Source organism: Equus asinus, chromosome 7 (genome assembly GCF_041296235.1).
Source record: "Equus asinus isolate D_3611 breed Donkey chromosome 7, EquAss-T2T_v2, whole genome shotgun sequence".
Classification (NCBI taxonomy): Eukaryota; Metazoa; Chordata; class Mammalia; order Perissodactyla; family Equidae; genus Equus; species Equus asinus.
The window spans coordinates 99,407,622-99,512,354 of NC_091796.1; the positions used below are offsets into that span (position 1 = coordinate 99,407,622).

Below are 104,733 nucleotides of genomic sequence, written 5' to 3' on the forward strand. Positions count from 1 at the left end.
TGGGTAGTGGTGAGCTCCGTGTCACTGGAGCATGCACGCCGGGGCTGGGTGGCCACCTCTCAGTGATGCTCTGGGAGGAAGAGGGAGCTAAGATGAACTGGTGCTCCTACTCTCTCCCAGGTGACCTCATCCAGGCCTGGGCATTAGCCACCTTTCACGTGTTCAAAACTCTCCAATTTTAAATTCCAGCCCAAACCCCTCTCCTTGGCTCCCTCACCACATCAGTCTTCTCCACTGAATGTCGAGTACCTAGAACACATCTGGCACATAGCAGGTGTTCAGTACGTACTTTTGAATGATTGGATAAACCCCAGCCACCTGCCCCACACCCCTTCTCTTCTCCTTGGTTTTGTACAATCTCTACTTTGGGCAAGTAACCTTCCTCCTGGGAACCATGACCCATGAATATTACACCAGCTGTGCCAGCTCCACCCTTCTCCACTCCTTACTTCCACCCAACCCCTGGGACCCCTAGAGCATAGGTCAGGCACTCGATGTTGCTGGCCCTTGTTCAGTGCCCTGTCGCTGTGCATGCTCCCTTGTCGAGCCCACCTCCCCTGGTGACCGTGAGTTTCTGGAGGCAGGGATTGTATCTGATTCCCCGTTGCATACCCAACGCCCAGCTCCAGCACTGACATAGAGCAGATGCTCAGAACGCGAGTGTTGCACCGAATTGTGGCATTCCCACCTCTGATCTTAGCCCAGGTGGGCTGGGGCTGGCTGTCCGTCCCCAAGCCCTTCGCCAGTGAAACATGTGTTAAATTAATGAACTACCTCTTCCAGTGCTGGGAAATCTATTTCACTTTAATGAAATCCAATTAGCGCCTTCACTATGGAGCCCTGAGCCCTTTCAGACTAAAGATGCTGAATGAGGGGATGCCTCTTCCTGTAACCCAGATGTGTCTTCCCCGCCTCATCTCCCTTCCAGGAACAGCACTGCCAACAGCTATTTTTCAGCTTCTTTTATCTCCAAATGCACATCTGTTTCCAACATTTCCCCATCTCAGGATTCTTCGAGTGTAACTCTGCAGAAAAACGCAAGGAGGGTATTTTTTTTCTTATGTATCTACTCACTCACCTTCCTATTCTTTCACTTACTCATTCTCCTACCTACCCACATGCCTATCTGCTCATCCACCCTTCCATCTGAACACTCATTCATTTACCCACTGTTTTCCCAAAGAGACATCCACCCACTTGTCCATCCACCCAGCTATCCACTCATCCATCCATTCACACAACCCATCCACCCATCTACCCTTGCACCCACTCACCCATCCATCCCTGCACCCACCCATCCTTGCACTCACTCATCCACCCATTCATCCATCCATCCATCCATCCATCCATCCATCCACCCATCCATTCATCCACCCCATCCACCCATCCATGCACCCACTCATCATCCATCCATCCATCCATCTGTGCACCCATCCACTCATCCATCCATGCATCCATCCACTCATCCATCCATCCACCCATCTATGCCCCCATCCATCCCTCCATCCAAGTACCCATCCATCCATCCTTCCATCCATGCATCCATCCATCCATGCAAACATACCCAGTAAAAAATTTTTAGAGGGCCTATTTTATGTGAACTCCTTTGCCTGAGACTAGGGGAACAAAGATGAACAAAATTCAGTCACTCCCCTGGAGAAGCTTCCAGTCTAGCAAGAAAAAAACCAACACACAGCATTGTGATTAAGAGGAGCATGAGCTCTTGCATTAGAAAAATTTGGGGTAGGGGCCGGCCCCGGAGCCAAGTGGTTAAGTTCATGCGTTCCGCTTCAGCGACCCAGGGTTTCTCCGGTTTGGATCCTGGGCACGGACATGGTAATGCTCATCAGGCCATGCTGAGGAGGCATCCCTCATGCTGCAACTAGAAGGACCCACAACTAAAAAAAATATATACAACTATGTACTGGGGGGATTTGGGGAGAAAAAGCAGAAAAACAAAGAGAAAAATTTGGAGTAAAATACCAGCCTCATTACTTAGTAGCTCAAGAACATAGACAAATTGCTTAATTTCTTTGTGCCTCAGTTTTCTCATTGTAAATAGTGCCCATCTCATGAGTAATTGTGACATTACTCACATAAAGTGCTTAGTCCAAATCCTGGTGATCAACAGGTAATCAATAATATTATCTATTGTTACCAACAACAGATAACTAACAATTACAGTATTGTTGCCATGACCGTTATTATCTATTCCTTCATACATTAATTATAAGATTTGATTACTCATGCCTTCAACGATTAACTTGCACACTCAATGAGTATTTATTGAGCACTTACTGCATATCCTAGCCTGGGCTAAGTTCCAAGCCCTTCAGGAGTTCAGAATCTTATTGTGTAGACAAGACATATATGCTTGAAATAGCTCAGTAGTAATAATAACCCCAGAATGATTGTAATAACAATGACAGCTAATATTTATTAAGAGCTTATTATGTGCCAGGTGTCGTTCCAAGCATTTTCCGTATATAAGCTCACTTCATGCTCGTTACAACTCTGAGACGGGTCCCTGTGTCTTCCCCATTTTACAGATGAGAAATCAGGACAAGGAGAGGTGAAATGTTTTATCCAGTCTCAGAGAGCTGGTAGGTGGAAGAGTTGGGATTTGAACCACTTTCAACAAAAGGGGCTCAGCCAGAATGCACAACGAGAGTGGGCAGAGGGGAGGTCCGCACGGGCAGGCTGCTTGGAGAAGGTGGATGGGTGGGAAAGACCTTCCTCGTGCAGTGGAGCATTTAATACACCCCTTCCCAGATGTGGACCACGGCCCGGCTGAAACAGACTCATCTATTCCTGAGACTCAGCCGGACCTGCCGCATCACACCCATGAGGTGGGGCCCGGGAATCTGCATTTGAAACACGTGCTCCCACTCATTAAAGCTTGAAAACCATGATCTAATGTTGAAAGTTGATGCTCGTCCCCAACTTCACCAACTACTCCCTGTGTGATGTCAGGCACCTTGCTTACCCCTCTGGGACTCGGTTTCCCCTCTAGAGAATGGAGATGATAATATTTGCCTGTTGGCCCATGGCTAGACAAGGTGGTGAGGAAACTGGGTGCAAAGGCATGGAGGCGGGGGGCGGGGGAGGTAGTGTGTGGGTCCCAGGTGCTGGAGGTGCCCTGCAAGTGGAGAGAAGTGCCCATCAGGGTGGCAGAAGGGAGGTCAAAGGCAAGTGTGTGCATTTTCACAGGCTGAGGCTCCCTTTTGGGCTTTGTGTTGGGTTCATCGGGCTACTTCTGGGTTTCCAGGCCTTCCAGGTACCTGTTGAAACTTAAGCACTGACCTTTCCTCACCAGGAGACGTGCCCACCCGCCTGGTTCTCCTTGGAAGCTTCTCCCAGGACAACTAGTTGGGGTGAGTGGAAGAGCGTGCTTGGGATCTGATGGGCGCTCATTTGGCACGCCACCCTCGAGCCCACGTGGCCTCTGTGGCTGGTCCCCACATGCATTCCTAGGAAAGCTTTCTCATGCCCTTGTGGCTTCATAAGGAGCAGACAGGGTGTTTGAGGATGTAGTATCTGCTTCTGCCGGGAGAGTGACGAGGTCACCCCAGAAAGAGGGCTCTCTCAGACGAGCACGACCCAGGGTCACCGTAAAGATGAGAAATGAAAATTCACCTGTCAGTGCGCCTGTCACCATGACTGTCACTGTGAGTGAACAGCTCGGAGATCTGCCAGCCACTCCTGGTGGCCTGCTCATTGTCTTTTTGACAAGGACAGTGTCACCCATAGTGTGGCATTCTGCCGTTCGGATCAGTCTGGGTTTGACTGGGGAAACAGAGCCTCAGCAAGTGATCCGGGAATGAGGGCTGCAGTGGGGGAGAGGGGATTGCAGAGTGTAGGGGCAGCTGGGCGTGGAGGACTGGAGAAACAGTCACCAAACCGAGCCCGAAGTCCCCGGAGCCCAGGGGATGCCCAGGGAAGGCATCCATGTCGAGACACCCAGTGGGGCCCTCCAGTGGGCGCTCAAGGGGTGGTCTGAGAAGCCCTAGGTCTGAGGAAGCAGTCCATCCAGCCCTCACCGCCTCTCAAGAATCACAGCCACCTTTCCATCTCACGGGCGTTTCTCGCGCTGGCACTACCTAACAGGAGGTGCATCAGTTCCCTCGGCTGCCCTGACAGTGCTGCAGACCGGGCGGCCTACATGGAAGAAATTTATTTTCTCACAGTCCCGGAGGCCGGAAGTCTGAGATCAAGTGTCAGCAGAGCTGGCTCCTTATGAGGCTGGTGGGGAGAGTCTGCTCCAGGCCTCCTGCCCCGCTTCTGGGGCTTTGCTGGCAATCGTTGGTGTCCCTCAGCTGTGGAAGCGTCACCCCGATCTCTGTGTTCATCTTCACACGGCGTTCTGCCCTGTGCATTCCTGTGCCTAAATGTCTCCTTTTGGTAAGGATACCAGTTACACCGGATTAGAGGCCCACCTACTCTAGTATGACCCCATCTGAACTAATTACATCTGCAAGGACTCTGTTCCCAATAAGGGCACACTCTGAGGTCCTGGGGGCTAGGATTTCAACATACAAATTTTGGGGAGGACACAATTTAACCTATAACACGGGATTCTGGGAAACGTAGTTGCCAGCCTTAGACAGGTGTGGTGGTGATAAGATGACAACAGAAAACCCCGCCCAGAGCTGGCAGTCATGCTTCCTCATTCACTCATTCATTCATTCATCCATTCCTCCTTTCATGAAATGTTTACTGCCTACCATGTGCCGGGCTGTGTGTTTGGTGTTGGAGACCCAAAGGTTAGCTGGTCTTTTCCCAGCATTTGTCCTTGGCATGAGCTGAGGAACAAACCAATGAATTATCATTTATGACAGAGCACTCATGGGTGCACACAGGGGGACGGCCTGAGGAGGGGCCTTGCAAAGGAGGAGCTGGAGCCCAGCGGGCAGCGAAGAGAAGAGGAGTGTTGCAGGCGGGCCCCAGCCTAGTCCCAGCTCTCGTGGGTGGGGAGAGAGGATGGGAGGAGCAGGGGGTTCTGGAAGGCAGAGAGCCGCACCCGGTTGGACATCCTGGGCCGAGGCCTGCTGGCGGGGAGTGGGGACATTTGGTCCACACACCCACCATCCTGGACTGCCCCCTCCCATCTCCTCATTTTAAATATGGGGCAGCTGAGGAGCCTAGGGGTGGAAGTGACTTAAAGGAGGTGGCCCGACAAGCTGGGCTACGACGAGTCACTCATGCTCTTGGGGCTTCCATTTTGCAGAAGCCCCACTCCCTCCATGTTGGGGACACATTCAGAGCTGGCCCCTCCAACCTCCCAGTCCGCAAGCTCTGGCCTGTGTGGCTGTGTCCTGCCACCTTGGGGTCACTTGCGAATAGGACTCTGCCTTCCTCCCCATGGGTCCCCAGCACCCGGCCCAGCAAATGGTGGCTCAGAAATGTTGAAAGCAACTAAACAACAACAAAGCAGTTTAGTTGACCACGGCCACTCGCCTTGCTGCTCTCAGCCAGAGGGTTTCCACAGACCTGTTTGTGTTCTGTAAACTTCTCAAATGTTTTTGAATCTCATTCCCTTATATTTGAACAACTTGAACAAACAAGTTTCTAACCATTATCTTATGTCACGTCTGGACAATAGGCTCTCCTGCTCCAGATGAGGGTGATGAGTCTGGACAGAAGCCCCTCGTCGGAGGGCAGGCGGCAGGACCCCAGGGGAGAAAGCCAGGTGCTCGGCGTCCAGGAGGCAGTGGTCAGTGCTGGGGACAAGCAGATGGGGTCAGGGCCCTGCGAGTTGGGGTGGGGAAGATGCCAGTGGCTGGATGGGCAGTGCACTGGGCTTTTCAAAGAATGGCATATTGATGACAGAATTTCAGCCAGGACAAGAGAGGAAATGGACCAGGGCAGGGCAGGGAACCATCGCAGTAGCTCAGGAGAAAAACGCCAAAGCTCAGGCTCTGGAGGAAGCAATCTGGACACATCAGGTAGTGAGGAGCTGTGGGGATGCACAGGAGTGTGAGGACGAGAGCTGTGGGATGCAGAGGGCTGTGAAGATGAGAGCTGTGGGATGCACAGGGGTGTGGGGATGAGAGTTGTGGGATGCACAGGGGTGTGGGGATGAGAGCTGTGGGATGCACAGGGGTGTGGGGATGAGAGCTGTGGGATGCACAGGGGTGTGGGGATGAGAGCTGTGGGATGCACAGGGGTGTGGGGATGAGAGCTGTGGGATGCACAGGGGTGTGGGGATGAGAGCTGTGGGATGCACAGGGGTGTGGGGGTGAGAGCTGTGGGGATCCACAGGAGTGTGGGGGGAAGGGAGCTGTTGGATGCACAGGGGTGTGGGGGGACGAGAGCTGTGGGGATGCACAAGGGTGTGGGGATGAGAGCTGTGGGATGCACAGTGGTATGGGGACGAGAGCTGTGGGATGCACAGGGGTGTGTGGGTGAGAGCTGTGGGGATGCACAGTGGTGTGGGGACGAGAGCTGTGGGATGCACAGGGGTGTGGGGACGAGAGCCACGGGATCCAGAGGAGTGTGGGGAGACGAGAGCTGTGGGGATGCACAGTGGTGTGGGGACGAGAGCTGTGGGATGCACAGGGGTGTGGGGATGAGAGTTGTGGGGATCCACAGGAGTGTGGGGGGAAGGGAGCTGTTGGATGCACAAGGGTGTGGGGATGAGAGCTGTTGGATGCACAGGGGTGTGGGGATGAGAGCTGTGGGATGCACAGGGGTGTGGGGGGACGAGAGCTGTGGGATGCACAGGGGTGTGGGGATGAGAGCTGTGGGATGCACAGGGGTGTGGGGGGAAGGGAGCTGTTGGATGCACAGTGGTGTGGGGACGAGAGCTGTGGGATGCACAGGGGTGTGGGGATGAGAGCTGTGGGATGCACAGGGGTGTGGGGATGAGAGCTGTGGGATGCGTAGGAGTGGATGGATGGGGCAGTACAGTGGTCCCCTCCTTATCTGTGGTTTCAATGGTTTCAGTTACCTGCAGTCAACTGTGGTTGGAAAATACTAAATGGAAAATTCCTAAAATAAACAATTCATGAATTTTAAATTGCAGCTGTTCTGAGTAGTGTGATGAAAGCTCGTGCCCTCCCTCACAGTCCCACCTGGGTTGTGAGTCAACCCCTTGTCCAATGGATCCTTGCCGTGTACACTACCTGCCCTGTGGTCCCTTAGTACCCATCTTGGTTATGAGATCAGCTGTCATGGTATCACAGTGCTTGTGTTCAAGTCACCCCAATTTTACTTAATAATGGCCCCAAAGTGCAAGAGTCTGATGCTGGCAATTCGGACACGCCGAAGAGAAGCCGGAAAGTGCTTCCTTTAAGTGAAAAGGTGAAAGTTCTCCACTTAATGAGCAAGGGAAAAAAATCGTATGCTGAGGTTGCTAAGATCTATGGTAAGAACGAATCTTCTATCCATGAAATTGTGAAGAAGGAAAAAAATTAGTGCTAGATTAACTGTTGCACCTCAAATGTGTATGTATAGGAAAAAACACAGTAAATACAGGTACTGTCTGCCATTCAGGCATCACTGGGGGTCTTGGAACGTACCCTCCTGGATAAAAATGCAGAACAGACAAGACTTCCTGGTGGTTTGACGGGGCGGAGTAGGGGGCGAGGGTACGGGGGGAGGGGGAGGCAGCAGGGGTGGCCCCCAGGTCTGGCCGGAGCCCCTGGGAGCACGGAGGCCCCATGTACTGCAGGCGTGCCCGTCCATTGTGAGACCCGGGCGGGAGATGGAGCGGTTAATTCTGGACACACCAAATTTGAGCCGCCTGACACTGCCGGGCTTTTCCGTGCTTAAACTCCTTCACTACCACCTCCCACAGCCCCCCTCCCAGGTCCAGGTTCTGGTGGACCCAAGATCTCCATGCAGGGCCTAGGAAAACTGGGGGGGTGGAAACTTATTCAGCTTGGGGAGTTTCTTTAAGGAAAGAAACAAAATTATGCACAGAAAATTCAATATGATTACACTATTTATTTGGCTGACCAATATCACAAAGGAAGGGGCTCTGAGCAGACAAGGAAGCTGAAGCCCAAGCTCGGGGCCCCTCCTGCCCTCCGTGCCGCTCCTGCCTGCCTCAGCCGCTGCCTCCCCCTCCAGGCTTCCTCATGCTGTCCCTTGGCCCAGATTGCCCACTCCCTTCCCTTCCTCACTGCATGTGTCCCGCTCATCCTTAAGACTCAGCATGGACATCCTCGTCCCCAAGATACCTCCTCCCACCCTCAGACCAGAACCTCCCCTCTGACCCCCATAGCCAGCGGCCCCCTCCCCTGGAGACCGTACTCCTCGAGGGGGCGGGGCTGCATTTTCGTAGCTCCCAGGGGCCAGTGGTCCCAGTACAAGTAGATGACCCTTAGCTCAGGTCAGTTGCTGGAATGAGTGAGCCAGTCTGCCCCGCGCTCCCAGGCCTTCTGCACAGTGGGCAGGGCTACCCTTCCCTGGGGGCGGGGCGTGGGGCCTGGGTGAGCCTGAGCCTCAGTGAGTCCAGCCAGAGTGGGGTGGGACGGTGGGCACAGCTGTCAGTGCCTGCCCAACGAGAGGGAGGTCCCACTGACACTGTCCTCCCTGAGGTGAGCCTGGCCCTAGGAGACCCCCTCGCAACACACACACACACACACATACACGGGAGGCAGTGGAGACACTCAGCCTGGGTTAGGTTAGCCTAGGATTTGAGACTAAGCAAAATTGTTGATATGGGGAGACAGGGGGAGCATTTACTGATCTGAGGGACCAGCTGGAACTCTGCTCAGAGCTCAGCAGGGCCCAGGGAAGCTCACTCAACAATAGAAATAGGAAAACTTGAGTTCAAGCCTTCCTTCTGCTGTGTGACCTTGGGTAGGTCTCTTAACCTCTCTGATTTGTTTTCTCATCTGTAATACAGGGGTAACATGAACCACTGCCCTGTAGGGAGGGTCAGTGGAGATAATAATGTGAAGACACTTGATGACTTGCAAAGATTTATAAAAATTCTAAAGTTAATTCAAGAGTTCATGCTCCAAAGGATTTCGCAAAACAGAACTCTCAATGGGCAAAAAGTGAACACAGGATTCTAAGATTTTAAAATTAATTTAAAAAACACCTCCCGTGTGTGCAGTATAAAGAGAGCCTGAGAGGCTGCTTGCTTTAAAAAGGGCTCCCACCTGAGCCACCTTCCCTGGTACCAATGACAGCTCCAGAGGGAGGGTGGAACACGGGCTGTTTACCCCTATTTTACATATGAGGAAACTGAGGCTCAGAGATGCAGTGTGACTTGCTCCGGCTGTAGAACCCTTTGGATTCAGGGTCACATGGCCTCTTGGTGGGTAGGGATGGCAGGAAGGAGAAGGAGAAATGGCACAAATGCCCCCGGGCACTTGCTCAGTGCTGGGATGAGGGTCAAGGGCTGGCTACGGCCCTGGACAAGACCATCCTGGCCCTCCAGAGGCTCACAGTCAAAGGCAGAGAGACAGCGAAGAGAGAAGTAACTAAAGGGGTGCCCCAGGAGAAGCAGGGACGGGGCTGCTGGTGGGGGTGTCCTCAGGCCTGCAGAGGCAGGCCTGGCCCCCAGAGGGCACTGGTAGTGTCCGGGGAGGGAACAGCAACATCCAGAGGGTGTGGTCAATGGTGGCTGACACAGCAGGCACAAACACGCTAGGGCTGGATTGATCCCAGGCCATGCGGGTGGCAGGCCCTGAGTGGCAACCCAGAATCCCTCCTCTGCATATTAGGGTTAGGAAGGACTGTTCCCACTGAAATGCTTCCCATCCCTCAAGGTCAGCCAATGACCCTCCTCCGTGCAGCCTTCCTGGATTCCCTCTGCTGGCAGGACCCACGCTTCCTCTAATTCCCAGGGCATGAGAGCTGTGCCTCTCAGGGCTGTGATTCCATCGGGCCCTGGCTTCTCTTGTCACTCTCTAAGCCAACTCTGGAGGGAAGGCATCTGTGGAACTCAGCTCCTCTTCACCTGCCCCTCCAAAAAGTAGGGAGCCAACATTTGTTGCGTTCGTGACACTTGACTAGCTGCTTTTCAGAGGTCATCTTGCTTCATCCCCACAGCGACGCCCTTTCTGCAGCTGTGGTGATGACGTCACCATTCACAGCCCAGGCTGTGAATCCAAAGTTGGGTTAAACCTCACCCCGGGCTTCCTAGGCCAGGTGGCCTCGTGCTGGTCCCTGAGCCTCTGGAGCCTCATCTGCAATGGGGACCTCACGCTTGGCCCCCGGAACACTGGCTCGCCATCAGCGGTGACTGTTACTGTTCCAGGAACTGGGCTCGGAGTAGGTGGTAATAAACGTCTATTTCTATTCGATGAATGGACTCACGAACGCGCACATGTGACTTGGCCTCTGGAAAACTCTTTTCGACTGGAAGGAGGTAGCTGTCTGTGTGTGTTGGGGGGGAGTCGATGACGCTAATTGGAATTCAGAGGGTGCTAAATTGCTGAGCTTGGGGGGGGGGGCAGCCATGAAGTCATCGCCTTCTTGTTTAAAGTGAGTGGTAATTCCCTGGGGGAAGAGGAACCAGGCACTTCTCTCCAGCAGAGGAACAGGAAACAAGGCTTGGCTGATGGGGACCAGCCCAGCACCCCTACCTCTTGTGCCCCAGTTGTGCCCCCAGGCTAATCAATGCTGGTGGGAGGTGGGCAGGGCCCCCTGTTGGTCCGGGAGGAGCTGGTGGGACCCTTGCCCAGTGTCGAGTCCCTGGGGAAAACCAGGACTCTGCTCTGGGGGCTGCAAGGAGGGGCGTTCATGGGCAGACCCCCTCCCTGGGCAGTTCTGGCAGAAGATGACCAGGACAAACAGAATCCAGTCGGGAGGGGCCCCTTCATGGACAACAAAGAATGCAAACCCCAATCATCACTGCGATTTCACAAAGGCTGAGGCGTGAAGGGAAGAGGCGAAGTACTTTTCAGCACAACAGTGACCCGGGAGAGCGCAGACAGGAGATGCACCATCCTTCCTAAGAAGGAAAAGCAGTCTTTCCTCTAAATGCAAAAGGCTAAACTTGAAGTTTAAGCTCAACTCAAGATGTTTCTTGGCCAAGGAGGGGAGTTCTTGGAAAACCCGGTGCGGAAACCCCCTTCCAGCTGTGGTGAGGAGACCAGCTGGCCTCTCCCGGGGACCCCCATTTGTCCTCATGCCTGGTCAGGGCTCCCCCTCCCCTGGGAGTCTGCTGATGCTCCAGGGCAAAGGTCCCAGGTCTCTTCTGCTCTTGGGATGGAGGGAGCTAGCCCCTGATGGCCTGAGGCCTCAGAGGTTGCTCGTTGGGCCAGGAAGCCCGGGAGGGCCGAACCGAGGAGGTCCTGTTAGCAGGCCCCCCAGGCCAGGACAAATCATCGGGGGTCAGCACTGGAGGGGACCACTGAGATCACAGTCACAAACTCTGAGTGTCTCTGGGAGACTGTTAGAAACCTCCATTCCCAGAGTCTGGTCCAGAGCTCTCAGTCAGAGTGGCAGAGGAACCCAGGAGAGCTTCCAGCGCTTCTGAGGCCCCTGGCCAGGACACATCTCTCCAATTGCTTCTCCCCTTTTCTGCAGGAGCTTGTGTGCCAGGCCCTGGGAGGGGACAAGACCCTCTCACGCCTGGAGCCCAGAGGAGGAGCCCCTAATGCAGCCTGGGGAGTGGGCCCTCAGGGGGGGAGCGGGGGGGGGGGAGGGGGGGCGGGGGGCTCTTCCTCCCCCCGAGTCACTGTCCTGATTCCTGAGCCTCAGGAGGGAGCAGCCCAGACTGCGGCGTCCAGACGAGGTCCCAGCAGATGCTGCTGCCAGGGCAGCTGAGCGCTCTGGCCCTCTTCCCCCGTCACTGGTACCCAGCGCAGACTCAGCGAAAGTCCGAGGAGAGGTTTCCTTGTACGGGATGAGCCGCATCGCGGTCCTTCCAGGGCCGCCCGCCTGCAAGGCGCGCGGCTCAGGCAAAGGCGAAGGGCCCTAAAGGGGTAATTCCGCGCACGCTCGAGGGAAAGCACCTGGCAGCCGGGTTCCCCTCCAGTCTGCCCTTTCCTCGCTCTGTGACCTCGAGCCGGCCTCTGAGCCTCAGTTTCCACAAGTGTGGCCTGAGAGAGTGGACCTAGCTGTGCCCAATTCCAGCCTTTAAACAGAGCGCTCCCGGGCCAGGGCGTTTTTGCCTCTTCCAGGCCCCTCAGGGATTCATTTGCATTCTTGGAATAAAAGTGTTGACTGCGCTTCATGCTCAGCCGCACATTTAACTGCTTGTGCGAGGTTTATTTTGGAGAAGTAACTCTCCGGAATGCTGGCAGGGCGGGCGCCGCCGCCTCCCCTGGGAGAGGCAATCAGCCCCCCGCGGGGCCTGGAGCCGAGTTGGGGCTGAGCCTCCGGACCGGCGGAGGCGGCGTCCAATGACAGCCTCCCCCCAGGGGCTGTCTGAGGCTGTTGGGAAATGTCTCATTTTTATATGTAAATAAATCATTTCCAGAGATTGCTCTGATCGCAGCAGGCTGCTGCTAAAATGTTTCAAGTGGGTCCTTTGCCTCTGTAAACTTTGTTAAGCATTATTATCAAGTTTGGTCCTGTTTTCCTTTGCTGCTTTTACAGAATTGTCCACTCCAGGTGCTCTAGCTTGTTTCTGCCATTGTGCCCTGCTTGCATACCTCTGGAGACGGAGAGCTCACCACCTCAAGTTCACTTATTCCATAGTTGGATGCCACTGACTGATGGAAAAGATTTCTTTCTAAGTGAGCTGGAATTGAAACTCTCTTTCTATAGCTGTCATTGCTGCACCCGGAGCCACACCTTGCTCTGGCCTCAGAGAACCAGCTTGCCCTCTCTTCCCTCAGCCACATTCTGTGTATTGGACCAGGGCTCCGAACTCCTTGCCAAGGCCTGGAACATCCTTCATCACCGGGCCCTGGCCCCTTCCTCACTCTCATCCGCTCTCCACCTTACTTACTGTGCTCCAAAGCATAGCTGTCTGTCCCTCAAATGCACAAAGCACAGGCTCTTCGTGGGGCCTTTGCACATGCTGTTCCATCTGCCAGCATGCTCTTTCCAGGTTTCCTTCCTGAGGATCCCAGCTCAAATGCCATTTCCTCAGAGAGCCCCTCCCTGGCCACCCTTAACCCCCATCACTCTTTATCATACTTTTCTATGCCTTCCTGTTTGACTAGAATTTAATACAATGTTTCCTTATTTACATGTTGCCATGGCCTCATTAGAATGTGAGCCCCCAGGACGGGTCTTTGTCTTGTTCCTGCTGTAATCCCAGGTCTAGCACACAGCAGATGCCCTATAAATGCTCGTTCTAGGAATGAAGTGCTCATGTCCTCAGGGTCTCCTTGCCACTGGTCCCTCAATGGCTGCTCAAAAAACATGGTTTCTGGCCCTCACACCCACAGCCTTCTGTGGGATGCGCTTCCCTTTGTCCACATCAAGAATGTCCAAATGCACTTAGCAGCCGCAGCCGTTCCCCAAACAAAATCTTAGCTGCAGGATCAAGATATAAAACAGACAAACAGGAAGGCAATCTGGCTGAAACAGGAGAGGAGAGCAGGGTCCCCTCACCCCTGGGCCCTGATGGCTCCCAGCTGGTCCCCGAGGCCTCTGCAGAGACGTCTGGTTTCTGCCTGCCCATACTAACACCCCCTTTGTCTGCCTGATTTTCCTCTGGGGACCCACCCTCACCCATTCTCAGCGAGGGATTCCATCCACCAGACCTGGCCAGTCAGCCAGTGCCACACCCTGGCCACAGGGATTGGCTCAGGAAGCACACGTGACCTGGGTTGTTCCAGAGTCCAGCATTGGAACTTTTCCTAGAAGTGCTGAATAAGAAGTCTGCTCTCTGTGCCGGGGTTGCTGGGTTGTTTGTATAAGCCAGGATCTGTGGACGTCCACAGGAGAGAGCCTTCCCAACAGCAAAGCCAAAACAGAGGATGGCAGACTCAAGACACGGAGAGAAAGTAAAGACTTGGAGTGTAAGTCCTCACGACGTTCTTGGGACTCCTGGATCTGGCTGTTCCTGCAACCCTGCACTTTCCAGTTACCTGAGCCAATAGATTTCGTACTTTGCTTAAGCCCATTTGAGCTGGGCTTTCTCTCTCTTGTAACTGAAAGAATCCTGACTTACTACATTAGGGTCCAAGGAACATGGTTTAAGAACCCTTGCCCTGTATCATCCTAAAAGTCAGGTGATTGCATTTGAAGCTTTAATTTCTGCTAGCTTGTTTTCATGAATAGTAGTAATAATAACTCTCATTTCTTTAGTTTTCAGCTTTCACCAAGTTTTCACCATGAACAAAAACAACTCTATTTCTGTCCTGTGGACGAGGAAACTGAACTTGAGTTTGTGAGTTGAGGAACCCACCCAAAGTCACCTGACTAATGAAGGACAGAAATACTTCTGCAAGAGTTTTTTGGATTGGATGGCAAATGCGACGGAAATGGATTAATATTTTAATTACAGAAAGAGCTCACATAAATTCGTAAAGAAAACAAAACAAAACAATGAAAAAACATCCTCCAGGAGACAAATGAGCAAGGAAGTGAAGAGAGAGTTCACAAAAGAAGTGACTCAGGAAGTAAATAAAAAACGGAAAAGATATTCAGGCTCACTAGTGATCTAAGAAATTCAAATTGAAACAAGAAGGTCCTATGTTTCTCATCTTTAAAATGTGCCAAGATTAAACCAAAAAACAAACACTGAATGCTGTCCTGGATGTAAAATGTTGATGCTCTTCCATGACAACCTTTTTGGAAAGCAATTGGCAAAAGCATGTTTAAAACAGGGGTTGGCAAATGCTTTCTGCAAAGGGCCAGACAGTAAATATTTCCAGCTGACTGAACCACATGGTCTCTGTTGAAACTACTCTGTCTGCAGTTGTAGTGTGAAAGCAGCCGCAAACAACATGTAAATTAACGGGCAGGGCTGTGCCAATAAAACTTTATTTATAAAAACAGATGATGAGCTAATTTGCCCTAAATGCTGTGGTTTGCCAACCTCTAGTTCTAAACATTTATTGTTAAATTACTATTAAACTGATAGTTATAAAAAATGTGTGCTTCTATGGAAACATACTTAGGACATAAAGTTAAGTGAAAAATAGCAAGCTACCCAATTGTATATAATCATAACCATGCAAAGAAAACCCATAGATAAATATAAGAGAAAGCAAAATACCTGAATTAGTTAGCTATGGCTTCATAAACACCCAAATTTTAGGAGCTTAGAACAACCGTTGTTATTTTTCACAAGTCTGTCGGTCAGCTGGGCTGTTGGTGGATCCGCGCCAGTCTGGCTGATTTCTGGAGGGCTGGCTGGTCTGAACCGGCCTCAGCAGGATGGCTCGTCTCTGCCACATGGGGTCACCTATCTTCTAGCAGGCCAGCCCAGGCCGGCTCCCCTGGGCATGCTGACAACGGTCTGAGAGACCGGAAGCATCCAAGGCTTCTGAGGTCTAGGATGAGGGCTGACACTCTGTCACTTCCATCACTTTCTATTGGTGAAAGCGAGCCTTTGGCCAGTGCTGTCACATTCCTAGGGCACGGACGGAGGGGTGATGGGATGGTAGAGAAAGGACCACAGCAACAAGATGCTATTTCAGAGGGAAAGACACCAGCCTTTTCCTCTCCTATGCCAAACCAGAGACGGCCTTAAAGAGACCCCCAGGCACTATTGGTTCCGGATCAGTGTTTTCCGGCCCCTGGACCCGAGGAGCTCCTGCAGACGGGCTGCCCACCCCCATCCACACGCGCCTGCTCCACTCAAACAAAGTCGGCCTCTGCGAGAGTTGAGCCTCAGCGTCCTTCTTCCTCCCTCCTGCCGCTTGTCCCCGTTATTCTCTACTTCCTTCGTTACTCTACCTCCCTGCAATTACCACTAGCCCTCAGATCCTTGTCCTGCGGAGGCCATGATCTACAGCTCCGTCAAAGAGTGGAGAGCAGGAGCCTGCAGGATTCTGAAGCAGAGAAGAAACTTGAAGGGTAAAGTCCCCCCCGTCACCACTGTGTGCTGAGAGGGAGCCGGGGGGAGGGAGAACCCACTGTAAGAATGCCGGTGTCTTTCTCTGCAGGTCCTAAACTTCTGTGCAACTGGATAGGCCAACTCACCCCAGGCACTTGGTTTAGCTGCTTCCTCCATTTAATTTTGAAAAATCTGTTCTTTCTCTACCAAATTCCATCAATGGGAGCCACACTCTAGAAGGTCACCTCCATGAGAGGAGAGATTTGGGCTGCGGTGTTGGATCCACCAGAGAGTCAGCTCCTCGCGACCAGCTTCACCCGTCACGTCCTTTAGACTTTTCACCTAATCTCAGTTGCATCCAAATCTTTCATCTTGCACAGCTGAGCACTCTTTGAAATTCGCATCCTATCTATGTAAACTTCGTAAGCCCGGTAGTGTTCAGCCAAGGGCTTCACCCAGGAGAGAATCCAGCCCCGGCCCGTCCAACAACCATCAAGCGCCCACACGGTCGGCATCTGTCCATCAGCTTTTCCCTGTCAGCTCCTGTACCGAGTGCTGGCTGCACAGTGTCTCATGCAAACCTTTCACAGCAGCCCTAGGAGGTGGATATAAAGGCACCTCCTTTAAAAAAACAAAAAAGACTTTATTTTTCAGAGTAGTTTTAGGTTTACAGAAAATTGAGGAGATAGTACAGAGGGTTCCCATTTGCCCCCTCCACCCAGTTTCCCCGTCATTAACGTCCTGCGTTAGTGTGGTACCTTTGCTAGGAGTGGTGGGCCAAACTTGATACGTTGTTATTAACCAAAGTCTGTAGTTTACATTAAGCTTCACTGTTTATGTTGTAGCGTCTACGGGTTTTGACAAATGCACAGTGTCATATCCACCGCTACAGTATCATACAGAATAGATTCATGCCCTAGAAATCCCCCACACTCCATCTATTCGTCCCTCCCCCCCTTACCCCAAGCCCTCGGCAACTATTGATCTTTCCACCGTCTCTATAGATCTTTCCACCATCTCTATAGTTTTGCCTTTTCCAGAATGTCAGATAGTTGGACTCATACAGTGTGTAGCCTTTTCAGACTGACTTTTTTCACAGAGCAATCTCCAGTTAAGGGTCCTCCATGTCTTTTCATGGCTTGATAGCTCATTTCTTTATTATTGGATAATATTTCATTGTACGGATGGACCACAATTTATTTGTCCAGTCACCTTTTGAAGGACATTTGGGTGCTTCCAGTTTCAGTGAATGAATTAGGAATAAAGTTGATATAAACATTTGTGTGCAGGTTTTTGTGTGGACATGTTTTTTACTCCTTTGAGTAAATACCAAGGAGCAAGATTGCTGGATCGTGTGGTAAGAGTGTGTTTAATTTTGTGAGAAACTGCCAAATTCTCTTCCAAAGTGGCTGTACCGTCTTGTATTCCCACCATCAACAAATGAGAATTCCTGTTGCTCCACATCCTTGCCAGCATTTGGTGTCGTCAGTGTTCTGGATTTTGGCCATACTGACAGGTGTGTGTAATGGCATCTCGTTGCTGTTTTAATTTGCAATTCCCTAGTGACCTATGATGTTGAACACTTTTTCATATACTTATTTGCTATGTATCTTCTTTGGAGAGATGTCTGTTCAGATCTTTTGCCCATTTTGAAATTGGGTTTTTTGCTTTCTTATTGTTGGGTTTTAAGAGTTCTTTGTATATTGTGTATATGAGTCCTTTATCAGATATGTTTTGCAAATATTTTCTCCCAGCCTGTAGCTTGTCTTTTCATTCTCTTAACAATGTTTTCCCACACAGCAGAAGTTTTTAATTGTAATGGAGTCCAACATATCAACTTTTTCTTTCTTGGATCGTGCTTTTGGCGTTGTGTCTAAAAACTCATTGCCAAACCCAAGGTCACCTAGGTTATCCTCCAGAAGTTTTATGGTGCTGCTTTACATTAATTCCACGATCCATTTTGAGTTAATTTTTCTGAAAAGTGTAAGATCAGTGTCCAGATTCATTTTTTTTTTTTTGCATGAGGATGTCCAGTTGTGCCAGCCCTGTTTGTTAAAGAGACTCTCTTTTCTCCATTGTAGTGGCTTTGCTTCTTTGTCAAAGATCAGTTCATGGGGGCTGGCCCCGTGGCCGAGTGGTTAAGTTCGCGCGCTCCGCTGCAGGCGGCCCAGTGTTTCGTTGGTTCGAGTCCTGGGCGTGGACATGGCACTGCTCATCAAACCACGCTGAGGCAGCGTCCCACATGCCACAACTAGAAGGACACACAACGAAGAATATACAACTATGCACTGGGGGGCTTTGGGGAGAAAAAGGAAAAAATAAAATCTTTAAAAAAAGATCAGTTCACTAGGCACGTGTAGGTCTGTTTCCGGGCTTTCTATGTTGCTCCTGTGCTCCGTTTGTCTGTTTCTTCACCACCACAACACCGTCTTGGCCGTTGTAGGTTGATGGGAAGTCCTGAAGTGGCGTAGCGGCCGTTCCCTGGCTTTGTTCTTATTCAGCGTGGTGTCGGCTGGTCTGGCCTTTGACCTCTCCATGTACACCATGCATCAGCTCGCCGACATCCACAGAATAACTGGCTGGGATCTGGACTGGGATGGCACTGAGCCTCTGGATCAAGTTGCGTAAACGCACCTTTTTACGAATGGGACCACTAAGGCCCACAGAGGCAAACTGGCTTCCCTAAGGTCAACGTAATTCCAACCCATGTGCCATTGATTCTGATACATACAGCTTACCGTCTCTGAAACGGGGGTGCATCTTACAGTTGACACTGACAGGTGACTGTCATAATATAGCTGTCATTGTCTGCCCATGCACATGAAAATTTGCAGAACGTGGCCAGTGGCTTGGAAAAACTCCTAGAGACAACAGCGGGGAACTCCTTTAAGAAATGCTGCATCCCAGGGCCCATGATGGCCCAGAGCAGGTACCGTGTGGGCAAACATGGATGTAGATGGCTCTGAGGCAAAAGTGGGCTCTGAGTGTGAAGACATTTTGAGAATACCTTAATTAATTAATTAATTAATTTTGTGAGGAAGAGCTAACATCTGTGCCAATTTTCTTCTTTTTGCTTGAGGAAGATTGGCCCCGAGTTAACGTCTGTGCCAACCTTCCTCTATTTTTTGTGTGTAGGATGCTGCCACAGCATGGCTTGATGAGCAGTGTGTAGGTCCGTGCCCAGGATCTGAACCCATGAACCTGGACTGCTGAAGCAGAGTGCACAAACTTAACCACTATGCCACTGGGAAGGCCCCTGATTTATTTTTCTTATATTTTCCTTTTTATGTATGCACAACAGTGATATATCATTTTAAAAAAAAAGGAAAACAAAAAAATCAAGAGATGGTGCCACACCTGGGAGCTGTTGCCATCTCTCGGTCTGAGGGGCAAGGAGAGGGAGCAGTTCCCCAAACCTGGGGAGAGGCTGTACTTGGGGCATCCTGGCTGGTGCTGCCATCCTTGGTGGGGAAAGAGCCAGAGGAATAAACACCCAACCTCACCCTCCAATGTCCCAGGATCCCGCGTCCATGTGTACCATTGTGGAAACCCACTGAGAAGCTCAGGCTGAGGAGTCAGTGATGCACCCACAGCCATCACCCTCCTGGGACACAGAGCAGTGTGGAGGGTAGGGCTGGCTCTGGAGGGGCAAATGGAAACCATCCTGCTGGGGGTGGGAACAGGGTTCCAGCGCCCTGCTCTAACGCCCTGCCCTGCGCTCCCAACCCCGGCGCTCAGCGCTGAGGCCCCACGGGCGAAGACGGTGGAGCAGGTGGACAGGGCGCCTTGAGCTCCCTCACCGTTGAGGGGGCTCACTACTTCTCCTCCACCATCCGTGGCTCTGGCCGCCACCACCCTGTCCCCGGTGTGGCCAGTTCCAGCCGTTGACAGCCCTCATTCCTCCCCTCCTGGCCCAGCACCTGATTCATGATGTGGGGCTCAGTGGGGAGGAATGAACGTCTGCCTCGGGGCTGAAACTTGGCTCGGGGACAGCAGACGTCAACTCACAGGCTGGATGACAGACAGCAGGAATTCGGATCCTGGGGTGTTTATATCTTACAAGGGTGAGTTGTGCGTATTTCAAACTTGGCCCGAGGGCCTGGCTGCCCAGCGGGCTTGTCAGCGGGGTCTATTCTGATTTAGAGCTCTGGATCTGCCAACTTGATTTCTGAAGCTGAGTCTTTTGTTTGCCAAATGCACAGCAGATACGGGATCAAAGGATGTGCGCACGTCAGCGCTGGGCTCCCACTCCAGGCTCCCTGTCACTGTACAGATGAGCAGACTGAATGCCACAGCACCTGGGGTGGGGCAGAGAACCTGCCTTCAGGACTTACTCTGGCCTTTAGTCATGGGATCTAGGACAAGTCACCTAATCTTCCTGTCCTCAGTTTCTTACTCTGCAAAATGGGGGTGAGAATAATACCTACCTCACAGGGTGGGTGTGAGAATCAAATGAGCTACATGCTGTTTGGAGCAATCCTTGGAGTTGATTCATGTCCACGGCCCCGCCGTGAGGTAGGCCAGACCAAGCCCTCTGCGTTCGTTGAATGACTTAATGAGTGTGGAAAGAGCTTCATAGACTATAAAGTGTGCAGGACATGCTCCTCATTGTGCTAATGAGTGCTCTGCAATGGGGCTGGGTTCCTGCCTGTCCAGGGGCTGGAGAATCCCCAAGATGAATGTCCTGTCTGCTTTCCTCAGCAGCAAATCCAGACGTTTTACTCATGGGATTTAAAGAGATAATGATGGTTTGAACAAGAACCACCCAGCTGTCAGGTGCTGTGGTGAGCAGCCGCTCGCTCAGCCTGGACGCTTAAGCCGGCCTGGCAGCCAAGGCAGTCAGGAAGGCCTGGGTCATGGCCAGGGTGAGGAGGAAGCCGTGAGGCGGGGAGTGAGTCCTCTGGGCTCAGGGAGCACGTGGGCCGGAGGGAACCCAGCAGAGGCTCTCCCCTGCTGCATGGAGGCCATGGAACAGTCTCGGCTTTGGCAGGGGGTGCCAAGGAGGCCACATGGCCCTGTCCATGCTGGAACCCGTCAAGGACCCTGGCTGTGGTCATGACCTCTGTGTCGGCCATGCGGGTGCTGTGACAGGTTCCACAGAGACGAGTGAGTCTGGCAGTGGGAGCACAGAAGCTGGACGAGGCCTCAGCAACTGCTTGTCTCACCTACTCATGGAGAAAGAGACAGAGGCCTAGAGAGGGGAGGGGCTTGCCACGTGACACAGCAGGTCAGCCCAGAGCTCAGCTCCACGTCTTCCTGATTCAGGGCTCCTCCTATTCTGTACCACCCCTTCCAGGGGGCAGCTCCCAGGCTCCCGTGTCCCGCATCCTGGATGCGCGTCCACCGCCGCATCCTCTCCGCTTCCATCCTGTTCTGCACCACTGCAGGGCACTTGCCCTGACGCTGACATCCTGCCCTTTCTCCTGCTGCTCCTGACAATCCTTTGTCCTCCTGCCGCTCCAGATGCAGCGTCTTCAGGGGCTGGCCCGGCGCAGGGCCCCTCACGCCCAGATCCTTCCGTCGGGCCCCCTGTTCCCTGCCTGTTCCTCCTACAGCACTGGCCCTTCTTTCCCGCCAGTCTGATCGCTGTACTATCCTGGCCTCATGTGCTCCTGCCGTGAACCTGTGTCCTGCAGATCTGGCAACCCGAACACCAGGAGCCTCTGGTATTGTCTCCCATCTCTACTGTCACTTCCTCTGCTCCGGCCACCTGGCTTCTCCTCGGGTTGTTCCAATGGCCACTCTCTGGCCTCCTTGCCCCTCAGTCCCTGCCCTCAAGGAGCTGACAGGCCTTCAAAGGTCCTTGTGGGTTTCTGTGTAAAATCTGAACAGCTTAGCGTGGCTCTGGGGGCCCTTGTGGGACCAGCCCCTGCGGAACCCTCTACTCCGCCGCTCGCCCTGGCTCCCTTCTCTCCAGCCTCATCCGGATACTTGCAGCCTCCGTCCCTTTTCGCACACGCTCTCGCTTCCTGGGACATCCTCTCAGCTCCTTCTTTGCCTGCTGGCTTCTCCTTACCCTTGGAGACCAGCTCAAATGCACCCTCCCCCGAGAGTTAGTCCTTCAACCCGCTACGCAATCTTAATGCCTGAAGCTGGAAGAGTCTCAGTCTTTGCCACGCTCCCGAGGCAGCCGCAGCAGGACACAGGCCCAGGGGTTGGAGCCAGTTCTCTGTGTGCAGGCGCTAACTGCCCCAGCTCATTCTAGAAAGCCTGTGGTGGAAGTGAGTGTTGTCGGTATAGGAACAACTTGAAACTTGCTCTTGTTTGTAGGGTTAGTCCCCGACAAGCGCCAGGCTCTGGGCTGTGGGTGGTGACAGGCACCTCACAGCGCATCCCAGGCCCCCTGCACCAGCCAAGATGTACCACAGGGTCACCGCTTTCTGGGTAGGGCTGTAAAGTTTACATGTCGGCCTCCCACCAGCGTGAGACCCTGATGTGGGAGGTGTCACGTGGCCTTTCTTCTCCCTCGTGGGGAAGCAGCCGTGGGGACGCTTCTCCCTTCGTGAGCATCTGTGTTGAGATGGCAGACACAAGCCCTCCCTCCTGCCTGCCGGCGAGGGGTGGGGGCCTCACTCTTTTTTCACTCACTGTGAAATGCTCACTGTGAGCATTTTCTAGAGCAGGTTTGCCTAGACTGTGTCTGACTCTCCAGGGTGGGCCTCAGCGCCCAGGGGATGTGACTCCGGGTCTGGCATCGGGAACTTCTGGGCAGCCATTCCCACAAGGCTTTACATCCATTATTGGCATAATAACTCTGGGAGGCAGGTGACTATTAACACACCTGCTGGCAGGTGAGTCAGGGAGCTCGGAGACAGGAGATGTCCTCAGGACACTTGTGGGCCTCTCCCTTCAGCCCCTGTGCTCCTGCACCCCCTGAAATTTTGAGACCTGAATGTTCAATGTTCGGCTGATTAAATTCACAGTGAGGGTAGAGGGTGCGGAACCAACACTGAGCGCCCTGCATTCTCCTACAGCTCCCAGGAGTGGAGTCGGGCTGTATGGACCAGGAAGCCTCAGCTGGCAGTGCCTAGGGCCACCTGGTGGCGGCTCTGAGAACTGCAGGCAGGTACCCAGGAGGATGAAAGTGACCGACCTGACCTGATCGCAATTTGTGCGCCACTGAGTGGGGAAGGCCCTCCGTTCATTATGGCGAGAGGACCGCTCCACAGAAGCATGATGCCCATTTGAGGGGTTCGCTCCTTTTGATTCAGGTTTGGAAATCAAGAGCCTCCGAGTCAGGTCTGGCTCTGCTCCAAGCAAGTTAGGGCTCTTTCCAGCCTCAGTTTCCCCACTTGTCAATGAGGCCCTGTTAGATCTCTGGGGAATCCTCTTGGCTCTGAAAATCTTCTGCGTCATGACGAGGGACAGCTGATGACACTCTGATGGGGCTAAAATAACTCTTTTTGAACTCTGAGTTTAGGGATTAGGGGAGAGGTCCAGACTCCTTGAGCCTGGAAATGTGCTGTGCCCGCTTCATGGGGAAAGGGAAAAGACGGGCTGGAACGAGCCAGCTCTCCTGGACTCGTGTGCTCACCAGGCATTTTTTGAAGATGCTCAAATTAAAGCATAATTGAAAAATGAGGCTGTAACTCCAGGAGAAGGGGTGGCAGGCCCAGGGCTGCTGACTTAATCAGGCGGCCTAATGTCGTTACATCTGGATTAGTAACAGACACCTAGGCCACGGGGAGAGAGCCGCTCACCATGACTCAGACCCTTTCCAGCTGACAGGGCTTTTCTTCTTCTCCTGTTTTTCACTGCAAACAAATGCCACTTGGGTTCTTTCTCCATCCCAGAGAATTCCCTGGAGTGAGATTAACATATGGGCGAAGATGGACGTTTTCTTCTGCTTTCTAAAAGCCTCCAGCAGGAAAAAGCTGCCGCGGGCTGTAGCCTAGGAAGAAGGGATGGTTTATCCTCAGGGAGACTCTGCCTGCGGGGCCCTCTCCCCTCCCCCATCCCGGAGATGGGGCTCCTCACGGGGCCATTCCCACAGGACTTCACATCCACTATTGTCATCATAACTCTATGAGGCAGGTGACTGTTAACACACCTGTTTGCAGAACACCTCCAGAGACAGGGAGCTCATTACCTAGAATCAGCGACAACCAGAGGACGTCTCTATTGAGACCTGTGGCAGAGTCAGAGCTCTTTAGCAAGTGTGTGCTGCCAGCCTGGCACAACGTGGGAAGATGGGATGGCTTGTGCAGGGTGTAGAATTATGTCTCCCTAACCCCTGGCACCTGTGACTGTGACCTTATTTGGAAAGAGGGTCTTTGCAGATGAAATCAAGTTAGGATGGGGTCATCCCAGATTAGGGTGGGCCCTAAACCCCAGGACTGCTATCCGTATAAGAGGAAGGAGAGTGAGACTTGGATGGGAGGGGGCTGTCAGGGGAGAAGGGCACGTGGAGATGGGAGCAGAGTGGAGTGATGCAGCCACAGCCGAGGAGCGTCAGGGATTCCCAGAGCCCACCAGAAGCTAGAGGGAGCAAGGCAGGGTTCTCCTCCAGAGCTTCAGAGGGCTGGCACCTTGGGTTCAGACTTCTAGCCTCCAGAACTGTGAGAGAGTAAGTTTCTATTGTTTAGTCCATCTAGTATGTGGTACTTTGTTACAGTGGCGCTAAGAAACCAGGACAGCTTGTTATGCAGCAAAAACTAACCGATACACCCACAGGTTCATTGAATGATAATCGTGGGACTTGGCCACGGAGACTGTGCAGAGACTGCCGCTGCTCCCCAAAATCTGTTCCCTCCTCTTCCTGGGTAGACAGCCAAGCTCAGGGCGGCCACGTGCATGAGCTGAAGCACATGTGCTGTTGCTCAGCCAAGGCTTACAAGAAGTGGGCGTGTCCCCTGCTTGTTTTCTTTTCCCTTCCACAGTCTAGATGCAGACGACAAGGCTCTGGGGCTGGGTGGGGGCTGTGGGGGCAGCAAACTAGGGCCTGGAGGCCAGTCTGGCCCGTGGGCCTGTTTTTGCTTGAACTACAAGCTAAGAATAGTTTTGACATTTTTAAAGGCAAGAAGAAAAGGAGGAGGAGAAAAAGGAGAAAAGAAGAAGAAAGAAGGAAGAGAAGAGACCCATAAAGCCTAAAATATTTACTCTCGGGCCCTTTACAGAAAACGATTGAAGACACTCGCCCTAGAGGATGGTGGAACCACAAGGTGGAAAGAGGCAGAATCTTTGAACAAGTGCGTGGAGCAAAGACCAGGAATGTCCACCAGGAATATTACAGGAGAGTAAAATACAGTTTTATGGTTTGAGCCATTATTACACACTTTTAGGGTCTATTTGTCATTGTGGTTTAGTTTTGTGTAACTAATGCCGAGACATAGAGTGACGTTCACTCAGACTTCTGAGAAAGACATTCTGATTCTTACCTCCGAGACCTGGAACCTGAGGGCAGGTAGGGACAGAACTGGTACCAGGGCTTAAGCCTATAGAGGGGAGAATGTGGAAGAGTTAGAGAGCAACTTGGTCTTGCTGACATTGTCCGAATCCTGGAGCCAGCCATACCTGCAGCTGACACTACTTTGGACTTCTCAACTTAACAAGAGCCAATCAATTCTCCCTTTTACTTGAGACAGTTTGAGACTGTTTCTATTACTTGCAACTAAAAGATTCCTAACCTACCTATTTTCATACTACCAGAGGAATAACTTTAAATCTCCTGTCATTCATTTGGAAAAAGAATGAAATCATGCACAAACTTTGGTGCTTTGAGTACTAGTGGTTATAATTAACTGGCGACACGCCTCCTGACAAATAGAATCTCACAGCGGCGTTTAAAGGCTATGGCTTGGAGCAGCTGCTTTGGAGACACAACTCTGGCTCCAGGAGGGGAAGACCAGAATCCTGGAGCCTGTCTCCATGCAGCCGATAAAAAGAATAAGAGGCTCATTTACATACCGATGTGGGCTGATCACTAAAACAAAGTAAGTGGAAAAAGCAAGCCTGGATCTGTGGTCAGATGGAGTGTGCTGTCATTTGAGTACAGTGTACACGAGACGGAAGAGTTGGAGAATGGATATGTCTACACCCACTGCTTGGAGCTGCCTAGACCATCTCTGGAAGGATATACCAGGAAGCGAAAATGGTGGCCGCCTCCCCAGAGGGAACCTGGGAGGCTGGGGCTGGGGAGGGAAGGAGAGTTACTTTTCACTCTCTGTGCTGAGGTCCTTCTGAGTGAGCAGCTGCAGGTCAATGTCATTCTTCTGAGCGGCTACAGCGCCTTCCACGTCCAGCACTACGGCAGTGCATAACTTCCAAGCGTTCGGGTTTTTCCGTCTTTGTTTTTTGCAGTTGCAAACCGCATCTCCACAGACATCCTCGCGCACAGCTCTTTGTGCCCATGTGCACGTATTTTAATAGACACTGCCAAAATATCCTCAAAAAGTCAATGCCAATTTACGCTCACATCCACAATGCCTAAGTGTGTCTATTTCTCCACATCCTTGACAGCACTGGGTGTTATAAGACTTTTGAAAAATTCTAACATATCGGATCTTCTCAACCTTGAAATCCAGCTGAAATCTGGTTAAAATGGGTACATGGGGTCACCTTCATAGGAAAGAGGTTTGGCAAGGTGCACGGGAGGGAGGGACATGAGCCTCCAGTCTCTCCAGTAGCAGCTGGCAGCCCACTCCTCTCCTTGGACAGGGAAGGAAAGACTCTCCCCAGGCCCCGGAGTGGGGGTGGGGGGCTCCTGGGCCACCCAGAGCCCCCGGAGAGGCCACTTGGCCTCTGGCCACGTTTCTCTGGCCGCCTGGGGGAGTCCAGGCGATGTTTCAGGAAGCAGCTTCATCCTGCACTCAGGGAGGGAGAGTGCATTTGGGAGAAGCGGAGAATTACACATGTGTTTGTGCACAGCGAGGCGAGGAGAGGATGCACAACAGCGTGTGATGTCCTGCAAGAAACACAGGTTTGGGAAGATAAACGCGCTCTCTGTGATGTTTAGCACACTCCCCTGGGTCCAGGGAGGGCCTCGAACATCCAGGGAGCTCACCTCTTACTCCACCCCCACCCCAGACCAAGAGGACTCTGTTTGGAGAAGGAAAGTTGGAAATAGCTTGTCATTTGTGTTGTCTAAAAGGATGGAAGTGGGGCGACGGGCAATGCCAACATTCACACAGCGCTCTTCCCCCGAGACTCAGAGGCCTTCCTGGCCAGCACCCCGGGTGCAGAGGGCAGTGCGCCCATAGCTGCCTGGGATCCCTTTCACAGACTTCATCCTCTAAGAGCTCTGGGATGGCCTCCAGGCATGCCTGGCCTGCCTGCCTTCCTGTTTTTGTTCTAATAGGCCTAATACGTGGACCTTGAGTGACTCATGGCAACCCAGAGCAGGGAAGAGGGGAGGGCGGGCCTCGGCGGGGTCAGCATGGGAGCCCTGCGGGCCTCTCATCAGTGACCCAGCAACTGGAGTGGTCTTGAAAGTGCATCTGCAAGCAGGGCAGTGGAGGGGGGGGTGTATGCTGGAGGAAAGGGAAACAGAAGCCCACTGGATACACCTGAAGGCCAAACGCCGCCTTGGGAAAGACGAGGATGCTGGGGCTGAGACCCATCTCCTCGCTGGTGGCATGGTGCTTTAGTCCCCACCCTGCTTCCGTCTCACTCACCTATACGTTCTTTCCTTCTAGGAGGGAGGCAGAGGAGGAATTATAATTCCTGATTACAGATGAGGAGGGTCTTCACCCAAGGGCGTGGGTCTCCCCTCGTGGCCTCTCGGAGCACTGGGCCTTCTCTGCCTGGCCAGGTCCTTGGCTTCCTTGAGGATGCAAATCAGTGGCCACAGCCTCCAGAAGTGGCCCTGGGGCTCCTGCCCTTAGCCCTTCTGCTTGCTTTTCAACCGACACGCTGAAGCCATCATGTCATCAGGTGTTGGAACTATGGTCTCCCCACTTGGCTGCATCCTCCATGAGGCAGGGGCTGTGTTGAAGAATGGATGGATGGACTCTGCCGTGCCCTCCGCCAGCTCCCTGGCCTGGCCCCCGGCACCCGGCAGGTGTGGAGTGGAAGTTTGTGGATGGCTGGATGGGAGCGTGGGTGGATGCTAAGAAACAGCAGAACATTGCTGTAATCCCAAAGCCAGACGTGGGTCCTCTCGTTGGGAAAACCAATATGGGGGTTCCGAGGATCCCAAGTCTGCTCCAGGAAAGGAGAATGGATAACCCTGGGCTGGGGCTGGAGGGTGGAGGCAAGGAAGAAGAGTGAGCAGGGGGGTCTCATCAGAATTCTGGAGGGGCAGGAGCTCGGGCTGCGAGCCGACAGGCTGAGAACGCTGGGGCAGACAAGGGCCCGGTCCCCAAAACGCAGCAGACGCCGAGCAAGTCCAGGGGCGCCCTCTCGTGGCCGTTTGAGGCCGGACGGAGCGCTGTTTTCCTCTCTCTGTCAAGGGTGGGGAAAACGCACTCCGGATAGGGGCTGGGAGCGCTGGTCTTGGAGTCAGGATGCCAGTTCTGACCCTGCCACTGACTCACCAGGCTGCTTTGGACAAGCCGTTTCGCCTGCCAGCCTCAGTTTCCTCATCTGATTTATAAGGGGGTCGGATGGCAAATAGAAATGTTGACCACAGGCCAGCCTGGGCTAAGCACTCACATCTGTGACCTTAGCCTCCTCCAAGGATGTTGCAGGAAGGTGCTGCCTGGCAAGAGGAAACTGGGGCTCAGAGAGGTTAAGTGACTTTCCCTTGGTCACATAGTTGCTAAGTGGCAGAACCGGGACTTGAAGCCAGATCAGTGACTCCAAAGGCCCTCTCTCCAATTCCGTGGTGTTATTCATGGTCCCCAAGGTCCCTGGCATCTGTTTATGGTTCAAGGTGTCTGTTGGAGAAAAGAGATTCACAGGTGCCTTTAGGGTCCTGGCAGGCGGCCAAGATGGGAAGTTAAGGCCGAGAGTAACCTCATAGCCCAAATGCAGAGTCTTTGCAGGAGAAGAAATTATGCCACCCCTCAATCAGCCAGCAAATAATGTTCTCCGGGCCAGCTACCTGCCAAGGAGCCGATCTGGCTAACCCCAGAACTCAGCTCCTATCCAGGGCCCCATGCTGCCTCAGTTTACCCGGCACACCTACATTTCAGATGGGCTGGCTGAGGGGATGGGGCCCTTGTGGGGTGACTGGGGCGTGCCCAAGAAGTTCATAAATGACGCTCGCACTTGGTCCTTGGGCTGGCGCATCTCTGCAGGGGCGGTCCTTCGGAAGGCACCAATGGGAAGATGTGAGGACCCTCCCGAGCTCAGATGGGCCTGGGTTCAGATCCCCAGGTCGGCCAGTTCTCAGCTTCGTGAACCTGGGCACATCACTCTGTGCCTCAGTGGCCTCCTCTGTGAAATGGGTTTACTTAGAGGCACCCTACAGTGCTGTTGGAGGATTTGGTGGGTGACCTGGAGCCCCTGTGTCTCCTTACGGAGAATGTAAAGCTCTGGGCAGTGCTTACTGGTCTCAGAGAGCATCAGCCCCCGATAAGGGGCATGGATAGGAGCTCATAGGCCCCGAGTTGGGGGGCAGGGCTGGGTGGGAGCAGGAAGGTGAAGCTGATGCTGTGCCGATACTCTCCCACACTGCTCGAGGGCGCTCTGTGGCACTTAGAAGGCTCCCAAGCATTGAGGTTTGGGACTTGTTTTTTGTTTTGTGGACCAGACTTTGGACATTCCCTTCAAATGAGATAACCATTTGAAGACTGAAGTAGAGAAATAAGAAAGAGCGGCTCTCTGGCATCTCCTGTGTCACCCTGGGCACCATTAATTAATATTTAAAATTATTTTAAAATTAATTATTTTAATTTAATATTTTAATAAATGTTAATTAATATCTTAACTGAATTTAATTAATTAATATTGAAAGTAACCTCTGTAGCTGTCTTGTGATTGAACCATTATAATGCAGTGCTTTCCTGTGTTGAGTGAGTGTTACCTGTCACACCTAAACATTTAAAATGCCATCACGTCTGCACCCCCCATACTTTAGAACGTCTTTTAACTCTTTTTTAGTATGAGGGGACCTACCTAAGACAGAGGTGGTGCAGGGCTTGCCGGAACCCAGGCTGGGTGTTTCTGGGGACGGTGTTTATTCATGACGGGACTCAGCATCCCTGGGAAAGACCTGGCAAGAGATCTGCCAGGGCCCCAGTGCCACAGAAAGGGAAACTGAGGCAGAGGCCCAGAGGTATGGACTGAGCCAATGGGAAACATCATTCGCTGAGCACTTATTTTCTGAGAATCGGCTGCATGTGAGGTGCTGTTCTGGGACGGGGACACAGCTGTGAGCAGCGGTCCAAGTCCCTTCCCTCCGTGGAACCGACATCTAGTGGCAGCAGATAGACCATAAAGGAGGTAAGTGGGTAAATGTCCAGAGTGCTTCGTGGCGGTGAGTGTGATGGAGAAGGAGAGGCTGCAGGGTGAGACGGACTCACGGGAGTGCCCTTGGGGAGAGACACACAGGAGGTGAAGGGGTGAGCCATACGAGTATGCAGGGCAGGGGTGGGCAAAACTGTTCTGTAAAGGGCCAGAGAGTAAATGCTTCAGGCTTTGAGTGCCCTCTGGTGTCCGTCACAACCCCTCCATTCTGCTGCTGTGGGGCAAAAGTAGCCTAGACAATACATCAAGGGACGGGCATCGCTGTGTCCCAATAAAACTTTATTTACACAAACAGGTGGTGCGCCATGGTTTACCGACCACTGATCTAGAGTAAGAGAATTCCAGGGAGAGGGAACAGCAAATGCAAAGGCCCTGAGGTGGCCGCGTGCCTGGTATTTGAGGAACAGCAAGGAGAACAGGGGCAGGAGGGAGGTGGTGGAGGGGATAAAGTGAGAGAAGTAACTGGGAGGGGTGCAGACCACGCAGGATCTTGTGGCCACTGGGGGGCCGCTGCTCTGAGTGAGATGGGAGCGGAGGGAGTGGGGGAGCAGAGGAGCGCTCTGAGCCGGCTTATCTTTTCAGAAGGAGCACAGGCTGCTGTGTGAGAACTGACTCCGGGGGGAGGCTGGACCCAGGAGCCCAGTTAGGAGACTCTGAAACAGTCCAGGTGACCTGAGAGATGATGGGAGACTGGTCCAGGGTGGGAGCACGGGAGCAGGCGAGAAGCAGTCAGATTCTGGATGTAGTTTGCCAGTGGAGCCAAGAGGGTGTGCTGATGGATGGGTATGACAGCGGAGTCACAGATGGCTTTGAGGTTTCCGCCTGAGCAACCAGAAGGATTGAGCTGCCAGTATCTGAGATGAGAAAGACTGTGGGAGGAGCAGAGGTGGGGAGAAACCCAGGAGCTCAGTTTTGGACGTAGACAGCGGAGAATCTTGGACCTCCCTGGGGAGAGGGCGAGGAGACTGCTGGAACGGCTGGCGTTCAGAGGAGAAGTCCGGGCTGGAGCCTTAAACAGGGAGCCATCGGCCCCCGGATGGTACTTTAGGCGCCTGAGACCACAGGGTTTTCCAAGGAGTGAATGCAGAGGAGGAGAGCAGAGGCCTGGGGTGCATCCAGGCGCCCCATCCTAAAGCTGTGGCCAATGACCCATCTCTAGGCTTCACTCTGTGCACGCTAAGCCCACATCTGCTGCCATGCTTCCCACTCTGGGCAGGATCGGCTGGGACCTGCCCGAGAACCTGCAGGCGCTCTGGCACTGGAGTGGCCTGTGTCATCTAGCCCACGTCTGCTTTTTCCTCTCGTCCTCGCTGACCTACACTCTCTTCCCCCTAGAATTCTCTCCATGCCTTCCCAACAGAGCTAAAACCACCTCCACCCATCCTTTAGCCTGCGGGAGCTGGGGCACTGCTCCCATCACCCTTATCGTCCAGAACTGTCGGTCATCATTCAAGGTGTGATGGGAGCTGTCACTGCCAGGCCATCATAGGTGTCTTTGAACTTGGGGCTGGTTGTGGTCAAGCCCTTGGACACTATTGGGGGCTCCCTCCCCCACCCCCCTGGTCAGTCTTATAGCCTGGTCAGACCCAAGTCATCCTTGGGGCCCATCATTCTTTAGGGTCCCAGCAAGCCAGCAGAGTCACTAGAAAGAACTACCCAACTTTACAGAGGAGAAAGGCGAGGCCCAGAGAGGTGAGATCACCAGCCTGGACCAGCAGAGGCAGGACATGGATGCCGTTGTCTGACTCCAAAGGGGTACACATCTGCTTCCAGGTGACCCAGATGCTCCAAGGGGAGCCTACCACGTGCCAAGCAGTGGAATGACATCCGAGGGGGCAATGTCAGCTGGGAGAGCTCAGCCTCAATGCTGGGGTGGAGGTGGTGGGGGGCTACTGAATGCATCGTAGTAATTCTTCATACTCCCCTCTTACCCGCTCAGGACCCTGTCAGGGAGCCCAGGAACAGAATGCCCGAGGCAGGCTCGAATGGCCCACCGGCTCATCATGCAAATGATCACGTGGCAAGACTCCACTCAGAGACTTTTTTAAAAGTGTGTTTGGGGCTGGATTTGAGCTACAGACAGAGTTGTGATCGGAGGTCAGGAAATAAAGTGATGATGAAAAGGATGATGAAAAGGAACCCCTGGTATATCACCAGAGTGGGACAGGCACTCCAGGCGGGAGGCAGAGGGCTGGGAATCCATTAGGGAAGAGACAGACGAGAGGTGACAATGAGTGCCCCCGCCACCGCCTTCTTTGAGGGGCACTTCAGTGTAGACACAGAGTGAGTCCAAAGCCCGGTTCCTCTGCCCCCTGGCTCAGTGACCGGGAAGAGCTCTTCTACCTCCCTAAGCCTCAGTTTCCTAATGGAAAGGACAATGGCCACCTCAGAAAGTCTCAGTTGTTCTTTCACTCATTTATTACGGAGGATTAAATGAGATGGCAGATAAAAGCTCCCAGCACCTCGCGGTGTTCAAGGGGAGTCAGGCCCGGGCCCCCGTCACCTTTCTCCTAGGAAATCCCATTCCCAGGGGCCAAGGGCTCCTTTCTGATGTTCAGAGCGTGTTGTTTGTCCAAAGCAGCCAAGAGGCAGAGCCGTGGCCGGAGGGCCCAGCACAGAGGAGGTACCTGCTGGTTCCAGGTCATTATGTGACTGGTGGTTGGACTCCCCAAGATGACTCAGCAGCCAACCAATCATTTTGCCCCATGTTCTAGTTTGTTCTTTCATTCATTCAACAAGCTTTTACTATGTGCCTATTGCATGCAAATATCCACAGAGGACAACCTTTCTTCCTAACCTGGTCTCGCCCACTGCCTGCAGGGACCTCTCCTCCCCATTGCACAAAAATTCTCACTGTCCCCATTCTCCAAAGTCCCAACACGCCTGGTCTCAGTTTGTCGAACTGAATGGATGAGCTCTGGCCTGGGAAGTGGGAGTGCTTGAGTCCATGGGGGAGTCACACAATCACACAGGTTGGGTTACTAGAACGCCAAGCTTCGTGCCCCTGACTCTGCATGCTGTGATTTAGAGCTGGATTCGGGGATATCTGGTGCACAGCCAGCACATCTCCAGCCACGCCCACGGAAGACATCACTAGCTGATCACAGCATTCTAACCGCTGAGCCCAGCACGCCCTCGGAATCTTCCCACCCAGCACCCACCAGCCATCGCCAGTCAAATCCGAGTTGGCAGTTGAGATTAAACGGACTTTTCATTCCTGGCTGGCGCCCTGGGCCGAGTGAAGAGACGCATCAGAAAGGCACCAGAGGACACAGTCAAGGTGATGGACACATGGCAGGGTGGCAGGGATCAGTACAGGGCAGTAGTCTGTTGGGGACGACCAGCAGGGGCACAGAGACCCTATTGCTGTGTCATTCCTGTCGCATCAGCCCCTCTTTACAGGTGCGATGTGCCCAAGATGGGCTTCACCTGGGCAGCTTTGGCCTGTGCCCAGAGGGGGAGGAAGGTGAGGGAGGGGCATCAGCCGCGAGCCAGGCGCTGCGGTAGTCTTTCTCACAGATGATCTTTCTTAATTCTCGTTATCCACCCTGCCAGGGAACTACCATTAGCTCCACTATAAGATGAGGAACCTGAGGCTCAGAGCTTATTGACCATGGTGAGTAATCATGAAACTATGATAATCTGCTTGGGTTGGACTCCAGCTTCACCTCTGCTGGCTGTGGGGTCTTGGGCAAGTCACCTGGTCCACCTGGGCCTCAGTCTCTTCATCTGTACAGCAGGGACAGTAGCAACCCACGTCCTTATGGAGGAGTTGACACAGATGATGTTTTCAGAACGTTATCTAGCATATAGTAAGAGTCGATAAATCATTTGCTAGGCTGTTCACACGGGTGTCTTATTCCTTTCGATATCTCCAGCACCTCACAGAGTATCTTACACACAGTAGGTGATCATTAAATGCTTTGGAACCGACCCACTGAGCACTAACTCTTCTTAAAAGAGTCCCACATATGCTCCTTGTCCCCACGTCACAGACAGAAGAACTGAAGCTCGGTGTGACAGGTGACCTGCCCAAAGTTCCACGCCAGGAAGTGGTGGAGCCAGCTTCCACCCAGGTGCGTCTGAGCCCGGAGGGGCTCCCACCTCCCCGGGCTCCCTGATGGGCTCCCACCTCCCCCGGCTCCCTGAGGGCCTTCGCCCTTCACATTGTCCCTAAAATGTTCTAAAGTCACACCTGCTGCTCAGTCAGATACAGAGTGGAGCCATGTGACATGGGAGAATGCTAGAGGGGACACAGATTCTGAGCAGAAGGAATTAACTAACCAACGATGTCTGAAAGCTAGATCTATCTATTAAAGTTAACCAGGTGTTTGATAAGCGTGTTCCAAGCTGACCACGGTTCTAGGTGCTGGAAAATGAAGAATGAGCAGAATGTAAAGTTGACTCAGAGGGTTCAAGGAGCCCATAAGCTGGGCAGAGATTAAACATGGGTTTATCTTATTTTTTTAGTGGGGGAAGCTGAAAGATATGGAGCCACCACAGGGCTCTGCAGGAGATGGTACCGGGATCAACTAGCGATGTCTGCAAGGGGCTGGCTGTGAACAGTAGGCCTCCAGGGCCATTTGTGAGGAAAATGATAAAAGGCTCGTCCCCTGCCTGGGAACTGGCCCCAGGCATGGTGGCAAAGGGGTACTGAGCCCTTCCAAACCTCCTGATGCTCACTCAGTGACTCGGGTCACGGCAGACCTTTCATGAATGACCAGCCTCTAGATCAATGGGGAGCATTGACTTCTAGAGAAACTGAGCGATGGCTAAGAGCGGAGCCCTCCTCTGTTGAGATGGCCACTTCTCTGCCACGTCCTTCCTCACTTCATCCACAGGTTTCCTTCACTGAGACTCCACTCTGCTAAGGTGACTTCTAGTCTTGAGATTATAGTGAGGTTTCAGACCTGGCCGTGTTTCAAGGCTCCGTGAAAATGTGCCCCTGCCCAAATGATCTGTGCAGGAAGGAGTCTCACGGGGTATCCAGGCAGCGGACTTCCATCCTGGCTGCGCGTGAGAATCACCGTTCTAATGACAGCTCCCCCTCCCTGGAGATTCGGAGTTTGTTGGTCTGAAGAGGGGCCTGGGCATCAGGTAGAGAAGCACTTGTCTGGCACAAGAATGGTGGTAAAAGGTTGAAACTAGTAGACTGTGACAAGTTATGCATGTATACTGAAATACTAGAACAACCACTGAAAATCTATGCAAGGAGATATATGCAAGCAAACAGAAAACAAGCGACCAAATGACAGGCCTCACCTATCAACAATTGTAGCCTGAATGGTAGAAGTATACTAATTAAAGGAGATTGGCAGAGTGGGTGTAAAAAAAGTGACACAACCACATATTGTCTCTAAGACACTCACTTCAAATATAGCTATATGGGCAGGTTGAGAGTAAAAAGATGAACAAAGTTATATCATGCAAACATTAATTTTTAAAAAGCAGGAGTGGTTATATTAATATCCACTTAAACATTAGACATGGGAGCAAAGTAGACATTAGAGCAAAGAAAATTACCCGTGATGAAGAAGGCATTATGTGATGCTAAAAGGGCCAATCGACAAGAAAACACAGTATTCCTAAATGTCTGTGCATCAAACGATAGAGCTTCAAAGTACATGATGCAAAACCTGACGCTGCTGAAAGGAGAAATAGATGAGTCCACAGCTGTGACTGAGAACTTCACACCCCTCTCAGCAACTGAAAGAACTACCATAGAATAGAAAATCAGCAAGGATGGAGAAGAACTGAACAACACCATCAGCCAGGGAGATCTAATCAACATTTATAGATCACTCAAGCCAACAACAGCCAAGTACACTTTTCTTCTTTTTTTTTTTTAATTTGAATTTTTTTCTCCCCAAAGCCCCAGTACCTAGCTGTATATCCTAGTTGTAGGTCATTCTAGTTCTTCTACGTAGGATGCCACCACAGCACGGCTTGATGAGCAGTGTGTAGGTTCACCCCCAGGATCCAAACTGATGAACCCATGGACGCTGAAGCAGAGCACGTGAACTTAACCACTCAACCATGGGGCTGGTCCCTACACTTTTTTCAAGTTTTTGTGGAACATTTGCCAAGATGGACTATATCCTGGGTGGTTAAACAAACCTCAACAAATTTAAAAGAATTTAAATCATACCAAGTGTGTTGTCTGACCATCATGGAATGAAATAGAAATCGATAACAGAAAGGCACCCCTCCCCCCAAATCTCCAAACATTGGAAATTAAACAACATACTTCTGATACTTCTAAACCACCAATGGGTCTGTAATCATCTGGAATTAGTCAGGGCTCTCCAGAGAAATATGTATATGTATAGAAAGAGAGAGAGAGAGAGAGAGATTTCTTGTGAGGAATTGGCTCTTGCCATTATGGAGGCTAAGAAGTCCCGTGATCTGTGTGTGTAAGCTGGAGACCCAGGAGACCTGGTGGTCTATGTCCAGTCTGAGTCCAAGGGTCTGAGAACCAGGTGAGCTGATGGTGTAAATCCCAGACTGAGGGCAAGAGAAGACAGCCGTTCCAACTCCAGCAGGGAGGCAGGAAAGAACAAACCCACCCACCCTCTGCCTTCTGTTCTATCCAGACCCTCAACAGATTGCACGGTGCCAACCCACACTGGGGAGGGCAATGCCCTCTTCTCAGTCTACAGACTCAAATGCTAATCTCTTCTAGAAACACCCTCACAGACATACCCAGGAATAATACCTAACCAGATATCTGGGCATCCCGTGATCCAGTCAAGTTGACACACAAAATTAACCGTCACAGGACCAAAGAGAATGTCTCAAAGGAAATAACAAAACACATCGAGCTGACGAAAAATGGAAGTACAACAGATTGAAATTTGTGAGATGCAGCTAAAGCAGTGCCAAGAGGAAATTTTATAGCACTAACTTTTTACATTAGAAAATAAAATCTCAGGGCCAGCCCCAGTGGCCTAGTGGTTAAGTTCAGTGCACTCCACTTTGGCAGCCTATGTTTGGTTCCTGGGCATGGACCTACACCACTCTGTTAGCAGCCATGCTGTGCTGGTGGTCCACATACTGAAACATAGAGGAAGATTGGCACAGATGTTAGCTCAGGGCAAATCTTCCTTGGCAAAAAAAAAAAAAGAAAAGAAAAGAAAAAGGAAAAAGAAAATTTCAATGATCTAAGCTCAGGAAACTAAAAAAAGAGAAGTAAACCCAAAGAAAGAGGAACAAAGGAAATAATAAAGAGTAGAAATCAATGAAATTGAAAACAGACAACAATAGAGAAAATCAATGAAATGCTTGTTCTTTGAAAAGATCAATAAAATTGATAAACCTCTAGCAAGGCTGTCAAAAAAGAAAAAAGACACAAATCACCAGCATCAGGAGTGAAATGGATGGCACTACAGACCCAGCGGACATCAAAGGATAATAAGGGAATACCATGAATGGCTCTATGCACATAAATTCAACAACTTAGACGAAATGGATCAATTCCTCAGAGACCACAAACTACCAAAGGTCATCCAGTATGAAGTAGATAGTGTGAGTAATCCTGTAACTATTGAAGAAATTGAATTTGTAATTGAAAACCTCACAAAAAAGAAAGTCCCAGGCCCAGATGGTTTCATGGGAGAATTCTACCAAACAGTTAAAGAATTAGCATCAATTTTACATACTGTCTTCCGGGGAAAAAAAAAAAAGGAAGAGAAGGGAATACTTCCCAATTCATTTTGTGAGTTCAGTATTACCATGATGCCAAAACCAGACAAAAACAGCACAAAAAAGGAAACAATACACTAATATACCTGATGAACATAGAAAACAGCAAAAAATCCTCAACCAAATATTAGTAAGTTAAATCCAGCAATACATACAAAGAATTATACACCACAACGAAGTGGAGTTTTCTCCAGGAATGCAAGGCTGGTTCAATATTTGAAAGTCAGTCCCTGTAATCCACCATGTCAAGGGGCTGAACAAGAAAACCCACGTGATCACATAAATTGATGAAGGAAAAATTATCTGACAAAATTCAACACCCATTCATGATAAAAACTCTCAGCAACTTAGGAATAGAGGAGAACTTCCTCAACTTGATAAGGGGCATCTACCAAAATCCTGCAGCTAACACTGTACTCAATGGTGGAGGACTCAGTGCTCTCCCCCTAAGATCAGGAGCAAGGCACGGATGTCTGCTCTCAGCACTCATTCAGCATAAAATTCTTTCCCTGAACCCTGCCCGTCTTGAGACTCCCCCCGAGATGGATGAAAATCTGATGTGCTTCCTCTCTTCCTGGAGAGTTGGGTCCTGGGACTTACCAGCTCATTCACATCCCTTTCAAGAACCCACAGGGGAATGCAAGGAGGTTCACCTGGCTTTGTTACATTGAATCGGCTCTAATTTATATTAGGAAAAAGTGCATCAGTTGCCAAGTTTGGAACCTTTATAAGTAACACCGACTTGTGACGCACCAGCCCCACACCAGTGTCCATGTGTGCAACATGGAGGCTGAGAACTGCTGATGTGATCTAACCAAGAAACTGAGGCCCAGACAGGGTGAGTGACTGTCCCAAGATCACACAGCCAGGTAGGTGCAGAGTTCAGAGATCTTATCTCCAAAGCCAGTCTCCCTTCTATACTGTATCAATGCGGTGAAACTGCTTCCAGTATGAGACTTGATCACACTGACTGTTGTCTCTATCACTGCTGTTGGGATGTGACCAGGGGCGCAGGGACTGGCTGAGCTGGGCTGTGACTTCTTCAGGTCATCACGAGGTCTCTGGCTGCTCTGAGGACACAGCCAGGCTGGTGCTCAGCCTAGGTTGTGAGACGAGGTTGCCAGAGCAGGAAGCCCTCGGCCTGGCAGTCAAAGGGGTTTATTTTGACTCGATCCCTCCCATTCCAAGGAAGCGGGAGCCTGTCTGCCCTGATTACAGCTGACAGCATGCCTCTGGCTGGCCTTGGGTAGCAACATTCCCATTATGTAAGAGGTTACATAAATCGTCTTGTGATGTCTGCACCACACGTCCACAGAGCTGCCCGCTGGGCTGCTGTGCCCCGCCCCCAACCTTGTAGGCTTTGTATGTTTCCTGAGTCGGGGGCGGTGGGACCTAACTCTCCTGGACCATGAGGGCCTCGGGCAGGTGGCGTCCCTGGGCTAGCAAAGGCCCTGGGAGGGAGGGAGTGCCTGTGCGTTGGTTCAGCGTCATCAGTAGAGAACAGCAGCATCTGAGGGTCATGACTGAGGGTCTGGATCTGGCTGCCAGCATCGCATTCCCAGCTCCGTCACTTACAGACCAGGGGACCTTGGGCAAGTTTCCTAGATGATTTGTGCCTTAGTTTCCTTATCTATTAAAGAGAGTGATCATGGCACCTGGGAAGGACAAACAGCTTAATACACGTTCCCTACTCCCATCAGGGGCAAGTGCTGAGTGGACCCGAGCTCTGAGCGCCACAGTGTCGCTGTTGGGCCTCGGCGTGCACACAGGGCCGCTGGGAGAGCAGAGCTGCGGGCTCCTCCTGCGTCTACCCGGCTCTGTCGCCCTGGCTGAATCACCACCACTATCTGGCCCTCACTCTCTTCACCTCTAAAATGAGAAGGTACCCATCTTCTGGAACTTTCTAGAGAGGCGTGGAAATGTAAAATTTCCCTTAAATTTTATTTTTGGCAACTTAAAATATTCCATTCTAAAAACTGTGCCAACAAATAAACACACACTCAAACGCTTTTTAACTCACAAGTTGACACCCTTGGCTGCCAACTGGTTAACCTGGGCAGCTAACTGGCTGACTCCTCTGGGAACTAGCTAATAAAGCTTCTTAGACGATTCCTTTTCATTCGAGGACTATCCTGAGATTGCGAGATATGCTTAAAAAAAAATTACCATTGCAGCTGCTTCTCTCTCTAAATCAAGATTTTCTAAATACTCTGCAACCAAAACAAAGTACGGCTGACGTCAGACCGTAACCCATCGCCCCTGATTTCGAAGCTCTCTGCCACCAAAACAGCCTCCTTGCTCTAATTCATTGCTTGCAAAATAAGTGGAAAGCGTGCGTTTGCGGGTGTAAAATAAATCTGTCCTCACCACATTGCTGTCACTGTTTTACATACTGGACTCCCACATGATAATTTTTTGAATGGGCTTCTCTGCATAAAAGCAATTTGAAAGCCCGCCACCCCAGATGACCGTTCCCGTGGGGCTTGGCCGGTGCACGGCATTGTCACACAGCCTCCTCTTGCTTTTGGTTTCTGCCTGCGCCTGTGTGGGCTAGATCCTAGAAGTGGATTATGTCAGACGACATCCAGAGATTCTGGACGGGTGGCTCCGAGTGGCTTTTTGGGAAATCGAAGCCAGTTAGGATGTCATCCTGCCTCCCTGAGGGGTGGGCAGAAGACAGCTGTTCAGTCATCAAGACAAGGTCGCCGTTGCCTCCAACAAGTTGCCTCGGGAACAGAAGAGCAAGCCAGGGAAGCCCACCCCGCCCCTGCTGGGCGCTGGCACATGGCAGGTGCTGAATGGAGTGGACTCGAGGCTGCGAGTCCCTGACGCTGAATGGTGTGAATGGACTTGAGGTCGGGTTAGCACCGCCTGAGTGTTGGAGGTCCACGGCAGCCACAGGAGGAGGTCGGAAGGAACCCTCAAGGTCAAGTCCAACACAGCTCCCTTGCTCTTAATGGAGCTTTTTGGAACCCCTGTTCTGACACAAGGGGACGCCATTGTGAAACGGTGCCTCCTGCTTTCAAGGCACCCGCAATCCCGAGGGAACACAGACAATTCAGCATTAGGTACAGCCATAGCAACCACAAGGGTCCTTCATGAAGGCCTGCTCTGTGCCAAGGCCATTCTAGTCACTGGAGATACAGAGAGGAACTAGCAGACAAGTTCTCTGATCTCATGTGGCTCCCCCAGGTTGAGTTGGCTGATTGGGACAAACAATAAACGAAAAAACAAGACAGGAAGCGATTGTTTCCAGTCCACAGGAAGAATTGTATTCAGTGGAATGGGCAAAGTATTTAATTCATGAAACATTGTAGTGAGAAGCTACTCTGTGCAAGGCCTCAGTAGGGGTCAGATTACAAAGGGCCTTCTGTGTTAAGCTAAGGAGGTTAGACTTCATCTTTGAATCCATAAACATAGCAATGGGGAGGGTATCACATATAATGCTGGGAGTTGGTGGAAGTCTTCCTGGATGTTTGAGCTGGGCCTTGAAGAATGCCGAGAGGACAGAGTTGACTCAGCAGCCCTGAGTTGGGCCCAAAAATCAGAGGTTTGAGACTTGTCCTTGAGTGTGTCACCAACTGTAAATAGGGAAATAAATTCTTCCCTGCCCAGAGGCAGGACCACATGAGAGAATGACTGTGAAAGGGCTCTCTAGAACAGGCATAATTCTTATTACTGATGTTTTTCCACCTGTCTCTATGGCCAGAAAAACACAGAGGAGGCCTCCCCAGCAAGGGTCGAATGTTGAGGCCTGGGGTGTCACCAGGTCAGTGTGGGGCCATGGGTCAGGTTCCTGGGCCCCAGTCTAAGCCCCAGCTGCCTCCTCTCCCTCCACTGACCTCCCGCAGTGCCAGCTCCCATGCTGCTGAGTCAGAAGGCGGAGTCCCGTCCTCACGGAGGGACAGAGGGCAGAACCCAGGACTTATGCAGAAAATCTGGTCTGGGAGGCCTTCCAACCCCACAGCACTCACTCAGTGCCCGGTACTCGGTCGGAGCTCAGGGAAGCCACACGGGTGACGGGAGCCACACAGGCTTTGCACGCAGACGGGCCCGACTTCAGGTTCAAGTTCTGCCAGTTATTAGCAGTGAGGCCTTGGGAGAGTAACGCAGCCTCACGGCCACCATAACCCCCTCACCGAGCAGTCGCGGGGTCAGGTGCGTCTTCTGTGTGCGATCGTCCATCACGGCTCTTTGCACAAGTCCAACAAGCCTCAGTTTTGTTCGTTCCAGTTTTCTCTTCCCTTTCTTCCTCTCCTCCCTCTTTTCTTCTTTCCTTCCCTCTTTCCTCAAAAAGTGGGAAGAACACATGGGAAGAACAGCCCATGTTTAGAGCTACAGAGGATGTTTTAAGATATGGACTTGAGCCCCGTGGAGCTGGCCGACCTGTTAGGGACATTATTGGCTGAGAAGTGGGAGGAGGCCGGCACAAGCAGGCAGCACCAGGACGGGCTGACATGGCTTCAGGCGCCCTGGGGCCTCAGAGGAAGCTGAGATCCAGTGGAGCGGCTCAAGCACGTCGCCATGCTCTTCAAACAGAGAGGGTGTCCCAGCAAGAGGGGCCGACATAAGTGGATGCCGGGAGCAGGAGGCCAGGGTGGAAATGGAGCCGGCTGGTTTGGGACCAGGGTCCCAGCCGGGAGTGATGGAGAAGGCAGTGTGGTGGGCCGACACTGGCTTCGGGAGAGATTCGAACGTGCTTGTGGCTGTGCACCCTGGTTCCAGCAGGAGGCAGCAGGCACCCGTGCCGGGCAGGAGTCGTGCGGGAGCCTAACCTGGTGACCTGGGGCATTTTCTCCAGCTGTGTGTGCAGGGTGCTTGGAGCAGAAAGGGCGTTTCCTGCCTGTGCCAGTTAAGGTGTGCTGGGTTATGCTGTAGAAACAATCCCCAAATCTCATGGGTTTAAAACGAAGATGGTTTGGCTCCCACTTAACACAAAGGCTACTGCAGGTAGGGGCCACCCTCCCGGCCATGTGATGGCCAATGATCCAGGATGCTTCAGTCCAGGGTCACCTCCATCTCAGTCCACGCTTCCCCGACACCCGCTGCAGGGGAAGGGGGCACAGAGAATACTGTACCCGCTCCTAAATGCCTAAAGTGAGTTACCGCGTGTCTGCACTGGGCCGTCTGCTCCAAACCCTTCATTTGGGCTCTAGGGAGCCTCAGGCCAGAGGGGGAGGTGGGTTGGAGGCAGGCCACCACAGGCAGGTGCCTCACGCCAGCAGCAGCTGCCTATTGGCCAGCAGGAGGGGGTAGGACCATCGCTCCTGGGTGAGGCCCCCTGCCTGGCTGGTGCTCCCATCTGGGCAGCGAGACCTCAGAGAGGAGTCCTTGGCATTTTAGGTGGTGGTGCAAAAAGGTGGATTGGTGTATAGATCACCAGCCATTTGACCAACCAGGGGACAGGAGGAAAAAGTGGCAGAGGAAAGGGGAGAAGGCCAGGAAAAAGAAGGAGAGGAGGACGGGAAAGAGGAGGCAGAGCATGAGGAGAAAGGCGGGAGGCGGAGGGGCCGCCCGGGCTGGCTGGCATGGAGGCCTCGCCCATCAGCATCTCCCAGGCAGCCGCCCTCCGCCCGCGCCTCACCTTCCCTCTGGCCACTCGGTGGGCAGGGCCAACGGCCAGCGGCACTGGGCTCCCTTGCTTGCTCAGAGCGGCCCTGCTTGCGGCCCCGCCGGCGTTGGCACGGTGACAGTAGCCAAGTGTGCAAACTTGTGCCATTGTCCCCGGGCCAGGGGGAGCCATGGAGACTGGCTAATATGACACAGGAAAATGTTTGCTGATGGCAATTCTATGGGCTTTGTCCACCTCTTTCTCCATCATGACGACTCGATTTAAGTCCCTAACTGTTTGACTACAAATGCAAGGGGACCGTGCACCGCCAACCTTTTGTCCGGCCGCGCTGAATGGGCAATTCAGGCTTTGTGCAGCTCAATTGAGGAAGCAAACATAAAGACAAGATTCCTGAGGGTTCCGCTGCCTTCCCATGGATATGCCAGCCCCTCGCTAGAGGGCCCTGCCTCCGCTACCTCTGCCGACAGCAGACAGCAGTGTGTGTGCTCACAGGCCCCCAGGGCCCTGTGCCTGGGAAGGGGGAATGGGGAGAGAGAGAGGGAGAGAGAGAGGGAGAGAGAGAGGAGAGCACCACTCAACACTCAAGGACAGCGGGGAAAGCAGCCCGCCCGGCTTACCCCGTCCGATTGTCTGTCTGCACTGGAGCATGGCAGCTGTAGGCCCGGAGTCTGGGGGAGGTGTGCAGGCCCATCTCTTCTGGGCCCGGCCCCTCCTCAGTCCTGGACTTTTTAAACACACACACACACACACACCCCGCCCCCTCGAGAAACCAGGGAACCGAGGTCAAGGGGAGGAGGGGCGTGGAAGCCGAGGGAGAGAGTGGGGCTGAAGGGTAGAAATTTACCGGGAAATGATTGCATTTGGGAGCTGTCTTTTTTGTGATGGTCCCCATGGTGACAATTTGTGATGGCAAAGAATGTGGGAACGGGGCGCTGCCGCCTGATTGGGATGCTTTGTATCTGGAGAGGCGCTCCTGATTGGCCTGAGGGGCCCCCCAGCTCCCGGGACTCGGTCTCCATTCAACCCACTCGAGGGCTGCACAACCGCTTGCAGCCGGACGCACGGAGCTCGCCGGCCGCGCCGGGCCCGGCCCAGGTCTGCGGCGGGGAACCTGCCGGGCCACGTTGGTGGGGCCCGGGGCCCGGCACCCTCGGTCAGTGTGGAGGCCCGGGCAGCTTGGCCAGACTGGGTGGGGGCGTGGGGCCGGCTGGGGCCTGGGGGAGGGGTGAGGTGCTGCGGGTGGCGGCCGAGGAGGCATGAAATTGCTGCAGATGCTTCTACGGGGGCGTCCTGCTGCCCACAGCCTGCGACCAGCCCGCCCGGCAGGCCCGGGCTTGAGTGCCAGACAGGGGACCTGCCTGTCCTGCGTGAGAGCTGGGGGTGGAGCGTGGGGACCAAGGAGGGGGGTTGATGCTAGGAGGGCTGGGGCGGGGGCGGGAGGAGGAGAGGGCCCCCAGGGAGAGAGGGGGCTTGGCCTTGCTTGAAAACGGAGCAGTCGCTTCAGCTCAGAAAGTAAAAACCTTGCTGGCAAGTTGTGCACGTTGGCAGCATGCTGTGTGGGAGACACCGTGGGCTGGGAGCGCCGAGACTCGCGCTCCAGCCCCAGGGATGACACTTGTAGCTGGGTCACCTTGGGCAAGTTCCCCAACCTCTCTGAGCTTCAGCTGCAAGTGGAGGGCCACAGACCCAAGAAAACTACAGGAGGTTCTGTTGGCGCCTGTCCCATCACAGACGCTCAGGAAGTGCTAGGCGGCTTGAGTGGGAATCCCACTACCCAGGACTTTGTTTAGGGCTGAGGGGTCTGGGGCTGGGGCCACTGTCTGCAGCCATGCGGCCTTTGGGGAGGGCTGGGCGTGGCTGATCCCAGAGACTCCAATGGCCTATGTGTCTCCTCAGGTCCGCCCTGTGCCCTTCTCTGGAGCTGCCAGCCCCCCGCAGAACCCACCCTCTTCATGGAAAGCTCCGTGCAGAGGCCCCCTGGTGATGGCATCCGACAGTGACGTGAAGATGCTGCTGAACTTTGTGAACCTGGCGTCCAGCGACATCAAGGCGGCCCTGGACAAGTCGGCGCCCTGCCGCCGCTCTGTGGACCACCGCAAGTACCTGCAGAAGCAGCTCAAACGCTTCTCCCAGAAGTATTCCCGGCTCCCCCGGGGCCTCCCCGGCAGAGGAGCCGAGCCTCACCTGAAAAGGGGGCCTGAGGACCGGCCCGGGAGGCTGCCCCTGGGTGCTGGCCAGGATTCCAGCCCTGGCGGGGGTGGGGGCTGGACGGAGAAGGCTCTGGGGAACCCCTACAGGGAGGAATGTCTCTCCAAGGAGCAGACCCTACAGGGGCAGAATCCAGAAGCTGCCAGGCCTGGCCAGGTGCCCATGAGGAAAAGACAGCTGCCTGCTTCCTTCTGGGAAGAGCCGCGGCCCACCCACAGCTACCCCCTGGGGCTGGAGGGGGGACTGGGCCCCAGGGAGGGACCTCCCTATGAGGGTAAGAAACACTGCAAGGGCTTGGAGCCTGTGGGGCCCGAGACGGCCCCCGTGCCCGCATCCCCAAGGGCACCCGCTGAGAAGGAGCCACTCAAGATGCCTGGGGTCTCCCTGGTGGGCCGTGTCAATGCCTGGAGCTGCTGCCCCTTCCAGTACCATGGACAGCCCATCTACCCGGGCCCTCCAGGGGCCTTGCCTCAGAGCCCGGTCCCCAGCCTGGGCCTCTGGAGGAAAAGCCCAGCTTCCCCAGGGGAGCTGGCCCACTTCTGCAAGGATGTGGGTGGCCCAGGGCAGAAAGTGTACAGACCCGTGGTCCTGAAGCCTATCCCCACCAAGCCGGCCGTGCCCCCGCCCATCTTCAACGTCTTTGGCTACCTCTAGCCCGGCCAGGAGGGCCTCGGTCCCCACCTCCAGCCTGCAGGGGTGTCGGGGGCCCCAGGAGCTCTCCGTGTGAGGGGTGGGCTGGGCGGCAGTGTAGCCTCTTGGGAGCCTTCCCTTTGTGTATGTGTGGGAGGGGGAGGGCAGGCCTGGGGCAGGGGCTTCTCAGGCAGTCTCCGAGTCAGCCCTTGCAGCCTTGGGAGCTATGGGGCAGGCGTGGTCGGCCCCTCCCCAACCAGGCCAGGGCCCGACAGATCGTCCCGCCATCCCTGCGCAGACTTGGGATGATGGGGCTTTGCCCTTGCCTGCCGGCCACCCCAGAAGCCAGAGTTACACATCTGTTCATCTGCCACCCACTGTGTAAGCCATTTTCAGTTCTGTTCTTTTTGTTCTTTGTAAATATTAAGAAGGTTAAAAGAATAAAGACATTTCTTTTGCAGTTTCCACATTTCGGGTGTCAGGAAGTGGAGTGGTCCCCAGGCCTAAGCAATGCTGGCTGTGTCCAGGTGGAGGGCCACTTATGGAGGTGACTGATTGTGGGGGAGACCAGGAGTGGCCCACAGACCTATGAGACGTCTGGGAATGGGCTCTGGGGGCCAAGAGCTCAAGTCAAAGGAAGGAGAGTGAGCGCGAGCCGCCAGGGAAGGATGCTCTGGTTGCCTGCGTCAGAGGACAGAGGCTGGTGGGGCCTGGATCCCTGGGGTGTCCAACCTGCTCTGGACAACAGGGAGGCTGGGACCCGGGGAGGCGGAGCTGTGGTCCTGGCTCTGCCCTGGGATGTGCGACTGGACCTTTCCTCTTGGAGCCTCCTTGTCCCACCTGCAGGATGAGGCGCGGGATGAGAATGGTCCCTCTGCCGTGCCTTCCACTCCGATTACGGCTGTGCCAAGGCGGGCATGCCCGACCCTGGTCAGAGGGGCAATCAGGCCAAACAGGAGCTGAGCCCCTAGTGGATGAAATAACCGGTCATTGGAGCACAACTGTTTCTCTTTCAAACATCATCTTTGCTTCTATGTCCAGGGGCAAAACAAAAACAAGGAGCAGTAATCTCTAGCTAATTCGGATTCCCAGGGTCTCTGCTGACGGCTCTCTTCCAGGGCCTGGTGCAGTGCCCACACATGAGGCGCCCTGTCAGTGGAAAGACGAGGGCCTCTGTCTGTGACAGCGCACAGAGGGGGCGCTGGAGGCAGGGAGAGGCCCTGGGTTTGCCCCAATAACGCCCAGCTAGCAAAGCCACTGCAGGGGCCTCCGCCCGCACGCTGGCCCAGGACCTGCTCTGCTGTGTGCAGTGTGGCTCCATGGCCGAGAGCGCATGCACCTGCCAGGGGTGCTGAGCCGCTCACGTCATCAAAGCACGGTTCTCACAACCGGGACTCATGCAGGGGGCAGCCCTGGCTGGGGCCATGGTACCCTAATCAGCAGCATGATGTTGAACAAGTTAATCCCCACTCTGTGCCTCAGTTTCCTCCTCTGTAGAGTCGGCGACTAGACCAAGGATAGAGACGTGCACCCCTTCCTCACCCAAGGCAGGTACCATCGCCTGGTCACAGACTCTCCTTTAGGGCCCAAATACGGCCTCGGAATCCTTCCTAACACAAGGCTCCAGAATTAGTGATTGCTAAGGGCCCGTCCTAACCTGCCTGCTTTTACTCTGCGCGTTCTCTGGAGCGGGGCATCCACATGGAGGGGCAGTTCATGCTCTGGGAAGTGAGTGAGTTTCTGTTGGTTTATGTCTGATGGTCTCGGAGGACTTCAGTGCCACGAAGGCCACTTGACACAGGCAGAGTTGTTCTGAGTAATTATGTGGCACACTGGATAAAGGAGTCCTCAGCCAGGACCCACACCTCAGGCTGCTCTGGTCTTAGTGAGCAGGACGGGGACCAGCAGGAGATGTGTGCCCTCCTCTCCCTCTGCACGTCATCATGAAGGCCCTTCTGGATCTGTTCTGATGAGGCTCAGCCCCTCCACACTGTACAGCATAGTTTTGAAAGCCCTAATCCAGGCCCTGCCCCCTACCAGCTGTGTGATCTTGGGCAAGTTACCTAACCTCTCTGTGCCGAAGTTTCCTCATCTGAAAAACGTGATTGAAAATAGACCTGCCGCGTGGGTAGCTGTGGCAAAGATGTGAGTGCCTGGCTCTCCAGTACCACACAAGTGGCGAAAAGCAGCATTGAGCAAAAGTCACTTCTCCCAGGTGTCTGGTGACTGTAGGTCCTGCCACACCAGTATTTCAGTGTTGGTTATGAATGGGGCTGCCCACAGGAACGGGCACCCAGGCCATCCACCCACTGGCTCTCCCTGGAGCAGGAGCTGAGCTCCGCCAGGCATGTTTTCTCAGGGTGCTGCCCTCTCGGGCGTTGCCTTTCCCGGGGGACCCCCGGCGATGCCTTCACTCAAACGCAGAGGCAAGGAGGCTTCGTCTGGAAGCAGAAAGCTTCACTGGGATGTGGCTCAGCAGAAGCAGAGGGCATCATGGTTCCCCGCGTGGAAACAGTAAGTTGGGGGAAAACCCATCTAAGAAAGCTTCAGTATTGAAAAAAAAAAAAGAGTCCACCACAGCAGGAGCCGCAGCAGCAGCAGATGCTCGCCTGACCAGACGGTGACTCGTGTGGGTTCACGGTGAAGCCAGGAGCTCCCCTCCTGCCTCAGCCTCCAGTCCCCAGCACTGGCCAGACGCCCCTCTCTGAGGATCTTAAGGCTTTGGTGATGCTGTGAGACACCTCTGAGGCTGACGTCCTCCCAGAGGCTGGGTAAGCAGGGGTGGGGGCGGCCTCTGCAGGGGGTGACGGCTGTCAAGTCCTCTTGACAGCGGTGATGGTCAAAAAACGTAACCACCTGCCCGGCCTGAGCACCGACCAATCAGAACGGAGCCTCGGGAGCAAGCAAGCATTTACCCTTGAGCGGTTGGGGGCGGGAAGGGGGGACAGGGACCTGAGAAAGCCAAGGCTGGGCAAGGCTCTTGGTGGGGAGCGGCCCTGAGCAGCAGCTGTGACCAACTGGCAGGGACGTCCATCAATATTCTAATACAGCACCGGTGCATTCCAGGCCCAGGGGCCCCACATCCCACCAATAAATGGTGCTGATGCTGAATGCAGTGACAGAGGCCTCCTTCCCCACACCCCCCACCTCCCTCCTCAGCCTCACCTCCTCCAGGGGGGCAGCTCCCTCAGCCCAGCATCCCCACCATGCCCAGTGCCTGAGGCCACTGCCTGTTAGGACTGTCTTGGACATTAGGTGACCTGAGCAGTGCTGTAGTTTGAGTTTGCCTGATACCCAGCCACACTCCAAATGCACTGAACATCTTTCTGCCCGGTCCCATCCCTGCCTGCCACCCCCAGCCAAGATTAAAGCCTCTTCCCCTGGCTGCCAGGGCAGCACAGGCATTTTTCAGGCAGGGTTTTCCCCACTTGGACACTTCCCCTGAGGTCCCCTCCCCCCGCTGCACTGGGTTGAACATCCCCAGTCTGGGAGGACACAGGTTTCCTTCAGGATCTCTACAGCAAGGCAGCGTGGGACCCTGGGCTAGCACTGTCGGGCTGAAACCCTGGGGACCTGCTGTGTGTGCCCAAGCCAAGTGCCTTTCCCTCTCTGGAGCTGCTTTCCCAACTGTACCTGGAGGGAGTGGGCAAGGTCAGCTGAGTCCCGTCTGACCCGTGGTTGGAAAGTGCTGCTGGTGGCCTCTTCCTCTTCAGGCCCATACTGGGACTTACTGGTTCCATGGGAACCCAGTGTCAGAGCCGGCAAGACTACCAGGGGCCATGACAAAAAGGAACCCAAGGCCCCAGAGGAGCGAGCCTGGCATCAGCGCTCCCCCACTGGCCTGGATGCTCACTTTCCAAAGGCCAGAAATGACATTCGACCTTGCTCAAGGCTCTTCTGGACCCTGGGCAGGGGCCCGGCGAGGGCTCCTGGCGAGGTGGCCTGGCCTGGAGGCCTGCAGAGGGGCCCACACTCCAGTGCCTTTCATCGGCCTTTCGGAGAGAGCGCCGCAGCTTCTGCGGAGGCAGGCCGTGCCCGTCTCAGCGCACAGGACTCAGAACACGAGAAAGCGCTACGACTGTGCTGAGCCTCAGCTCTCTCAGCTACGCCCCAAAAACAGGCCGGCAGCATCCCCTGGCTCCACCACAGAGCCACGTGAGGACCAGAGGAGGCAAGGCAGGGCACAGGGCTTCGTGCCTCTGAAGTCTGGTGCCTTTGCAAGGGTTGATGGCGGCCATCACTCCAGCACCCTCGCTCAGAGTAGCCAGTACGTAGATTTGTTTTTTCCCCTAGTATTTCAACTTTTGTAGCAAAACAGGGGTGAGTACGACGTGAAGACAGAGTGCCAGGGGAGACGTGTGTGTAAGACAGACATCCTAGGTGTTGGGAGACTTGTAAGCACAGAGAGCCTGTCTGTGATGATGCTCCTGTTTCCATGGTGACTGAACCTGGACAGAACAACTACCCTCGGGGGCTCCCATCACAAGGCAGAACCCTGCCGCCTCTCCTCGGCCATCAGGTCTCTTCTGGTGAATGAAGGACACACTCAGAAGCCCAAACCGAGGTGACAGGCTCAGGGGTCTGTGTGCCCTGTCCCCAGCCCCTGCCCCACCCTCACTCCCGCCAAGTGCAGGGCTGAGGACCTCAGGCCCTGGGGAGGGGTCTGGTGAGAGGGGCTTCACTGGGCGAGGCGTCATCTGTGCAACATTTATTGTACGGAAGGAAGCCCTCTGGGACCGAGGGTCTCCCCACGCCCCACCCGGCCACACCTTCGGGAGAAGGCTCAGCAGTCACAGAGCACAGGGCGAGGGGCGCGGGGCAGTTCTGCGGCGAGGCAGTCCAGGAAAGGCAGACCTCCCCAAAAGTTCTCCGGCCGAAGCTCCTCCGCGGGCCCCTGCCCTCTCGAGCCCACCCCGAGTCCTGCCCTGCCCCCTCTCCTGCCCCAGGAATGGAGGCTTCTGCCAAGCCCGATGGCAGAGAAGGTCTGGATCTACTCAACAGTTTGAAAACAAGCACGTTTTTCTCCTACTTGACACATTCCGTCCTCTGCTCTGGGCAAAGCTCCGCCCCAGAGACCCGGCGAGGTCAGGGCAGCTGCCCCAGCTGAGAGGGAGGCGGCCCACAGCCTCGTCTGTCACCAGCTCCGCTTAGATTTGGGGACACCACTGTCCTGAGACTCAGCAAAACAGTGTGAGGAGGCATCCTTCTGCAGCGGTTACTGGGTGTTCTCGTATTTGAGGTACCTAATCAGCCTGCCTGGGAGTGGCAATGTGTCCAGGAGTTTTATACGATATTTCCCAATGGCCTTTCGAACTTGCAGCCGGCAAAGGTGAGCCAGAGGTCTGGGAAGTTCTGGAAAAAGGAGGGAAAGAGAGATGCTGATTTGTCGTTTGCAACCAGCAAAGGGTTTGCATCTGTGACCTCTGGCACGTGGGGGTGCCCCACCGCTGTGGCTGGGTGGGTGGGCGGGGTCACGTAACCCCAGGCCCTGCTGTCTGAAAAGATCTGGCAAAGCACCCTCCCATTGGTCACCCATCACTGATCCGCACAGCCCAAGGAGGCAGGTACCAAACCCATCCCACAGGGGAGGACTCAGGACCACACTGGGACCAGAGCTGGCATCTCCTTCGTCTTGTGCTCCTTCCTCCACATACACAGCCCGGACCCCGAACACGGCTCAGCAACGGGGTCAGTGAGTGTGACCTCTTAAGTGCCCCCATGCACAGAACTCAGCTCTGGGCTCTAGGTGGTGCAGAGAGGTCAGAGGCAGGGGGCAGGGGGCAGTTCCCAGTAGGTCTCAGAATCCCACATGGCTGTCTCCTCCAGGAGGCCCCCTAGGGTGCCTCATACAGTGGAGTTTTCTCAGCTGGGGGGCAGGGGGAGAGGTAAGAACAGGGACTGATGCATCTAGTAACCGGGTGATTTATTTCAGCCCTGGGCACAGGGTCTGGCACAGGGAAGGTGTTTGTTGAATCAAAGAATGTCATTCATTCATTCATTCATCCATTCAACAAACGCTGACCCCCCGCTGTTCCTGGCCAGAGCTGCAGAGGTCCCACCCAGGAGTGCCCGGGAAGGCTTCCACACTAGAGGGCGTATCAGAGCAGGGTCTTGCTGGGTGGGTGGGACTCCACCAGGTGAGGAAGGGGCCTCCCAAGCGGAGGAAACAGCCTGTCAAGCCAAGGAGGCCTGGCCACCTGGAAAAGGTCCGCCCAGGAAGACAAGGATGCAGAGGGGACGTGGAGGAGGGTGGAGAGGCCAGGCCAGGCACTGCCTCACGAGGTGCCCATTGCCACGTTTCCCACCCTTCCACTGCCCTGCAGTCTCACTTGGGACAGAGCCGGCCCCCTGGGAAGCTCAGCCCCTTCCTCAGCTGACTGTGGGCAGGAAGGCCAGAGGCCACTGGGGGCAGAGGACACAGGGCCACCGGAGCTGGGCTGGCGTCCCCGGCTGGCTCCGGCGTCTTCTCATCGCCCCTCTCAGAGCCTCCATCTGCCTGACTCCAGGAGTAATGACGTCAACATCACAGCATTAAATGAAAAGGCGCCTGGAGGGTGTTTGCAGACGCAGCGTGGGCGTTAAAGTAACCAAAATAGTATTGGTTAAGAACTACTTATTCTCCCTGTTAATAAATGTGTAGAACACACTGATGGGTTCTGCAGGTTTTCCCTGGGACACGGGTCTGGTGGCAAGGGACAACCTTCTCTAGGGAGGGCAGGAGGAAGGACAGTGAGGGGTGGGGCCGACATCTAGGCAAGGACCGCGCCACCCTCTAGTGGCTGAGGATCATGGTGACAGCAACCAGTTATTCACGAAATCCAGGAATGTTTACTGAGCATCTAGAGCTGTGCCCCCAGTGAGCGGGCAAGTCAGTGTCACCTGCCCCCAGGCGTCTCCCCAGTAACTTTATCAAAGGTCTCAATTCCAGTGCTTCCCAGGCATTTGTGCAAATGAAAAACCCTACAGTAGGTTTGGGTTCAATGGGGCGTGAGGATCTAAGGAAGAACTTGGCAAATCAGAGTCGGGGCTCTGGGGCGTGGGGCACCTGGACAGTCAGTGGACAGGCAACGAGGCAGCACAGTCTCGTCTGGGGACAGCAGCAGCGGTGGGATAACGATGACGCTGCCCGTCAGCCTCTTCGATGCATGATTGACAAACACTTAGAGAGCCAGAGAAAGCCTGGGGTACTGAGAACTCCTCGGGGCAGGCGCCCGTTTCTCAGAATCGGCTGCAGTACCCAGTCTGACTGCTGCTGACGCCTCACCTGCCCAGGTGAGCCCCATAATGCCTAAGAGGGATGCTCGGCCTGACTTTGCCAGGCTGCCCCATCTACATGGTACACGGCAGCTGGACCGTGGCCAAACCCCACTTCCCTGTGCCGGGCACACCCACCCGCGAACACTTCAGGCTGGCAGAGCTGGAGGGGGCTGGACAACGAGCCTGCCCAACCTCCTCTGTTCAGATGGGGATGCTGAGGCCCAGATGGGGGCCCTGCCCATGGTCACCCAGCAAGACCCTGGCTCCAGAGCTCTGGGCGCCTGCCTCCTAGATCAGTGCTGCTCCAGGTGTGGTCTGTGGACTAGCAGCACTGGTACCACCTTGGAGCATGCTGAAATGCAGATTCTCAGGCCCTGTCTCAGATCTGAGTTAGAATCTGCTTTTTTTTTCATGCTGAAGAAGATTTGCCCTGAGCTAACATCTGCTGCCAATCTTCCTCTTTTTGTATGTGAACCACTACCACAGCACGGCCACTGATGGACGAGTGGTGTAGGTCCAAGCCTGGGAACCAAACCCGGGCCGCCAAAGCGGAGTGGGACAAACTTAATCACTAGGCCACTAGGGCTGGCCCAGAATCTGCATTTTTAACAAGACGCCCAGGTGCTTCACATGCACTTTAGAGTCTGAGACGCTCTCCATGGCCCAAAACATGGCACCAAAGGTCCTGATCCCCTTCAGGGGGCTGGAACCGTTTAAAACACCCTGGCAAGATTTAGAGGAGGGACTTGGGTATTGGCCAAACCTGGGTTTGAATCCCAGCTCTGCCACTAACTAGCAGTGAGACCTTGGCCCCGGTGACATCCTTTCTCTGAGGGTCTGTCTCCTCATTTATAAAACAAAGAGTCACGGAGACACTGTATGTGACATGCAGCATGGAGCTGGCACGGAGTAGGTGCCCAAGAAACATCACTGACAGTCCCAGGCCCGACCCCAGGGCCTGAGTCAGGCGGGGCGGCCTCCAATGGCAGCGGCGGCCCCACCTGCTTTCTCCTTGATCACAGCCCAGTCCTCGTAGCTGTCAATGTGCTCCTTCAGCCGCGAGCAGAGCTGCACGTTGCCCACGTAGTCCAGGAGGACGTCGATGATGGGCCCCGCCCAGCGGCTCACCTCTGGGGCAGACACGAACTCACAGAACTGAAAGAGAGCACACGCCAGCGCTGGGACCCACGCCCAGAGCCCAGGGCTCCGCCCCAGCGAGCTCAGGAGGGAGAGAACCTGAGGCAGGCGAGGGCAGGGCCACCTCCCAGGACAGACCCCGGCCACACCCACGCCAGGATCCAGTTCTCCTCTCTTATCACACAAGGCGCTGCTGCCAAAAGTGGGAGGTGGGCCACTCGGGCCAGCTGCATCACCTCTCTAAGCCTCGAATTCCTTGTCTAGAAAACGGGTCTATAACACCAGCTTCAAGGGTTTTTGATGAGAATTAAAGTAATATGAACATAAATTTCTTTCTTTGCACACAGTAGGTGGCCCACAAATGATGGCCATTAGCCGTTATCATTCTCTCCAAGAGGAGAGTGTTTCTAACTTCCTTTTCATTGTAGGTTCTGACTCTTTAAGACATCACCACGGACAGGTCCTGTGTCTGGGTCACTGACTTTCTGCAGCTCACCTGTCCTTATCCCACCTGATCTCACCTCCATCCCGAGCCTGGAGATTCAGCATCACATCCCACGTGCAGGTTTGCCAGGAGTGATGGACCCCGCAGCTTTGCAGAGGTCCCCACCCGCCCCCTGCTCCGATGTTGGTTCCTTAAATTCCCTAGGCCAGCGGACCAAAAGGATTTCATTGTCCCCGTGAACCACTAAGGCCTGCCACCTCTAAAGCATGCGAAGCACCAGGTTCCGCTGCCTCCAAAGTGTGCTAAGTACTAGTTTACACGCGCGCCAAAGTACACTAACCATTAGTCCACACTGCCTCCAAAGCCCCTTAACTGCTATCCCCTTCTGCCTCCCCAGCGACTGGACCACTAGGCCACACTGCCTTCAAAGCGCTCTGGCCCCGGCCACGCGCCCCCTACCTGGACCACGCCGGGCGCCTTGTCGGTGGCGGGCGCGTCGTTGAACCTGTTGGAGGGCGGCGGGGCGGGCGGGTGCGGGCCGTTGCCGTACAGGCACGAGAAGCAGGGCTCGCCGTCGCAGCCGAGGTCCATGAGGAACTTGAGCACCGACAGGTACTTCATGGCGAACATGATGGTGGCGGGGAAGGCGGTGGGGTGCGTGGCGATGTAGGCGTCGATGTTGGCGCCGTGGTCCAGCAGCAGCTGCATGGTGCGCATGCAGCCTTGGCGGATGGCCACGAGCAGGGGGCTGATGACGTCGCGGTTGGGGTCGGCGCCGGCCAGCAGCAGCAGCTCGGTGGCGTACACGTTGTTGTTGGCCACGGCGAAGTAGAGCGCCGAGCTGCGGCGGTCCTCGTAGAGGCGCGCGCGCTCGGGCGCCAGCGGCGCGTTCACGTCGAAGCGCGCGCCCAGCAGCGCCTCGAGCACCGCGTCGTGGTTGCGCTCGGCCGCCAGGTGCAGCGGGCTGATGCCGCTCCTGCGCAGGCGCGTGCGGCTGGTCACCGGCAGCAGCATCTGCACGATCCTGCGGGCGGGCATGCGCGAGTCACGGGGCGGCCGGCAGGTGGGGGCCGGCGGTGCCAGCAGGGGCCGCTCGCAACTGCTGTGCGCGGAGGCACGGGCCCACCAGCAGGGGGTGCTGTGGAACCAGCCATCCCCACAATGACCGCTTTGGGGAGCGAGGGGGTCGGCTGCTCTCCTGACTTTACAGTGAAGGAAACTGAGGGTCAGAGAGCTTCACCCACCCTCCCAAAGTCACACAGCCAGTAAGAGGTGGGGCTAGGCTTCAAATCTGAGTTCTTAAAAGCCTCGGCCAGAGAGGACTGTGGTTTCAAGAATCTCCCGCTGACTTATTCCAGGCTAAGGAGCGCTGCCCATTCCCTGCTCAGCCATCTGCAGGAGATGCTGGAAAGCCCCCTAACCCGAGGACTGTCCAAGCTTCTCCCTGCGGAGGGCGGTAGAGCCCAGTGCTGACGTTCGGAGCTAGAGCCTGCCGTGCCTGGGTGGGGTGGGGGCAGGGACAGCCATATCCGGGGGCTCACTATGTGCCAGGAGATATCGAACGGCTTTACAAACACTTTTGGGGTTAATCTTTGCAACAACCCATAAAGTGTGTCTCAGCATTCCCATTCTGCAGGTGAGAAAAGTCAAGTCTCAGAGAGGCTGAGGGACTTCCCCAGGCCACACATCAGCAGAGGCAAACCGGGATTGTACCCTCCTCTGACTGCAGGGCTCAGCTGTCCCGCATCCCTGTTCTGCTGCCCTGGGGCCCTGATGGAGCCACCTGGGCCTCGTCCTGGACAAATGTGTCTGGCCCCAACCACTCCTGCCCCAACCCCCAGGCAGCCCTCAGTGACTGCGAGGTCGTGTGCCCCCCTCTCCTGTGAGTCTCAACAGGCTCTCTGCCCTGCCTGTGGCCCAGAGAGGGTGGACCAGCCTCTGTTGAGGCTGGAGATTCCTGCGAGCCCCGACTGCTCCCTCCTGCTGAATCCTGCGCTGCTCCCAGCACGCCACCTGTATTAGGCTGTTGCAGTCACACGTCGATAACCACGGGGACACGTTCTGAGAAATGCATTGTCAGGAGATTTCGTCACTGTGCGAACATCACAGAGGGCACTTACACAAACCTACATGGCACAGCCCCCTGCACACCTAGGCTGTATGGTACTAATCTTATGGGACCACCATGGTATATGTGGTCCATCATCGACCAAAATTGTCATTATGCGGGACGTGACTGTATATCTTCCCAATAGCCTCGTGAGTTGGGTCCTAGTCTTATCTTCATTTACAGATGAGGAAACAGAAGCTCAGAGAGGGTATGTGACTTGCCCAAAGACACACAGCCAGTAAGTGATGGAGCCAAGATATAAAGCCAGGCAGTCTGATATAACCCTGGCCACACTCTTAACCACTGCCCTCTTCTTGTGTAGCAGGCAGGGTGACAGCTGAGCTGTCACGGGGTTTGTATTCTTCATCACACGTTAACTTGCCTGACCCATTTTACCTTCACTGCAGCCCTGTGGGGTACAAAGCAGGTCTGTGCCCCCCCCCCAGATGCAGCTCTGAGAGCAGAAGTGACTAACCAAAGGTCATGGAGCAGTTCTGGGGGGCTCAGCCCCAGGTCTCTTGGCCCCTTGTCCTTTCTGTCTTCCCCCAGCCCCTGCGACCTGCAGGAACAAGCTCCTGCCACCGTCAGGATTCCAGACCCTAATCCGTCCAGTCCTTGCTGACAGGTGACCTCACATCCCCATGAGGGCTCCAAGGAGGTGGCCGTGTGGAGCAAACAGGTGCCGCCAGCCCTGTTCCCACGCGTCTCTGCTTCCTGGCGTGCTGGCTTGCCAGCTTCCTGGAAATCCGATGCCAGCCACCTCCCGCTAGGATCTCCGTGGAAAGTATTACTATTGTAAGCGATACTGTGTTTGCCTAAAATCTGCCTCTAAAACCTCAAAAGGAAATTCACACACCCGGGGGGCTAATTGCCTCCTAATTTCTATCTGTGCACACCCAGGAGGCCTGACCTCGCTCTGTAGAGGTGCTGGTCACAGGCAGGGCTGGGGCCTCACCCTGGACCACGGCCATCGCCAACAAATGCTCCCTAACAGCCGTAACATGCCCAAGCACGGGAAAGAACAGGGAGAGCGACTGCCTGGGGCCGCCGGCCAGACGGGGCTGGTATCTCTAGCAGGTCACAGCTGGTCTCCAGCCATCCCCTGCCGAGCCAAAGGAGAGTGACAGGACATGGGATGTGACTGGACGCTGCCGAGAGGCCCAGAAGCATCGTCCTGATAAGGCGGTCAAGTCCTCGTGTTGTCGTCTGCTGCTGTAAGACTCTGCTACTCTGAAAGCAGATGTGCAGTGAGACAGGTCTGGACAGCAGAGGGGGAAACTGAGGCCCAGGCTGGGGTGGGGAAGAGAGTGAGGTTGGACAGGAGGTGGACGGCAAAGCCAGGGCAGAGTGTAGGTGTCCACACCACCTGGGGCCAGGCCTTTCCACGATGCCCCAGTCCCCCTGCCCTAGGAGTGTTGGCGGCCCTACTGCATGTCGCCACTTCTCTCCTCTGACCCATTTTGTGGGACGGAGGACGGGAGCATGAGGGGGCGACACCACGAGACAGGCTGGGGCCCTCTCACTTCTCCACAGGCTGGTCCTGGGACCGCAGGTGCTCAAAGCACACCTTATAAAGAGGAACAAGGCGCCCACAGCCTGGCAGATCCTTCGCTGTCTGGGGGGCCCGCTTTCCTGCCCCTCCCTTCTCTTTTCCCCAGTGCGGGGGCCGCCCCTGCCAGCTCAGGCCCTGAGACCAGAGCAGGCCCAGCTCAGGGCTCTTCAAGGAGGCCTGGAGCCTTGGATCCAAGTCCTGATAACTGGGCCCCTACCTTGTTCCTGGGACCCACCAGAACTGAGTCCCACTCTCCTTGCTCCAGGCCCTGGCTCCCCGCCCAGGATGCTAGTTTCCTCATGGCTGCTGTCCTGCCTGAACCCAAGCCCAGCGGCAGGGAATAGAGCAGAGAGCTTTGCACCAAAGCAGGCTGTCCTTGGCAGTGTGGGGTCCTTCAGGGGGCAGTGGACCTGGGTTCCACCACCAGCTCTGCCTCTCAGTGCTGCGCCTTCTCAGGCATGTCACTTAACCTCTCTGAACCACATCTATATCTAATAGAGGGGTAATTAATCATAACAATAGTGATGCTGATGAGGATGAGAGCTCCCTTTTATTGAGTCCCTATGACCTGTGAGCACTTTACCCTCCTAAATGATAATTACTGTAATATTGCGGATCGCTGCTCTATGCTTCGCACCTGTACCTCATTTAATCCCACAAATGACCCTATGAGCTCATTTACTCTCTGTAACAACCTGGCAAGGTGGGATCGCTATGCCCAGGTTACAGAACATAAGTTAATAACATCTTTCACCAAGGCTGCTTTTGAGGATCAAATGAGATCGTACACGTTACGCTCATCGGCACATAGTAGGCCCTTAGTAAACGGTGGCTGTTGGCATCTTGACCACCACAGTGGTTGCCCTGCACAGCCCTGCTGCACCAAACCCGGAGGTGTCCTGTCCCCAGGTCACGGTGGTGTGACCTTTGTCAGTGTTCAGTGTAGATTTGATGGTGGACTTGACTTTCACAAGGGAACTGGCCGCCCACAGACGCTCCGCTGCCAGTACTGCCAAGCTGCACTGTGTCAACCCTGCCGTGTGTGTGTGTGTGTGTGTGTGTTGGGGGATTACCTCTTCTCTGAGCCCATGTGTTGCTCATGTTGGAGCCAGAAAAGGCTCCACAGTGGAGAATCTGCCCGAGGGTGTTCCCGAGGGCACAGTGGGACTCCTGCCCGTGAGGGATCCTTCCGGGGTAAAGTCTGCGGCTTTTCCAGGAGATGCTGGGAGCTGGAGCGGGGGAGCAGTTCCTCCGTGAAGGAGGAAGCTCAGGCACACAGCAGCTCCTGCAGCCTGCTGCAGTGAGTGAGCACGTCTAGAAGTTTCTGGATCTTCAGAGAGAGAATAGAGCTTGCAGAGGATGCAAACGGCCACTAAAAATGCAGATTCCCAGGCCCTGCCACCTAGGGGCTGATTTGGCAGGTCTGGGGAGGGGCCCAGGTGTCTGATGCGGGTGGCCCATGCACCATGCCTTGAGCAACTTTGATGCAAGACTTCATCATTTTCCTCCAGAAGATGCAGGCAGCAAACCAATGTCCTGCAGTGGATGGGGTTGGCCAAGGGTCCCGTGACCCGGACCTCTGCTCTTATTTTCCATGAAGCCTCGAGCTCTGAGCCTCAGTTTCCCTTCTAGTTAATGGGGATACTAACTTGCTTCTGAACGTGCTTTTAAACTGCATTTTAATTTAATGTGTTAACGGTTCTCTATTCTGCCTTATTCTAGGAAGAGTTTTAAGTGGATTGCAAAGGGAATATAAATTAGAAGTTAAGAGAAAGAATATTTAAAAACAAGGGAGTCAGAAGTGAGGCCCAAAATGCGCTTCTCTGTTATACATCAGCCACAAAATCGACTCTAAGATCCTGGTTCTCTACCGGGCTGCACCGTGAAGTTGGCTGGGCAGCTTTTAGAAACCCCACAGCTCAGCCCCAGCGCGGACTGCTCGCATGGAAATCTTGGAGGTGGGGGGCAGCATCAGGGTTTTTAGAGCCCCCCGCCCCCCGGGGTTCCAATGTGCAGACAAGGTTGAGAACCGCTGGTTTCGGTGCCCTGCTGAATTCAGTTTCAAGGAATCTTGGGGCATCCACTCTTCTTGAATGCAAACAGTTTCTTAATAAATCTATCTCTGGGGTGGAACTTTCCTCTTATAAGGTGCCTTTGCTAGACCGGAAATAAAAGAAGATAAGGAAAGTGTGCCTTGGAGGTGACTAAGGCTTTGGGGTCTCCCAGGCTCCTTTCTCAGCCATGCCCAAAGGTCACACCCTCCAGTTAAATGTGCAGAAGAGAAGGCACTATCTGGTGGACACTGAGCCCAGCTGCTGGGGGCTGCTGTCCATGCTACAGACAGGCAGGAGGGTTGGCAGGTGGCTGGGTGTAGAACGCCTATGGAATGTCACGTCAAATCCCCGAGCAGCCGACGGGAGGTCAGCGTGGAGCAGGCCATTAATGCCACATGCCCAGGGAGTGAGGGAGCCCCCGGGGCTTGCCTGGCCACGGGCCCTGCCAGGTGGCAGAAGCTGCTGGGAACCTGGCTTTAACCCTTTGTTGGGAAGCCCTCAAAAAGTGGCCCGGCCCCTCTCCGTCTTGGGGGACAGAACGAAATGGGGCCTGAGAAGGGAGGGTGAGTAGCCAGGGAGCTCGCTGTGGGAGTCAGCAGGAATCCAAAGCGGGAGACTTCGGGGGAACGTAGACCATTCATACAGGGGGCTCCAGAGAGCAGCAGCCTGGCTCCGTGGGCATCCTCAGGCAGACCCAGGCCTCCTTCAAACTCCCCTCCAGCTGGGGCCAGACTGCCGACATCTGGCTCCAATAGATAGCATCCGGGTGTGACTGAAGGGTGCCAAGCGACAGTCCCAGCTCTGCCTCTCTCTGGCAAGCCGCTTCCCATCTCTGGCCTCAGTTCCCTCCTCTGCAAAATCAGGGGTTGGATTAGATCCATAGTCCCCCCTGAAGGGGTGGCTGGGCTGTACCTGGTTGGCTCAGGGAGCTTGTCAAAGACAGAGGCTTGGGCTCCTTGTGTCCTGGCAATTCTGGTTCAGTGGCTCTGGGGTGTGTCACTGAAAAAATAGCCCAGAGTGACGGTGCTGTACAGGCAAGGATGGGGAGCGAGTGGACCAGGAGGTGTCCAGGGGCCAGTCCCTTCCCTCTCTCTCACTCTGCGTCTCTCTGGGGTCAGGTTAAGAAAAACCGAGTCAGTTGACTGATGCTGCATCTTCCGGGAGCGGAAGAGAAAGATGCCGTCTTGCCCGTCACCACTGCCTGCCTCGTTGCTTCCCTCCACGGGCTTAACTGAAAAATGATGGGATGTGCTCTCCCTACGTCCGAGAGAGAGAGAGAGAGAGAGTGCAGCCCCACTGAGCACCTACCATGTGCCGGGCGTTCTGCTGGGTGCTTGATTCCATCTAGATCCACGTGTGTCCTTTTTCCTAGTCCCCACGACAGCCCCAAGAGGCAGGTGTCACTGCCTCACAGTTTACGGAAGAGGAAGCTGAGGCTCAGAAAGTTCAAGCAACTTGCCCAATGGCCTCAGCAGGAATTCAAACCCAGGTCTATCTGCCTTGAGAAGGAGGGGTCTCCTCCGTGCATGGACTCGGTGGGGGGGGACAGGCAGTTTGCAGAGCAGGGCCTGGGGCTCCTTGTGCCTGCATTTCCTTCTCCCGGCTGCCACTCCCACCCCCATTTCTCTCTGCCTTACGGAAGACAACCAATACCTCCCACCAGCCACCGTCTGTGTCTCTCCGTCTTCTCCCTGCTGAGGACAGGGCTGTGTTTCCCAAAGCGTGTCATCGGGGATACGCGAGATGGGATTTTCAGCGAGAATATTTTTTATTAATTGTAAATCGGTAATTTTAACCAAATAGTGTGATAAACATTCCCTTTTGAAAACAAACTCATTTTAAGTAAAAAATGTCTTTAAAGGAAAATGCTGAGCAATGAGACTATAGATGTTTAAAATTAGGAAGAAAGTCCGCGAATGGTCAAAGGTTGGGGAATACTGGTTGGGTGGAAATTACTGGCCCCTGCCCTCCTTCCTGGGCAGCTGGCGTTCCACCCCCTGGGCGAGTCTTCCCTGATCCCTCCAGCTAGTGGTGCTACTGGCGGATGTTTAACAACTGGCTCTCCAGGGGGGGAAAGAGGGCCCTGGTTTGTATCGTTCACCAACTTCCATGGTGTAAATATTCTCACTAAGGCCAGTTTCAGCTATCAGTGTGAACAATCAGCTCACGTGAGCTGGTGAGAGCCAGCTCTACCATGGGCCAGCTCCATCATGAACCAGGTCTAGCAAGAGCCAGCTCTAGCGTGAGCCAGCTCTAGCGTGAACTAGCTGTAGCCTGAGCCAGCTCTAGTGTAAACCAGCTTTAGCATGAACCAGCTCTAGCGTGAACTAGCTCTAGCATGAGCCAGCTCCATCATGAGCCAGCTCTAGTGTAAGCCAGCTCTAGCATGAGCCAGCTCTAGTGTAAACCAGCTTTAGCATGAGCCAGCTCTAGTGTGAACTAGCTCTAGCATGAGCCAGCTCCAGTGTGAGCCAGCTCTAGCGTGAACCAGCTCTAGCACACCTCTGCTTCCACCCCATGCCGTTCTCTGTCCTCTAGGACCATCATGGAGCTTAGCTCTTCCTGCTCATTCATTATGCCATGAATTTGTGTGTGTGTGTGTGTGCATGAGCGTCTTCCCTCCCATCACATTGCTCCCTGAGGATTTCAGTTTCTCTCATCTCGCTCAAAGTCCCCAGCACGCAGTAAGTGCTCCATGAAGGCTAGCTGTCATCACTGTTATGCTTATAGTATTGTAGGTATCCCCTGCGTGCTAGCTAATTGCCTGAGGTTGCTTATCTTTGCTCCCCAGCAGAAATGTCCACTAGTCCAGACTCGGATCTGGCCCCTCAGTGGAATCTGTAGATGTGACATTTGGAGCAGGTGAGTTTCTGTCATCTATAACCTATGTAACCTTGGGCAAGTCACTCAACCTCTCTGTGTCTTAGCTTTCTCATTTGAAAAATGAAGATAATGGTGTCTACTTCAGTAGAACTGTTAAAAGAATTGTGAAAAGTAGAGTTGTTGAAAGTGCTGGTAAGTGCTACGGAAGTGTTTCCTATTATTATTCCTGTTGGTGGTGTTGTAGGCATTCACCCTAGCTGGCTGACTGTTGAGTGGTTTTCCTGTTTTCTGCTCTGACCTCTCCTGGGCCTTCCTAATCCTGTGGGCTGGGTGTCGGGAGCCCCCCACCCAGTGTGGGCCGGGGGAGAGCCGCGTGGAGCTGTGGAGGCGGGCCTGGGCTGACCTGTAGTTGCCCTTCTTGGAGGCAATGTGCAGCGGGAGCATGCCGTCCTTGTTGGCCTTGTTGGCGTCGGCGCCCTGCGACAGCAGGAACTCCACCACCTCCTCGTGCTCGTTCTTACAGGCCTCGTAGAGGGCGGACGCATTGTCACTGGCCTGCGTGTTGATGTCAGCGCCTGGTGGAGAAGAGGCAGGTCAGTGAGTGACCAGGGCAGTCCCTGTCCTTGATGTGACACCCACCTTGGGCTGGGGGCCACTGTGCCCACCACTGTGACACACTGGATCACTTAACAATGACCCTTAGAACGGAGTCCACCCGGAGGACCCCCAGCTCCCTTCTGCAACATCCTGCCCTGGGCCCGCCAGCCCGAGCAGAGGCCTCCTAGAGGCTGAAAGCTGCTGCAGTGATGCTGGCGTTTCCTGGGGACTCACTGTGTGCTGGCCTCCCTGCTTTTCCTGTGCCATCTGAGCACTGAAGCACGGAGAACCTACACACAAGTGCCCCGGACCACCCAGCCCATAAGTAAAGAGCCAACACTTGAACCCAGACGGTCTGACGGCAGAAGCCCTGGCAGATGGTCTGATGGCAGAGGCCATGCTCTCTACCCTCATTCCATGTAAAAGGATCCAGACCCGACCCCGAGGAAAGCTCATAGCTCTAGGAGAGTGCAGAGCCTCCAATAAAGAAGAACCCCGATAACTTTATTAATTGGGATTGGATCTTCTCTGCCTTCCATTTCAAGGAATAAGAAGGGGATTACTTCCTGGCTCATCTGAAGGAAACACTGCCCCGTGCGGATAGGAGGGGGAATCAAGCCCGGTGACAGTCTCCCTTCAGCCCAATCTCCTACACCTTCTCCATCGCCTGCTGGTAGTGGAGAGAACTCATGGGTTTCTCTGCAAAAAGAGTTGCAGCCTGTTCACCAGGCCCTCCTTATTCTGGGAAGAAATAGAACTGGGCTAGCAGTGAAATGTCAGTGAGGGCTGACATCAAAAGCATCTGTTAACCACAGCTCCTCTCTCTCTGGGCATCCTGCTCATCTCAGGCTTCCTGGTAATTTTTGAGTTTCGATGACTGATTTCTGGTGTAGTGGGAAGAGCACAGGCTTTTGCAAGAGGCAAGAACGAGTTGAAGTTTCTGTTTCGTGGCTGAGAACCTCTGGGGCCCCAGGCAGCCTATAGGAGCCTCTGTTTTCTCACCTGTGACCAGGGATCATAGTACCTACCAACCAGCGATGCTGCGAGGAGTAAAGAGGAGCATGTGAGTAAACATCTGCTGCAGCCTGAACGTCTGTGTCCCCAAATTCCTATGTTGAGACCTAATCCCCAGTGTATCTTGGGAGGTGGGGCCTTTGGGAGGTGATTGGGTTGTGAAGGTGGAGTCCCCATGGATGGGATTAGTGCCCGAATAAACGAGACCCCCGAGAGCTCCCTCGCCCCTTCTGGCGCGTGAGGACACAGTAGGAAGACGGCCGTCCGTGACCAGGAGCAGGCTCTCTCCAGCTGTCTACAGGCCACCCCGTCTGTGGCATTCGGTCACGGCAGCCTGAATGCACTGAGACACTCTGCCCGCACAGAGCCTGGCACAGAGAAGGGCTCAGCACAAGCCATTTCCCTGGGACGGAGGCCCCGGGCACAGGGGCTGGCTCTGGCTCCACCCTGATGGTGCTGACACGGCCGAGCTCCCTAAGTCAAGCTCCCTGGAAGCCGGGACGCCGCCACCAAAGCCGCCTGCTCACACGAGAATCTTTGGATTTGAAAATGGACTCAGCTCTCAAAGAGCACAGACCCTGGCTCAGGGTGTCGGCAGGAGAGCTGCGCAGAGGTTCAGAGTTCACCGGGCCCCCTCGCCCCCTGGGAGCCCTCCTTTGGCCCAGCCCCCCCTGGCCTGGGCTCCCCGGCCCCTGCCTGTGCCTCTTTGTTCTCAAGCTGGCAGCCCAGAGTTGTCCCGGCTGCAAGGAGGTGCCTTGGGTCCGTTTTCCCAACTGCTCAGGCACGTGCTGAGTAAGTGGATGCTTATCCGGGCAAATCCCACGCTGGTGACTCTCGAGGCCTGGGTGGCATGGCCGAGTGCAAAGAGCGTGCAGTTCACAGTCAGATGCAGTTCGCAATCCTTTAACCTCCCTGAGCCTCAGTGTCCTCATCCACAAAATGGGATGAGGACACTGCCGACCTCCTGTGGCTATGGGGAAAACCCCACTGGGCTGTTCTGGGGTCATGCTTAGTGCAATGTCTGGCACCTAGTAGGTCCTCAACAAATTATTCCCATTCAGCCCCAGGGTCTGGCTTACCTCTGGCCTCTCTGTTGCTAGAGAGGGAGGGTCACTTCCCATGGAGAGAGAAAAGAAATCAAAAGTGTTCTTGGGGGAGACCAGAATATAATGCTCTTTAACCAAAAGAACATCTGCTGTTGTCTTGGGTCCTTCTGTTACCAGGCCATCATAATGCAGGCACTGTTATTTTATTTTGCCCCTTTAAGTGAACAAAGATTTTTCACAGGCAAAGAGTGCAAAGACCAGGGTTCAAATCCCAGCTCTGCCATTAATTTGCTGTGTGACCTTAGACAAATAACTTTCCCATCCTGGTCCTTGGTTTCATCACCCATGAAACGAGGACGTGACCCAAATGTTGTCTGAGGTTCCTTTGGCCCTGAAGTGTGACATGGTGAGAAGAGAAGTGGTTGAGGTGTCAGGAGACCCAGAGTCTTGCTAGTTCTACCACTAATTTGCTACGTGACTGTAAATAAGTCACTTCCCCTTTCTGGGCCTCAGATTCCTCATTTTTAAAACGAGGATGTTGAGCTAGATTAGAGATGGTGAATACATGGCATGTGCGTCACGCCCTCCAAGTTTGTGCCTAATTACAGGCTTCCCTTGTAGATCTCAACACATTTCCTTCTGAGCCTAGACACAGCCTCAGAATCCTTCTCAACACAGCACTCCAGGAAGATACTATTACTCAATCAGAGTATGTCCACAAGATGACACCTAAACTTGCCTTCCCTTAGAGCTGATCTCTGAGGTCCTTCCCAGCTGGGCCCCTTGGGGCCTCCATGACACAGGGACCCCCAGCACTCACCGTGCTTGGCCAGGAACCTCAGGGCCTCCAGCTGCCCGCTTTGGGCAGCCACGAACAAGGGGGTGATGCCGTAGGCGTTCTTGGACTCCACCTTGGCGCCTCCACCCACCAGGATCTCCATGACCGGCAGGTCGTTGCGAGAAACAGACTCGTGCAGCGCCGTCCAGCCTCGGTTGCAGCGGTGGTTGGTGTCCGCGTTGTACTGCACCAGAATCCTCACGGCATCCACGTTCTTGCGCTCACAGGCTGTGCCCGGGGAGAAGCAGGACGGTCAGCAGGGCCCCCGGCAGCACCTGGCCAGCCAAGACTTCATTCATCCATTCGTCCATTCACTCATTCGTTCATCAGTCATTCACTCAACAAATACCCACTGGCTCTGTGCTAGGGTTCGAGTCCCTGTGTTAAACCAGGACATACACTAAAAGGAGCAGTAATATTAGCAACGATATTTGCTGATGTGTACATGGCACTGGTTCTGTGCCAGCCACTCTCTTCTAAGCACTTTACAGGATTAACTAATTTCCTTCTCCCAACCACCCTTTAAGGATGGAGTGTTAGGCACAGAGAAGTTAAGTGACTTGCCCAAGCTCACACAGATAGTAAGTGGCAGAACCGGGATTCAAGCCCAGGTAGTTAGGAGCAGAGTCCCTGTCCCTGGAATGTTCCGGGACGCCCCTAACTTGTCTCCCTTTCCAGTGTTACCTGCTTCAGTCCTCCCCACTGCCAGGGCGGGAAGAGGAGGAGGAGGGCAGTGTCATATTCCTGCTCAAACCCCCCTAAAGGCTGCTCACTAAAATTGGGGTAAAATTTCTCTTCTGAGTGCAGCTCGTTAGGTCTGTCTCGACTGGCTCAGACCTCCCTTTTAAGCTTCCTCTCTCTCCAGACTCTCACAGCACCCTTGGCTCTGGCCAGACTTTTCACCAAGGAGGCTGGGCGTTTGTCCAAATCAACCACCCCCGGAAGATTCTCCAGGCCTGTCGGAAGGAAGGTGAGAAGGAAGAGAGGGGCTGCCCGTGTAGGGCTTCAAACAGAACCCCAGGCAAAGCGCTGCACCCCTCTGTGAAACGGAGGTCATAAGACCCTCCTGAGAGGATGCTGTGGGAGGACAGAGTGAGGTAGTACGTGGAAGGTTCCAGCACGGGGCTTAGCACATAGTAGGAGCACACGCAGGACCAGGCCCACGCTTCGGCTGTGACTCGCCCAGCGTCCCGGGCGCTCTCTCTGGGACAGCCAAGGGTCCAGGTGACGGCTCCGGTGCCCGGGCGGACCTGGGTTCTGGGAGATGTTTCTACTGCGTGTCTGCAGTGGACTCGGTTACCAGCTACCCAGTTCCTGCTTCCCATGGAATGTTCCAGATGCTGGATACAGACATGTGGGAAATCGGGGATTTCTGTCATTTCCATAATGTCAAGCTCTATCATTTTTGCAAGACCCAAGGCTGCTTGCTTAAGCGTGTGGGCATGAGCTAGACGCTTTTTAGCGTGGTAGTTCAGCGTGTGGTGCTAGTGTCCAGACACCGGAGTCTAAATCCCACCTCTGCTGCCCCTGGCTGGCTGTGGGACCCCAGCTACCTCATTTCAGGTCTCTGTGCCTCGGGTCCTCATCAGTAAATCGGGGGTACTGGCGGTGCGTACCTCATGTGTAGATGGATGTGAGGGTAAACAAAGGAACAGCGCCTGGCACAGAGTGAGCGCTCGACCAATGCCAGCTGCTGTGGGTATTCAGACTTTGCCTGGGCACTGCTCAGGCAGCCAGGGAACGTCCTGGATGACGTGCTGAGCAAATCCGGCATTTTTAATTTTCTTAAACATGCCAGAGGTGCAAATTCTCTCTCATGCCTCTTTGCCTTTGCCTGTGCTGGTCCCCCTGCTTATCCAGCTGGTAAATTTCTCCCGTTCAGGCTCAGCTCAGCACCCTGTTCTGTGGGTGCCCTCCCCCACCTCAGGGCTCCTCCCCTGTGTTCCCAGGTGCCTCAGGCCAAGCTCTTCATCGCCACAAGCTGACTGCCACGTTATCTGTGAGTGGATGCCCACCAGAATGTATCTTTTCATCTCTGAGCCCCCGATGCTCCTCGGGGTGCCTGGCCCGTGGGAGGACTTGGGGATGCTGACTGACTGTGCACAGACGAACTGAATCATTTGTTACATAAGGGACACATCCGAAGAGGGTCGGGTCGCCTCCTCCAAAGTAGACCCCTTGGGGGTTATGACTTTGGGAGCAATGCTCCCGGTTGCCCATCCAGTTTCTGGCCCCCCGGGGGGCGCACCTTTGTAGAGTGGTGTCTCTCGGGACTTGTTGGAGATGTCGGGCTCAGCCCCGGCCTGGAGCAGTGATTGGAGGCAGTCCAGGTGTCCTCTGCACGTCGCCAGGTAAAGGGCCGTTTCCTCCTGCAGGGTGCGCTGGTCGATGGTTGCCGGGTACGCTGGGGAGGACAGAACAGGAAATTCATGAAGGATGAAGATACCCATCGCCCCCACCACACAGCAGCGGTCCCCTTTCCCTCCCAATTCCGAGGACAGACATGTGTGGCATCTTCAAAAGTTTACCATCCAGACTGCCCTCATCCTCTTGGCCCTGGGCTCAGTCGCTTTCACAGGGCTGGTTCAGCTTCCTGGTCGTAGTAATCCAGCTCAGATGCCACCTCCTCTGGGAAGCCCTCCCGGGTTGGGCCTTCTTATTCTCTGAATGACCCTGTCCTTCCCTTACACTCCCACCAGCAACTGCTGGAAGCTCAGGCTCACGCAGCTATGTCTGCCCTGGAGTGTGGTGGGCTGTCTGGGGTCCATGCTGCTTGAGGGCAGAGGTAACTCCTGCCTGCATGTGGTACCCGACCACATATAGCTTCGGGGGAAGCTGAGGCTCAGAGAGGAGGCCTGATTCGCCCAGGGTCCCACAGCTGTGAGGGATGGCCTTGGCGGGGCACAGGCACAGCTGCAGTATTCTCCACACCAAATCAGCCCCTGGAACATTCTGGAACAAGTTGGCAGTGGCTCTCCCAAAAGTCAGCCCTTCCTCATTCCTTTTCTAGGAATTAGGCTCTCCTGTCCTGGGAGGCCTGGAGAGGAGGCAGCGGGGAACCAAAGAGTGAGGGAGGGTGAGGGTGTTGTGGGTGGGGTAGGGACAAGTCACTTCTTCTCCCCCAACTTGGTGACTTCAACTCTGCAACCGGGGCGATAACCCTGCCTTGCCCCCCTTGCCAAGGTTGTTGTAGGGCAAAGCACACGAAGCTGCAGGAGGAAGGAGCCCTTGGCCCCGCGTCCCGTTCCCCCTCTGGCTGCCCCGGAGCCCCCCTCACCTTGCTGCAGGGCCTTCAGGCAGCTCAGCTGGCCGTAGTAGGCGGCCTCGTGCAGTGGCAGCCAGCCCTCCTTGTTGGGCTCTGCGAGGTTCTTCCCCTCCTTGATCATTGCCTTCAAGGCCTCTTCATCACCTTCCTTGATGGCCTTTAGCACAGGGTCCATGGGCCTGCAAGACCAAGGGGCGGGTCACTCAGGGCCCAGGCAGGGCTGAAGCGGGGCCAGGCAGCCTCTCTCCCAGAGAGAATGAATGCAGGGCCTGGCTGTGGCGAGGAGCCAGCCGGCTGTGGGATCACTCAGTCCTGCTCATCCCTGCTGGTCTGGGGCAGATGCCCAGTCCCCTGAAGCCAGCGTCCTCCTGAATAAGGAGAATAATCCTTCCTAACCCTCCTGGGTTTGCCCTGGGAACTCGGCCCTGACCTTGGCCCCTCCAGCTCTCAGCTCCATCACGGCATCCTCAGCCCCACCATCTCAACCTGCCTGCCCAGGTCAGCCTCTCCCTGCCTCTGCTCATAAGGCCTCACATAAGCACAGCCTTTACATGTCTTTGCGTGGTTACTTGACCACTGTCCCTTTGAGACAGAGCTCCTTGGTGGCCGAAAGAGAATTCGGGGACCCCCTCTGTCCCTGTGGCGTCCAGCAGCTGCATCTATTGTTACACCAAGACCATTTCTACCAAGAGGAGTTGGGCACACAGTGCCAGCCTCCAGAGGGATGGATAACCAGCCCCACAGGAGGTTTCAGCGATAATTAAACCCCTTCCCTGAGGGTGACGCTCCTGCATTTACGACGTCGTCCACCTTGGGGCCCGCTGGCCCTTTGAGCAGCTCTGAGACGAAGGCACGGACCCCTCAGAGGGGCAGTCTCTGCAGTGAGCACCTCTCTGGGTTCTTCCCAACTCCCCTCCTTGCTCCTGACCCTTATCCTCAACCCCAGAACCTTTAGCTGCTGAAAGACTGAAATCCTTAAAGGATTAATAAATGTGAAGCCTTCGCTATTTGAAACTTCTGAATGTCAAAAAGATTTCAGGGCTAATGTGAAATGATAACTTCTTTGCTTGGCTCATGAAAGCCACTTTGTTTGCTCATTCATTCATTCGTTCATACCCTAAGCTCCCTCCCCTCCATCCTTGGAGAGTCAGTGAGGACCAGGACTGCTGTGGCTCCAGATCCACTCCTGGAGAAGGTTCTGCATAAATGGTCCCATTTCCCAGATGGAGAAGGTGAGACTGCGGGCAGGCCTTGTTCCCAGGGCCCTCACCCGCATCAGGGGCCAGGACAGCCCCTTTACCCTCCCAGCGGCTTCCTCCAGCGTGAGCGCACTTCCTCCTGACTCTCAGCCTCTCTGGTTATTAATAGCTGCAGCACAGATGCCATTTAAGTTTCAGACCCGGCAAGGATGATGGGTGACTGACCAGATAAGCCCTGAGTCCCCATCAACGCCATCACTGCCACCTTGATGAGTTCCTCTTACCAGCGGCCAGAGCAGCCTCAGTTGGCGTCAGGAAAAGCCCCAGTGGGGTATGTGTCCCGTCCTTCTGGGGAGGGCTCCCGTGGGGCCCGAGCTGAAGTGTAAGAGAGGCGGGCTGGCTGCTCTTGTGTGCGTGACGGGTGGGCAGTGTCATGAGAACACTCCCGGGACCCACACCCAGCGTGGGTCTCGTCCAGCTGCGGGGCACAGACCCTGGAGCTCTCCGGCGCACACTCCAGCGGCTTCTCCGTGGGCTCAGCCAAAGTCCCCACCCCAGGGAGGGTGCGGGGAGGCCGCTGGGGGTGTCAGGCCATCAGAGACTAAGTAGGTAGATAGGACCCTGTAGGCCACTCTGTCCTCTCCAACCTCCTTTCACAGAGAAAGGAGACTCAGAGAGGGACAGCGACTCATGGGCTGTCACACAGGAAGAGGCAGCAGTGCCGAGACTAGAATCTGGGTCTCCCTTTTCCAGGCTGTCAAAATGCCTCCCGGCCCGCACCAAGGGCAAGGGAGCGGCAGGGTGTGAAAAGGGCTGGGAGGAGAAACAAAACACTGGCCAGTTGCCTCCTCCCCTCTCTGCCGCATAACCTAGAAGGAAATTGGGATTCCAGCGATGGGGCCCCTCTTTTGCTTTTAGCTGCTTCTAGGGTCACTATGGGCGAGCAGAGAATAGCACAGAGCTATTTTCCATGGACCCACCGAGCCCAGCACCCCGGTGCCAGGCAAACAGAATGCCTCCTGCAGCTCAGATTATTCCTGGATTTAGCACCTGGCACTGAACAAATAAGGCAACAAAGCAACTTGAAGCCTGTGGGTGTGGGCGGCGCGGATGTGCTCCGATAAACCCCGCTGATGCATGGGGGAAACTGCGACAAGCAGAGGTGCCTGACTCCTCAGCTTCGGCTCTGAGCTCCTCTGAGTTTCTAGGGCCGTCTCCCGGATCTCCTTCATGCTGGGTCCCCAGATTCAGAGCCCCTGGGGCTCCTCCGGCACACAGGGCCCACACTGGGGGCATTCGGGGTTAATCACAAGCACAGCCGGGCTGGCGGTTCCTTGAGGACGGGAGTCTGTGACCACCAAGCCCAGCTCAGCTGGAGCGGCTGGGTCTCTGGGGGACACACCTGGGAGGGGCGTGCCTGGGAGGTCCCTGCAGAGTGACCACGCTCCTGAGGGCTGTGGGCTTGCCTCCCACCCTCACCCCATCCACCCCAGTCGGGAGAGTGGGCCTGGATGGTCCTGGGGCCGGGCGGGGGTCACTTACGCCAGCTGGGCGTTCTGGCTGCGGCTGTATTTCTTCATGACCTCTTGGAACAGGCCCATGGGAGCCGAGGCCGGCGGGCTCTCAGGAGGCACAGTGGACCTGGAGGGTGCAGGGCAGGAGTGAAAGAGGGAAAAATACTCTGCATATGAGAAGCGGGTCATGGCTGGAGGCAGAAACGAGGATGGAGGGAGAGCGAGGGGGAGAGACTGATGGACAGACACAGGGCTCTGAACCAAAGCAGATGGCTGGGTCCTCTCTGTGTGCTGGACACAGCTGCTGTGTCTCTGGATTATTTTTGGCCCTTGGAGGAAGCCCTGGGAGATTCAAATGACCATATAAGACAACAATGAGGTTAACCTCACCCCTACTCCCATGGTGCCCCTCCCCAGCCAACCACACAGGAGGCAGATATGAAGCAAGGTGACATTCTTCACCCAGGAAGATGTGAGAAGTGGTCAGGTCTCAGGATGAAAGCGGCTCGTTCTCGGGCCTGGCCAGGATGGGTCCCAACAAAGATGCACAAGAGATTCATGGGGGTCGGGGCACGGGGCAGCAAAGCTGGGAAGCCAAGCCGGGTCTGTGCCCCCACTCCCACCTCTCTGGCTCCTCAGTAGAGGGTCCTGCCATCCCAGGGTCAAACAGAATAGAGGTTCCAGCAAAAGGATGCACAAGGAAGGTCACTGGGGCCAGAGCTTGGAGTCAGACCGACACGAGTTCAAATCCAGGCTCTGACACTTCCTGGCTGTATGACCTTGAACAGGTTCAACTTTCCTGAGCTTTAGCTTCCAGAACAGCCCAGTCTCAGAAGGTGAGACCTGAGTGAGTGAATGGTGTAAAATGCTGAGTGGAGGGCCAGGCACAGGGAGGGCTTGACCCGTGTCCACCACTCATTTTTTCATTATTCCACCTTTCTGAGCCTCAGTTTCCCACCCCATGAGCTGTTATGAGGATGAGCGGGTGAAAGGTGTTGTGGCCACTCCACAAATCCAGATCAGTTGGGTTTGTAGTGAGAATGGGGCATGTGGTCCACGCTGGCCCTCAGGTCAGGCCCTGGTGCCGTGGACACCCCAGCAGGCCGGATCTGGTCTCCTGTGCCCTTTGGAGGTGCCTTGTGGGATTAGGGAAGACATTGCTACTGGCAACCGGCACCTCGTGGGGCATGGAAGTAATGGAGCTGTGACCCTGAGAAGGACCCACACTCTTCCAGGACAGGCCAGAACCTACAGATTGTGTGGATACCCTCGGCAAGGCCCGAGCGTGGTGGGAGGGCCAGCGGGCAGAGAGAGAAGGGAAGCACAGCCCATTCCTTTGCTTCAGCTCATCTCGGTGGAGGGCTCCGGGCCAGCCCTCTTCATCCTCCTCATCACTGTCCTAACCTTCGACCTTTCTTGGGTCCCTTCCGCTTGTCACTGCCTACCTTCTCCTGAGCACCCACCAGGTCGAGCTTGGCACCATGACAAGTCCCATTCGTTTGTCCTTATTCATTAGCCCTAGAGCGGGTGCCCATGTCACTGCCTTTTACAGCCGAGGACACTGAAGCTCTGAGGGGTGGCTCGCTGCCCCAGGGTCACATGCAGCGTCGGCTGGTAATCCAGCAGAGAGTCAGACTCGCATCTTCGGCAGAGGTCCTGACACTGTGCTCCCTCCTCCAGGGGCCTGGTCTTTTCCCGGCTCTTCGTCCTCTCTCCAGCTCTCAGGCCTCCACACTGCCAGGCTCTGCCACTTTGAACAAGCCCCTGCTCCTTTTTGTGCCTCAGTTTCTTTGTGTGCAAAATGAGCAGGCAGACCAGACGGGGGGTTGCCCACCGCCGTTGTGGCCGTGCAGCCTCTGCCGAAATGGTCTCGTGTGGAAGCTCAGCATGTCAAGCGGATCTGAGAGACCACATCCTGGGGACGCCGGAAAGCTGCTGGTTCAGTGTCGTCACCCGCACTTGCTCCTGGCCCTGAAAAGGGGAGAGTGCTGGGCAGGCTGGAAGGTGGCCTGCGGCCTCGGCAGTCCCCAGCCCCATTGTCTTGACAAAGCCCTGGGCTTTTGTGTCCACATGGTCCTGGGGTCCTGGCCACCTTCATCACTGGTCCATGTGTGGCCCCTCATCACTTATTGTTGCAGAATGTTTTTCGCAGGGTAATACACACTGGTAAAAACCCACGCACCACCCTAAAACTAGGACCTGTCTCTGATTGCATAATCAAAACAGCAACAACAGGACAGTGAGGCTGGTGAGGGTGGCAAAGAGATGGTGATGACATTCCCTCGAGATCGGGCAGGACATCACTCATTTCCATCCTCCCTGCCACCTGGGTGGAGATGGGGGGTGTGTTGTTCCCACTTTGCAGAGGAGGAAACGGACAGACTGAGTTCCACGCAGGAGAATTTCCCAGCTCCCACTCAGTGCCATGCCCCGAACTGGGGCCTGGGGAGGCAGATCGATAGGACATTTCTTTTTGTTGATTCCCAAGAGGTTCAGAGGCCAACGGGGTGGGAGACAAGGACACACACAGCCACAGAGCTGCAGGGGAGGGGCTGAAAGAGAGGGCGGAGGACTCGTGCTGGGAGCCCTGAAGTTGGGTGCGTGAACTTGGTTTTAGGGGCAGGCAGGATGGGTGCTCCGAGCTGCCGGGTGGCGAGTCTCAAACTGAAGGGGGAGCCAGGCCCCTGCTGGATTCCGAGCTCTTGCCATCAGGCTGCAGGCCCCGCTTCCCCTTGGGCCCAGAGCAGGGGAATTCCCAGTGCACTGAGTCATCAGAGACGAGAGGAGCCTGGCGGGATGTGGGTGCAGGTCATGACCTGGAGGAGGCAAAGGTAGGGCCCCTGCGCTCTGTGTGGGCGAGCAGCTCGGGGGTCAGGAGGGCATCACCACCACCCAGCTTTCAGCAGCCCTGTCCTGGAGTCCAGCTGGTCCCGGCTCCAGACACGAGTGAGGCTCGGGGAGAGTGAGGAGCAGTGCTGTGATGACAATGCCCCTAACCTCTCAGTGAGCCCTGTCTGAGTTAGTAAGAAGCCCAGGCCAGCCCCAGGAAGGGTATTAAATTGGGCTGGACCTGGCTGAACGCAGGTGGCAAGCAAGCATCTTACTAGTGGAGGGAGCTAACCAATCAAGGGGCTCCTCCATCCCCCCACCAGGCGGGGTCCCGTATTTGTTTTCTCACTGGTCCTCAAACCAATCCCACATCGAGCACGGGTGTCATGACTGGCACACTGCCTGGCACACAGTAGGTGCTGGATAAACTTAAAGGAAGTAGATAAAACAAACGAAAGCCTTTGAAGGAGGGATATCCCACATGGCATTCTTGCTGCCATGTCGTTTCACCCCAAGACCTCAGACGCCCGGAGGATCAGCCCCTCCCTCTTGAGTAGAGGGAGGAAGAGCTCATATGGTGGAGCCAGCTCCACCCCCATTCCCACGGGTCTCTGGAGTCAGCCTCCCACCTGGAGAGTTCTGCGTCTCCCTCACCCACTGGCCAATCCATCCTCCCTGGGCTGGCCAGAGAGGAATCGCACGTGGAGAACATGTGCTCAGAGCTGCAGCAACTTCTGCCTTCCCATCGCTAGCTGAGATGTGTTGGGTGCTGGCTATGTGCCAAGATGTGATGGGCACACGGCCCAAAGCACCTCATTTCATCCTCTAGTCCACTTTGTGAAGGGGATGTAATTGGCTCCCTTTTGCAGATGAGGAAACTGAAACTCAAAGAGGGCTGCTTCCTCTAGCCTGTTTGGTGAACTCCTATTCATCCTGCAAAGCCCACCTCCTTGAGTAAGTAAGTCGACACTTTCTATGTCCCTCTGAAACCAAGGCAAGCCTCTTGGCTGCGCCCTTCCTATTGGGTCATTAGGTACCTGGGCCTTTACCCTCATTAGACTGTGAACTTGGGGAGGGCAGAGACCAGGCCTGATCGATGTCCAGGTACGGAGAAGGCACTGGCCCATCAGAAGTGCACAGTAAGTGTGCGTGGCTTGATTTGAATTGTTTGCTGCTGTGCACACATCGGCCCAAGCGAGTTCCTGCTTCTTGCTTTCTTCCTTTATTTTCTTAGAAATATAGCCTTAAATAAATTGCAGAAGTTTAAACACTGTGAAGACCCAGCTTCCTGGACCAGCTCTGGCTGGTCCATCACGGCAGCCTCGGGGCCCCGCTTTCCCAAGTGCACGGACCCCACTTCTCCCTGGGATGGGCAGCTGGGGCTGCCTGAGTGTTGGCACCCTCAGTGGGCCGAGGCCTGGCGGTGCTCCTCGTGCATGTTTCAAATGGCATCCCTCACATCACAGTGGGGGAGAAGCCGGTGGGAAAAGGGCTTCTCTGGGATGCTGATCTGCCTTTCATCTCTAGGATCCCAAAGACTCAGTTGACCTTTATGTCCACAGTCGCCATTTTGTCACAAGATGATAACAATAAATTACATTCCTAGAGAATTTTATTGGTTTCCAAGCGCACTTGTTTGTCTAAAAACATTCACTGGGCACCTGCGATGACCCAGGCTCTTGCTGGGCACTGAGCATACAAACATACAGTGAGCGATGTCTGCTCCCTGACCCCAAGGAGGTCACACGGTGCAGTTGGGGACACTCTCAGGAGGCCAGATAATTCCCTCCTGGGGTGACATGAAAGGCAGTCAGGCCGTGGGCACTCAGCGAGGCAGGAGGGGAGGTCCATTCAAGCTGTGGGGTGTGGGGAAGGCTCCCACACCTGCCTTATCTTATTTGCGTTTCATAAGAACACTGCTCGGTGGGCTAGGTAAGGTTTTGTTATTGCCATTTTAGGGATAAGGCTGTTGGGGATCAGAAAGGTTAAGTAATTTGCCTAAGGTCACACAGCAAGTAAGTGACAGAGGAAGAATTCCAACCTCCAAACCCACTTCTTTTTCCACTCTCGTCTGCCGCCTCTTCATTCACTCCTTTATTCACCCATTCATTGGCTCACAGACAGCTATTGGGTGTTGCCATGGGTCAGGCACTGTGTGCTACACACGAGGCTTCACACCAGAAGATGGTGAGGCCCCTGCCCTCAAGGAGTTGACAGGAGATTTTCACATATTTAGGAATATGAGGTAACTATTCAGGTTCAAAATGGATGCAGCTTGAACCAAAAAGCCTGACATGGCCTATCAAACATACGTCGTACCTCTGCTTAACCATCTGTCCCTGGTTAGTCCCTTTCCCAACATCACGGTTGTGTTGACCTGCTAATACATCTTTGAAACTTTCACGAAAATGTGTCCCGGGTGTGTTTAACGCATGTTCTTTGTTCTAAAAAGACGTAAGGCTGTACTGAAAACCCTGCTTCTCCAGAACGTTTTCTAAGGCGTTCCCGGGTGATAATCCTCACTCCAGCTCAAGTAAACTCACCTTATTTCTCTTATCTATAGGATGGTTGTTGGTTATTTTGCGTCGACAGAGTTCACAGGTTAATGGCAGAAACAAGTACATAGAAATTGTAAGTTGCGGTCAGGGCAGTGAAGGACACAGCCAAGCGAGGAAGAAGGGGCGACCCACTTGACCCAGGAGGGCGGCCAGGCAGGATGCTGAGGAGGTAACATTTCACCTGAGGCCTGAAGGATGAGGAGGAGCCGGCCGTGTGGAGCCCTGGGGACACGTGTGATGTCCTGTTCCTACACCTGCTCTGGGTCTGTGTGGATGGAAGCTGCGACATTCAGGGGTAGACGTGAAGAAGGACTCCACCAGGTCCTGTACGTACTGTAAGTCCGTGTCTGGGTGTGTGAGCACAAGCCTGTGTGTCTCAGGTCTTTGGGGACCCTGAGCCTCTGTGAGTGCGAGGCAGGTGTAATGAGACCAAACCGCACTTCAAGGTGGAGGAGGGAGAGGAAGCAGAAAGAGGCCTTTGCAGAATCAGCAGAGCGGGTTACTAGTCTGAACTTCAGAGCAGGCCAGATTGTGGTTCTGTCCCTGGCCCCACCGTGCCCGTATTTTCTCATGTGCAAAACGGGCACAGAAACATCCTGCTCGCACAGCTGTTGTAAGGATCGGTGCCGGGCACACGGGACGCACTCAGCGTGCACTGCGGGGAAGGAGAACTACACTGAAAGTCGTAGCAAAGGGATTCGCTTCCCAGCGGGGCCAGCTCCAGCCTCCTTCCAGAGACGAGGGGACAGAACCCAGCCCAGGAGGTTTCAGGTCACAAAAGCAAGGAGATGAAGGCTGAATCCTTGTCCCCTACGGCCCTCGTGCCTGGATCTTAGGGGGGGGCCGCATGACCTTGGCTAAGTCATTTCACTTCTCCGTGAGAGCTTTCTTGAGGAGTCTGGGTGAGTGTTTATGCCCCACGGTGGGTCTCTGCTTCCTTACCAGCGAGAGGAGAGAGGAGGTCGGGGCCAGACCTCAAGGGCCTGCTCAGTTCTAATGATTTTAAGTGTCCCCAGGACTCCCGGGGGGGGTCCCGTGCTGGGGAGAAGGCTGCAGGTGCCGCTGGCCGGGCCGGCTTGAGCAGCAGGCCCAGTGGAGCAAGGACGCTCTTCCGTCTATCTGATCTCCTCCTGAGACAGAGGAACCTGTGGTCTGGCTTCGGCTGAGCTGGCCAGAACAGGAACCAAGGCCCCCTAGAGCACCCTCACAAGTTCTAGGCTCTGGGCTTCTGCTTTGCAGGTTGGGTCACAGAATGGGACGTCCTCAGGGGCCGCTCAGGAACCGGGAGACTTTCCACTCCTCCAGTTGCCTGAGGAGGCTGCCGGCCTTCCCCTGTAACGGGGCTCCTCAGGGCCAGGCATCCCCGGCCTCTGCCCAGCCTGCCTGGCGGAGGTGGGCCAGCCTCGGGAAGGCCAAAGTTATTTGGGGAAAACCCTGCTACGTTTCCTCAGGGGACGGGTCTGAGACACACTGTCACCCACCTTCATCCCTGTCAACCGGGACTGGACACTGGACAAAGTCTATTTGTCATTGCTGCTGCTGTTACTATTACTCTTATTAGAGAAGGAAGCTGAGGTTCAGAGAAGCCCAAGGTCACACAGGGAGTCAGCGGGCTGCTGGAGACAACGAGACTTGAGGCCATGCCCCAAGGTAACATGAACACAATTGTCATAGCAATTCCCATCCTCCTGCCACCAACCCGCAAATATACACTTGACTTGGACTCAGTGGTGAGCAAAAGCATTTTTAAAATTTATGTATTTCTTTTCTAAAAGCATTTTAAGACTCAATACTTAATTACTCCTCTGGCTCTACCTCCTACAGGGGAGGTGTCCTCTAGATCGGCACGGTCCAATGCGGGAGTCGCTGGCCATAGATGGCTAGTGAGCCCTCGAGACGTGGCTAGTCCGAATGAAGATGTGCTGTGAGCGCAAAATATACACTAGGTTCCGAAGACTTGGTGTGAAAAAAAGAATGTAAAAATCTCATTCGTAATTTTTGTATTGATGACACGTGGAAATGATAGTATTTTGGACATCAATTAATTTTAACCTGTTTCTCCTTACGTTTGAATGTGGCTATAGGGTATTCACAGTTGCACGTGTGGGATTGCAGTTGTGGCTCACGCCATGTTTCTGTCAGTGTGACATGGCGCCGCTCTAGATGGTCCTGCTTCTGGGGTGATGAGGTCGTGCCGAGACTGGGGAGCCAGAGCAAGGAGGCAGGACAGCCATGCTGGGCGGATGGCATTCGCTTCTCAGACAGGTTTTCCCAGGGAGACTGCGTAGAGGGGTTTGGAAGCCCTGGCCAGACTCAGAACATCGGTTCTACTGTACAGACATAAAGCCAGGAGTGCAAGGCCAAGCCATGGGCTTTGGAACCAGATAGTTCCAATCTCTGCCTCACCACCTACTCGCTGTGTGACCTTGAACCAGTTACTCAGCCCTGAGCTTCAGTTGGCTCATCTGTAAAATGGCAATATAGCATCGAGCCTCCTAGAAGGTCCTTAAGAGGATTCAGTGAGTTCAAGTGTGTGTAGCACCTAACACAGTGCTTGGCACCGTCAGAGCTCAGTAAGTTCAGCTAACAAATATAATCCACTAAAGTGATAAAGGGCATCCTAGAGACAGGGATAATTTAGCCTTGGGTTAACAGTGTTTGGCATCTGCACTCAGTGGATGCCCCAGCTGGCTTCTCCTTGCTCACCTGGTCCATGGGTAGAAATGGGCAGGTTGGCGGTTGACACGCGTGGACACAGTGGGCTCAGCAGTGGTAGGGCCCCGAGTCTTGTCAGCCAGGCTCTGCTCAATGGCCATCTGGACCAGCTCATCCTCACTCAGGCTGCTGTACAGGCTGTACTCCTCGCGCCCGATGGTACGCTGTCCGCCCCGAGAACGGATCTCCGTGGCCATCCTCCTCACCTCTCACCCCAGCCTCCAGGAGAGGCACTCCGTGGGAGGAGCAAGCAGCAAATCAGAAGACCCTGTGAAGAGACCAGAACCATCCTGGTCACTAGCAGATTTGCAAGATAGCGATGTTAACCCACAGGGAAGGCTGTACCATCTTCTGGCAATCACACAATCATTGTTTATGCATTCGTTTTGTCATATGATCCGCTCAACCACTCATTCATCTACACGTCCATCTACCCGACCATTCACCTGTTCACCAATCCACCCACTTATCTAACCATCCATCTAACCATCCACCCATCTGTCTAGTTATTCAGCCTCCCATGCATCCAACTATCTATCCAGCCACTCATTTATCCGTCCACCCTCCCATCTGTCCACTTATCCGTCCATTTATCCAACTGTCTGTTCATCCATCCATTCAACTATCCATACTTCTATCCATCCACTCATGTGTTTATCATCCAACCATCTACTAATTCCTCCGTTATCCATCCTCTGATGTATCCGTCCGCCTACCCTTCCACTTATCCATCTATCTTCCCCTCTATCCATCTATACATCTATCTTTCCAACAAATCATCCACCATTCATTTTCCCTTTCTGGACAGCCTATCTATACACTTATGCATGCAGCATTAAATGAGAGATTATTTATTGAGCACCGACTGTATGTCAGGCACTCTTCTAAGCGCTGTGATCCAACAATGATCCCTGCCTCCATGGAGCTTACACAACAGAGCTTATACGCCTTCATTCCGATTGTCCACCAACACCCTGTCCGGGCTCTTCCCCATTTCTCTGCACTGTCCCAGAGCTGAGAACACTGGAGATGGATCAGGCACGGGCCCACTCCTTCAGATCACATGACACAGTTAAAATCAGTCGTTAAGATAATTTGCCATGTTAATCCCAGGGACTCTCTTCTTAAAAAAAAAAATGCCTCGGGGAGAAATGGACTTTGGTTGAGTCAACTGCTTTCAGGAAATCAACTAAGCCTGATTTTCATTCCGTCAACTAAGCTGACACGCGCTGTGACTGTAGGTCAATGGCTCTTAGCCCTGGCTGGACATTAGAATCACATGAGGTCTTTTTAAAAATTTCCAAAATGCCAGTGCTATAATTTGGTTTGTTAGGCAAACATTCACCCCATTCCCCTTGGAGGCAGAGTGCCCCCACTCACTCACTGAGATTGGTCTTGGCCATGTGACTTGCTCTGGCCGGTGACTGTTGGTGGAGAATAAATGCTGATTTGGGATGCTTTGTTATGCCACATTCTTGTGGCTGTAGTTTACTGATACCCAAAAGATTACTTCACAAAGAGGACATCCAAATGGCCAACAACCAAACGCAAGGGTGCTGCACTGCACAAGTGTTTGGGGGAAACTCAAATTAAGACCCCAATGCAATACCACTATACACTCATCAGAGTGGCTCAAGTGAAAAAAGACGGGAAACACCAAGCATTGGGGAGGATGTGAGCGAGTGGAACGCTCAACACCATTGGTGGGTGGGTGAAACGGTAAAACCACTTTGGAAAATTGATGGCATTTGCTAAAGCTAAACATACCCACATCCTGTGACCCAAACATCCCACTCTTAGCTCTATGCCCAAGAGAATTGTGTACGTGTGTTCACCAAAAGACAGTTCAAGAATATTCATAACAGCGCCACTCATGATAAACCCAAACGGACACTCCCCAGTGTCTATCAACATTTGAATGGATTACTGCATCGTGGTATGTTCTCATGATGACTAGCACGCACCAGTGAAATCGACACGTGGTCACTACACACAACAGGATGAGCATCACAAACCACAGCGAGCAAGTAAACCACAGCGAGCAAGTTGGATAGTGAAGAATGTATATACGCGATTCAATTTACATAAAGCTCAAGAACAGGCAAAACTAAACTGTGGTGCTGGAAGTCCGAATGGCGGTTCCCTTTGGGAGGACACACACGAGAGAGACTTCCGGGGAGCCAGTCACGCTGTATTTCTCGATCTCAGTGATCACGTGGCTGGTTGATTCATTTCCTTTGTGAGCATCCCTGATGCTGCTCGAGTCTGACTGATGCACTCTCTGTGAGCAGCTTCTACTGCGATAACATAGCTACTTAAAAATAGATGAAGTCGGTTCTTGGGGCCGGCCTGGTGGCACAGCGGTTAAGTGCGCACGTTCCACTTCTCGGCGGCCCAGGGTTCTCCGCTTCAGATCCCGGGTTGTGGACATGGCACCACTTGGCAAGCCATGCTGTGGCAGGCGTCCCACATATAAAGTAGAGGAAGATGGGCACAGATGTTAGCTCAGGGCCAGTCTTCCTCAGCAAAAAGAGGAGGATTGGCAGCAGATGTTAGCTTAGGGCTAATTTTCCTCAAAAAAAAAAAAATATATAAAATCAGTTCTAAAAAGTATCGGTGTTTGGGCCCCATCTCCGACCAATTAAGTCAGGACCTACCCTCTCTGAAGGGGCCCCCAGGTGGTGGGGAGCCACCACTTTGGAGAATGACCAGTCATAAATTACAAGTAGAGGTGGGACAGCCGTGGGGGGGAGGGGACAAGGGGTGGCACCGGACACAGCCATTGATAGATATTCCTTTGTCCAATTCCTGTTTCAGTCCTGAGAGTAACAACTATTGCCTTATAAAGCGCTAGCAAATGAGAGTTGTTATTATTAAACAAATCTGGGCTCTTCCAAACCTGAGAGGAGGCTGCAGACCCAGAAGACGGCAGATGGGCGGTGCGAGGGCATTTGGGGACCATGACGGTTCTTTGCTCTGCCAGTCCTTCCTGATGCTCTCCCTCCAGTGGCTCCTCTCACCGATTCTGCCTGACTCAGGCCTTGATTTCTCCTGCCTGGCCTCAGCCCACCCACCCACTGTCAGCTCTGGTGCCCCGCACCCCAGACCTCACCAAGTCCCTTCTCTGCCTAAGAGAACAAAGCCTGCGCCCCTTGCCCTGGCCTTTGAGTCCTTCAAAATCTAGTCCTCACCCTCTGGTCACCCTCTTCCTTCGCACACCAGACCTGACCTTCCAGGTAAGGCAAGGACACCCCCAAGCCACCTGTGGTTCCCACTCCATTGCCCTTGCTTGGGCTGTGCCTAACACATCCCCCTCTGTTCTACACTCTTAGAACTCCTTCTCATCCCTCAAGGCCCAGAGCGAGTGCTTCCTCTTCCAGGAAGCCTGCCCAGATTCTTCCGAGAAGTGTTCTGACACTAGAACTTCTCCCTCTGGGCTGTGGTCAGTAGTTCATGTGTGGACATGACCCCAGATCCTCTTCCCCAAGGCTAGTGCCTTATGCAAAGAGAAGGCCCAGTGAAAGTTAACCGCGCTGGTGCCCAATGTCTCCAGAATGGTAGGGTGTGGCAAACCCTCTTGACGGCCCGCCCAACAGCCATTTCCCCCATCTTCTCTGCCAGCAGACCCTGGCTTTGCTCAGCAACAGCGTGCCCTCTCCCATGGATGAAGCATGATTGTTCCAAGCCAAGTGGGACAATCTTGCTGTCCCCTTGGCCAGTGACCAGTTTAAGAGTGGACATGTAGCTCAGTTTTGTCCAAAGAGACATAAAGGAAATTCTGCTGGGGTCTCCTAGGAAGGACTCTCCTTTTCCTAATACAAGGGAAAGCTGTGAAGGAAATGACTTCTCACCCACACTCCTGCTTTGTACTTAGAGGACTTGATGCTTGGAGCAGTGGCAGCCATCTTGTAACCATGAGGGGGACAGTGTTGATACATGAGTTTGACAGAGTTAATGATAGGTCTTCTGGGTCCTTCGTTATATTCTAGAGCTGCTAAACCACTGCTGAGTCTGCCCACCCGGGCCTGCTTGTTAGGTAAAGACAGAAGATCCTTATGGTTTAAGCCAGTGTTAGTTAACACATAACATATATAACAGTGACTATTACATGCAGTCAAAACTGTCATAACGCATGGTTCTCAGGCCTGGCTGAGAGTCCCGAAAACAGACCAAGGCCCTGGTCCCACCCAGACCACGAACTCGAAGCCACCAGGGCTGAGGCCCAGGCACGGCCGTGTCCAGGGCTTCCCTGACAATATGAGCATGCAGCCGGGGCTGAGAGCCACTGCTCCAGATCCGTATTCGGGCAGCCTCCCTGTGTTCCACACCAGGGGAGGGGAAAGGGGCGTTGCGACCTCAAAATTATTTGTGCCTGATGTTTGGGGTGTTGTTATTATTATTATTTTGCAGCAGTAGCATCACCAACGTCACTTTGGTTTATTATGAACAGAGCCCAAGACTGGGGATCAAGAGATGGGTTCATGTCCCAGCTCAGCCTCAGGCACCTCTCTTCCTTCTCGGGCCCTGGGTTTTTCCATCCATTAAATGGGAGGATGGACGAGGGCCCGCCTTCTGGCTCTGCCATCCTGACAGGGGGCACCATGAAGCTGGGTGGTCCCACCCCAGCTGGCCCAGCCTGGCTTCCTCCCCATCCCTGCTTCCCTGTGGCTGAGGTCCCTGCGGGTCTGGTGGGCCCAGGTCGGCCTTCAGGGGGGTGGGGAGGGGACTCTGCCCAGTGAGGAAGGACCCCCTCGGCTTCTCCAGGGCCAGGGTCTGGCTCTATCCCCCAGCTGGCATAAGGCAGGGCTCAGTGCATAGGGTACTACACTGACCGGAAGTGTGGATGCCCAGTGCCTGGCCCAGCATCAAGGTGCCATCTGAGGGCATCTGCTCCAGGACAGGGGAGGAGGGGGATGAGCACTGGACTCAGAGTTAGAGGCCTGGCTTAGAATCTCCATGCTGATGCTGGAGTGCTGTGTGACCTCAGCCAAGTCCCTGTCCCTCTCTGGGCTTAGTTTTCCCATTGCAAAAGGGGAGTTTTGGCCACAAGTTTTCCAAGGGCTCTTCTAGTTCTAAAGCTCTACAACTCAGTGAGATGTTTGGTTTAGCCCTGTGCTATTGAACTTCAAACTGTCTGTCCTGGGGGTCCCCTATGCCCACCTTAACAGGTCCGCCATATGTAAAGAGCTTAGTGTTGATCATGGGGGAATAGGGACCTGGATGGGAGTGGAGGGATCTCAGATCTGGATGTCAGGAATCCTAGGATCTAGTTTCACTTCTGAAACTTACTAGCTGTGTGACCTTGGTCAAGTCACTTCCCCTTCCTGGGCCTTGGTTCCTTTACCAGTGAAAATGGGAGCGAGACAACCCTCCTCGCCATGTTGTAGGAGCAACACACGGGCTGGGGCATGCACGGGCAGCTTGTGAGGGGTAGAGCAAGCATTGACCGGGATCCTTCCAGCCCCTCACCCAAGGTGGCTGTTGGCCCTGCGGCCTGGCGTGGGCTGATCGGAGGCATGTGGACAGCTCCCGCTACCGCACCTCTTTCCGGCCCAGGCACCTATGGGACGCGAGGGCAGCCAGGTGACGTCGCCTGGAACCGCCAACCTCCTGTAGCTAACTCAGACTCACCAGCCCTCCCCCTTGGGTAGACCACGTCCGCAGACTTTTCCATTTGTCGCTTATTTCATGGCGTTGCCGTGACAACAGCCCCCAGAAGGCAAGAACATTTTTTGTTGAATTAACTTATTAATTCTTCAGCACTCCTGCTCCTTCCAAAAGGACTTGATGCCCCCATGTGATTGCTCCCATTTCACAGATGAGACAGTCAGGGCAAGAGGAGGGTTCGCTCCACACACACGGATTCTGAGCAGACAGGGGCGACCTTGCCGTCCTGGTCCAGCCTGTGCAGTGGGCACCACACCAGGCCCTCGGCCCACGCAGACGAAGGCACACACAGATGAGTGAGGTGAGGGTTGACTTTGAAGGGACCGTGAGGGAGAGGGTCTCTGCCTCTGAGACGGCGAACTCCCGCCCTCCACTGTGGGCAGTGATGTCTCTTGCTTTTCCCGCTGAGATCCGCAGCCTCTGAGGGTCCCCGGGTGAGTCACCCATCTTTAGAACCTTCACGTGCAAAACGGAGATGCTAGTGAATACCATTCTTAAGGGCTTGGTAGTAGAACCCAGAGGGCTCCGTGCTGGGCCTGGCCATTAGCAAGTGCGCGGTCCAGGCTGCTTCAGGAGGGGAGCCCTCCATCCCCAGGCCTGTGCAATTACAGGTTGGGACGCCTCCCAGGGACACTGGGGGCACATCCCCGGGGGCTGGTGGGGCGGCTCAGCCTTAGCATGAGGGGGCAGTTATGAAGCAGCCGGTGGGGTCAGCTTGACCAGGTTCAACTCACAGCTTTGCCAGTTATTAGCTAGGAAAACTCCTAGAATCTCTATTTCTCCACCTAAAATTGACCTAATAAAAGTACCTGTTTCATGGCGGGGGCATGGGGGTGCTGGGGGGAGAGATCCAGGCTGATGCCCTGCCCCCCTTTCACGTCAGTTTCCCCTCACGGTGCTGCTGCCCAGCTTGATTTCTGAGGCCTTTGCCTGGGGGCCGGGCCAGCTTCTAGGCCTGAGTCCTGGAGACAGGCCAGCAGTCTCCAGGGAGCCTCTGGGAGGCTGATTGGGAGAAAAAATAGCCCTTTCCCAGGGCAGGCGGGAGTGCCGTGGGCCTTCTCGGTCAAGCCAGGGGCCTGCAGAGGGAGCAGTGTGTGAGGGTGACCAAGCCAAGGCCAGCTTGGAACTGGGGAGACCGGACCCCCTGGGGCCTCCAGGGCTCTTTTTTGCCTCCTTTGCTGTGCCCCAAATATTGGCCCCAGGGCAGCGGCCTCCTCTTCCGGGTGGCGTCAGTAAAGCGGGGCTAGCCGCTGTGGCAGGGTTCCTTGAGCTAACACATGCAAAGCACTCAGCACGGTGCCTGCTCCATCCACAGCCAGTGTTCTTCTAACTTGGGCCTCAGTTTCTACATCTGTGAAGTGGGCGCAGAAACCCGGGTCCTCGCAGGGCTGTGGTGAGGATTGAACAACAGCATTTGGAACGTGGTCCTTCGCCCCCCCCCCCACCCCGCTTCCCTCCCCTCCCCACAATCCAGGCTCGCCAACATCCAGGGGCTGCCTAGGAGCTGGGGTGGGGTCTCTGTGGCTGTCTGGGGGCTGCAGTGGGAGGAGTGGCTCCCTGACTGTCTTATCAGGAAATCTGGGGGTGGGGGCAGGGCTGGGAAGGTGGAGGGCAAGAGGAAGGGCTGGCGGCCGTCCTCTCTCACCCCAAGCTCCCTTCAGCCAGAGGCTCAGTCGGGAGTGGGGAGTGCGACCCTGGACAAGCCACCTCCTGTCCTCAGGCTGTTGTAGATGGAGCCCACATTGCCACTGATCTGCCTTCCCTTCCCTGTGCCGTCACCCGGCTAGTCCTCCATCCAGACACAGTTCCTACATCTCCTCCACCAGGAAGCCTTCTGGATCTGACGGCCACGGCATCTGAGCTGCCTCCAAGTGCACCCCTCATGTTCTGTTGCTCTGACTGCCTGCTATGGGCCTGTGTCCCTGGAGAATCTGGAAACTTCTGAAGAGCAGGACTGTGTCATTCGTGTCGCAACCCCAGGACACAACCCAAGGCCAGGTACACAGTAGATGTTTAATAAGTGCTGCCTGGACAGGCGAATGAATGATAGGGTCAAACCTTGGAAGCATAGCTCTTACTGAGAAGATAATTGCGTGGTAGATGGTGGAGCTGCTGGTCTCCGACTGCCTGAGTTCAACCCTGGCTCTGCCACCTACAGGTCATGTGATGGGGAGCAGGTCACTGCCACCCTCGGTGCCTCACTTTACCCATCTGTAAAATGGAGATAATAATAGTATCGAGCCTGTGGAGGTGTTAGATTAAATGTGGTAATGTATATAAATGGGGAGCAGGGCGCCCAGCACACAGCCAGTGACCCACGAAAGCCTGCTCACATTATTCTACGGCTCCCAAAATGCCGCTGTTCTCTGCTCTGACCCACCCTGCTGGGACGCTGTGCACCTGGAACTCGTCCCCAGTTGGCGGTTTCCAGGGAGCCCAGTCTGAGGGATGTGGCTCCTCCCACACTCTCCTCCATTTAAAAAGAGTGAGCGTGAGAATGACAGTGAGCTGGCCTTCTCTGGACAGCTGTGGTCAAGAGGTAAGGCTGTGGCCATCAGACCCCCTGGTGGTCCCAGGCTGCCCGGGGGACCCTGCAGAGTCCCACTGATTGGGCCCATGGGTCAGTCATGGGGCCAGAGCTTGGGGAGGAAGGAGACCTCCACGCCCTCCCCCAGCCCAGCCTGGTGCAGGATGCGCTCTGCCCCCTCACCCCCAATCCCCCATCCCCAGGGCCCCTCCGGCCCCCTCCTCCCTTCCTGTTCACACGACCTGCTGTCCTGGGAACGCTGGAAGGACCCATGGCCCGTCCCACTGCACTTCTCCTAACCCCGGCTTTGAATATGTGTGGACCACATGAACGACAGATGACGACCGTGGATGCCCAGCCAGGACTCCATTCATGGAACAGAGGCGGGCACGTAGCAAGTGCCATGTAAGTGTCTCAGTGAGGGTCTATTTAGGTGTGACCATGGAGTGTGGACCATTCAATTCAGCCCTTAGGTGGAGCACCACAGGTCAGGCCCATCTGTCACCTCAGGTCACTACGACAGGTTCTCGGAGAACCGCCACCACCACGCCCCCCTTGCAGGTAATTTATGCTCTCACATGCCTTGTTACTTTGAGCCACGTGATAAATCTGTGATAAGGGTATTGTTATTCCCATCCTACAGATGAGGAAACTGAGGCACATGGGGAAGAACCCAACATGGAAGAGACTGGAGGCTGCATCTTCTGACTTCACGCCTAGTCCTCATCTCCTGTAACCAACAGCGCTCTCCACCTGTTTTGTAAGCTTTGAGTAAAAGCCCAAGTTAAACTCAGGGCAATATATGTATATTCAAAAAAACTATATATATATGTCTATGTGTGTCTCTATTATATGTGTGTATATGTATGTAGATAATATGCTCTCTACTTGTTTATTTCAAAAGTTTCAGGTTCTCCCAAACATCACATGCCCCTTGGCCTGAGGTCATGGCTACTTGGGCTAGCCTGGGGTCATGTGAGGAAGTAGGGAATTGACCCGGGCGGTTCCTTGGCCTCTACCGTCCTCAACCCAATTCCTTGCAATGCCCCATAAGTTGATATCGAAGCTTATCTTTCTGATCTGCCATTCCCCTGGGATCCAGACAGGTCCTAGGAAATTTGAGGACACACTTCCAGCTGGAGGGCTCGTGGCTGAGAACCATTGAAACGTTCTCCCCACTTCTTGGGTCCTATGGCTTTAAAACCTGAGCCATAAAAATACCTGGAGCTTGTGGGTCCCTGTCCTGCTTCCTGGCTGCTTTCAGGTGCTGTGCCTTTTGACCCTCTCAACACTGGTGGGAGAGGCAGTAGGATTCTCCCCATCGTGCAGATGGAGAGACTGAGGCCCACATTGTAAGTGGCAGAGGGGGCTGGGAACAGGCCTGCCTGTTCCTCTTCTCATCAGACCCTCTGATGCTGAATATTTAGGGTGGCGGCCAGGGGTTAGTTACTCTGGAAGTTTCTGCTCGGGCTAAGGGGTGAGCTGGCCTTGGGGAGCAGGGGGCGTGGGATCTAGACCCCCTTGCTTGGCGCCCCAGGAGGTGCCCAGGTCAGAGCCCTGGGGGGCCCTTGAAAGAGGCAGTGCTGACAGGCTTCTGGCTGCTGGTGTCCAGGGCCTCGCAGCTGCTGGGGGTTGAGCCTTTTGTTCGGACTCCAAAGATCCCGAAAAGCTGCTCCCAGCTCTGCTAATCCCGGATCCTTTGATGCTGGTGACAAGCTCCTGGCTTCCCTCAGGCGCCAGGACCTTAGGCTTCTGAGGTTGGACAGGGTTGCTGGGCGTTCCCCAGGGGATCTGCTAGGGGCTGCAGTCCTCCGTCAACCCCACAACATGGGCTCGTCTCCCTGTTGTATGGAGGGGAAGTTGAGGTCCTGAGAAAGGGTGACTGGCCCAAGGTCATCCAGGTAGGAGGTGATGACCGGGGATTTGAACCTGTCCAGAGCTGGCCCTGTTCCTGCTCCACCACACCCCCACATGGACACTGTGTGCCCATTGCACAGAGGGGGAGACTGAGGCTCCATCTCACATGGAGGTGAGAGCCCTTGCTGACCTGAATCTGGGTGAATCTCTCCCAAGTGGTCTGGGCCCCTGACGGCAAGTCTTGGTGGTTTATTTATCTATTGGTGTACAGTGAGGAAGCCACTAGAAACAGGAGAGAGTGAGAGGAAGAGAGGGTGGACAAAAGTCGGGGAGGGGATTGCTTTCCTGTTTCTTTGGCAGAAAATATTCTGTTTTCCAGGGGAAGCACAAATTCCACACAGGCCCAAAGGCCCATGGTCTGAAGCGGTGCCATGAGCACCAGCTAAGAAAAGCATCAACAAATGCCAAGTTTCCATTTTATTTCTTTGGGTCCCAAGCTATTGAGTCTCCAGGCCTATGGGTCACCTTTACCTCAGCCTCCCAAGTGGAAGGCCCTTCTCTCACCTCCTGGCCCTGCCGTGGTCCGGCCCCAGCACAACTAGCCCCCTCCCACACCCCTCTCGGTCCACCTCCCTGTCCTTTTCCTGCGGCAGCCAGACCCATCAGCAAGGCTTGGCTCCATACAGGTCTGGACGCGGGATTCTAGGCCCCTGACCAAGTTCCTGCCCAGGGCTCAGCGAATGCCGGGCTCCGCCATCTGTGCCAGCAGCCTGGGGAGGGGGTGAGGTGGGGCGGGGCTGGTTGATATGATCTGAACCTCCCCCAGCTGCTGCCCCTGCCCCTCGAAGCCTTGCCCAGCCCTGGTCTGGGCACCGGGAGAACAAGGACCCTCCCCTTGTCCCTGGGTGGCAGGGGGTTCTAGCTCCGGGCTGCAGAGTCGGAAGACTCAAGCTGGGCACGGGAGCTCCCCCCAGAAGCCCCCCTCACCCAGGCCCGCTGCGGGGCTGGCTGGAAATCTTTCAATCGAGATCACACCAGAATCAGCTAGCACCTTTCTCCTTTCTGTTTTTTCCCTCTCTTGCCTTTATTTAAATCTTTTTCTCTTCTCTGTGCTTGCCCTCTTTTTCCTCTCTTTTCCATGCCTCTCATCTGTGTCCTTTTCTTTAAAAAATTCAAGCAGGTTAGGGGTCATTTTACTTCTACATCTCTATCACTTCCCTGAAACCTTTCCCTCAACCATAAAGCCCTCAACAGCTTCATTTCTGTTCCTGGGCTTTAATTAGTCCCAAAGAAGCTGCTGCTGATGAGAAGTAGAGACACAAACCAGTCCTGTGATGGCTGCCTCCTCCGGGCAGCCTGACACTCTGCAGCTCAGAAATGGAGGGACACTGGGCGGGCCCAGAGATATTTTTGTGCCTCCTTCGAGAAGATTCTCTTGGATCTAGCCTGTCCACAATATACGGGCACCTTATGATGCCTTGGCCGTGCCAGGACGGGTCCGTTTACCGCTGTGCAGGTCCCCCAGGAGGCCGCGGGAGGCCGCTGCTTTGACTGTGGGCACTGGAGGCCAAGAGGCCAGGCCGGATTCCTCCACCACCTCCCAGCTGTCTGCTTTAGGCCAGATCCTTACCCTCTAGAACCTCAGTTTCCACATCTGGAAAATGGGAGCAACCATCACCTCTTACTCACGATGCCCTCGAAAAGAAGCAACAGAGACATTGCCACAAGCAGGAGGCCGGTGCCTGGCTCTTAGTAAGTGCTCAGCGAATGCTCACAGATATCCGTTGTGTTATTATTCATTGTAAGATCATCAAGGGTGGATTATATGGGGCCCCCACCCCAGGAAGGAGGAGGCGGGTGCCCCCCACGAGGCACTCGTTCCTGGCCTGTTTGTGCAAGAACCGATGATGCAAACTTTAACGGTGCCAGGTGCAGGCAGCTGCCAGCTCCTCGAGGAGGCCGTGCTGTAAACAGGCCTGCCACCAGCTGTCAGGACACATCCAACTGTTTTGGAAGTGACTAGAGCGTCTGCCACTGGCTGCCTCCCTATGCTCTGCCCCAGGCTTCTGGTGGCAGAGGTCAGGGGCTGTGGCTGGTGTGCTGGCCCCAGCTGGCTCTGGCTGGACCCCTGTGAAGTCCCTCAATCCCTCCTTACATACGAGCCTCTCCTTGGCGAGGAGAGCTCTTCCGTCCTGTGCAAGGGGCTCAGCGTCTGCCCCGCCTAGGGCCCCATCATTTACTTGTCCTCCCTAAGAGTTGCTACCTTCCTACTCCTCATTCCGGTCCATTCCCCTGACGTCCTGAGGAGCTGCCAAGGCCCTGCTTACCCCTCCTCTGCTCAAAAAAAAAAAAAAAAAAATCGATCAGAAACTGTTCCATCATCTTGCCTGGCCTGGCAGGAGCTGCATCTTCCCCCAGCTTCCCCTCCAGCTCTCCCCAACTTCTCACCTTCCGGACCCTTTGCCGAGGCTGCACTGCTCTTCCCACTGACACCCCAGACCCACCGTGACATGACTGCCTTTGCCTGAGCTGCCCCTCCACCTGGAGGTCCCTCTCCCCACCCCTCTGCCTGATGGCATCCCATCCATCCTTTCAAAGGCCGCTGCCTCCTTGACTGTGCCTTCATGCTCACACTCACACACACACACACACACACGAGGTGTTGTCACATTTCCACAGCGTTAACTTTCACGTGACATTTCTCATTCTTTACATTGAATCATAGTTTTGTTTACAAATTCTATTTCTTCCCCTAAACCCCAAGGCTTGCAGGTACATCCCTCGGCCCCTTGGTTGCTGTCGCCCCCACAACACGGCGCCCACATAGGCACTCCATAAATGTCACATGGAATTGACGCCCCCATGCATGAAAATATCTATCTACTCACTCAACCTAAAAGCATTTCTGAAAGCTGTTTGTCTGACAGACATCGCCTGAGGCCTATGGCACCAACAATAGCATCATTGATAACTGCTTTCGCATTTCCATTTTTAGAAGTGCACAGCAGCGTGATATCCGGAGCAAGAGTCCTCCAGAAGAACGGATAAGTACATGCGAACGGCTGATTCTATGTCCCCCGAGCCCAAAATGAAAGTCACCAGCATGCAGAGAGAATAGCAGAGACGGGGAGACACAAGGAAGGAGTTTGTCTGTAAGAGGTTATGAGGCAGCGCTGCAGAGGTTTCGGTCCCAGTCAGCCAGACCGCCTTTCTCCAGGTCTGTATAAGAAAGTTGAAAGCATGCATTACCTGTTAGGCTCTGAAACAAGGGTACAGTTCAGGGATAATAGAAAGGATTTTCTTGAGAGTGTCTTAATTCAGAACATGCTCCCTGAGTTTTCCTTCTGCCCTGGCCCTGAGCTTCTGGCTGCTCTGCCAGGCGGTTCTGAAACGCTCTCCTTTGAAGCAGGGAGTTTATTTCGGGCCCACCGCATGACCAGCGATGGCGAGCCAAACTATAAGATGTTATGAGTCTCAGATTTCCTGTTTGAAGATTGTACCGAGGAAGCTGCGATCCTGCCTTCAGATCCTCTGGGTGCATCAATTCCGGACCTCACTTCAGAGAGCATCTCAGAGCGTGGGCCCTCACGTGACGTCATCATTTGTGATCCTTGGCATGGAGGCCATATATGGGTATGTTTCTGGAACGACCCAGGAGGGAGCAAGAGAGGAGAGAGATGCAGAGGGTGAGAGACAGAGATGGTGACAGAGACACAGAACTGGGAGATAAAGAGATAAGAATGAGGGAGAAAGAAAGTGTGGGAGAGATGAGAAGGGAAAGAAAATGAGGAAAAAAGAGGAAAAATGGAAAGAGATGACAGAGAGAAAGAAGGAAAAAGAAGAGAGCGGAGAAAAGAGAGAGAGAGGATGAGGCATAAATACAGAGAAGAAAGGAAAGAAGAAAAGAAAATTGGAAAAAACAGAGACGACAAGGGGGAGAGGCACCGTGATAAGCTAAGAGCCAAAAGGGGGAGAGAAAATGCAGTACCAGAGAGAGAGAGAGAGAGAGACAGCATGGACTGGAAGAAAGAGAGGGAGGGAAGTGAACGTGAGAGGAGAGATAGAGGGGAGAGAAATAAAAGGAAGGAGGAAAGACAGGGAGGGTGGGAAAGAGGAGAGAAAGAAGGGAGACTGAGAGCTCTCTGGAGGACAAAGGAAGAAAAGGAGGGGAGGCAGGAAGGAGGATGGACTGAATTTGAGAGAAGGAGATAGAGAGGGAGAAAGGGACGGAGGGATTCTGTGTAGGGGCCTTTGCAGGAGTCGCTGGGCGCATAGCAAGTGGCAGAGCCTGATGTTTGGAGGGACCGGGGATCCGGGTATCCGGCTGCTGGATGCTGTAGGTGGGGCTGGAGCTACAAAGGGCAGGGGAACAAACAAACAAACAAGCGTGTGGGGGAGCCCTGGGCAGAGGCGCACGGTGGACGGGAGCCCTTCCTCCAGGGCCAGGGAAGGGACAGCCCCTGTTTCTGGAATAGATTGAATGGCACAAAATGTCCGTGTCAGGTGGCACAGGAAATACACACAGAGCCACACGCACTGAGCATCCAGGATGCTCCCTGAATGCTGTCAGACTCTTACATGCCCACATATGCGCTCAGATCTCAGGTTGCAGGGAGCTGGAAATGTCACTTGGTCTATTCCTTTAAGCAGAAAAAACTATCAATTTCAAGGGCCCATTCCCCTTGGAGGATATTGGATTTTTGACCCCACTGCATGATTTCTTATCAACTCAAACTCAGGAGAACTTCAGGATGCCTTTCCACTCACTGGGAATAGTCCAGCTGGAATAAATCTCAGACAATACAGGGTGTCCTGGGGTCGGATCAAGGTTCTAGAGGTCTGGGACAGTCCCCCCAGGCTGCTGTGGCTGGTGGTCCCTCAAGGTTAGCTCACACTCTGCCCCTCCCAGACCATGTGCCATGGTGGGGGTGTGAGAGAAGGGCCCAGAGGGGCTGTCCTATTCTCTTCACTGTGTGGGGATTTTCCTCGGTGGTAAGAAGTTCTAGGTGACTCCATGGAGTGTGTCCCTGAGCCCCACTGCTTCCCTGGGCTCCCTGTGGGAGGAGGGGCTCTCTACACATCCCAGACCCCTCCCCAGACTTGGCCTGGGAGGTGGGGGGCCCTGGGCAGGCACAGGGCTCCTTCCTGGGTGGCCCTCTGCCTCGCCTCTCCCTCCCAGACCAGAAAAACTTCTTGTAGTCGAGGGAGCTGGAGAAACTCACACCAAACCCTGCGGCCTTCTGCCTGCACTCAGCTTTCGGAAACCAAGAGCCCAGACGGTGAGTGAAGAGTCACAGGGAACAGACAGGGTGTTGGGGGTGGGCAGAGGAGGAGCGGGGCTGGCCAGGCACACATGGACTAATTTGGGACAGCAGCCTGCTACACTCATACCACCGTCCCAGCAAGTGCTCTCATCACCCCCATCTCACAGATGAGGAAACCGAGGCTCAGAGAGGTTGGGAGATTGTCCATAATCCCACAGCTATAAGTGTTGGTTTAGCAATCTCAACCAGATCTGCCTGACACAAAAGTCAGTGCTTTTAGCCACAGTTCCCCATGTAATGGGGAATCCAAATGTTGGAGCAGAACAAGGAGCCCCACAGGGCTACCAATACAAACTGATGAATGTTTGTTTTTCCCCAGGTTCTTAATTCATCATAGTTGGGGGTTGCTGCTGCTGCGAGTAAAGGTCTGCAGAGCCTGAGATGGATAGGTCGGCCTGTGTGTTGACATTGCGGGTTGCTAACCTACAAAATGAACAGGTTGGGCTAACTCGGCAGTTCCCAATCCTAGCTGCACGTTAGCATCCTACTAAACATACCTATGCCTGCCTCTTCCCCAGAGAGGCCCAAACAGCACTGATTCCTTAAACTTATTAAAGTGTAATAGACCCACAGAAAAGCTCGCGGGTCCTAAGTGTCCAGCTCCATTGCATTTCACGAACTGAACACACCCGGCATCCACATCAAAGAGAGACTATTAGCAGAACCCAGGAAGCCTCTTTGGTCCCCGCCCTCACCTCTACACCACCACCCACCACTTCCCGCCAGGGGTGACCGCCCTCCGGCCCTCCAGCGGCACAGATTGTTCTGAACTTCACGTGAGTGGAGCCACACCTGTGTCCTCTTTCGTTCATCAGTTTACTGTGAGATCCACCCATATCGTTTCATGTAGTTACAGATTGTTCCTTCTCGCGGCTGCATAGTATTCCACACTACAAATACATCACAGTTTATCCATCCTACTGTTGGTGGACATTTGGGTGGGTCCCGGTTTGGGGCAATGCTGAAGAGTGTAGCTATGAATATTTTAGAACATTAATTTGGTGGATCTGCACGCCCGTTTCTGTGGGGTATACACCCAAGATGGGAATCGCTGGGTCATAGGGCGGGTATATGCTCAGCTGGAGTAAATGCCACACAATTTCCCAAAGGTGTTGTACCAATTTACATTCCTGCCAGCTGCGCGCAAGAGTTCCAGCTGCTCCGTATCCTGCCCAACACTTGGTATTTTCCATCTTTTTTCATATTATCCATTCTGGTGGGCCTGAGTGGTATCTCATTGCAGTTTTAATTTGAACGTCAAATTGCGTCAAGCATCTGAGAAGCCCCGGCCTCAGTGATCTCTGGAGCCCTCCTACAAGGCCCCAGAGCTGGTCCTGAGGAACAGTCCCCCGGGAGGGTTTTACGGGACAGAAATAGGCAGAGGCAGAAACCAAACAGCTGGGGGGGAGCAGCAAGCAGGATGTGACCACCCAGAGAAAGCCTGCAGGGCTCATGCATGGCCCAGGGGGACCCTACTCTCTGGATCCTAAATAGACTCTCTCCTCCCCACTCTCCAGCCTCATATCCTGCTTTATTTTTCTCCACAGCACTCATCATCCCCCTTACCCATCATATATTTGTATTTTGTTTATTGCACGTCTCTCCCATCTAGAATAGTCTTTCTTTTCACTGCTGTGTGTCAGTGCCTACAACAGTGCCTGGCACACAGTGGGTGCTCTTAAATAGCTGTTGAATGTATGTGCTCACAGCTCCTGGGGCTGAACTGGGGAGGGCCATGGCACTGTCTGCCAGCCTCAGCCTGGCTCTTGGCCACACACACACAAACACACACACATACCTGGCCTCTCCCTTCCAAGCTTCCCTCCATGTTTGTTTTAATCTGAATTCCCGTGAATAAAGGTGTGTGTGTGTGTGTGCTGGGGAGGCATTCATAGCCTCCCACACCTCGTGGGGCCCAGAGAGGATGCCAATACCAGCACATTTTCCTTATGACAATGACATCTCTTCCAGGAAGGAGAGAGAGAGAGGGGAGAGGAAGAGCCAGTTGAGGGTGGGGTGGAGCTGGGTTGTGGGTCAGTGCCAAGTCCTGGGACGGCTCAGACCCAGCGCTGGGACACCACCTGCTAAAAGCAGTGCCCTGCGGCCTCGGCTCCTGGCCCCCGGCCCTGGCTGCCTCGTATATCAGTTTATTTTGGTTTCAGGAGATGAAGAGGAACAGACAAGAGTCCGACATTCACCCTGGGCAGTGTTCTGGAGCGGGGTGGACAGAGGGCAGACGGCAGGGGTGGGGAGGGCCCACAAAGGCCCCAAGTCCCTGGAGGGAAGAAGGCGCATCTTTGGAAGGGAAAGAAGGAGCCAGGACAAGGCAGAGGAGTCCCGGCCTCTCCTCGTCTCTTTAAAACAGGTGCTATGCCCTGTGGGCTGGGCCGACCGACAGTGCCTTTCCTGGGAAGCAATCCGGACCCCCCTCAACCTCCCAGCTCAGGGCACCAAGGCAAACTCCAGGGAGAGAAGACAGACGGTCTTCTCCACGTATAGGGAGCAGAGAGAGGGCATATCACTCACCCTCAAGATGGGCGAGAAGGGCAGGTCAGCCCCACACCCTGTCGACATCCTAGATGTGGGGGTGACACCCACAGGATGAGGCTTCACCACCCTGCAGGGCCCCTAGGACTGGCAAAGGGCTGTCTGGTCCTGGCCCCATTATTTCCAACAGCCCACATGCGTGGAAAGGGAGGACCAATGGGATCTTAGAAGGATTTCCATCAAAATTAGCAGATTTGAGGTGCAAACTCAATCATGGGACAGGCTGTTTGCAGCCAGCTGGGGCCTTCTGGGCCATGACTGACCCCTCAGAGAAGAGTGGCCAGGACAGACGAGCAGGACAGAGAGGATGGCAGAGCCATGGCCTCAGCCAGCCTCACAGCTCTAAACCCCACGCCCGCCTTGTACAAATCGCCAACTATCCTCCGCTGGCAGCCGCCGAGTTATTCCCACCCCAAGGGGGGCATAGTAAGGTTGTCTTGCTCTGCTCTGGAGTTTCAGCCCTTGATAAGGAGCCACAGGCAGCAGAAACCTGTAGCCCCAGCGCCTTCTGCCTGTGAGCTCTGACCTTCTCCAGGGAGAGTCTTGCCCCTGGAGGGTGTCCTGGGCCTGGTGGGGACATGCTTGGAGCATGCTTCGTCAGTCCTGTGCAGACGATATCTTCCTTGCTGGGAGATGCCATCAGCGTGCAGTCTGAGTTAGCACTCCTCCTGGTTCCAGCAGGGGCACTGGTGTCAGATCATTCCAGCCCATTCCTTGCTGGATCTCGCCGTGCCTGAGTCCTACTTGGGAATCTGAGAACGAAGTTAAACCCAAGTTAGCTGTTGGCAACAGGTTTTCCATGAGTGTAAATGCATTCAGAGCAGAGCTGGGAGCTTTCTCTTGCCTTTCAGCTGGCGGGAAGGGCCCCTCCTAAACAAGACCAGCACGTAGCAGGCCCGCCCTCCTTCCCCAGGAGTAGCCACTGGCTGTGTCAGACACGGCATGTCCTGCTGGACACAGCAGCTCCTGGCCGGCCCCTCGCCATCCGGATGAAGCTGGGACGAGGTCTGGGGCCCCATTCCTTCCATGACTGCAGTGGAGATTGGAAGGCAGATGCCTCTTGAGTGCAGGCCCTGGCCCAGCACTCTGGAGGCAGAGCTCTCGGGGAGCCAAGTGGCTGCTCCAGATACGCAGCTTTACCCATTTGGCACCTCTGCAGGGGCAGCCAGCCGAACGGCAGCTGTCTGCTCTCAGGTTTCAGCTCTCACCTCGGCCTTGCTCCTCAGGACCCAAAGTGGCCAGTGATGTGACATCACACAGGGGTCAGCCAGCCCCAGCACTGGGGAAGGCCTTGGGCTTGCTCTGGTGAGGAGGACCTGGGTTCTGAGTGTGGGGCAGGTCTGGGGACACAGTGGGGGACCAGGGGTCCCGACATCCTGGGGGTGGGAAGGGATGGACAGGCGCCCCGATTTACCATCTCTTCCTGGGGTCCGGGTACCTGCATGGCCGTCCTGTGAGGGAGGCGTTATCATCCTGCTGTTCAGATGGAGTCACCAAGGCCCTCCTGGGTCTTGCCTGGACTGGCAATGGTGACACCTCTGCCCACACAGCCTCTGTCCCATGAGAGCTGAAGGAGCAGACCAGCAAAGGATGTCAGAACTAAAGGTCCTCAGGGCTCATCTGCTCCAAGTTCCTTCTTCTGAGGAGGGGAGACCAAGCCTGGAGAGTGAGAGGCTCTGTCAAGGCTTTGCAGAAGCCAGAGCTTCCAGAAACCCGTTCGGTGCTTTTCTGCAGCTCCCTCCCAGGCTTATGGTGTGACCGGAGTGGTTGATACTCACGCCGTAGACCCTAAAACCCAAGTCATTGGGGTAAGTGACAGAAACCCCAACACACTAGAGGGAGTCGAGCCCAGAAGGCAGGCTGGGCTTCCTCCTGGGCACATTTAAGATGCCTGCTGCCCCCTGGAGACTCCAAGAAATGCTTGGGGGCATGGCAATCCTGGTTTGCAACAGACCACAAGCCCTGTTGAGCAGTGGAGGCTTCAAGCACAGGCAATTTGGGTGTCGATGTCATCGTGCCTCCTTGTTCCCACTCCAGGAGGTCAGGCTGGGGCCACTCCTTTAGCACAGAATCGCTTGTAAAGTGTCTGCCACAGAGCTCCCTGTGGAGCCCAGTGGCTAAGAGCCCAGATTCTGGAGTCATCTGCCAGCTCCACCACTTGCTAGCTGTATGACCTTGGACAACTGGCTTAACCTCTCTGAGCACTGGCTTCCTGATCTATAAAACGGAGGGAAAATGGTGGTACCCATACTCCACAGGAAGGTAGCAAGGACTAAAATATATATATATCTTCTTTAGAATAAAGACTAAGGCTTACGTATATATCTAAAGACTTACATACGTATAATCTTCCTTAGAATGAAGTCTTGTAAATGTTAGAGGTTGTTATTAGCTTAAACTTCCCAATGGAGACAGAGGGGATGGTGGTTGGTTGGACACAGTGGTTCTTGACTTGGGACAGTTTCCCCCCAGGGACATTTGACAATACCTGGAGACATTCTGGTAGCCACAACTAAGGGTGGGGGGCGCTACTGGCATCTGGTGGGTAGAGGCTGGGGATGCTTCTAAACATCTCACAGTGCACAGCACAGCCTCCCCAACACAGAATTAATGGTCCAGATGTCCGCGGTGCTGCGGTGGAGAAGGCCTGGCTGGAGGGGCAGCATGGGGTGGGAAGAGGACATGTAGGGCAGAACGTGGTCTGCACTGAGCGGAGGGGGCCGTGCAGGGGCCTCTCCCTTGCTCCCTGAGGACGGCCTTGGAGTTCAGGAATAGCTGTCTCAGGAGGACCAAGTGTTTGGATTTCAAATGCCTTGTGAGCGCTATAGGGGGGCTCATTGAACCAGCTTCTATACCAGCCCTGAAGGCCACTGCAGGAGGAGATGCAGCCTTGGTCTGAGTAAGGCAGAGGGAAGGCGATCTCCGTGAAGCCAGGGGGTTCTCCGTTAAGCAGGGAAGGGGCCCTGGATGGGTCTCAGCCCTGCTAGAAGCTGGTGCCATCAGACACACGCACACAGGCACTGACAATGCTTAGCTCACATGCACACTGCACACACAAAGTGCGTGTTCTTTAAGTGAAGAAAAGAGGTGAATTTAATCCACCAGTTGGCAGGAGAGTTGGCCATCAGACTAGTCTTATAAAAACATTAAGCAACTGTTGAAGTCTCTTGTTTTCTAAAAGTATAGCTCTCCGTCTCTTTCTTGGTGCATGTGTGTGTATGCACATGCGTGTGCACATGTTGGCTGAGAGACACCTGACACACTGGAAGGAGCTTGGGCCTAGCCACCAGAATGTTCTGCAAATCTTTCCCCTCTCTGAAGCCCTGAGAAACGGAGGAAGAAGATGCACCGTGGACCTGTTAAGAATACAGAAACCAGAGGGAGCGGCTGTAAGTCGCTCCACCCACATATCTTTGTGCTCTGAGAATACAAATTCTAATTGTAGGTCTTTTGGAATCCACATCAAGCCTACCTAAACATTTTCGAAATCAGAAATAAAAAATGGGATAACAGGGATCTCGCAAGAGTCTCTGAATCCTGGAATTCAACCTCTGATCAAGCATAATTTCAAAGGAACTGGCTGTTGGGCAGAATTCAGTCAGTGTGCGTGTTTGCAGCGGATCTGTGTGCACAAGGACACTCTCCTCACACACATGCACACATGTGGTCTTGTACGTGCCCCAGTGAGGCTGCCCCTCCAGGGACCCCTAGGGTGAGCTGACCTTGGAGCAGAGCAGACGAGGCGTTTATCTCACACAGTCCTGAGGGGCAGACGTGGCCGTCTGCATTTCACACCCAAGGAGATGGAGGCTCAGAGACCTTAAGATATATTTCCAAGTTCACTCAGCTAATGCAGGGTCCAGATTTTAAATTGTCTTCCTCTCTCTCTGTTCTTGCTTTTCTGCCCTTCCTTTTGAATTTTCCCGGTGCCACTGAAGCGGCCGGCTGCACTGTCTGAATTGCACTGTCATCGCTCCTGGCCTGGCCCCTCCGAGCGTGTGACCCGGGCACATGCCGCGCCTGCCAACTGCCCAGGCCATGCTCTGGGGGTGGATGTCCTGTGGCGACAGACGCTGCCAGCCGGGCTCCTGGGATGAGAGTGGACTTTCGTGTTGGTGCGTGGCCTGTTTTGTGGCCCCTCCTGTCTGGCCAGCTGGCCTCTCAGCCTCTGCCCTTCGCTCAGGGCCTCTGGGCCTATATTTAGCACCAATGCCTGGCCCCATGGGGTCAGTTGTCTGTTGTGCCACACGTCCCAGGAGAGGGACTGCTGGGGCCTGAAGATTATCTCCAGGCTGCGGTGCCCCGTGGCCTGGTGTCTGACCAGGGCCGTCTGGTGTCTGTGGGCTGAGGGCTCTGCGTCCCCCTAGGGGCAGGTGGGTCCTGGGAGAATCAGCATAACCTCATGAGGCGGGTCGCCAGGCGTCTTGTGGGACCTCCGAGGCCTCTGCAGTCAGCCCCATGCCATCCGCAGCCTCACTGCCGCTTGGTGCCCCCACCCTCACTCACCTGTCTGTGCGTTCGAGCCGTTGGTCCCTCTGGGACCTGGAATGCCCTTTCCCTCCGCAGGTTCTGCGGGGTGGTGGCTGTGGGGTTGGAAGGGGTGCTGCAGCCGGCAGCCCGCTGTGGGTCTGGGCAACTGCCAGGCAGTTCACTCAGCCCGTCTCTGTGCCCCAGTTTCTCACCTGTAAGTCAGGAGTGTAAGCAGCACCTTCCTCACGGGGCTGGCGTAAGGCTTAAATGAGGAAACACACCGAGAAAGTCCAGGGCAGTAGCTGCTTGAGGCAATGCTCAATAAATGTAACTATTACTATTTTTATCCTCAAGCCACAAATTAAATGCTGTGAGCCCTACTAAGAGCCAGAAGCAGCGTCAGCTGCTGGGATATACAATCTCTACAGGTGGGGAGGCACTATCCCACGGCATGGGGAGGGGTGGGGAGGGGGGCGGTGTCAGGGGCCAGGAAGGAGGACTGGGAGAAGGTGGGGGGTCTGGGAGGAACGGACAGAGGGGTGGGGTCGGGGAGGGTGAGTGGGGAAAGATGGGGTCAAGGAAGAGGGGTAGAGGGAGGGGGGGAGTCAGGGAGGAGGGGTGGAGGGAGGGGTGTGGTCAGGGAGGAGGAGGGGAGGGAGGGATGAGTCAAGAAGGAGGGGTTGAGGGAGGGATGGGGTCTGGAAGGAGGAGGGGGATAGGGGAGGGGGTCAGGGAGGAGGAGTAGAAGGAGGGGTGGGGTCAAGGAGGAGGAGGGGAGGGAGTTGTGGGGGTCAGGAGGAGGTGTGGGGTCAGGGCTGGGGTTGGGAAGGCCTTCCAACAAAGGAGGTACAGGCTGCCCTGAGTCTTGGTGGATGAAGGCTGTGGAGGTGCACAGGTGGGTGCAGGGCATCCCCGGCAGAGGGTACAGCATGAGCTGAGGCCCGTGGCACTGAAGCCTGCAGCCAGCGGGCAGCCCCAGGAGACACGAGCGGCCAGAGTGCAGGGTGTGGGGAGGGCGAAGTGAGGCTGGAGGAGTCGGCAGGCACTGGGCCAGCACAGCTTC

The 104,733-nt window shown here is 54.5% G+C and overlaps 2 protein-coding genes and 3 long non-coding RNA genes across 17 annotated transcripts; 3 read left to right on the forward strand and 2 right to left on the reverse strand.

The window, feature by feature from the left end:
- Nucleotides 1–13,738: 13,738 nt before the first annotated feature.
- On the forward strand, nucleotides 13,739–18,945 carry LOC139045790 (uncharacterized). The gene is made up of 3 exons (XR_011504889.1): nucleotides 13,739–13,880; nucleotides 14,170–15,885; nucleotides 15,975–18,945. It is a non-coding gene; the product is annotated as an uncharacterized lncRNA (long non-coding RNA).
- An 18,621-nt stretch (nucleotides 18,946–37,566) lies between these two features.
- Nucleotides 37,567–50,693, forward strand: FAM181A (family with sequence similarity 181 member A). Of its 3 annotated transcripts, none has more exons than XM_070514228.1 (2): nucleotides 37,567–42,073; nucleotides 45,384–50,693. In XM_070514228.1, the coding sequence occupies exon 2, from the start codon at nucleotides 45,471–45,473 to the stop codon at nucleotides 46,347–46,349; it is 879 nt and encodes a 292-aa protein (XP_070370329.1). In that variant the 5' UTR covers nucleotides 37,567–42,073; nucleotides 45,384–45,470; the 3' UTR covers nucleotides 46,350–50,693. The 3 variants fall into 3 exon arrangements, with proteins under 3 accessions (XP_070370329.1, XP_044630193.2, XP_014687592.3); XM_044774258.2 differs by lacking the exon at nucleotides 37,567–42,073 and adding an exon at nucleotides 44,254–44,582; XM_014832106.3 differs by lacking the exon at nucleotides 37,567–42,073 and adding an exon at nucleotides 44,304–44,640.
- Nucleotides 50,694–51,018: 325 nt separating this feature from the next.
- Nucleotides 51,019–94,740, reverse strand: ASB2 (ankyrin repeat and SOCS box containing 2). Its single transcript, XM_014832103.3, has 10 exons — nucleotides 94,579–94,740; nucleotides 81,270–81,546; nucleotides 73,205–73,303; nucleotides 70,476–70,642; nucleotides 69,447–69,602; nucleotides 67,181–67,426; nucleotides 64,107–64,278; nucleotides 55,624–56,188; nucleotides 54,584–54,737; nucleotides 51,019–51,677 (listed from the first exon to the last, which is right to left on the reverse strand). The coding sequence occupies exons 2-10, from the start codon at nucleotides 81,473–81,475 to the stop codon at nucleotides 51,541–51,543; spliced, it is 1,902 nt and encodes a 633-aa protein (XP_014687589.1). The 5' UTR covers nucleotides 81,476–81,546; nucleotides 94,579–94,740; the 3' UTR covers nucleotides 51,019–51,540.
- Nucleotides 73,369–97,112, forward strand: LOC106825381 (uncharacterized). 10 transcript variants are annotated; one of them, XR_011504745.1, is made up of 7 exons: nucleotides 81,574–88,338; nucleotides 88,772–89,877; nucleotides 89,983–90,033; nucleotides 90,116–94,546; nucleotides 94,739–94,962; nucleotides 96,529–96,608; nucleotides 96,973–97,112. It is a non-coding gene; the product is annotated as an uncharacterized lncRNA (long non-coding RNA). The 10 variants fall into 10 exon arrangements; XR_011504748.1 differs by having other exon boundaries at nucleotides 81,937–88,338; nucleotides 88,772–90,033; nucleotides 90,116–90,232; nucleotides 92,846–94,546; XR_011504743.1 differs by having other exon boundaries at nucleotides 81,573–87,246; nucleotides 88,261–88,338; nucleotides 88,772–94,546.
- A 2,702-nt stretch (nucleotides 97,113–99,814) lies between these two features.
- Nucleotides 99,815–104,097, reverse strand: LOC106825382 (uncharacterized). 2 transcript variants are annotated; one of them, XR_001396632.3, is made up of 3 exons: nucleotides 103,883–104,097; nucleotides 100,615–100,859; nucleotides 99,815–99,952 (listed from the first exon to the last, which is right to left on the reverse strand). It is a non-coding gene; the product is annotated as an uncharacterized lncRNA (long non-coding RNA). The 2 variants fall into 2 exon arrangements; XR_006530362.2 differs by having other exon boundaries at nucleotides 100,639–100,859; nucleotides 103,883–104,093.
- Between the last annotated feature and the right edge of the window lie 636 nt (nucleotides 104,098–104,733).

What these genes read in the sequence shown, in the direction of transcription:
- FAM181A (XM_044774258.2), top strand. Translation starts at nt 44,394, where the DNA reads ATGGCAAAGAATGTGGGAACGGGGCGCTGCCGCCTGATTGGGATGCTT. An exon ending in CCGCGCCGGGCCCGGCCCAG is followed by an intron (nt 44,583 to 45,383) that starts GTCTGCGGCGGG and finishes GTGTCTCCTCAG; the next exon opens with GTCCGCCCTGTGCCCTTCTC.
- ASB2 (XM_014832103.3), bottom strand. Translation starts at nt 81,475, where the DNA reads ATGGCCACGGAGATCCGTTCTCGGGGCGGACAGCGTACCATCGGGCGC. An exon ending in CATTTCTACCCATGGACCAG is followed by an intron (nt 73,304 to 81,269) that starts GTGAGCAAGGAG and finishes TGCACCCTCCAG; the next exon opens with GTCCACTGTGCCTCCTGAGA. An exon ending in AGCCAGAACGCCCAGCTGGC is followed by an intron (nt 70,643 to 73,204) that starts GTAAGTGACCCC and finishes TTGGTCTTGCAG; the next exon opens with GCCCATGGACCCTGTGCTAA.